Source organism: Triplophysa dalaica, chromosome 10 (genome assembly GCF_015846415.1).
Source record: "Triplophysa dalaica isolate WHDGS20190420 chromosome 10, ASM1584641v1, whole genome shotgun sequence".
Classification (NCBI taxonomy): Eukaryota; Metazoa; Chordata; class Actinopteri; order Cypriniformes; family Nemacheilidae; genus Triplophysa; species Triplophysa dalaica.
Window position 1 is genome coordinate 900,468 of NC_079551.1, and position 104,323 is coordinate 1,004,790.

General features: G+C 38.5%; 4 protein-coding genes and 2 long non-coding RNA genes across 8 annotated transcripts; 3 read left to right on the forward strand and 3 right to left on the reverse strand.

The window, feature by feature from the left end:
* Positions 1-15,663: 15,663 nt before the first annotated feature.
* On the reverse strand, positions 15,664-16,946 carry LOC130430733 (uncharacterized). The gene is made up of 3 exons (XR_008907900.1): positions 16,838-16,946; positions 16,687-16,754; positions 15,664-15,891 (listed from the first exon to the last, which is right to left on the reverse strand). It is a non-coding gene; the product is annotated as an uncharacterized LOC130430733 (long non-coding RNA).
* A 14,197-nt stretch (positions 16,947-31,143) lies between these two features.
* On the forward strand, positions 31,144-37,657 carry LOC130430349 (natural killer cell receptor 2B4-like). Its single transcript, XM_056759421.1, has 5 exons — positions 31,144-31,201; positions 31,362-31,658; positions 36,322-36,438; positions 36,520-36,587; positions 37,384-37,657. Exons 2-5 carry the CDS (start codon positions 31,451-31,453, stop codon positions 37,435-37,437), a joined length of 447 nt encoding a protein of 148 aa, XP_056615399.1. The 5' UTR covers positions 31,144-31,201; positions 31,362-31,450; the 3' UTR covers positions 37,438-37,657.
* Positions 37,658-41,254: 3,597 nt separating this feature from the next.
* LOC130429818 (natural killer cell receptor 2B4-like) lies at positions 41,255-42,409 on the forward strand. The gene is made up of 4 exons (XM_056758635.1): positions 41,255-41,327; positions 41,473-41,793; positions 41,954-42,250; positions 42,360-42,409. The coding sequence occupies exons 1-4, from the start codon at positions 41,279-41,281 to the stop codon at positions 42,407-42,409; spliced, it is 717 nt and encodes a 238-aa protein (XP_056614613.1). The 5' UTR covers positions 41,255-41,278.
* A 5,215-nt stretch (positions 42,410-47,624) lies between these two features.
* LOC130430242 (uncharacterized) lies at positions 47,625-50,134 on the forward strand. Of its 3 annotated transcripts, XR_008907754.1 has the most exons (5): positions 47,625-47,900; positions 48,001-48,142; positions 48,391-48,507; positions 48,589-48,656; positions 49,999-50,134. It is a non-coding gene; the product is annotated as an uncharacterized LOC130430242 (long non-coding RNA). The 3 variants fall into 3 exon arrangements; XR_008907753.1 differs by having other exon boundaries at positions 47,627-48,153; XR_008907752.1 differs by having other exon boundaries at positions 47,628-48,142.
* Positions 50,135-55,670: 5,536 nt separating this feature from the next.
* On the reverse strand, positions 55,671-60,477 carry LOC130430241 (uncharacterized). Its single transcript, XM_056759277.1, has 5 exons — positions 60,248-60,477; positions 57,102-57,431; positions 56,860-56,931; positions 56,626-56,730; positions 55,671-56,524 (listed from the first exon to the last, which is right to left on the reverse strand). Exons 1-5 carry the CDS (start codon positions 60,294-60,296, stop codon positions 56,394-56,396), a joined length of 687 nt encoding a protein of 228 aa, XP_056615255.1. The 5' UTR covers positions 60,297-60,477; the 3' UTR covers positions 55,671-56,393.
* A 17,860-nt stretch (positions 60,478-78,337) lies between these two features.
* LOC130430606 (uncharacterized) lies at positions 78,338-85,137 on the reverse strand. The gene is made up of 6 exons (XM_056759753.1): positions 84,846-85,137; positions 82,287-82,607; positions 81,826-82,128; positions 80,778-81,077; positions 80,235-80,313; positions 78,338-80,129 (listed from the first exon to the last, which is right to left on the reverse strand). The coding sequence occupies exons 1-6, from the start codon at positions 84,892-84,894 to the stop codon at positions 80,069-80,071; spliced, it is 1,113 nt and encodes a 370-aa protein (XP_056615731.1). The 5' UTR covers positions 84,895-85,137; the 3' UTR covers positions 78,338-80,068.
* Between the last annotated feature and the right edge of the window lie 19,186 nt (positions 85,138-104,323).

Here is a 104,323-nt window from a genome sequence, read left to right on the forward strand (position 1 = left end):
GGAAGTCGAGGGGGAAAACCTTCACCCCGTCAGCAACCTTCTCGCAAGAAGCGCCCCTGACGGGAAGACTCCACGGAGAACAAAATCGGGTCCGACCATCACAGCCACCCCTCTGATCGGTCGGTATATTCTCAGGTCCTGGCACCCACTTACTCACAAAGGGTGTCCCTTGCAGCCGCTCTCACACTCCAATGGACTGTGTTCAGCAACCCGACCTCACAGATTAGCGAGACGTAGGCTTCCTTCAAAATGAAACTCTGTATTCAAAATGCCATAAACTTGTTATCAAATGGCAAACACTTCTTTTATAATAGTAAATGTTTGGATATATCAAACACTGTTATTCTAAATCTAAAGCTCTTTGGTCTTTCATAGGCTTAATCTTCATTTCAATACAATGTTCTATAGTGAAAGTAATCTGCTGAGAGGGGTATAAAGAACACTGTAAACACCAATGCAGTGTAGAAACAGAAAATATTTATTAGGCCAGTAGCCAATAAAGTAGCAAACAACAAAACCCTAAACATACATTGCAGTTGTAAAAAACTGTAAATAAAGACAACAGAATATGTAAATCAGTATATGTGCAATCCAATAGCCTGACTTGGTGGGTGAAAGTGTGCTATATTGTAGAAATGTATGCATTCAGTCATGTCATGTTGAAGATTCTTGCCCCTTTCACAGTTCCTTTCACACTGTGTATAGTTGAGGGACTGCATTTATGTTTGCAAAAAGGATGGCATCATTAAGTATTTGGTCACGTATTTCATGAATTCTGATAGCATTGTTGGCCAAAACCAGTTTCACAATAGCCGAATCTTGCTCTTCCATGACCATATGACCTCGCCCACCATGAAACCTTCACCTTTCCACTCTGTACAAGATTCAGGAACAGTATGAGTGTGTACCATAAACTGTAAAATAATATACCATTTTTACATATACAATATGGTCAGAATGTCTTACAGTTTGATGTACTTTTGTACTGTTTGATACCTCACCAGACTGTGACCAACTTGTACTAAATAAAAATGTGTTATAGCCTACTGTTTGTCATGCTGAAATATCCAATACTGTATGTGTACATTAGAACAAGTGTAGAATCTGTAACAGTAGATTTTACATACCTGTTCTCATTTATAAAGGTTTGAATTATATCCGCCTCTGTAAATCTACTCAAATTAGGCTGGACTCTCTGTATAGCCTCTCTCATTGTTAAACCGTTGTTTATCACATGATCAATTAGTGTAGCCCTAATTTCATTCAAGACCACTCTTCTTGTCCTCTTCTGACTTGCCCTCTTCTAACTTGTCCTCTTCGTCCTCTTCTTCCCCTTCCTCCCCTTCCTCCTCCTCCACTACCCTTACTCTGTTTGCATTGTTCCCATTCATTGTTCAAAACCAATAGCTTGACCTTTGACCTATTTATAGGCCTCTTCAAAAGTCTTGATTGGTTGGAGTTGAGTAAAGCAGTGAGTGTTTGGACATGTGAGGCATTAGTGTGATGCACTGATAAATTAGTGTGGCATTTTGATTAGTTATGTTTGAAAAATCCAATCGAAATACGTCCTGTAAGAGTTTTGTGTGTTTCATAGAGATCTGTGTTGTGTTTTGACAGAACTGTTTTATGAAACAGAAAAAAAGTGTCAAAGGTCAAGAATTAGTGTATGGTATCACCGATTGGGTGTGTGGTTCTGGTGTTTGAATGCCAGGTTTCAGAAATTGTGTGACAAGTACACATTTTCTATGTAGCAATTGAAAAAAACTGTAAACTGAAACACAAGGTTAACAACAATAACAACAATAATCATTTTGGAAGAGTGTTTTATTTTTTTACCAACATAGCCTACTTATGCAAAAGGAAACATATATGAGGCTAAAATGAAACGCTGCTTAACACTGTATACTTTTGAGTTTTGTGTGTGAATGGCTTCTTCAAGCAACCATGAATGTGATCCAGTGTGTCCATATAAAATGGTCCAAGATTTTACTTATTCAATATTAATTCTTCAGAACACAAAAGAGGCTATTTTGAACAATGTGCATTGTAATCAAGGGTGTAGATTTGGTTTGAACATTGGGGGGGTTGAACGTCCCAGATAGCACACGAACATCACGGAGACGTCTATTTGATGTGTGTGTTTACATCTGGAAGACGTTTATAGGACGTTTCCTGTTAGAAGATGTCTTAAAGCTGTAATGATTTAGAATGTATGTTAAACTGACATAAATTCTAACATAGAAGAGATTATAAAAAGAAAGAAATTAAGTATTGAAACCGCCAGTAGGCGGCAGCGATTCACTCTTTTAAGGAGTGAGCTACTTAAATTATTCATTCATCCAATTCGTTCAAAAGTCAGATTAATTTAGGAAGAAAACAAACATCAATGTGAATGCTTTTCTCATTGATAATTACAGACACTATTGACAAATGAACTAGCAAAACAGATGGCTGCTTTGGTAACTGGTTATACTGATAGTTATAGCTAAATACATTTCAATGGATTAGCTAGCTAACATATATGGTGTGTACTTAGCTATTATTACACAATATTCTCATACCTCATTCTAAGTACATGCTTTATTTTTTTTTGCATCCCTCTGTGACCAGCAGTTAAATATTGTCAGGGTTTGTCTTGGGAGACAATGTGGGAACCCAAGTGCAGGCAGACACAGACGGTATGATGTAAAAACAAAGACTTTTATTGTAACAATATAACAAGACTGACAAAACAGGTAAAACAAAACCCACGAGGGGGAAAACAAGACAGGATAAATAAACTTAAACAACTAACACTGACTAACTAGACTTTAAAACAAACACTGGAAACAAACACTAAACTAACACTTACTTTGACAAGGTACGGAACATGAACAAGAACATGAGCAACATCTACAGGTACAGGTACAGGTACAGGTACAGGTACAGGTACAGGTACAGGTACAGGTACAGGTACAGGTACAGGTACAGGTACAGGTACAGGTACATCAAACAGCAACATGTACAACAAGTAATGCGCAACGAGACAAAGAAACATGAGGACTCTTTATAGGGAAGGTAATTAACACAAACTAGGAAACAGGAGGGTAGGAAACGATGACGCGACTCGGGGAGAGTATGGAAGGCCATAAGTGTCAAGACCATTATAGAAGGCCATAAGTGTCAAAACCATCTCTCCCCACAAGAAACAGAGGATTCTGTATGATTCCACCTCCTAAACCAAGAAATACCTGACAAGGAGAGGTGGAACCATGACAAAATATAGTCCGCTGTGCAGCGCTTCTCTTCGTTCTTGGCGTACGTTAAGTTACCCATGTGCTCTCCCATTCAAACACCACTCGCGTTGTTTTGGTGAAAGTGCGACACATTGGTTGAGCGTTACCAATCGGTTCAATGGAGGGGGAGTATTTTTTGTCTAATTTATAATGACAAACTCATATTTGATTAGGAACAAAATTATTGTCACAAAATAAAGGAATTCTACATATTTTTCATTTGATCTACTGTGATTTTCATGTTGAAATATTGGAGGGGTTGTAACTGATGGATTTGAATATTGGGGGGGTTACCAAGCCTCCCATCCCCCCCATAAACTACGCCCCTGATTGTAATAACAAAAAAGACCTACATCTCTGCAGTAGAATATCGTAGAGGCACAGGCGTTGGTTCGTTACTCATGGATAAGTGTATTGTCAATTGACAGGCGGGATACCACACCCATAGCAACTATACAAGTTAACTTAGCAACCATTAAGCTAGACCTATATCTCTGCAATAAAACATCGTAGAGATGCTGTTGTGGTTTTCTTTCACATGTGGTTTGATGTGTTATTAATTGGCAGTGCCATTCCACGCCCAAAGCAACCAAATTGGGTAGCTTAGCAAGATCTTTGTCTCTGGTTCAGAACATAGAGAAATGAGAATTGATTCATTTCACTCGTCCCTTAAGTATTATCGGTTTACACCTGTTTTTGCATATAAGTGTAAGCATGCGAGGTCTGTATTAAACTTTGCTGACCATTTCTTTCATTCTTCTGGTTATGTTTGAGTGTCATCCGTTCTGGATGTGTTATGGTGCTATTCCTGAGCTTAGTCGGCAAGGCAAATGTTCCTTAGTCGCCTTCGACTGCTCGAACCCGGTGATTGCTGCTTGCAGCTATATTTATTATATTTTTACTTTGTGTTGAAGTCTCTTCTTCTGTGTCTTTGTGTTTCAGATGAGGCGAGTGCTTATGTGTGTGTAAGTGTTCATGTGTGTGTAAGTGTTCATGTGTGCGTGTGTGTGTGTGTGTGTGTGTGTGCGTGTTCATGGGTGTATGTGTGTGTTCATGTGAGTGTGTGAGTGTTCATGTGTGTCTTTCTGTGTGTGTGTTCATGTGTGTTTGTGTGTGTGTGTGTGTTCATGAGTGTGTGTGCGTGTTCATGTGTGTCTTTGTGGGTGAGTGTTAATGTGTGTGTGTGTGTGTGTGTGTGTGTGTGATCATGTGTGTGTGTGTGTGTTCATGTGTGTGTTCATGTGTGTGTGTGTGTGTGTTCATGTGTGTGTGTGTTTGTGTGTGTTTGTGCGTGTGTGTGTTCATGTGTGTGTGTGTGTGTGTGTATGTTCATGTGTGTGTGTGTTCATGTGTGTTTGTGCGTGTGTGTGTTCATGTGTGTGTGTGTTCATGTGTGTAGGTGTTCATGTGTGTGTTCATGTGTGTTCATGTGTGCGTGTGTGTGTGTGTGCGTCTGTGTGTGTGTGTGTGTGTGTGTGTGTGTGTGTGAGAGAGAGCACAGAGGATGGGCTGATGCTTGCTGTCTGAATCAAAACATGCTGAATGCCTCTTGAGATGACCGTGAACTTCACGTGGAACCTCCATCACCCACTCCCCTTACCATTCTCAATATTACTTTGATAGAACAGTTTTTAGGCAGCCTATCTCCACCATGAATATTAATCACATCCAATAGTACCAACATGTTTGAAAGTGCAATATTCTAGTGCAGAGCATGAAATACGGTTTATGCATAATTAAGTAAATTACGTGTATATTTGTAAAAAGCATACTATACACAGTTTTATTATAGTTAGCCTATCTATTATTAACTGTCTCTCTTACCTCTTATGTAAATTAATTATTTTCATCATTGATATATTTTATTTTTATTCTATATATTTTATTTTTTTCATAAAATGTTCTGATCCAATGCTCTTATACAATTTATTATACACCTGTTGGTCTTAGCCAGTGCGTTAAACACACATTATATTTCTACTATGTAGTTACATGTATATAGATTTATGTAAACTTTGTCACTTGTTGCATGTACAGAAAATGTCTATTGTCAGAACCGTGTATTTGTACAAGTATGTCTTTGATTGTGCGTTCAAAGTTCCACAGCTAGCTTATACCTTGTTTTGATGTCTACAGTCATGCAAGAAAACACACAGTTTACTGTAGCATTTTTAAGTTATGGACCCCTGAATTTGGCATATCTCACAGTACTGTTGAATGGGCCGTTGCACTTATCGGACATTTTGAGGTGCTATAACTGAACTTTCTTTGAGGGTGCGTTAAAGATGCCACATAGGGGTTATACCCTGTCTCCCTGTCTACCATCATACATGACAGGAGACAGTTCAATTGTAGCATTTTGGAGTTATGGGCCTATGAAATCAGCATCCATCCATTTTCTACCGCTTATCCGAACTACCTGGGGTCACGGGGAGCCTGCGCCTATCTCAGGAGTCATCGGGCATCAAGGCAGGATACACCCTGGATGGAGTGCCAACCCATCGCAGGGCACACAAACTCACTCATTCACTCACCCTATGGACAATTTTTTGAAATCAGCATATTTCACAAAAATATTTTCATAACTCATTGTATTCATTTAAGACTTCAAAATACTAGACAAAATGTTCTTGTTCATTCAAGCACGAAAGGGAAGTTAATACTGGTACGCTGTCTGACAGATTCTGACACAGCCTTAAGTGTAGCAGACAGGACTTCTGACCACCAGCCAAACAAATAGTTTAATGGCCTTCATATGAATAAGTTAATTTATAATGGAACCCTTGACAATGATTACAGAAAAAAATGGATGTTGCGTTAGTGGCGTTAAATATTTGTAATGCGTATATACATATATGCATTTGCATTAATTGTTGTGCATGGTAAAAATAATTTTGAGTCTGTTTATCCGTTTTTGATGTTGAGCAGTCTTAATATAAGCCTAAACTGCTTGGATTGTTTTAGATGGCTCAGTTGGTTTAGCACAGTAGTTTGGATGGGTTCAGTTACCTTTGCCAGCTTTGGTCAGACTGGGAGGACCAGCTAAACAAGCTATTTCCATCTCATACTTGCTAAAACCAAACAGATTAATCGAGATGGTTGTGCAACTTCAAGACTTTATTTTGTATAAAAATGTAGTTTATCCACTTAAGTAATAATACTCAGTAGCTATCCCCTGAGCCGTAGCACCTCAAAATGTCCCAACGGCCCATTCAACAGTACTGTGAGATATGTCAAATTCATGGGTTCATAACTTAAAAATGCTCCAGTAAAAATGTCTGTTTTCTTGAATGACGGTACACATCAAAACAAGGTATAAGCTAGCTGTGGAACTTTGAACGCACCATCAAAGACATACTTGTACAAATACACGGTTCTGACAATAGACATTTTCTGTACATACAACAAGTGACAAAGTTTACATAAATCTATATACATGTAACTACATAGTAGAAATATAATGTGTGTTTAACGCACTGGCTAAGACCAACAGGTGTATAATAAATTGTATAAGAGCAATGGATCAGAACATTTTTTGAAAAAAATAAAATATATAGAATAAAAATAAAATATATCAATGATGAAAATAATTAATTTACATAAGAGGTAAGAGAGACAGTTAATAATAGATAGGCTAACTATAATAAAACTGTGTATAGTATGCTTTTTACAAATATACACGTAATTGACTTAATTATGTATAAACCGTATTTCATGCTCTGCACTAGAATATTGCACTTTCAAACATGTTGGTACTATTGGATGTGATTAATATTCATGGTGGAGATAGGCTGCCTAAAAACTGTTCTATCACTGTAATATTGAGAATGGTAAGGGGAGTGGGTGATGGAGGTTCCACGTGAAGTTCACGGTCATCTCAAGAGGCATTCAGCATGTTTTGACTCAGACAGCAAGCATCAGCCCATCCTCTGTGCTCTCTCTCACACACACACACACACACACACAGACGCACATGAACACACACACACACACATGAACACACATGAACACACACATGAACACACACACACATGAACACACACATGAACGCGCTTGATCTGAAACACAGACAGACAAAAAGGAAGAGATTTCAACACACAAACAACACAAGAAACTGTTACACTGTTTCGTGTGAGGAATAAAACACACAAACATGAGTGTTTAGAGGTTTTAACTGAATGTTGATAGAATTGTGGCGACATGAGAATAAATTGAGTGTGTCATGAAAGAGGGCGAGAACCCAATTGCAGGCACACACAAGACCATGGTAAGAAGTTTATTTAATATACAAAACACTACAAAAGGACAAAACAAAACCCACGAGGTGCAAACAAGACTGGAAACTATTAACTAAAACAAGGACTGACTAAACTCAGAAAACAAACACTTTATACAAACACTAAACTACACTTAATAGACACAGGGGTAACAGGAACTGGGCAAGACAAGGCATCCACATTCAATAACAGTGACATCAACTTTCACAGAAACTTTCACAACCTACACGTACAAGGTATACAGTCGTGGCCAAAAGTTTTGAGAATTACATAAATATTGGAAATTGGAAAAGTTGCTGCTTAAGTTTTTATAATAGCAATTTGCATATACTCCAGAATGTTATGAAGAGTGATCAGAGGAATTGCATAATCGTTCTTTTTCCATGAAAATTAACTTAATCCCAAAAACCTTTCCACTGCATTTAATTGCTGTCATTAAAGGACCTGCTGAGATCATTTCAGTAATCATCTTGTTAACTCAGGTGAGAATGTTGACAAGCACAAGGCTGGAGATCATTATGTCAGGCTGATTGGGTTAGAATGGCAGACTTGACATGTTAAAAGGAGGGTGATGCTTGAAATCATTGTTCTTCCATTGTTAACCATGGTGACCTGCAAAGAAACGCGTGCAGCCATCATTGCGTTGCATAAAAATGGCTTCACAGGCAAGGATATTGTGGCTACTAAGATTGCACCTAAATCAATAATTTATAGGTTCATCAAGAACTTCAAGGAAAGAGTTTCAATTCTTGTAAAGAAGGCTTCAGGGCGTCCAAGAAAGTCCAGCAAGCGCCAGGATCATCTCCTAAAGAGGATTCAGCTTCGGGATCGGATTGCCACCAGTGCAGAGCTTGCTCAGGAATGGCAGCAGGCAGGTGTGAGCGCATCTGCACGCACAGTGAGGCGAAGACTTTTGGAAGATGGCCTGGTGTCAAGAAGGGCAGCAAAGAAGCCACTTCTCTCCAAAAAAAACATCAGGCACAGATTGATCTTCTGCAGAGAGTATAGTGAATGGACTGCTGAGGACTGGGGCAAAGTCACATTCTCAGATGAAGCCCCTTTCCGATTGTTTGGGGCATCTGGAAAAAGGCTTGTCCGGAGAAGAAAAGGTGAGCGCTACCATCAGTCCTGTGTCATGCCAACAGTAAAGCATCCTAACACCATTCATGTGTGGGGTTGCTTCTCATCCAAGGGACTGGGCTCACTCACAATTCTGCCCAAAAACACAGCCATGAATAAAGAATGGTACCAAAACACCCTCCAACAGCAACTTCTTTTAACAATCCAACAACAGTTTGGTGAAGAAGCATTTTCCAGCACGATGGAGCACCGTGCCATAAGGTCCAAAAGGGGTGGGGGTGGGTCTGGGTGGGGAAGTCCTAGCCCGTGGAGCCCCGGGGGGCTTGACGTGGGCAGTCCTGGGGGGAACTGTCCACGGCTGGGCCCCAGCTGGAATACCGGTCCAGACCAAGGCCAGAAGGCCGACTGGATTGTCGACTGGGCTGGCCCCGATCTGGAACGCCGGGTGTAAGGCCGGGTGACAGGGCTTGACGCCGTTGGGAAAGCCGGCTGGACAGGGCTTGACGCCGGTCAGAAGGCCGGATGGACCGGGCTTGGTGTCAGTTGCTGGACCGGGCTTTGTGCCGGTTGCTGGACCAGGCTTCATGCCGGCTGCTGGACTGGGCTGGGTGCCGGCCGCTTAGGGAACCCCGCCCCCACGGCGCCCCCCTCAAATATTTGGGCCTGGATACCTCTGGAACCGGGATCCCTGGCTCGGAACCACAGGAGCTGCTCTCAGTTGCCTCTTCTTCTTGAATGAGGTGAAGGGCGTGTCTGGTTCCGGGTTTGAGGCCCCGAAAGAGAATCCCCAGGATTCCCGTCTTCCCCGCTTGCCTGTGAGACTGGGAGTTTGTGGAGAGGCTGCAGAGGCTGAGAGAAGGTGTGGCGGTGCCCACAACCCCGATCTGCAGAGGACCACTGTGAGGTATCGTGACCAGTGGAAACGAGTATCTTTAGTTTAATGAAGTCGTGGACTCCGATCGAGCCGCGGTGGTCAGCCACATGCTATCGAAGTCCAACGGCTCCATCGCTATCATCTCCGCCCGAGAGAGTGGGTCACTGAGACCGGTGTTAAACAGCACAACCAGTTCCTCCTCCCCGAAGACGCCTTGCTCGGCAATCTCGAGGAACCTCTCCACATAATCACCAACAGTCTCACTCCCCTGGCGAAGACTGCAGAGAAGACTGGCAAGGCAAGAATAGCTAGTGTCCCTGGCTGCTGCCTGCTGGGGTCGGTTAGGCTCGTTCATTCTGTCAGGGTTTGGACAAGAGAGAACCCAAATGCAGGCAGGCACGGTGCCTGCCTGCATTTGGGTTCTCTCCTGTCCAAACTCTGACAGAGTGATTTTTATGATCTGTTGACTTCTGATTACAGATTAGACCACACGTGTGATGAGACCACAACAGTTTCACTTTGACTCTCTCATCTCTGTGTTAGTGGATCTTCATCTTTTAGACGTCAATGTCCACCATTTTAAAACAATGAAACATTGATTTAGTCTCATAACTATTTCAATGCTTGTTTTGTCTTATTTTAAATGATTTAACTATACATTGAGGCACTATTCAAAGTTTTAGTATTAAAAGTTAAAGTATTTCAATGATGTTTGTTTATCTGATCTGAAGGATGTGAGTGATTGTTTTTTCATCACTGATTGTTGTTTATCAGTCAGTTGAATGTATTATTTTTGTATTGTTGTTGTGTGACACTGACTGAAGTCTTCACTTCCTCATGATGATGACTGATAACATCTCTACTTTCTACAATTAGACACTGTGAGTGAGAGTCCTGAAATAGAGAAAGATTCAGTTTAACACGTCAAGTCCCTGTTGAGTTGTATGAGAACTCTATGACAAGAATGAATGACATTATGCTTCCAGTAGTCATACACACGGCAAAGAATCATGCAGGTTTTCATCCATTTGTTTACTTCTTATACCAGATATCCCAGTTGAGATCTAAAGAGTTTATCTCAATGTGAGGCGTACTCCAAAAACTTCCCTTTGGATAAAATCATCTGCCAAATGCGTAAATGTGACTATTTAACTTTTTAACCGATGAGCAGCGACCTCAATGCATATAAGCCTGTGGGTAGTGATGAAGGGATATGCATCATGGTCAAAACCCGCCCCTTCCTGTGGTCCCCATGGCCTATAGCTGTGGTCGGCAATAGGGGCCCAAACCTGTCAATAATATCTGACCCGCACAAGCAGCATTATTTTGAATTTGTTTTGAAATTGATCCGTCACAATAACGTCTTTAGTGAATTTGCCTTCAAAATAAAAGTATGAGAACGTTTTTACAGCATGTTTTTTTATTGAATTGAGAGCTTTTAATGTGAAAAGTTCAAAAAGATATTCAAAACAGTCTGTTGATCGCAAAACACACTTCTACCAGAAAGACTCGGAAGACCAATGTTGAGTATTCAACATTTATTTGAAAGCTGATATACAGAATATATATGGTTATAGTAAAGATGGTTATAGTTCTTTGGAGTAGGCCCTGTCCATGGCACGCATCCAGAGGGCCAAGAAGTCCTCCACTTCCCGCCTTGAGATGGTAAGGCGGGGGCGTAGGCAACCCCAGAGAATGGTCATACGCTTACTTCTGGAGCGGGGCCTACCCCCCCAAAAGAAAAAGAAATGATTTCTACTCACCTGCTGGTTGGAGTCTCTAGTAGTACCTGCAGAACGATATTAAATGCAAATGTTAATGATATAAACAATTTACCGGTCGCTGGCCGTGAGTACACTGAGACGAGGCCACAACATATAGACGAGGCCTCGATGGGCCACAGCACTGACAAGGCCGACGAGAAGCCCCAGTGACAGAAGGTCCCGCTGGGCCACAACACTGACAAGGCCCTGATGGGCCACAACATTGATGAGGCCCGTACAGCCCTTCTTTTGACAAGGCCCCGATAGGCCACAACCACTGACAAGGCCGACGAGAGGCCCCAGTGACAGAAGGCCCCGATAGGCCACAACACTGACAAGGCCCCGATAGGCCACAACATTGAAACGCAGCCCTGATAGGGCACAACACTGAGACGAGGCCCGCTGAGCCACAACACTGACGAGGCCCCAATAGGCCACAACATTGATGAGGCCCGTACAGCCCTTCTTTTGACAAGGCCCCGATAGGCCACAACCACTGACAAGGCCGACGAGAGGCCCCAGTGACAGAAGGCCCCGATAGGCCACAACACTGACAAGGCCCCAATAGGCCACAACATTGGAACGCAGCCCTGATAGGGCACAACACTGAGACGAGGCCCGCTGGGCCACAACACTGAACAGGCCTTTGTAGGCCACGACACTGAACAGGCCTTGGTAGGCCATGACACACCACCACCAGTATTTGCAAGATTTACCTGGATTTTAGACGGATAGAGCTCGTTGAGCTGCCATGATGGTTGAGGAGTCCATTCTTATGTAGAACTCGTAAGCGGAAGATGACCATCTACCCATTCGTTTGATGGTTTCAGTTGGGATTCCGCGTTCGGCCGCGGTAGTTGCTGCTCCGATCCTGAAGGAGTGTCCTGTATACTCGAGAGGCGAGAGTTTGCAGGCTTTGCATACGTTGGTTAGTTTTTCTCTGAACCATGCCTTCGTAACAGTTGCTCCGTTAGGTAAAATAAAAAGTGGAAAGATGGAAGGGGTTTTGGGGCGGACTTTAAGATAGACTGTCATAGAAGTGAACGGGCAGAAGCTGGTGTTGGTTTTCGTAAGATTTATTGTAGTGCCATTTCGCTTCGTGTCGGTTTTTGTGCTTTTAAGGTTGATTGAAAAGGTTGAGTGGGAAAACTGTATATCAGAAAACGAAAGGTCTTGCGTTGGGTCGAAATATTTTGTTGAGTGTGAGGTGAATTCCCCCGGACGCAAGAATCCATAGAAGGCTGAGAGGAATATGGCCTCCAACAGTATATTAATGTAAGATTCAAAAAGCTTGTTGCGAAGGGAGTCTATAAGTCTGTGCAATATTTGTGAAGTAATAGGCTTGCGTTTATCTGGATGTCTGCTCGACGAATTGCTCATGCCTTTGAGCAACAGACGCACTGATTGATTGGTGAAAAGGCTTGGATAGTCGTTGTTATGATACTTTGCGTAAAATTGAATTCCCGCCAATAGTCTACGAATGGAGGATATTGTCTGGTTACAGTTTTCGTATATATGGACTAGGAAAGAGCAAACTGACGAAATCATGATGGGAAATAGGGGAATTTGAAAGGAGAAGCAGAACATGTTAAAATGAGACCAGGCGGATTTGTATGCCTTAAGTGTCGACGGAGCAACGCCTTTAGACATATACTGTCCTACCGATTGTCGGAGGTAGTCTAATCCAGCTTTATCTCCTCTAGAGCGGGGCAGGGCAATGGTTCCTGTTCTGCCGACGGGCAAAGTCGTCTGAATGCCTGCAGACGGAAACGAGATAGAGCATCAGCGATAGCGTTTTGGTGGCCCGGAATGTGTCTGGCTGTGATGGTGAAATTATGTAGAACTGACTGCCAGATCAGACGTCTCACGATTGGCATGATAAACTGGCAGTGAGATCTCCCTTTGTTGATAATGGCAACTGTTGCCTCGTTGTCGCAGAACAGAGTGATTCGTTCGCGAGACCATGCCGAGCCCCAGATGACGCTAGCGACTGCTATGGGATAGATCTCGTGAAGAGCGGACGAAGCGAAACATGAAGCGAGTTTGGGGAAATCGCGGGGCCACTTCTCGGCGAACCAATGACCTCGAATCACGTTGCTTCGACTGCGGACATAGGAAGGGGTAAGTGGCGATCATTTATGTTTCATGTTTGAAGGTGATTGGTTGGGTGTTGATTGGCAATGAGGATGCAGGATTGAGTCTTCCTGGCAGAACTAGCGCTGGAGCTATATTTCTGAAATAGCCGTCAGGAAATATGAGGTGTGAAAAAACTAACAGTGATGCATTGAAACGTTTGCTTATAACACAGGGCCTCAGCACCAACACATGAACAATAACAGATTCAGTTTCCTTATTTTGAAGGTCTCGTGGTGCCGTCTTATGTTATATTCTTTACAAACAGCAACAACTTTGTTGCAGATAAAACACATCGGCTTTGCATTCAAAAAACATTTGCATAGTTGTCTTTCCATTCTTCTTTGTATGCACTATTTTCACTGTCAACTTTCCTCTTTAGACGCTTTGATAGGCCATCTTCTCTCATCATCATCCAGATAGTGTAAATATTAAGATCATTCTGCACACGAGGTTAAAGTGTTCCCCCAGCAGACAAAAAAAATACATTTTAGGACGTGAAGATTGTAAAAAATAGTCTACTTTAAATAATGATACAACTAGTATATATAATTATAAAATAACTATCTTTTAAAAGTAGGCTATTGTAGTCGTATTTTTCAGAAATTCATTTCTTAAATTATACTTTGACGATGTTCTGACGGATTAGTTTTTTTGGCCTGACGCCAAACTTACTTGCCGACCCCTGGCCTATAAAGTGTAACGCTGTGATGTCACACACAGGAAATCACAAATAGACAAGAAGAAGCTGAAATACACTTTATATTAATAAAACAATCCATGTTCATCTAAAAAAATAATATATTGTTAGAGAATATCAGTCTGTGCAAAACCTGTGAGTTTGAGTGGCGTGTGTTGATTGAGCAACAACTGAATGTGTGAAAACCTCAAGACTTCACCTGCCAGACGAATAACACGAACACAAATCATCTTCTGACACGTTCCTGACGCTTCGTTTCCATTGAAAACCACAATCAACTCAGCAATCCATCTGTGGTCAGATCTGATGTGTATTTGATCTTCCACAACATCACTTTACCACAGCAGGACATTCTGTCTCTTAAACTAAAGTCAAAACAGGGTTTCTTTAAATGTATTTATATAAACATCATGTAAAAGCTTTAGTTTGACTGCACTTACACAAACACTCATTTAGAACAAACTAATTCAACCAAATCTGTCCTCAGATCAATAAATAAATGTGAGGCCTCCATCTGATCTGTGTAAAGTCACCTGCAGTTTCTTCTATTAAACACTAGAGGTCTCTATTACACAGAGTTGTGTTTTATTTATCATCGTCTAGATGTTTTGTTGTGTAAATATACACTTTCCAGCTACATCCCATATAATATATGTTGAAACTATCTTTATTTATTTCTATTTTTTAATTTATTGATGTACTTATTCACTATTTATTGTATTATATTTATTTATTGATAAATTCAGATTTAAGGTGAGCATCACTTGTCATGATTCTGCCCCATCATGTCATATTTCTCTTGATCTAGTGGCAGGATCATGACAACTTATTCGATATTTAAATGCATTTAAATGTTATTTCGCTTGGAACTTGATAAAAACAAACGAGTAAACAAACATAAAAAGTTGGTGGTTTTTCATTTGAAAAATGCATCGAAAGCAGCAGTGACCAAAAACATTTATTTTTGTTTGTTTGTAAATATGTTTACTTAACGTTCATAATCTTTACTAAAGACAAATTTGTTTGCTCTAATTTATTTCTCTAGTCCTATAAAATGCCAATCTTGATTGATGAAGAATTAAATTCAGTAGCTGAAACTTGACAAGTTTTTCCTGCACATATTTAAATCCAAAAATAAAAGTTTTGAGATCAAACTCTTCTTTAAACTTAACACACATTTGATCTGTGTCACATTTATTCTACATCAGTAGATGTCAGTCTTTTGTCTTCTATGTGTATCATTCTAGAGCTTAAGATACCTAGAAGAACATGTTTTCATGATAATAATATCTCAAGATTGATTTAATGTCTTTTGTGTCTGGAGAGGAGGAGAGTTGAGCTTTAAAGATGTGAAATCAACTCCTGCAGTTTCCTCAGATGAACACCAGATGTCACTAACACACGCTGATAGAATGTCATGATGAAGAGTTTGTATCAGTAAAATGATCTTTATTATATTTCATCATCTTAGAGGTCACTGTACATTACAGCACAAATGATTTGTTTATAATGATATTTTAATCTGGACAGGTTTTATTAGGTGACCCACAGTCTCCTGATATCAGACATCAGTTTCATCATCTCACCACTAGAGGTCATCATAACACAACACACAACTGCATTTCAATCAAACATGTACTTGTGTGAGTTTAATGATAGAAATGATATTAATAGTGAATGAAAAGTCAAATACATCTCTGTTTTAAACACTGAATTCAGTCAATTTGATTTTAATTTAATTATTTGAAATGCTGTAATATGTGTAAAGCACCTCCGTCATCTCAGACTCCTGTAAGAAAACAGAAAAGAGACGAATATATGAGACCAGTGAGTGGAAGAAAACAGCATTTCATTTTCATTTCATCAGATCTTCTTTTATAAAATAAATCCCTTCTTCAACCTTTTGAACAGACTGAGACTTTGTGTTCATCAATAAAATATTTTTTTTCTGTAAAATTATAGGATACAAGGACAGATATTAAGTAGTTTTCTCCATTTTTCTTGTAAATGTGTCGTCTTGTTCTGTAATTTTATAGTTTTTCTATTTCAAAAATAAACTGAAGAAAAAGAAATCTTATTAAAATAACAGAAATTTTCTGGCAGCTGTGATGAAGCTGGAGAGCCATAAATAAACTTCAGAATAACAGGTATTTCCTGTAAAATACACTTTCCTCCTGGTTGCTTGTAATTTTACGGTTTTTGACCATATTTGGAAAATACATAGAAAAATCTGTAAAAAACAACATAAAATTCCAGTTTATTTTTCCAGTGATACCGATCACATGATCCTTTTGTGTTGTTTACTCACTTCACGATGAGTGTTAAATCAGAACCAGAGGATAAATCTCTGACATGTTTATCAGAACTCAACAATAAGAGACTTGTGTTGACATTAGCACACATAACAAACTCTCTTAATCCCTCAGTAACAGACACACAATGACCCTTACTGCCCCCTAGTGGATAAAACATGTATAAATACACCACATCTAGTGTTATGAGTTTGATTTCAGATGTATTTTCAGAAGTTGATTTGAATGAATGACTGTAATAACTACACATGATCAGTCATGAATGATCTCACCGGTTTATGTGTTGTTCTTTCACACAAGGTTGGTTCTGCATAAGTGATCTCCTCTTCACCGGTCTGATCTGTTTCAGTAATAATGAGTTTAGTTTCATCAGTATTCACATTTCATTTATGAACATTTAAATGTTGTTTATATATAACTTACAATCTTTATTTATTTTTCTGTGTTTCCTGCTGATGAAGAAGATCAGAAGTGTCGTTACAATCATCAGAAATACAACAACTGCACAACACATCACAACTTTATGAATGAAGGTGAGACCTGTAATAAAGCAATAAGTGTGTGAAGCAGTGGGATACAGAAATAAATGTACTGTAACCAACTTATTCCATCTGTGTGGCAAGGTTTCATAAAATATAGTAAATAAAGTGAAGTTTTATAACGGCCTCAGCCAATCAGAATCAAGCAGAACTGACCGTTTTATAATAAACGATAAGAGTCACTGAATCTGTCACACTGCATACTAACCAAACGTGACGCGATGAGATTCCTGCGATAAAAATATTCCTGTGCATACCGAACGAAAAAGGGGCGGGACGTGACCATCAATCACAAGACACAGCCAATCAGAACCGCTTTTCTCTGTCGACGCAGCCTCGCACGCTGCAGCTGTAGAGCACACAAAGAGAGATGCGTCCTGACCTCTTGACTTCAGTCATGCCTCAACGGACGCTATGCTATAATTTCCAAATTTAAACTATTAAGGATATTTTATTATATGAGTAGTAAAGCCATGTCATGTGCCTGCGCGCACAAGGATGTTATTGTGAGCATGCGCAGAATGAACCGGTCTGTGTTTTAAATCCAGGCCAAAGATGGTTCAGACTTTTATTCGACGGTGACAAGAAAAATTACGAACTCTGGGAAACGAGATTCCTCGTGCACATGAAGTTGCGAGGCCTCAGAGAAGTTATCCTGGAGGACCCACAGATAGACGTGGAAGACGAAGCAGCTCTCACGGAAGATGAGTCTAAGAACGGAGAGGCTTATGTAGAGTTAGTGCAATGTCTAGACAACAAGAGTTTGTCGTTGGTAATGAGGGAAACCAAACGTGATGGGAGAAGAGCACAGCATATTCTTCGCGAAGACTATGCTGAAAAGGACAAACCCCGTTTATATTGTGAACTTTCCTCACTGCAGAAGGCTAGCAATGAAACGATCACTGACTATATTATTCCAGCAGAGACTATATCCACGTCATTGAGAAGAGCGTATGAGAATATTAGCGATGGGCTACAAATAGCCATGGTAGTAAAGGGGCTATCTTATTCATACAAGCCATTCGTCATGCACATCACCCACACAAATGACAGTGTAACGTTCGGTGAGTTTAAAGCAAAACTGCGAAGATATGAGAGTACTGAAAAATATGGGAAGAGTGACGTGAATGTAGGAGAAAACAACGTGATGAAAACTAGCGGAGCAACGTGGTTTTATGGAAGAGGGAGAGAAAAGAAAATGAACCTGTCTGATGTCGAGTTTTACACCTGGGGTAAACGGGGACACATGGCCAGAACATGTCCTGACGAATCCCAGGGAAGAGAGGAACGAAACTGGGACACACCACAGCGAGGAAGGGGGCGAGGTCGAGGACGAAGCCATGACCATGTAAAGAAAGCTGATGGAGAGACAGTAGCAGAGAGTAGCAGAGCCTACATCTTTCTGCTTCTTCAACGCGAGTGACTGTCCTACACAAAGAAGAGACAAGAAGGGACTAATGGTCGACTGCGGCACCACAACACACATGATCAACTACGCCACAAAGTTCAAAATAGTGGATAAGAGCTTCAGACCCGAGGACCACATGATCGAGCTAGCCGACAGGACCAAAGCAAGTGGGAAGGCGAAGATGAGGGGAGATGCCAAAGTCTACTTGCTGGACAGCGAGGGACGACAAGTGAAAACGAGGCTCAAGCAAGCACTCTACATCCCATCGTTTCCACAAAACATTTTTTTCAGATAAAGCTGCGACAACCAACGGAGCCAAGGTCCACTTCAAGGACGGTGATAACTGGCTGTTCCACAAGGATGGGACAAAGTTCAAAATGGACGTGTATGGTAGGCTGTATTACCTTAACACTGTAGAAGAAGAAAATGTTGATGAAGTGTATGGTTGTCATGACATTCAAACGTGGCATAGAATACTTGGCCATTGTCATTTTGATGATGTTTCCAAATAAGAGAAGGTGGTTAAATGAATGTCTATAAAAGGGAAACATGATAAGTCTAATCAAAACTGTGAAATATGCACACAGGGCAAGTTTACACAAAGCAGAAATAGACAAGCAGAGGCTAAAGCTACACCTGTATTAGAGCTAGTGCACACAGACCTATGTGGTCCTATTGAACCAGCAGATAAAGAGTCGGTAGCTTAATACACATTATGACATGTACCAGACCTGACCTGAGCTGGGTTGTTAGCAAACTAACACAATACCTAGCAGAACCAAAGAAGCAGCATTGGGCTACAGCTAAACACCTACTGAGGTACTTAAAGGGTACTACGGTTCAAGAACTACATTTCCAAAAATGTGAGGGAAGCCTACAGCTTGAGGGATACAGTGACGCAGATTGGGCAGCTGATACAAACGACAGGAGGAGCACAACTGGATACTGTTTCAGCTTAACTGAGAATGGCCCAGTTATATCGTGGAAGAGTAGGAAACAGCCAACGGTGTCAACAATCAAATTGTCAAGCTGAGTATATGACCTTAGCAGCCACTACTCAAGAGAGTATGTACCTTGTACAACTACTAAAATGGTTAGGTAGTAATAACCAACATGTACCAGTCAAGATATACAGGACAACCAGGGGGCATAGCTTTATCAGACAACACAGAATGCAGACAGGGAAGCAAACACTTGGATATAAAGTATCACTTTGTACGGTCTGCAAATGCAGAAGAGATAATATCTATAGAGTACTGTCCTACTGCAGACATGGTAGCTGATGCCCTCACCAAGCCAGTGACAAAGGCCTAGTTTGACAGGTTCAAGGGGTATTTGTTGGAGAGTAATGTAAATTGGCAGAAAGTTTTTTGTTATTGTTGCTTTTATAGAAAACTGTCAGTATGTCAAACATTTAATTTTGGAAATTATTTTTTTTGTTTTTTGTTTACCACTATAGATAGCTATAAACATGTCTTTGAGTGGGAGTGTTAAGCATGTTTTATTATATGAGTATAAAAGCCATGTCATGTGCATGCCGCACACGGGTGTTATTGTGAGCATGCGCAGAATAAAACGGTCTGTGTTTTGAATCCTTAGACCAAGGAAAGTGGTGGTCTGTCTTTCTTTTTCTCTCGTGAATATTAGCCATCAGCAGGTGTTAGCTAACCACTTAGGTGACTGTGATAACGATAGACTGCTGTAGAAATGACAAATGCTACATAAACGTATGTAATCAAATGTATATAGCCGTCTTCATCCATGTTTTGAGATTAATATTCATAAGGTGCAGAACTTACATCCAATGAGACCATTGTGTGGGCGAAGCTGTCAGATGCGACATTGCAGAAATAGAAACAGTTTCTAAAATAGGAACGACCGTTGCTTGTCATGGCTGTTCAGGACATAACCTCTGATTAACATGGAAAAGAAACCTGTTATCACACTTCGCGTTTGGTTGGGACACGTTGTCTGGTTAAAAAGGAATAAGTGAATAAACAAAAATATAATTTGTGTCCTACCTGCACACGTGTGACAGAGTTGAGTGATGTGTAGATGTTGTGTGAGGTTTGTGATGGGATTGTTGACCACACATCTGTATGTGTTTGTATCCTGATATTCCACCTCCAGAGGTAGAGAGAGTCTGATGTTGAGATCAGACACACTGATGCTGGACAATAAACTCTTTCCTTTGTACCAGGAGACACTCACATCATGTGACACATTCATCACTGAACACAACACACAACAACATGATGATGAAGATGATGAAGAACATTGAGAAGAGACTCTGGAGATGACAGGAACAGACAGATGAGGTGGAAACACAAAGTTTCAGACTAAATTAACAAGCATCAAATCATTTTTTTTAAATGCTCGTCCAAAGTTTCATGATAGGAATAGGAGATCTATGAGTTCTTATCATAAACAGAATTATTAAACTATGATGATTAGAATTGGAAGAAAATCATCTCACCATAGACAGTCAGATTGAAGTGTCTGGTGAGGACAGAAGGTTGTCTGTTGATCTCTAGTTTATAAAGTCCAGTGTGTTGAGTTGTGATGTTTGTGATGATGAGAGATCCAGTCTGATCATCTATCTCTACATGATTCTTCAATCTCTCACTGATAAATGATTTTGTTTTTGCTTCTCTGTTCAGTTTAGGTATAATTGAGCTCTGAACACCAAACATCCACTCGATCACATCATGTTTGTGTAGTTGAGTATCAGTATGGCAAGCCATTTTGTCATTTAACCCTTGAGGTTTACTAGTATCTATTTTTAGGCTACTAGTACTTATTGTTTAGTCACTAGTACCTATTCCATTAGATACTAGTACTTAATCATTAAATACTAGTACCTAAAAATTAGATACTAGTGCTTATTTATTAGGTACTAGTACTTATTCAATAGATACTAGTACTTATTCAATAGATACTAGTACTTATTCATTAGATACTAGTACTTATTCATTACATACTAGTAACTTTTTAGATCTAAGATATCCTGAACATAATAGATACTAGTTTAAGCTTATGCTCAGTATGCAAATTATATGTTGAATATTAATAAGACAACGTAATATGTAAGGAAGATCGGGCCGGAGAGTAAGAAAGAAGATGACAAAATGCAGCTTTACTGAAAGAACATTTCAACATGGTCACTTCGGCAGCCCATAGCCATTAATTTGTGTTTAGTGAATTTAGACGATTTAACGAGAGCTGGTTAGAGCACTAACTGACTGAATAATCCGCCTATGCCTGGCCGATGTTTATTCGATCTGTTGGGTAGGGCCAAACATACGTGTTCTATCTGGGTTTCGTCCCAGCTCTCCTCCATGAATAAGGCTAAATCCACGAGGCTGAATCCAGCGTCTTATTCGTAGTTTCTTACTGACACTATCCGTTCCACCTTAAAAACGCGAAGCATCCGCTTCTCTAATTTCGTATTCACGCTTAGCTTAGGGACCATCTCACCTTACTCTTCTTTTACATTATTTTTAAACTTTTGTGTGCGTGTGTGTGTGTGTGGGCGTGTCTGTGTCTGTTCGCGTGTTTGTGTGTGTGTTCATGTGTGTGTGTGTTCATGTGTGTGTTCATGTGTGTGTGTGTTCATGTGTGTGTTCATGTGTGTGTGTGTTCATGCGAGTGGCTGTATTAAGGTGAAGATAAACACATGTAGTGATATTTCCTGTCACATCACAAGTGACGCTCAGTTTCTGACACACACACTGCAGCAGAATATGATTTGTGTGACAGTTTTACTGTGTTTGTGTCTGTGGCGTCTGAACGGTGAGTCAATTCAATATGATTTTTATAGGATTTGTATCAGCCACAATATTGGCCTATTTGAAAATATGCATGTGAATATAATATATACAAATGTAGTTTTGTCTCATAGTATGTGTTTGTGTTGTTCAGGTGTGTTTGGTGATGAAGTGAAGTCAGTGTCAGTGATGGAGGGACATTCTGTTACTCTACACACTGATACTCAACTACACACACATGATGTGGTCGAGTGGATGTTTGGTGTTCAGAGTCCAGATGAGATTATAGCTGAAATCAACAGAGAAGCCAATTCAACATCCTTTAACACCGACAGATTCAAGAATCACTTACAGATAGATGATCACACTGGAGATCTCATCATCACAAACATCACAACTCAACACACTGGACGCTATAAACTAGACATCACCGGAAATACTGTTCAAAACAAACACTTCAATGTTACTGTCTATGGTGAGATGAGAAATATTATAATCACTCTTTCAAATATCCTGATAGTATTATCATTCATATATATTTATTTTGTTTGTTTACAATTGAATTGATTATCTAATGTGTTTCAGCTGGTCTGTCTGTTCCTGTCATCATCAGAGACTCTTCTCAATGTTCTTCATCATCTTCATCATCATGTTGTTGTGTGTTGTGTTCAGTGATGAATGTGTCACATGATGTGAGTGTCTCCTGGTACAAAGGAAAGAGTTTATTGTCCAGCATCAGTGTGTCTGATCTCAACATCAGACTCTCTCTACCTCTGGAGGTGGAATATCAGGATACAAACACATACAGATGTGTGGTCAACAATCCCATCACAAACCTCACACAACATCTACACATCACTCAACTCTGTCACACGTGTGCAGGTAGGGCACAAATTATATTTTTGTTTATTCACTTATTCCTTTTAAACCAGACAACGTGTCCCAACCAAACGCGACGTGTGATAACAGGTTTCTTTTCCATGTTAATCAGAGGTTATGTCCTGACCAGCCGCGACAAGCAACGGTCGTTTCTATTTTAGAAACTGTTTCTATTTCTGCAATGTCGCATCTGACAGCTTCGCCCACACAATGGTCTCATTCGATGTAAGTTCAGCACCTTATGAATATTAATCTCAAAACATGGATGAAGACGGCTATATACATTTGATTACATACGTTTATGTAGCATTTGTCATTTCTACAGCCGTCTATTGTTATCACAGTCACCTAAGTGGTTAGCTAACACCTGCTGATGGCTAATATTCACGAGAGAAAAAGAAAGACAGACCACCACTTTCCTTGGTCTAAGGATTCAAAACACAGACCGTTTTATTCTGCGCATGCTCACAATAACATCCTTGTGCGCGCAGACACATGACATGGCTTTGCTACTCATATAATAAAACATGCTTAACACTCCCACTCAAAGACATGTTTATAGCTATCTATAGTGGTAAACAAAAAACAAAAAAATTAATTTCCAAAATTAAACGTTTGACATACTGGCAGTTTTCTATAAAAGCAACAACAACAAAAAACTTTTCTGCCAATTTACATTACTCTCCAACAAATACCCCTTGAACCTGTCAAACTAGGCCTTTGTCACTGGCTTGGTGAGGGCATCAGCTACCATGTCTGCAGTAGGACAGTACTCTATAGATATTATCTCTTCTGCATTTGCAGACCGTACAAAGTGTTACTTTATATCCAAGTGTTTGCTTCTCTGTCTGCATACTGGGTTCTTTGATAAAGCTATCGCCCCCTGGTTGTCCTGTATATCTTGACTGGTACATGTTGGTTATTACTATCTATCCCTTTAGGTAGTTCTACAAGGTACATACTCTCTTGAGTAGTGGCTGCTAAGGTCATGTACTCAGCTTGACAATTTGATTGTTGACACCGTTGGCTGTTTCCTACTCTTCCACGATATAACTGGGCCATTCTCAGTTAAGCTGAAACAGTATCCAGTATCCAGTATCCAGTACCTCAGTAGGTGTTTAGCTGTAGCCCAATGCTGCTTCTTTGGTTCTGCTAGGTATTGTGTTAGTTTGCTAACAACCCAGCTCAGGTCAGGTCTGGTACATGTCATAATGTGTATTAAGCTACCGACTCTTTATCTGCTGGTTCAATAGGACCACATAGGTCTGTGTGCACTAGCTCTAATACAGGTGTAGCTTTAGCCTCTGCTTGTCTATTTCTGGTTTGTGTAAACTTGCCCTGTGTGCATATTTCACAGTTTTGATTAGACTTATCATGTTTCCCTTTTATAGAAATTCCTTTAACCACCTTCTCTTATTTGGAAACATCATCAAAATGACAATGGCCAAGTATTCTATGCCACGTTTGAATGTCATGACAACCATACACTTCATCAACCTTTTCTTCTTCTACAGTGTTAAGGTAATACAGCCCACCATACACGTCCATTTTGAACTTTGTCCCATCCTTGTGGAACAGCCAGTTATCACCGTCCTTGAAGTGGACCTTGGCTCCGTTGGTTGTCGCAGCTTTATCTGAAAAAATGTTTTGTGGAAACGATGGGATGTAGAGTGCTTGCTTGAGCCTCGTTTTCCGAACGTTACACTGTCATTTGTGTGGGTGATGTGCATGACGAATGGCTTGTATGAATAAGATAGCCCCTTTACTACCATGGCTATTTGTAGCCCATCGCTAATATTCTCATACGCTCTTCTCAATGACGTGGATATAGTCTCTGCTGGAATAATATAGTCAGTGATCGTTTCATTGCTGGCCTTCTGCAGTGAGGAAACTTCACAATATAAACGGGGTTTGTCCTTTTCAGCATAGTCTTCGCGAAGAATATGCTGTGCTCTTCTCCCATCACGTTTGGTTTCCCTCATTACCAACGACAAACTCTTGTTGTCTAGACATTGCACTAACTCTACATAAGCCTCTCCGTTCTTAGACTCATCTTCCGTGAGAGCTGCTTCGTCTTCCACGTCTATCTGTGGGTCCTCCAGGATAACTTCTCTGAGGCCTCGCAACTTCATGTGCACGAGGAATCTCGTTTCCCAGAGTTCGTAATTTTTCTTGTCACCGTCGAATAAAAGTCTGAACCATCTTTGGCCTGGATTTAAAACACAGACCGGTTCATTCTGCGCATGCTCACAATAACATCCTTGTGCGCGCAGGCACATGATATGGCTTTGCTACTCATATAATAAAATATCCTTAATAGTTTAAATTTGGAAATTATAGCATAGCGTCCGTTGAGGCATAACTGAAGTCAAGAGGTCAGGACGCATCTCTCTTTGTGTGCTCTACAGCTGCAGCGTGCGAGGCTGCGTCGACAGAGAAAAGCGGTTCTGATTGGCTGTGTCTTGTGATTGATGGTCACGTCCCGCCCCTTTTTCGTTCGGTATGCACAGGAATATTTTTATCGCAGGAATCTCATCGCGTCACGTTTGGTTAGTATGCAGTGTGACAGATTCAGTGACTCTTATTGTTTATCATAAAACGGTCAGTTCTGCTTGATTCTGATTGGCTGAGGCCGTTATAAAACTTCACTTTATTTACTATATTTTATGAAACCTTGCCACACAGATGGAATAAGTTGGTTACAGTACATTTATTTCTGTATCCCACTGCTTCACATGCTTATTGCTTTATTACAGGTCTCACCTTCATTCATAAAGTTGTGATCTGTTGTGCAGTTGTTGGATTTCTGATGATTGTAACGACACTTCTGATCTTCTTCATCATCAGGAAACACAGAAAAACACTTAAAGATTGTAAGTTATATAAACAACATTTACATGTTCATAAATGAAATGTGAATACTGATGAAACTAAACTCATTATTACTGAAACAGATCAGACCGGTGAAGATGAGATCACTTATGCAGAACCAACCTTGTGTGAAAGAACAACACATAAACCGGTGAGATCATTCATGACTGATCATGTGTAGTTATTACAGTCATTCATTCAAATCAACTTCTGAAAATACATCTGAAATCAAACTCATAACACTAGATGTGGTGTATTTATACATGTTTTATCCACTAGGGGGCAGTAAGGGTCATTGTGTGTTTGTCACTGAGGGATTAAGAGAGTTTGTTATGTGTGTTAATGTCAACACAAGTCTCTTATTGTTGAGTTCTGATAAAGATGTGAGAGATTTATCCTCTGGTTCTTATTTAACACTCATCGTGAAGTGAGTTTACAACAATAAAGGATCATGTGATCGGTATCACTGTAAAGATAAACTGGAATTTTATGTTGTTTTTTACAGATTTTTCTATGTATTTTCCAAATATGGTCAAAGAACTTAAAATTACAAGCAACCAGGAGGAAAGTGTTTTTTACAGGAAATACCTGTTATTCTAAAGTTTATTTCTGGCTCTCCAGCTTCATCCCAGCTCCCAGAAAATTTCTGTTATTTTAATAAGATTTCTTTTTTTTCAGTTTATTTTTGAAATAGAAAAACTATAAAATTACAGAACAAGACGACACATTTACAAGAAAAATGGAGAAAACTACTTAACATCTATCCTTGTATCCTATAATTTTACAGAAAAAAAATATTTTATTGATGAACACAAAGTCTCAGTCTGTTCAAAAGGTTGAAGAAGGGATTTATTTTATAAAAGAAGATCTGATGAAATGAAAATGAAATGCTGTTTTTTTCCACTCACTGGTCTCATATATTCGTCTCTTTTCTGTTTTCTTACAGGAGTCTGAGATGACGGAGGTGCTTTACACATATTACAGCATTTCAACTAATTAAATTAAAATCAAATTGACTGAATTCAGTGTTTAAAACAGAGATGTATTTGACTTTTCATTCACTATTAATATCATTTCTATCATTAAACTCACACAAGTACATGTTTGATTGAAATGCAGTTGTGTGTTGTGTTATGATGACCTCTAGTGGTGAGATGATGAAACTGATGTCTGATATCTGGAGACTGTGGGTCACCTAATAAAACCTGTCCAGATTAAAATATCATTATACACAAATCATGTGTACTGTAATGTACAGTGACCTCTTAGATGATGAAATATAATAAAGATCATTTTACTGACACAAACTCTTCATCATGACATTCTATCAGCGTGTGTTAGTGACATCTGGTGTTCATCTGAGGAAACTGCAGGAGTTAATTTCACATCTTTAAAGCTCAACTCTCCTCCTCTCCAGACACAACAGACATTAAATCAATGTTGAGATATTATTATCATGAAAACATGTTCTTCTAGGTATCTTAAGCTCTAGAATGATACACATAGAAGACAAAAGACTGACATCTACTGATGTAGAATAAATGTGACACAGATCATATGTGTGTTAAGTTTAAAGAAGAGTTTGATCTCAAAACTTTTATTTTTGGATTTAAATATGTGCAGGAAAAACGTGTCAAGTTTCAGCTACTGAATTTTATTCTTCATCAATCAAGATTGGCATTTTATAGGACTAGAGAAATTAATTTGAGCAAACTCATTTGTCTTTGCTAAAGATTATGAACGTAAAGTAAACATATTTACAAACAAACAAAAATATATGTGTGTTGTCACTGCAGTTTATGATGCATTTTTCAAATTAAACACCATCTACTTTTATGTTTGTGTGCTCGTTTGTTTTTATCAAGTTTCACACAAAATAACAATTAAATACATTTAAATATCAAATAAGTGATCCTGTCACTAGATCAAGAGAAATATGACATGATGGGGCAGAATCATGACAAGTAATGCTCACCTTAAATCTGAATTTATCAATAAATAAATATAATACAATAAACAGTAAATAAATACATTAATAAATTAAAACATAGAAATAAATAAAGATAGTATCAAAATATATTATATGGGATGTAGCTGGAAAGTGTATATTTACACAACAAAACATCTAGACGATGATAAATAAAACACAACTCTGTGTAATAGAGACCTCTAGTGTTTAATAGAAGAAACTGCAGGTGACTTTACACAGATCTGATGGAGGCCTAACATTTATTTATTGATCTGAGGACAGATTTGGTTGAATTAGTTTGTTCTAAATGAGTGTTTGTGTAAGTGCAGTCAAACTAAAGCTTTTACATGATGTTTATATAAATACATTTAAAGAAACCCTGTTTTGACTTTAGTTTAAGAGACAGAATGTCCTGCTGTGGTAAAGTGATGTTGTGGAAGATCAAATACACATCAGATCTGACCACACATGGATTGTTGAGTTGATTGTGGTTTTCAATGGAAACGAAGCGTCAGGAACGTGTCAGAAGATGATTTGTGTTCGTGTTATTCGTCTGGCAGGTGAAGTCTTGAGGTTTTCACACATTCAGTTGTTGCTCAATCAACACACGCCAATCAAACTCACAGGTTTTGCACAGACTGATATTCTCTAACAATATAATATTTTTTAGATGAACATGGATTGTTTTATTAATATAAAGTGTATTTCAGCTTCTTCTTGTCTATTTGTGATTTCCTGTGTGTGACATCACAGCGTTACACTTTATAGGCCAGGGGTCGGCAAGTAAGTTTGGCGTCAGGCCAAAAAAACTAATCCGTCAGAACATCGTCAAAGTATAATTTAAGAAATGAATTTATGAAAAATACGACTACAATAGCCTACTTTTAAAAGATAGTTATTATATAATTATATATACTAGTTGTATCATTATTTAAAGTAGACTATTTTTTACAATCTTCACGTCCTAAACTGTATTTTTTTGTCTGCTGGGGGAACACTTTTACCTCGTGTGCAGAATGATCTTAATATTTACACTATCTGGATGATGATGAGAGAAGATGGCCTATCAAAGAGTCTAAAGAGGAAAGTTGACAGTGAAAATAGTGCATACAAAGAAGAATGGAAAGACAACTATGCAAATGTTTTGTGAATGCAAAGCCGATGTGTTTTATCTGCAACAAAGTTGTTGCTGTTTGTAAAGAATATAACATAAGACGGCACCACGAGACCTTCAAAATAAGGAAACTGAATCTGTTATTGTTCATGTGTTGGTGCTGAGGCCCTGTGTTATAAGCAAACGTTTCAATGCATCACTGTTAGTTTTTTCACACCTCATATTTCCTGACGGCTATTTCAGAAGTGTGTTTTGAGTTCAACAGACTCCTTTGAATATCTTTCTGAACTTTTCACATTAAAAGCTCTCAATTCAATAAAAAAAACATGCTGTAAAAACATTCTCGTACTTTTATTTTGAAGGCAAATTCACTAAAGACGTTATTGTGACGGATCAATTTCAAAACAAATTCAAAATAATGCTGCTGGTGCGGGTCAGATATTATTGACAGTTTTTGGCCCCTTATTGGCGACCACTGCTATAGGCCATGGGGACCACAGGAAGGGGCGGGTGCACACCCCTTCATCACTACACACAGGTTTATATGCATTGAGGTTGCTGCTCATCGGTTAAAAAGTGAAATAGTCACATTTACGCATTTGGCAGATGATTTTATCAAAGGGAAGTTTGGAAGTTTAAAAAATAATACGTTTTTGGAGTACGCCTCATATTGAGATAAACTCTTTAGATCTCAACTGGGATATCTGGTATAAGAAGTAAATAAATAGATGAAAACCTGCATGATTCTTTGCTGTGTGTATGACTACTGGAAGCATAATGTCATTCATTCTTGTCATAGAGTTCTAATACAACTCAACAGGGACTTTACGTGTTAAACTGAATCTTTCTCTATTTCAGGACTCTCACTCACAGTGTCTAATTGTAGAAAGTAGAGATTTTATCAGTCATCATCATGAGGAAGTGAAGACTTCAGTCAGTGTCACACAACAACAATACAAAAATAATACATTCAACTGACTGATAAACAACAATCAGTGATGAAAATCTATTTATGAGACTAAATCAATGTTTCACTGTTTTAAAATGATGGACATTGACGTCTAAAAGATGAAGATCCACTAACACACAGATGAGTGAGTCAAAGTGAAACTGTTGTGGTCTCATCACACGTGTGGTCTCATCTGTTCAGTGGACAAACAACACGTATATTAATGTGTTTGTGGTCAGTTTGTGTGTGTGTGTTTTCTGGGGAAAAGTTTCCACTGATATCAGTGTGCACTTTACTCCAAACTCATCTACAGACACACAGAGGTCAAACACAACCTCACACATCAGATGAATAGCTTAAAGATAATGCAAACATTTTGTTAAGTTAAGAACAAAACAATGTCAAATGTTTTTAATTTGTATAGTTGTGGATGAGGAGACAGACAAACATCATCTCTCAGAAGTCAACAGATCATAAAAATCACTCAATCTGTTCTCATGTCGCCACAATTCATTTAAAACCTCTAAACACTCATGTTTGTGTGTTTATTCCTCACACGTCACAGTGTAACACTTTCTTGTGTTGTGAGTGTTGAAGTCTCTTCCTCTTTGTCTGTCTGTGCTTTAGATCAAGCGCGTTCATGTGTGTGTGTGTGTTCATGTGTGTGTGTGTGTGTGTGTGCTCATGTGACTGTTTTAAGGTGAAGATAAACACATGTAGTGATATTTCCTGTCACATCACAAGTGATGCTCAGTTTCTCAAACACACTTCAGCAGAATATGATTTGTGTGATAGTTTTACTGTGTTTGTGTGTGTGGCGTCTGAACGGTGAGTCAATTCTTTAAGATTTTTATGATTTTACTGTTTACAGGATTTGTATTAGCCACAATATTAGAATTATTTGACAATAGCCATGTGAATATAATGTGTTAAAATGTATTGTAGCCTCTTAATTTGTGTTTGTGTTGTTCAGGTGTGTTTGGTGATGAAGTGAAGTCAGTGTCAGTGATGGAGGGACATTCTGTTACTCTACACACTGATACTCAACTACAGAGTCAAGATGACATCGAGTGGACGTTTGGTGTTCAGAGTCCAGATGAGATTATTGCTGAATTCAGTAAAGACAAACTAACATCTATTAATGAGACATTAAAGAATCACTTACATATAGATGATCAGACTGGATCTCTCATCATCACAAACATCACAACTCAACACACTGGACTTTATAAACTAGAGATCAGCAGAAAACCTTCTGTCCTCACCAGACACTTCAATCTGACTGTCTATGGTGAGTTGAGATGTTGCTCAGTTTTATTTAAGTTTAAACATCAAAGTCATCATAGTTTAATAATTCTGTGAGTGATACGAACTCTTAGATTATTATTAACTTTGGATGAGCATAAGTATTTGGTTTGCTGTTATTTACTCTGATTCTTTGTGTGTTTCAGCTGGTCTGCCTGTTCCTGTCATCTCCAGAGTCTCTTCTCAATGTTCTTCATCATCTTCATCATCATGTTGTTGTGTGTTGTGTTCAGTGATGAATGTGTCACATGATGTGAGTGTCTCCTGGTACAAAGGAAAGAGTTTATTGTCCAGCATCAGTGTGTCTGATCTCAACATCAGACTCTCTCTACCTCTGGAGGTGGAATATCAGGATACAAACACATACAGATGTGTGGTCAACAATCCCATCACAAACCTCACACAACATCTACACATCACTCAACTCTGTCACATGTGTGCAGGTAAGACACACATTATATTTTTGTTTATTCACTTATTCCTTTTTAACCAGACAACGTGTCCCAACCAAACGCGACGTGTGATAAAAAGGTATCTTTCCATGATAATCAGAGGTTTTGTCCAAACTAGAAGGGATGTGCACATCGATGCTGCAGTTTTGATATATCGATACTCAAAAGCTGCTATTTAGGTATCGATATTTTCAGAAAAGTATCGATTATCTGGATAATTACATTAATAGTTTCAGCATAACAAAATGTTGTTAGCTCTGTGCATGCCGATCAGTGACACTATGTTAAGTACTGGCAACGGAACAAATATGGTTTCAGCTGTGCGGAAAACAAAGTGGAAACACATTCCATGATTTTCACACACCCTTAACTTGGTTGTGAAAGACGCCATCATGGCAGAGGCAAATTTGGAGACGTTCCTCGAGAAATGTGGTGCTGTTGTTTGGTTCTTCCACCAAAGCACAAAGCATCTGACAAGCTAAAGGAAGTGCAAATTCAGTTGCAATTGCCAGAGTACAAACTAATTTAAGCAGGAGACAAGGTGGGATTCGGTGTTCTACATTCTGTAGAGACTGACTGAGCAAAGGCAAGCTGTCATAACAGCACTTTGTCTTCTTTGGAGAAACTGCTTGAATGATGAAGAATGGTCCCATTTCAGCCAAGCCATTGAAGCCCTCAGGCCCTTTGAACAGGCTACTAAGGAAGTTTCAGCAGAGCATTATGTAAACGTTGAAAAGTCATACCTCTGGTCTCTCTTCTCCAAAATGCAGCATTGTCTGCCGGGCAGAAGGGTTAAACTTTGGCTGTAAAGTTTGCAACACAATGCAAACAGCGCTTTGAAAACATTGAGCACAACTTTACTCTTGCAGCCAGAGCCAGTACGTTTTTGGACTTTAGGTTAAAAAAAATTGTGTTTTGTGATTTTGGAAATGTGGAGAACATCACATCACGGCTTATCAGTGAGATGCAAGCGCTGGGCAGACAGGCGACTGCAAATGAACCCTCTGCATCATCCACCCCTATAGTGCCACATGAGTCAACTGCTGCAAACACTGAAAGCAGTGGTGTAGTCTACGTGATACGCAGGTATATGCCGTATACCCACTAGAAAAGATCAAGAATTTCCGTATACCTACTTAAAAAAGCACAAGGTTACGTAACAACATCGTTTGTGTCAGAAAAGTACGACCCACTGACTTTTGGTACAACCAGGAGATATGAAACCAAAGGAGATCATTAAAGGCAGCATTTACACTAACAGTGTTATCGTAAGCCTGCCCTCGTAGCTACTGGCGCTTCGTGCAGCTGCAGCATGTGTTACAGACAATGAGCCCGACGAGGCTCATGCGATGCTTTACGCGGGGTCCCCACTCCTCGCGTTAGTGTTCCGGGGTCGCAATGTGCACACTGTTCGCCCGTGTATTATACTTTCTGCCTTTAACTCACCCCACTTTTAAAACCACTGCAAAGTCTTTAATAAAACAAGCATATTTGTTATCATTAACATAACTGCAAGTCATATTGTGACTGTTGGCATATTAAATTGTATCTAACTAGCCAACTTCACAAACGTTAGTTTGTGTGTTGAATCAATACATGAGGGAGAAAGGGAGAGATAACTTATACTACAATGTTTATAATTGTTCTAGATGATAAGAGATGAGAACTCCTTACAAGCCTTGTGAAAGTCAAGCTAGAGACACTGCCAGCAATCTATAGGTGCAACAGGTGCTTGATAAAACTGCACAAATGTTCATTGTTAATTATTATAGTTCACTATCAATGTCAATAATAGATGCAACTCTCACACTTCAAGTGTGCTAAAAATCTAGTTATTAGGGACGAGTATCAGAGTTTGATTTTAACCATTTTTTCAATATGATTTACTGTAAGTCTCTGACTTGGCCTTAGTTAAACTAAATCAAAATCTAAAGTTTATACTTTCACAAGATATTCTTTACATTATGTAGTTGCCCTGCTTAAAAAAACAATAGAACCCTGCCCAAAACACAAGAGATGCAGATGGGAATCAATAGAAAAGGCATAAAATAAAAAATTATAAAGAAATGTGTTTCATAATGGTATTTAAATGGAAACCACTAGAATGTATGTAATACTATTTTTAGCAGGATGGGTTTATGTAGAAATACTTAATAGCTTTTCCCGTGGATCACTAATGTGCATTGAAAATTGCCAGTTGATAAAACCTGTGCTTTAGTGACTGTATACATAAATAAAACTCTTAACCGACTGATTTAAAACCAGCAAGTCCCCACAGCTGTCATTGGCTATTGAAATCTTGCTTGCAATAAATCTTTCTTGATGACATATAGAGGCATTCTCTATCCTTGCATTCGTGAGTGTGGTGGTGCTCATGGTTTGTCGACCTGGGACGGATGAGTAGGCTGGGGGGGAATCATAGTATACTCACTACAAAAAACTAGACTACACCACTGACTGAAAGGATAGTTGCAGACTGTTCAACATCCAAGGGAGGAGTATAGTAGGAGTTTGACACACGTCTGTTGGCTTTTCAGGGGAACCGCACAGCCATCAACATACAGATGCACATGTTGAAATGCGCAGATTTATGGAACAAAAGAGATTCCAAGAAGTCAGAATCCTTTGCTATGGTGGAAAAAAACATGTTTCTTTACACTGCTCAACATTCTGGTGAATTGAATTTTCTTAAACTCAAATCTACAATTTAAAGATTAAGAATTCTTAATCAGCAATTTAAGGGAAACATAAGTGAAAGTATTCACAGTTTATGTTGTTTGTAATTTTATAAATTGTATTAAGATTTTTGTTAGTAAATCAATATTTTTTTTCTTCAAAATACAGTATGTTATAGTACAAACAAAATGTTAAAGCCTAAGAAAAATTAAAAATAACACGGCAGTGAAAATATGCATTTTTTTGTTGGTGGTATTCTAGTCAAAAAAAGGTGGTATCGCCCATCCCTACTAACTAGCCACAACAGCGCTGCGCGACGAGCAACAGTCGTTTCTATTTGAGAAACTGTTTCTATTAATGCGACGTCGCGTCTGAAAGCTCCACCCACACAATGTTCTCATTTGATGTAAGTTCTGCACCTCATGAATATTAATTGTCAAACATGGTTGAAGACAGGCTATATACATTTGATTACATAGGTCATACTTGCCAACCTTGAAACCTTAGAATTAGGGAGATATTCCACGTGGGGGTGGTGGGGGGGGGGTGGGGAATGGCTGGTGGGATGCGCAGCATGGAGCATTGTCATAGGTTAATGGAGGAAAACTGTCGTATACAGTGTTGGGTGTAACTAGTTACTAAGTAATTAGTTACTGTAATTTAATTACTTTTCCCTTGAAAAAGTAAAGTAAGGGATTACTCTCATGTTTTCTGTAATTTAAATACAGTTACTTTTGATGTAATTAAACTAAATACTTTTTGAAATACATGCGTGTGAAATACTGTAATTGACATCAAAATTCAAAGTCTTACTTTAAAATCTGTGCTTTAATGTATAATTCTCACATTTGTAATACTTTGGTCAGTTAATCATATTATTCTTTAATGAATTTAATAAGCCGTTTCATGTCTATCCTTGAATCACTTAACTGATCAAGGTCGATGTAGGATATAGAAAGTAATTAGTAATGAGTAACTAAATACTTTTTGGACAGAGTAATTTGGACAGTAATCTAATTACAGTATTGAATATGTAATGAGTAACTAGTAATTAATTACTTTTTCAGAGTAACTTACCCAACACTGGTCGTATACTAAAACAAATAAAACCTCAAAAACTAAACAATTTGATTTATCTCAAACAATTTATCAAACAATTAAGTAATGTTTCTTTAATTTGGTAATTTGCGCGCGCGCACACTCTCACTCATTTGACTCTCCCTCTCACGCGCATTTGCTCCTCGTGCACACTCGTTCTTTCTCGTGCACACTCGCCACCTCTCGCTCGTATTCGCCCCCTCTCGCGCGCATTCACTCCCTCTCGCGCGCGTTGTCTCCCTCTCTTTGCATTCGCTTTACTTTTGTCAATTTACGTGCCTCATATGAAACGGCGCCCAGAGACGGATGGTGTAGCAATATTGTTGTCCGGGTGGAAATAGGGAGAAATTCGGGAGAAAGGTCGGCCCGGGAGATTTTCGGGAGGGGCTTTGAAATTCGGGAGTCTCCCGGAAAAATCGGGAGGGTTGGCATGTATGACATAGGTTTAGATTCGGAAATTATAGCATAGCGTCCGGTGAGGCATAACTGAAGTCAAGAGGTCAGGACGCATCTCTCTTTGTGTGCTCTACAGCTGCAGCGTGCGAGGCTGCGTCGACAGAGAAAAGCGGTTCTGATTGGCTGTGTCTTGTGATTGATGGTCACGTCCCGCCCCTTTTTCGTTCGGTATGCACAGGAATATTTTTATCGCAGGAATCTCATCGCGTCACGTTTGGTTAGTATGCAGTGTGACAGATTCAGTGACTCTTATCGTTTATTATAAAACGGTCAGTTCTGCTTGATTCTGATTGGCTGAGGCCGTTATAAAACTTCACTTTATTTACTATATTTTATGAAACCTTGCCACACAGATGGAATAAGTTGGTTACAGTACATTTATTTCTGTATCCCACTGCTTCAGACGCTTATTGCTTTATTACAGGTCTCACCTTCATTCATAAAGTTATGATCTGTTGTGCTGTTGTTGTATTTCTGATGATTGTAACGACACTTCTGATCTTCTTCATCAGCAGGAAACACAGAAAAACAAATAAAGATTGTAAGTTATATAAACAACATTTAAATGTTCATAAATGAAATGTGAATACTGATGAAACTAAACTCATTATTACTGAAACAGATCAGACCGGTGAAGATGAGATCACTTATGCACAACCAACCTTGTGTGAAAGAACAACACATAAACCGGTGAGATCATTCATGACTGATCATGTGTAGTTATTACAGTCATTCATTCAAATCAACTTCTGAAAATACATCTGAAATCAAACTCATAACACTAGATGTGGTGTATTTATACATGTTTTATCCACTAGGGGGCAGTAAGGGTCATTGTGTGTTTGTCACTGAGGGATTAAGAGAGTTTGTTATGTGTGTTAATGTCAACACAAGTCTCTTATTGTTGAGTTCTGATAAAGATGTCAGAGACTTATCCTCTGGTTCTTATTTAACACTCATCGTGAAGTGAGTTTACAACAATAAAGGATCATGTGATCGGTATCACTGTAAAGATAAACTGGAATTTTTTGTTGTTTTTTACAGATTTTTCTATGTATTTTCCAAATATGGTCAAAAAACTTAAAATTACAAGCAACCAGGAGGAAAGTGTTTTTTACAGGAAATACCTGTTATTCTAAAGTTTATTTCTGGCTCTCCAGCTTCATCCCAGCTGCCAGAAAATTTCTGTTATTTTAATAAGATTTCTTTTTTTTTCAGTTTATTTTTGAAATAGAAAAACTATAAAATTACAGAACAAGACGACACATTTACAAGAAAAATGGAGAAAACTACTTAACATCTATCCTTGTATCCTATAATTTTACAGAAAAAAAATATTTTATTGATGAACACAAAGTCTCAGTCTGTTCAAAAGGTTGAAGAAGGGATTTATTTTATAAAAGAAGATCTGATGAAATGAAAATGAAATGCTGTTTTCTTCCACTCACTGGTCTCATATATTCGTCTCTTTTCTGTTTTCTTACAGGAGTCTGAGATGACGGAGGTGCTTTACACATATTACAGCATTTCAACTAATTAAATTAAAATCAAATTGACTGAATTCAGTGTTTAAAACAGAGATGTATTTGACTTTTCATTCACTATTAATATCATTTCTATCATTAAACCCACACAAGTACATGTTTGATTGAAATGCAGTTGTGTGTTGTGTTATGATGACCTCTAGTGGTGAGATGATGAAACTGATGTCTGATATCTGGAGACTGTGGGTCACCTAATAAAACCTGTCCAGATTAAAATATCATTATACACAAATCATGTGTACTGTAATGTACAGTGACCTCTTAGATGATGAAATATAATAAAGATCATTTTACTGACACAAACCCTTCATCATGACATTCTATCACCGTGTGTTAGTGACATCTGGTGTTCATCTGAGGAAACTGCAGGAGTTGATTTCACATCTTTAAAGCTCAACTCTCCTCCTCTCCAGACACAACAGACATTAAATCAATCTTGAGATATTATTATCATGAAAACATGTTCTTCTAGGTATCTTAAGCTCTAGAATGATACACATAGAAGACAAAAGACTGACATCTACTGATGTAGAATAAATGACACAGATCAAATGTGTGTTAAGTTTAAAGAAGAGTTTGATCTCAAAACTTTTATTTTTTGATTTAAATATGTGCAGGAAAAACGTGTCAAGTTTCAGCTACTGAATTTTATTCTTCATCAATCAAGATTGTCATTTTATAGGACTAGAGAAATAAATTTGAGCAAACTCATTTGTCTTTGCTAAAGATTATGAACGTAAAGTAAACATATTTACAAACAAACAAAAATATATGTGTGTTGTCACTGCAGTTTATGATGCATTTTTCAAATTAAACACCATCCACTTTTATGTTTGTGTGCTCGTTTGTTTTTATCAAGTTTCACACAAAATAACAATTAAATACATTTAAATATCAAATAAGTGATCCTGTCACTAGATCAAGAGAAATATGACATGATGGGGCAGAATCATGACAAGTAATGCTCACCTTAAATCTGAATTTATCAATAAATAAATATAATACAATAAACAGTAAATAAATACATTAATAAATTAAAACATAGAAATAAATAAAGATAGTATCAAAATATATTATATGGGATGTAGCTGGAAAGTGTATATTTACACAACAAAACATCTAGACGATGATAAATAAAACACAACTCTGTGTAATAGAGACCTCTAGTGTTTAAAAGAAGAAACTGCAGGTGACTTTACACAGATCAGATGGAGGCCTCACATTTATTTATTGATCTGAGGACAGATTTGGTTGAATTAGTTTGTTCTAAATGAGTGTTTGTGTAAGTGCAGTCAAACTAAAGCTTTTACATGATGTTTATATAAATACATTTAAAGAAACCCTGTATTGACTTTAGTTTAAGAGACAGAATGTCCTGCTGTGGTAAAGTGATGTTGTGGAAGATCAAATACACATCAGATCTGACCACAGATGGATTGCTGAGTTGATTGTGGTTTTCAATGGAAACGAAGCGTCAGGAACGTGTCAGAAGATGATTTGTGTTCGTGTTATTCGTCTGGCAGGTGAAGTCTTGAGGTTTTCACACATTCAGTTGTTGCTCAATCAACACACGCCACTCAAACTCACAGGTTTTGCACAGACTGATATTCTCTAACAATATATTATTTTTTAGATGAACATGTATTGTTTTAATAATATAAAGTGTATTTCAGCTTCTTCTCGTCTATTTGTGATTTCCTGTGTGTGACATCACAGCGTTACACTTTATAGGCCAGGGGTCGACAAGTAAGTTTGGCGTCAGGCCAAAAAAACTAATCCGCCAGAACATCGTCAAAGTATAATTTAAGAAATGAATTTATGAAAAATGCAACTACAATAGCCTACTTTTAAAAGATAGTTATTTTATAATTATATATACTAGTTGTATCATTATTTAAAGTAGACTATTTTTTACAATCTTCACGTACTAAACTGTATTTTTTTTGTCTGCTGGGGAACACTTTAACCTCGTGTGCAGAATGATCTTAATATTTACACTATCTGGATGATGATGAGAGAAGATGGCCTATCAAAGAGTCTAAAGAGGAAAGTTGACAGTGAAAATAGTGCACACAAAGAAGAATGGAAAGACAACTATCCAAATGTTTTGTGAATGCAAAGCCGATGTGTTTTATCTGCAACAAAGTTGTTGCTGTTTGTAAAGAATATAACATAAGACGGCACCACGAGACCTTCAAAATAAGGAAACTGAATCTGTTATTGTTCATGTGTTGGTGCTGAGGCCCTGTGTTATAAGCAAACGTTTCAATGCATCACTGTTAGTTTTTTCACACCTCATATTTCCTGACGGCTATTTCAGAAGTGTGTTTTGAGTTCAACAGACTCCTTTGAATATCTTTATGAACTTTTCACATTAAAAGCTCTCAATTAATTAAAAACATGCTGTAAAAACATTCTCATATTTTTATTTTGACGGCAAATTCACTAAAGACGTTTTTGTGACGGATCAATTTCAAAACAAATTCAAAATAATGCTGCTGGTGCGGTCAGATATTATTGACAGTTTTTGGCCCCTTATTGGCGACCACTGCTATAGGCCATGGGGACCACAGGAAGGGGCGGGTTTTGATCATGATGCACACCCCTTCATCACTACACACAGGTTTATATGCATTGAGGTTGCTGCTCATCGGTTAAAAAGTTAAATAGTCACATTTACGCATTTGGCAGATGATTTTATCAAAGGGAAGTTTGGAAGTTTAAAAAATAATAAGTTTTTGGAGTACACCTCATATTGAGATAAACTCTTTAGATCTCAACTGGGACATCTGGTTTAAAAAGTAAATAAATAGATGAAAACCTGTATGATTCTTTGCCGTGTGTTTGACTACTGGAAGCATAATGTCATTCATTCTTGTCATAGAGTTCTAATACAACTCAACAGGGACTTGACGTGTTAAACTGAATCTTTCTCTATTTCAGGACTCTCACTCACAGTGTCTAATTGTAGAAAGTAGAGATTTTATCAGTCATCATCATGAGGAAGTGAAGACTTCAGTCAGTGTCACACAACAACAATACAAAAATAATACATTCAACTGACTGATAAACAACAATCAGTGATGAAAATCTATTTATGAGACTAAATCAATGTTTCACTGTTTTAAAATGGTGGACATTGACGTCTAAAAGAAGAAGATCCACTAACACAGAGATGAGAGAGTCAAAGTGAAACTGTTGTGGTCTCATCACACGTGTGGTCTCATCTGTTCAGTGGACAAACAACACGTATATTAATGTGTTTGTGGTCAGATTGTGTGTGTGTGTTTTCTGGGGAAAAGTTTCCACTGATATCAGTGTGCACTTTACTCCAAACTCATCTACAGACACACAGAGGTCAAACACAACCTCACACATCAGATGAATAGCTTAAAGATAATGCAAACATTTTGTTAAGTTAAGAACAAAACAATGTCAAATGTTTTTAATTTGTATAGTTGTGGATGAGGAGACAGACAAACATCATCTCTCAGAAGTCAACAGATCATAAAAATCACTCAATCTGTTCTCATGTCGCCACAATTCAGTTAAAACCTCTAAACACTCATGTTTGTGTGTTTATTCCTCACACGTCACAGTGTAACACTTTCTTGTGTTGTGAGTGTTGAAGTCTCTTCCTCTTTGTCTGTCTGTGCTTTAGATCAAGCGCGTTCATGTGTGTGTGTGTGTTCATGTGTGTGTGTGTGTGTTCATGTGTGTGTGTGTGTGTGTGTGTGTGTTCATGTGACTGTTTTAAGGTGAAGATAAACACATGTACTGATATTTCCTGTCACATCACAAGTGATGCTCAGTTTCTCAAACACACTTCAGCAGAATATGATTTGTGTGATAGTTTTACTGTGTTTGTGTCTGTGGCGTCTGAACGGTGAGTCAATTCTTTAAGATTTTTATGATTTTACTGTTTACAGGATTTGTATTAGCCACAATATTAGAATTATTTGACAATAGCCATGTGAATATAATGTGTTAAAATGTATTGTAGCCTCTTAATTTGTGTTTGTGTTGTTCAGGTGTGTTTGTTGATGAAATGAAGTCAGTGTCAGTGATGGAGGGACATTCTGTTACTCTACACACTGATACTCAACTACAGAGTCAAGATGACATCGAGTGGACGTTTGGTGTTGAGAGTCCAGATGAGATTATTGCTGAATTCTTCAGTAAAGACAAACTAACATCTATTAATGAGACATTAAAGAATCACTTACATATAGATGATCAGACTGGATCTCTCATCATCACAAACATCACAACTCAACACACTGGACTTTATAAACTAGAGATCAGCAGAAAACCTTCTGTCCTCACCAGACACTTCAATCTGACTGTCTATGGTGAGTTGAGATGTTGCTCAGTTTTATTTAAGTTTAAACATCAAAGTCATCATAGTTTAATAATTCTGTGAGTGATACGAACTCTTAGATTATTATTAACTTTGGATGAGCATAAGTATTTGGTTTGCTGTTATTTACTCTGATTCTTTGTGTGTTTCAGCTGGTCTGCCTGTTCCTGTCATCTCCAGAGTCTCTTCTCAATGTTCTTCATCATCTTCATCATCATGTTGTTGTGTGTTGTGTTCAGTGATGAATGTGTCACATGATGTGAGTGTCTCCTGGTACAAAGGAAAGAGTTTATTGTCCAGCATCAGTGTGTCTGATCTCAACATCAGACTCTCTCTACCTCTGGAGGTGGAATATCAGGATACAAACACATACAGATGTGTGGTCAACAATCCCATCACAAACCTCACACAACATCTACACATCACTCAACTCTGTCACATGTGTGCAGGTAAGACACACATTATATTTTTGTTTATTCACTTATTCCTTTTTAACCAGACAACGTGTCCCAACCAAACGCGACGTGTGATAAAAAGGTATCTTTCCATGATAATCAGAGGTTTTGTCCAAACTAGAAGGGATGTGCACATCGATGCTGCAGTTTTGATATATCGATACTCAAAAGCTGCTATTTAGGTATCGATATTTTCAGAAAAGTATCGATTATCTGGATAATTACATTAATAGTTTCAGCATAACAAAATGTTGTTAGCTCTGTGCATGCCGATCAGTGACACTATGTTAAGTACTGGCAACGGAACAAATATGGTTTCAGCTGTGCGGAAAACAAAGTGGAAACACATTCCATGATTTTCACACACCCTTAACTTGGTTGTGAAAGACGCCATCATGGCAGAGGCAAATTTGGAGACGTTCCTCGAGAAATGTGGTGCTGTTGTTTGGTTCTTCCACCAAAGCACCAAAGCATCTGACAAGCTAAAGGAAGTGCAAATTCAGTTGCAATTGCCAGAGTACAAACTAATTTAAGCAGGAGACAAGGTGGGATTCGGTGTTCTACATTCTGTAGAGACTGACTGAGCAAAGGCAAGCTGTCATAACAGCACTTTGTCTTCTTTGGAGAAACTGCTTGAATGATGAAGAATGGTCCCATTTCAGCCAAGCCATTGAAGCCCTCAGGCCCTTTGAACAGGCTACTAAGGAAGTTTCAGCAGAGCATTATGTAAACGTTGAAAAGTCATACCTCTGGTCTCTCTTCTCCAAAATGCAGCATTGTCTGCCGGGCAGAAGGGTTAAACTTTGGCTGTAAAGTTTGCAACACAATGCAAACAGCGCTTTGAAAACATTGAGCACAACTTTACTCTTGCAGCCAGAGCCAGTACGTTTTTGGACTTTAGGTTAAAAAAAATTGTGTTTTGTGATTTTGGAAATGTGGAGAACATCACATCACGGCTTATCAGTGAGATGCAAGCGCTGGGCAGACAGGCGACTGCAAATGAACCCTCTGCATCATCCACCCCTATAGTGCCACATGAGTCAACTGCTGCAAACACTGAAAGCAGTGGTGTAGTCTACGTGATACGCAGGTATATGCCGTATACCCACTAGAAAAGATCAAGAATTTCCGTATACCTACTTAAAAAAGCACAAGGTTACGTAACAACATCGTTTGTGTCAGAAAAGTACGACCCACTGACTTTTGGTACAACCAGGAGATATGAAACCAAAGGAGATCATTAAAGGCAGCATTTACACTATCAGTGTTATCGTAAGCCTGCCCTCGTAGCTACTGGCGCTTCGTGCAGCTGCAGCATGTGTTACAGACAATGAGCCCGACGAGGCTCATGCGATGCTTTACGCGGGGTCCCCACTCCTCGCGTTAGTGTTCCGGGGTCGCAATGTGCACACTGTTCGCCCGTGTATTATACTTTCTGCCTTTAACTCATCCCACTTTTAAAACCACTGCAAAGTCTTTAATAAAACAAGCATATTTGTTATCATTAACATAACTGCAAGTCATATTGTGACTGCTGGCATATTAAATTGTATCTAACTAGCCAACTTCACAAACGTTAGTTTGTGTGTTGAATCGATACATGAGGGAGAAAGGGAGAGATAACTTATACTACAATGTTTATAATTGTTTTAGATGATAAGAGATGAGAACTCCTTACAAGCCTTGTGAAAGTCAAGCTAGAGACACTGCCAGCAATCTATAGGTGCAACAGGTGCTTGATAAAACTGCACAAATGTTCATTGTTAATTATTATAGTTCACTATCAATGTCAATAATAGATGCAACTCTCACACTTCAAGTGTGCTAAAAATCTAGTTATTAGGGACGAGTATCAGAGTTTGATTTTAACCAATTTTTCAATATGATTTACTGTAAGTCTCTGACTTGGCCTTAGTTAAACTAAATCATAATCTAAAGTTTATACTTTCACAAGATATTCTTTACATTATGTAGTTGCCCTGCTTAAAAAAACAATAGAACCCTGCCCAAAACACAAGAGATGCAGATGGGAATCAATAGAAAAGGCATAAAATAAAAAATGATAAAGAAATGTTTCATAATGGTATTTAAATGGAAACCACTAGAATGTATGTAATACTATTTTTAGCAGGATGGGTTTATGTAGAAATACTTAATAGCTTTATCCCGTGGATCACTAATGTGCATTGAAAATTGCCAGTTGATAAAACCTGTGCTTTAGTGACTGTATACATAAATAAAACTCTTAACCGACTGATTTTAAACCAGCAAGTCCCCACAGCTGTCATTGGCTATTGAAATCTTGCTTGCAATAAATCTTTCTTGATGACATATAGAGGCATTCTCTATCCTTGCATTCGTGAGTGTGGTGGTGCTCATGGGTTGTCGACCTGGGACGGATGAGTAGGCTGGGGGGGAATCATAGTATACTCACTACAAAAAACTAGACTACACCACTGACTGAAAGGATAGTTGCAGACTGTTCAACATCCAAGGGAGGAGTATAGTAGGAGTTTGATACACGTCTGTTGGCTTTTCAGGGGAACCGCACAGCCATCAACATACAGATGCACATGTTGAAATGCGCAGATTTATGGAACAAAAGAGATTCCAAGAAGTCAGAATCCTTTGCTATGGTGGAAAAAAACATGTTTCTTTACACTGCTCAACATTCTGGTGAATTGAATTTTCTTAAACTCAAATCTACAATTTAAAGATTCAGAATTCTTAATCAGCAATTTAAGGGAAACATAAGTGAAAGTATTCACAGTTTATGTTGTTTGTAATTTTATAAATTGTATTAAGATTTTTGTTAGTAAATCAATATTTTTTTTCTTCAAAATACAGTATGTTATAGTACAAACAAAATGTTAAAGCCTAAGAAAAATTTAAAATAACACGGCAGTGAAAATATGCATTTTTTTGTTTGTGGTATTCTAGTCAAAAAAAGGTGGTATCGCCCATCCCTACTAACTAGCCACAACAGCGCTGCGCGACGAGCAACAGTCGTTTCTATTTGAGAAACTGTTTCTATTAATGCGACGTCGCGTCTGAAAGCTCCACCCACACAATGTTCTCATTTGATGTAAGTTCTGCACCTCATGAATATTAATTGTCAAACATGGTTGAAGACAGGCTATATACATTTGATTACATAGGTCATACTTGCCAACCTTGAAACCTTAGAATTAGGGAGATATTCCACGTGGGGGTGGTGGGGGGGGGGTGGGGAATGGCTGGTGGGATGCGCAGCATGGAGCATTGTCATAGGTTAATGGAGGAAAACTGTCGTATACAGTGTTGGGTGTAACTAGTTACTAAGTAATTAGTTACTGTAATTTAATTACTTTTCCCTTGAAAAAGTAAAGTAAGGGATTACTCTCATGTTTTCTGTAATTTAAATACAGTTACTTTTGATGTAGGGGAGAGCGAGGCATGTTGTCACACTTTTCACACTGTGTAACATTTACTGAGCACCATACATCACAGCGGTATAAATGTTATACCAAATGAAAGAATGACTTCTTGGGCACATAATTTGAATTCATTACATTTTCATATCTTATCTCATTACGGAGTTGTAGACTGTTGAATAGAGGATGTGCACTTGTGACAATTTGCCCCATCGGCAGGTAAGTTGTCACACTAGATTATCTAAAAATAAGAACACAACTACTTAATTGTGAATATTGATTTTCATTTTTATATTCAAACCAGAACTGAAAATATAAACAATCGTGCCTAGAGAATATGAAAAAACAATTATTTCAAGCCAAACTGTACACATTTCAATCAAAACGCATTACTTTGAACTTTAAACTCAAACGTTCGGTGGCTTGCACATAGATCCATTCTGATATGGCCGGATGTCCTCTGGAGTTGGTAGCCTGTTGTCAACAATAGCATTGCTGGGTAAGGGTGAGCTGGTGGAAGCAGAAGCATAACTGGGCATGGGCAAACTTGGTTTCCAGAAATACATCTCTGTTGTAAGGTTGAACCCCGGCCACCCTAAAGCTAACCTGAATCTTCAGGGGGTTGCAACCAGAGGATAGGCATTTGCCACAAACCCAGGAATGTCATAAATTGACATTGTCCTCCCTGGGATGTTCCTCATCCAGGAATTACACGCACTGTTGACGTGCCTCTTTAGTGGCCTCTCTTATGGTTCGAGCCGACATGAGCAGTGTGTTGGGAATGACAGCATGATTATGCCATTTTCTTTTGCATAATTGAGTCCATCAATGGACAGATGAGACTCGTGGTTTTCCAAAAGGAGTATACAGGGCTTCTAGTTTGAGCACTTTGTATGTTCACTGAAATGTTTCAGGAAGTCAACAAAGTGCGTGTCTTTCATCCATCCAGAGGAATTTGCCCCTCCTTTGCTGCAAGGTGGCCCATTGATCAGGAGATGTTTATAATGTCTATATATATTTGTACTGGGGCAAATTGTCAGATGTGACGACTTGCCCCAAAAGTCATTGAGACAACTTGCCCCAAACTGACATGTGTGGTAATGTTGGCTAAATCTTAAGGTTAGCTCAACATAGCACGTCAGCTAAAGTATCAAAAGACACGTTATTGTCTCCTCTATTTTGTGCAAGATAATCATTTTTATCATTCATATCTAACAAAGTTGTATTGCATAAAATTTAAAGTGCCAATTTTTTACTTTTTAAGAAGAAAAATAAGAAAATTGTGCTAATATCAGATTAGAGCGATCTTGACCACATGTGAACAGGAAATTGACTATAGAAGAAGAAGTCACACAAAGTGGCTATTTGATTTTTGAGATAGAGCCTCTAGTGTTGGAGTTATGACCAGTGTGACAACTTACCCATGTGACAATTTACCCCGCTCTCCCCTAATTAAACTAAATACTTTTTGAAATACATGCGTGTGAAATACTGTAATTGACATCAAAATTCAAAGTCTTACTTTAAAATCTGTGCTTTAATGTATAATTCTCACATTTGTAATACTTTGGTCAGTTAATCATATTATTCTTTAATGAATTCAATAAGCCGTTTCATGTCTATCCTTGAATCACTTAACTGATCAAGGTCGATGTAGGATATAGAAAGTAATTAGTAATGAGTAACTAAATACTTTTTGGACAGAATAATTTGGACAGTAATCTAATTACAGTATTGAATATGTAATGAGTAACTAGTAATTAATTACTTTTTCAGAGTAACTTACCCAACACTGGTCGTATACTAAAACAAATAAAACCTCAAAAACTAAACAATTTGATTTATCTCAAACAATTTATCAAACAATTAAGTAATGTTTCTTTAATTTGGTAATTTGCGCGCGCGCACACTCTCACTCATTTGACTCTCCCTCTCACGCGCATTTGCTCCTCGTGCACACTCGTTCTTTCACTCGCCACCTCTCGCTCGTATTCGCCCCCTCTCGCGCGCATTCACTCCCTCTCGCGCGCGTTGTCTCCCTCTCTTTGCATTCGCTTTACTTTTGTCAATTTACGTGCCTCATATGAAACGGCGCCCAGAGACGGATGGTGTAGCAATATTGTTGTCCGGGTGGAAATAGGGAGAAATTCGGGAGAAAGGTCGGCCCGGGAGATTTTCGGGAGGGGCTTTGAAATTCGGGAGTCTCCCGGAAAAATCGGGAGGGTTGGCATGTATGACATAGGTTTAGATTCGGAAATTATAGCATAGCGTCCGTTGAGGCATAACTGAAGTCAAGAGGTCAGGACGCATCTCTCTTTGTGTGCTCTACAGCTGCAGCGTGCGAGGCTGCGTCGACAGAGAGAAGCGGTTCTGATTGGCTGTGTCTTGTGATTGATTGACGCGTCCCGCCCCCTTTCCTTTCGGTATGGACAGACATTTTGCTTATCGCAGGAATCTCATCGCGTCGCGTTTGGTTAGTATGAGGTGTGACACATTTAGTGACTCTTATTGTTTATTATAAAACGGTCAGTTCTGCTGGATTCTGATTGGCTGAGGACGTTATAAAACGCCCTGATTTATAAACGCTGTCTGCATTACACAACCTAAACTTCACTTTATTTACTATATTTTATGAAACCTTGCCACACAGATGGAATAAGTTGGTTACAGTACATTTATTTCTGTATCCCACTGCTTCACATGCTTATTGCTTTATTACAGGTCTCACCTTCATTCATAAAGTTATGATCTGTTGTGCAGTTGTTGTATTTCTGATGATTGTAACGACACTTCTGATCTTCTTCATCATCAGGAAACACAGAAAAACAAATAAAGATTGTAAGTTATATATAAAACATTTAAATGTTCATAAATGAAATGTGAATACTGATGAAACTAAACTCATTATTACTGAAACAGATCAGACCGGTGAAGAGGAGATCACTTATGCACAACCAACCTTCCGTGAAAGACCAACACATAAACCGGTGAGATCATTCATGACTGATCATGTGTAGTCCAAGTTTTGCTATAGAAGAATTATAACATTAATGCATTCAGAAGAACCCCTGAAAAATACATCTTACATGAAACTTATAACATAAAAGCATCCTGTGGCCAGCAGCAACATTTACATTCATGCATTTGGCAATGTAAGCGACTTACATTGCTTTATCCTATACATTTATACATGGGTAGGTGCAATCCCCTGTGATCAAACTCACAACCTTGTGTTGATAACGCAATGCTCTTACCTTCTGCGCTGTGATTGGCTGGATAAGGTCCACAGTGGCACACACAACGAGTTTACTCGGCGATTATATCAAACAGGTTTGAAAATATCGTTGTGTGTGGGATAGCTGGAGACATGTCCAGATCACGTTGCACACCTGTTTATACTTAACGAACTTCGGTGACGGAAACGAGCACCGATTTGGTCGCGTTCTGGAGGTTTTGTCGCAGACCTTAGAAATCTATACACGACAGCAAAATCCAGCAAAAAATCACGTGTGAGCTTTCTATAAGCGGAATGGGACAGATCCTGTCACCTAGCAACAGTCAGCCATCAACCGGTGTGCAATGAATACACCTGATGGATGCTTTATTTCATGGGAAATGAAGGCCACATTTGAGTGAGGACAGCCTTTATTGCGCCGTAGTGAGTGACGTCCTTGGCCTTTGAATGCGTCCTTCCAAGGACACAGATTTTGAACTGGGATGCAGCCAGGACCAAAAATCAAGGGACCATTGAAGTAAGGTGTCAAGTGTATAATAGGCAAATGAAACAATCTGTCATATTGTGATTTTATTCTCCATTAATTTGTTCAAGGCTGCATGTGTGGTGAGTTTGCCCAAGGCATGCCACAAATGAAAGAAAAGCAAAGCAATTGGATCGCCCCCTGGTGGCTGGCTGCAGTATAGGTTATAAACTAGCCCTCTTCAAACAAACAACAAAACAATTATAATTGCATTTCTTTCTGTTTCAAGTATTCTTTTCTAATAAGTTTGGTTAGTTATAAGAGTTATTAAGAGGTTCTTCAGATTATAAAAGGCAAGAAACTGAACAGTTCTATGTGGAACCAAAAATGGTTCTTATAATGACATCACTGTGAAGAACCTTTCAAACACCTTTATTTTTAAGTGTGTACTTTAAACTAGTATGGTTTGCCCAAGACAGAATCACACACAAGTCTGTAAGTTCATTGTTATAGGGGGTTGTAGGTTGTATTCTTTCCACACAAATCATCACAAACACTGTTTACTTTACACTTATGTTGAACAACCACAATGTCATACTTCATTAATGTATCCTCAATGTTTCTCTTTTAGAGATGTGCGGTGGAGGATGATGTGGTGTATGCAGGAGTCATGAGAAGATGAATATGGAGCAGAGGATCACTGATATAAGAATTGTAAAACTCAATATTTATGAAAAACTGCTAATAAAATAAGAAACAAGTCATAATTTCAGGTTTTTATTGTAAAAATACATTTGGTTAATCATATAATCATGGTTAAAATACACAGTCTGACTTTCATTAGGAAGTGAGAATTTATAAGACAAATCGGAGAAGCAGGAAACCTCTCAGTGGAATACTGTATTGTTGCTTTTATGATATAAGTCCACAAACAAACACAGAGATCACTTTACACAAGATGGCGCCGGTGAGCTTTTGCGACCTCAGAGTCTGCAGACTCATATCCGGTCTTATAACACAATCGAGTGGCTTTGGCTGAACAAAGTGCTCAGCAATGTAAAGATGATCGGTCAAATCGCTGATTTATTACTTTCTTATTTTTCTTAAATCTAATAACACCCATATTTCCCGTTCAAAACCTTCCTTTTCCCATTTTGTGTTGTACGATAATTACTCCACACACTCTGGCCAGTATTATCCGACTGCAATATCGGAGGCTGCTCTCTCAGGACTCCTGGGGCCCTTGTTTTTAACAGCGACAGTATATCTACCAAATCTACTTACTTATAGTTTTTAAAAGGTTTATTACACACAAATACTATATTTCATGCAATTAAACCTTATCGCTAACAGCTGAATGTTGAGTAATTATTGCGACTAACTAACATTCTAATAAGTATAGCATGTAAATAAACAAGAAATCATGGTATAGCCTTTTCAGTCACTAGATCAACCACATTTCAAGTACAGAGTGAAGTCACAATGATGTCTCTGGGCGCAGATTTAAGATTGTGTTTATTTAAAATCGCAATCGAACAGTTGAACAGACACACACATCAAAAATACAATTTAAATAAATATGCTTAAATTAGGCCGAAAACTAGTACTTGGCCAATTTATTTGTCATACTACTGCCTGCACTGAGCTATGTCCTTGAAAAGACTAGACAGTACATTTAAATCTAGCACAAGCTATTTCAAGAGTCAATTAGTATGATGTTAAATGTAAAAATCAATATTGGAAGAGATGCTGGCCACAGTGAATGGTCCTTGGTGCTGACTTGTAAATGGGTCTCCTCTCTTTCCCCTTTTGGGGTCCCGAGAGAGCAGAACATCGTCACCCGCCTTAACTGAACATAGTCGCACAAACTTGTGATTTCGATATTGGAATGACTTTTGTTGCATGCTATGTGCTCTCGTCATGTTGCAAATAACCTACAAAAAAGATCAGAGCCCACCAATAAAAACTCATTGAATATGAACACAGATCTCTCTGGACTCTTTTCTTGAAGGGAAACTGTAGCCTTGTTTTTAGAGCATGGCAATAGCAAGGTCATGGGTTCGAGCCCAGGGATTGCATAGTGTATACTGTGTTGCACAATGTATAGTCTGCCAAATGTAAATGTCTCAATCAGACCAACTTATAATAAAGAACTAGTGATGGTATCTACTGAGGCAGCCGAGCTCACACACACAGTCCCAGAAACATTCTCCAAACCTCTAAATATAGTGTGCAACAGTGACATAACAAGGCCTCAGAGTTAGATACAAAACAGAATCATAGCAGAGATCAGTCTATGCCCAAGTATAATTCAGATAGTAGTTCAGTACTTTATTTACCTTTCTTTTGGAAATACAAACCGTTTCATTGAGAAGTTTCATCTCGTTGACTCCGGTGTCAATGTCATGTTCTGGGTCAGCAATGTCAAAGTCATCTCCCATTTCATGTTAAGGGAAAAACTTATTAACATGAAATATTTAATAAATTCATCAATTCAATTTCACCACTGAAAATTATATGTACAGTAGAAATTAGAAATATAATAAATGTGTTAAAAACACAACCTGATATTCAGTGTTGATTCAATACACCACAGCAGGAAGGTGGAGATCCCAATCATTCTGGTTGTTGTTTACATTCTTTCTGTGGGTACATTTGATGTTTTGATTTGTTCTTTCATCCTGTACATATCAATGTATCTATAAAGTTGATGAATGACTGCAAGACAACATACAAAGAATTACCTGCCCATTGGTCTGGGAATCGTAAGCAGTCAAATGCTGGTAAAACTGTACACAAGCTTGAGACTATAGTCTCATGAGTACGCTCAAATATTGTAAGCAGTACCTTATTGGAATGAAAGACCTGCACAACAGTCTTGATGGGGTCATTCAGCTGGCAACGGTGACAAGATCATACCTAAAAGGTTTGCGGGGACAATAAACTAAAAATAATTTATAAATCAAGAAGCAACCTGAAGTGGCTAAAGTTCTTAAGTGCAGAAGTGTAAGTTGAAAGTAAAGTACCACCTCTGTAGTATAGTATCCATTCTTTCACGTCATTGATTAATGTGGACCAATAGTAGCTCACAATAACGCTGTTTCCAGTGTCTCTGACACAACTGTGATAGACAGGTCCATGGTTATTTTGGCACTCTGTAAGAACAGATGTTTTCTCTTCCTCTGACAGGACAACTAGCCGCATGTACTGCCTGCTCTGCTAGGGCCGGTGTAGAAGAGTCTGTCATCGGTTTAAAGAGGAAAGGTTGCAGTTCAAATAAAGAAAAATAAATCATATTCAAATCTGACTGAGATTAAACTACATTATGATCACTAATATATGACATATATGCCAGTTCCATTCTCAGGGCCGGCGGGTAATGACTGAGGTGCGCTTGAGCAAGGCATCATACTCCTACTTGCTCCCCGGGCGCTGCAGTGATAGTTGCCCACTGGGTGTACTTGTATTCACGACATGCTGTGCGTCTGTTCACTAGTTTCTGGATGGGTTAAATGCAGGTCACATTTCAGGTATGGGTTACCATATCTAACAAATAGGTCACTTTCACTTTACTTATATGATAATACCCTGCTGAAATAATTAAACAATCCTATTGGATTTAATGGTTAAAATAGAAATAGTTATGGTTGGGAGGGAAACTATGATCTCTACTGTGGCAGATGTTAAGTACGATACTAAGACTGCCTGTGCTGGCTGTACAATATGAAGAGTTGTTGGCTGTGCTACTTGCACTAAAGAGGCTATAACCTGTCGTGCAGGACAAGCACATGCTGGTCCTGTCGGACAGCAAAGCTGCCGTAGTGTACATCAACCGTCAGGGTGGCATGCGCTCACGGCAGGTAACACGACTCGCCCGACGCCTCCTCCTGTGGAGTCACCAGGTGATACGCTCCCTGAGAGCCATATACATCTCAGGCGACCTTAACCAGACAGCCAACGAGCTCTCTCGTCGGTTGACGCCTTGCGTAGAGTGGCAACTCCACCCCCGCACAGTCCAGCTCATTTGGGTGCAGTTCTGGCAGGCCCTGGTTGACCTGTTTGCCTCCCTGGACACCCCCCATTACCCGCTTTGGTACTCCCTGTCCGTGGCCCTCCTCATCACGGATGCTTTAACGCACAGCAGGCCGTGGGACAAGCGGAAGTACGCCTTCCCCCCCAGTGAGCCTCATCGCACAGACCCTGTGCAAAGTCATGGAAGAGGAGCATCAAGTGTTACTAGTTCGCCATCACAATCACAATTTGCCAATTTCAATGGCCTTTTTTAAAGATAGTCAAAGGTGACAGGTTCTCAAGGGCGAACCCCATCTGTCGGTTCCACACAACGTCGAGAGACCGACAGAGAGGGAACTGAGGTTACATGCGCAGAACAAATCTTGTTTTCCTTTTCCACTTAAATATGTTATTAATTCCTTTCTTTCTTCATCATATTTTTTACAATCAGACATTACATGCTCCACTGTTTCCCACTCCCTCACACAACCCACTCTCATGTACTCCTGTTATAAAGTCTCATCTTCTCAGTCCATGTCTCATCCTTGTCAACGTAACATGATCCTTTCTATTTTTTCCATAAATGTTTTGTTTATTTTTTAAATTTTCTTTATTTTATAGAAGTGCCTACTTTTATTATCTAAATTCCATATTTAAAATCCTTTAAAATATGTTCCATAATTAACGTTTTAGCTTCCCATTTACTTAAAGATGCATTAATATCTATTTACCTCATGTATAAGATTACCCATTTTCTCCCACTCTCTTTTCTTTTCCAATATGTCTAGATCTATTTTAACTTCCGGTATCATCCATCTTTGGAACTCCACCCTATACTGGTGACGTACTTAATTTGAAGTTTTCAACTTGATACTTCTCTGCTAATTTGCTCATATTCCATCCGAATCCTTCCCCCTTTTTTCCTTGTATGTTCCCAACAATCATTTAACACATCTTTAGCAATATGTTCTCCAGAATGACTCTTAATTGTAGTCCAATACACTAGGGATTAGGGTAAGGGTTAAAACCTAACGGTATTTCATTTGCCTCCACCCACAGTGCATTGATTGGAGTAGTTTTACTAGCTCCTAAACATATTCTAAGTGGTCTATATTGAATCCTATGTCATCTTCTTAACAATGTATGAGACGCTGCCCCATATACCATACATCCATAATGCAAAATAGATCTGATCAAGGCTTAATATATTGATCTCATCACATTTAAACTTTTACTACATTTGTTTTCCATTTCTTCTATATGCTTTTTCCAGGTATATCTTTCAACTAACCATATTCCCAAATATTTAAAAACATGACTCTCTCTTACGTCTTTCCATATGATGAAAATTGAATATTTTCCAAAGCTTTCCATTTTCTGCTAAACACCATATAGCATGATTGACTGGCTGCAATTTTAAAACTCCAATCTATAGTCAATTTTTCCACCTTTTTAATGCCTGCTTGAATACAAGCAGATACATATGATGCTTTCGAACCTCTTTTCCAAATAGTGCCATCATCTGCACACATAGCACATTTCACTCCATTCTGACCATATTTTATAATATAATTTATGGAATAACATAACACAGTCTCTGGTAAATGTTTCACAATTATATAACTTACTCTATCACAACCAGGAGCAGTATTTGCACAATTTTGTAAAGCTACTTTTAGTTATGACATTGTATATTCTAGGTCCAAACACCTATTACTATTATCTTTCTTCTTCATAATATCTGGACTATTTCTTATATCTCTTTTTCTTTCAATATATTCTTCTCCCAGTTCTATTTCGTGTACATTCTCTAACACTTTACCGAATACATTTGCTTTATCAAAATATAATGTATACTTTATTATCTATTATCTATTATCTATTAACACAGGAATTTGGTTAAATATTTTTCCATTTCCACCCATCTTTCATAACATATTACGTCTAATGGAGTATTTTATCCTATCGTTTTTTCCTTTTCCTTTCAGTCAGATACTACTTACTCTGCCATCCAAAAAGCTCACCGGCGCTATCTTGTGGAACTAGCGAATTTCATCTTTCTCTCTAAAATGTCCTATTTTTTTATGTATTTCCTCGCGCCAGTCCAAACTCCCTTTGTAGGTACTTAAGTAAACATTAACTTGTCAACAATCCGTCTATATTTTGCATTATTCAAGGAAAATCCTTCAAATACCCATGTTTTATTTTAGTGCACGATTTTTCATCAGTGCACATTTTTAGAATCGTCCCATTCATAACAGTCCTTCTTCCTTATAAATGGACACATACAAATTGTAATAAAGTTTTTAATTTTCTATAAAAAGTCATCTCTTCTTTATTTATTGGGTGTTTTTGCTTAAGGTTTGTGCATTTTAATTCATAGAAATCCCATTTGATTGAGGCGATCAAATCTAAATTCTCTATGCAGGAAGACCCCTGACCAAAGTGTGCAGGAGAGGGAATCACGTGGGCCAGAGATGAGAATTCTGTCATCATTTCAAACCTGTATGAGTTTCTTTTTTCTGGAGAACACAAAAGAAGATATTTTTGAAGAATGTTAATGAACGAAATCATTGGTTCCCATTGACTCGCATTGGTTTTGTGTCTGTACATAGAAGTCAATGGGGACCAATGTTTTCTCTGTATACCCACATTCTTCAAAATATCTTCTTTTGTGTTCTGCAGAAAAAAGAAACTCATACAGGTTTGAACTGATGAGAGGATGTGAGTAAATGATGACAGAATTCTCATTTTGAGGTGAACTGTCACTTTCAGGAATGTTTTGGACCACTCTTCGTCTGGCCTCTCTCCTGGGATCAATTTGTCAAGGGTGTCATCACCAGGAGCTAATGCTTTAGACAACAAAGCACAAAGTATTACAGAGGCACTCAAACCCATCCACCACGATAAGGTGATGATCCATAGGATAGGAAAATAAAGGTAAAGGGAGGGATATGATGTACAGTATGTGTGAAGTCTGTGAATCCAGCAGGTGGGTATTTTACAAAAACTTAGTCAGTACAACTGCATGGGCTTTTTTTCCCGTTCATTTGGAGACGTTGAAGAGTTTGAATCTTCAGATGAGCTGCTGTAGATGCTGCTCCCTTTATCACTGACCGGAGCATATATGGTCTTCAAAACGCTTTCTGAAACGTGAAATGAGATGAAGTGAAGTCTGTCAATAACAGTGATGTTACTATTGTGAAAGATGTTTCTGTGTTCACTGTAAACTGAAGGTAAGACTTGCCTTTATAAGACATTCTTCTGTGTTTGATGATGATGATGATGATGATCATACAGATCACAAGAGCAACTACAACTGGAATTATAATGACCCACATGCGAGGAGAATCTACAAGAATGAAGAGAAAGACAATCATCAGATGTTCATTTAAGTGACACAGACTAAAATACAGAACAGAATTCTTCATCTACAGATCTCAGATCAGATCAAAAAATGATGGAGTCACAGCTGATGTACCTGAAGACTTTGGAGAGGCATCAGTGGTGAGATCTTGATCCTGTTTGTTGATTGAATTGATGATGTCCCTTGCTTTATACAGGAGAGACTCACATTTGTCACATTCAGCATCGTTTGTATAATATTTTTGTTTTATTATTTACAATTAAAATGTATAAACCTGTGTTGTGTTTTTTTTTCTACCAAAAATAAAAACAGGCAAAATAAATATTATTAATAATACATGAATGTGAAATACTCACTGTAGACAGTAAGATTGAATTTCTTGTTTGAGTTCTTCTTGTTTATGCTGATCTTCAGTTTATAAAGTCCAGAGTGTTGAGATGTGATGTGTGTGATGATGAGATCTCCAGTCTGATTGTTCATCTTCAGTCTGCCTATGAATCTCTCATCATCAGATAACATGTTGCTACTGGCCACTCCATTCATTCTGGCAACAAATGTGTTGTTAGGTCCATAACTCCACGCTATCTTATCATCTCTCTGTTTAACAACATTAGTGTGTAGTGTGACAGAATCTCCCTCCATCACTGACACTGACTTCACTTCATCTGCATCAACACTAAACACACCTGAACACAAATAAAAATAAGCCATTATAAGCAAAACTAAATCTTTTACTGTTATGCTCATTAATCGTTTTAACACAGTTATGGCAGGCCGAATAAATTAATATCCAGCGAATGATTAAAAGCTAACTCGGCTTGCCATAATCTTTAACCATTAATGGTATCAGGAGACGTTCCAGATAAAGATAATGAGACGACTGTGGACTCGATAATTGTTTAAGCATATCATTTTTCTGAATAATGAAAATTAATTTTTATAGAATAATGAACTTTTACAGCCTCGAGTCAGCGATTCAAATATTTGGCATTTTAAGATGTCTTTGCTCAATTAAAGATTGAATACGTTGTAGGTGTAGCTATATAGATTTGTAGACTATGCATATTGTTGGGCTCAAAGGTAAATGTGAAAAATTAAAATGGCCATAGCTAAATTAACAAATGTAAATGTGAGTAAAACTGACTTGAGAGTGCGTTGAATGTGAATGCTGGGTAAGTGCCGATTAGATGGCGCAGCTTTTTTACATTTACATCACACGTTAAATAACTTTTAAGGTACGTCATAGGAACATCCAACACACTGTAGATTGGATGGGTTGGAACCGGTTTGTGTTGTTTTACCAGCAGGACAAACTCGCTTGATGACACACCAAAAAAAATCAATTCCTCTTTAAGTTTCCTTGTCTGTAAAACCAACTGGAGGAAGGTCTAATTTTGTATGAAAAAAAGCATCTGCCAAATGACTAAATGTCAATTTGAAGAGTTTGGTTCCCAAATGAGAACTCAGTTTTTAACATCCTTCAAAAATCATTTAGAAAATAAACTCTTCATTTGCAAACATAGTTTTATTGTTCATTCCTCCTTCCTTGTTAAAAAAAATACCATGCAATTCAACGTAAGTTTTCACAAAACAAAGCCACACAATTTGCAACGCAGATCTCAAATCAAATCTCTTTATTGTCACTCAACCATATACATCTCCACATAATTCCTGATGGAATGGGAGACTCGGTGACTAGTGTCGCCAGAATCCTCCTCGCATTTTTCACACACCGTTTGGTGTACATTTTATTGAAGGGTTGAAGTTCACCTCCGAGGGTGTGCCTGACAGTTCGTTCCACTCTGTAGGGCTTTCCTGTTCAGTGATGCAGCCAGTTAGAATCTTCTCTATTGTTTCGGTGTAGAATCGGGTTAGGATGTGGAGATTCAGACCAAATTTCATCAGCCATCTGAGGAAGAAGAGCCGCTGGTGAGCCTTCTTCCGTATGAGTGGTCCGTGTGAGCTCCTCTGAGGAAGTCGAAACTGTTGACTGTCTCAACTGGTGCTCAGTCAATGGTGACGGTTTTGTGTTCTCCGTTATTCCTCCTAAAGTCCACCACCAGCTCCACCAGTCTGGCTCGCTCATGATTGCATTTAATCTTACATACATAAGCTATTAAAACTTTATTAATGTTGTTTCACACTTCAAATCATTACACTTCTCAGCCGTTTCAATGGTGACTCAAGAAATTGGTGAATCATTGACAATGACTTGGACAATGTCTAACGTCTACCACACGTTAACTTTCAGGAGGTTAAACTTAAGGCAAGTTTTTTTTAGTACCGTCCGAAACTAGAGTGAACCAATGTAGGGACAACATTCATTCACTCTTTTTGTACCGACAATGCACTGTGATCATCAGATGTACACTCACTATTTCATATGATACGACACGAGACGGCGCTAGAATCTGCTGGAGGACACTGACGGTTAATGCCACAAATGTATCACTTTACACATGTTTGTTCTTGTTGAAAGTTATTATTTTAAAGAATATGCAGATCAAATGAATGGCGTTTTATTTTAAATACATCAAATAATTTTATAAAATAAGCATGCCTGCAAAGAAATGTGACGGTTATTTTGTTCTCTTTATTTTAAACTAATACGATAACCGTGACAAATAAAGTGAAAATGAATTTGAGTATTTTATAAAATAATCCACAAAGCCACACAGGTGTAGCGTGATATAAGCTCATCGTTGTGTTTATGACGAAGAAATAGAAAAAATCTTGAATCAAGATGCATTTTCTTGATGAGCAAAATGACCTAAGAAAAAAAGTCTAGTTTGTAGAACAAAAGTATGAATTTTCTGAGAATTTATTAGTTGAAACAAACAAAAATGAATAGTGAACGAGATACGAGGGAGCGAGTTCAGACACAGCTCGAGTTTAACTAACGCCCTTCCTGGAACTTTACACCCTGATGGCAGCAACCGTCTGTTCCTTCCTGATACATTCACTCGAGACCCGCGATGCCTGTTATTGGATCCAAAATTAATATTTTAAACTGTATTGCCATATTAGCAAACAATATTTTTTTATTTGCATAAAATAAATGAATAACTCGATAAAGGAATGAATAAATACAAAAGCATGGGTTGGGGGTGGGGAGTTGCCTGGGGCAAACTGACAACAAAAAAAACAGTTGATACTTGAAATAAGCACCACCTGCATAGTTGTTCCACCCACTGACTTCAAGGAATAAACCTGTTCATCTATTGTTCTGCAAACGCAAGTAAAAGCGTCCAAACCGTGTTAAACTGAAGATTTCTACGTATGTATTTTTGTGCACTGCTGGTAACAGAAAACACATTCGCAGGGCAAGAAAACTCGAAATATTTTAGACATTTCGTACAAACGATTCTAATAATTTAGGAAAAAGTAGATAATTTTGTCAAAAAGTGACACTTTGAAATAGACACTAAATACACTTCATTTGACAGAAGTGTGATGTGTGAGTCGCATCAAGTGAAAGTGAAAAAAAGTAAAATAAACTTACCACATGCAGTCAAAAAGGACAGACAGAGAAAAACTGAGCAGATGAGCATGTTCAAAACTTTGAGTAAAAACAATGAAGTTTAACTGCTGGTTGTTGTGAAAATGACTATCTTAATGAGAAGTGCTGAAGAGATGTTCAGTATACTAGAGAAAATCTTCAGCTCAACTCGACGAGACCGATCGACACGCAGCTGCTGATTCAGTTCCTGAAGAGAAGTGTTGTGTAAAGAGAGAAGGAAAACACGTGGTGTGCACAGGCGTGGCGGATCTGATTGTGACCTTGGGCACGGTATATGATACCAGATAGTACAATGTTACACTGTACTTGTATATGTGTAATGACAATAAAGTTGAATCTAATCTAATCTAAAAATCTAGATGCCAAGGTGACTTTGCAATGCAAAACAAAGGCAATATAGGGTTGTGTGCAAAGGTTCTGTTTGCTTGTCACCGTGTACAAACCTTTTACTTTAAAGTGATTTTGCATTTTAAAATTAAATATCTTAATTAAACAGAATAAATCTGACATCTTGTGTATATCAGGGGTGGGAGGTTCACCTACATTCACTAAAATCATTTGGATTTATAATCTTTTCCTGTGTGCTGAGAAAAGTAAATGAATGTGTCAGGGTACTGACATGAACAGACATGAACAGACATGAACAGAGGACCCAGGCGCAGACAGCGGGTAAGGGGTTCATGAAATTTAATAGTAATGTCAAAACCAAAAACCCACGAGGGGTTTGAAGTCAGATTGGAGGCGTGTTGAAAACGGAGTTTTCAATAAATCACGTGGTCGATGACAAACGGAGCCTCGCTTTCTGTAAAATCACGTGCATGTTTCTGTTTGCGTGTCAAATCCCTCCCTTACTTTAATATTCCTATCTGGCACAGTCTGGTTGATTGAACTGTAAGGAAGGGTAGTGTAGTTTGACAACCATAAAAACATAGATAATATTAAATAAATCAATATTCTATTTTTAGTTACTTTCTGCTTTTGATTGCTAGCTATTAGTTAGTTTAATATTTTTGACTTAAGTTTCATTGCTTTCTCTCTTTTTTCCTTTTCATTTCTCTTTCTCCTTTATTGTTTTGGTGAGGTGGTGGAAGTTATATCAGAAATGGCGTCTGTTAGAAAAAGGAAAACATTCCCTGTTTGGGTACATTTTGAGACGATATCTTCCAGTAAAGTATGTTTTGGTTTATAATACGAATCACTATTTCACTAATATTTCGTTGGACGTCTACATCTTTTTTTAATTGATGTAACAGGTAAGATGTTTGGTGTGTGATAAGGAGCTTCAGTCTTCAAATAATACTTCCTGAGACACTTTAGAGCTCTGCATGAGACTGCGCCTGACACCAATCCTGTACACACACAAGGTGCATTATCCTAATTTCACTTTGACATTTACATGTGACTTGTATTTGTCATTGAAAATGCCCTTCCCTTCAGGTTCTTGAAAGCAGATGAATGATGAGGCACTGGTAAATATGATCATCAAAGACATCTAAAGCCATTTTCACTGGTGGAGTGAAAACGGCCACCAGTGAAAACGGCTTTTGAGGTCTTTGATGATCATATTTACCAGTGCCACATCATGAAGGCTTCATGTGTCTCATCCATGCTCTGGATCGTACCTATATTGTGCCAAGCAGGCAGGTGTGTAGAAAAGTCCAATTCAACTATTTAAACTGGATAATATTTTAAAAATAACCTTTCTTTTACATTTATTTTATTGTTTCACATTGAGGCCTTGAAGAAAATGGTGGACTCAAAATATGAGGAAGCCAAGATCAAGGCAAAGGCTGAAATGGAATATATCAAGTCTGGGTCTTTAACTTCAGATATGTGGACATCACTTAACACGGACGCTTACTTGGCCATTACCTGCCACTACATTGATGGGAATGATAAGCTCAACACTGTCTTGTTGTGGGTAGAGAAGTTTCCTGATAATCACAAAGCTGCAAATGTAGCCCGCGTAAAAAAATGATATATGGAGGAGTGGGAAATCAAGACAAATGTCAAATGCCTTGTCACAGATGCTGCAGCAAATATGATGGCTTGTGCAATGATTCTACAAGTGAGGCACACAATCTGCAATTCACATGCACTTCATTTAATGGTTAAAAAATCGTTTGATCAAGTTTCTACCCTCTGCAACATCCGCACCAAGGCAAAGAATATTGTCACCTTTTCCAGATCCAGCACCATTGGCAAAAAGAAGCTGAACCAGATGCAGCAAGACATGCGCAGACCTTCCCTTAAACTTATCAATGAAGTGGAAACACGCTGGAACAGCACTTTTCTGAAGCTTCAAGGCCTATATGGAGAAAGGCAAGCTGTGGGGCATCCTTAGCCTCTCTCAGGACAGACATCGGTCCAATTTATCCACAGGAGTATGAAGGAATAAATTAAGTCCTCCGTGTGCTCTCATCTTTCCAGCATGCTACGGTACCCCATCAACACCAAGCACTGATTCAACAGAAACATCATCTCAACAGGCGACAAGTCAACAGGCTGCAAATACTTTAAGTATATATCTTTTTTTATTATTTTGGAAAAAAACTTTGATGAATAATTCATGACATAAATATAATGATCCATTTACATTTCCTGTCATATTTACATTTCGTCCGTCAAATTGTTTAGGTGGAAACCTATGGCACCCGCTAGATAGTGCTGTGGACCAAAATAAAAAACCTGCAATGCCACAGCTGATGCAGTAATAGAGTTTGATCGATACCTAAAGGAAACTAACATACCCAGAACCCCTGATCCACTTAAACACTGGAAAGAACAAAAGCATGCGTTTCCCCATCTATATCTGATGACACTGCAGTTCCTGTGTACACCAGCGACCTCTGTACCTGATGAGGGAGTGTTTTCAAAGGCAGGTGAGGTATTGTGCAAGAGGAGAAATAGGCTCGGCCCTAACCCTGTCAAAGCAATATTATTTCTCAATAACACATTCTTCTTCACCCAGCTACACAAGCACATTTAATATCCACGAAGACCCATGAATCTGACATTAAGTTTATAAAGTCTCCTATACAAGATACAGGCAATGTTATTACACATTACAGATAGTAGTCAATTACATCTCATTTACAAGTATTTTAGTTAAAATAATTCAACATTTCCTCACTTATTCTTCGTTCTATTTCCTAGAATATTCTGTTTCAGAAACGTCCTAGCCACGTCCTCAAATACCGTTGAGAATGAATCCCATCTGACCCATTTGGTATCAGATAACATGCACACTGGTCATTTGATAAACGAATCTGGTCATTTCTATTTATTATGTAACTTTATGGAAAATGAATTATTCTATAAACTAGAAAATGATGCATAGCATTTTAATTTTAATGCACAGATTAAATGAAAAATTATTAATTTGGGATGATGTCACGCATTTTGTATGTTGGAAAGACGAATATGGTACGCCCCATTATGAGTAATTATAAGTACATTAACAGCTTATACAATGATCATTTGCAAAGTTAAAGCTCTTATTGATGTTTACAGTGTCATTTTATATCAAAAAGGTGAAGATGACGGTTATTTTGTCAGTGAATATCAAATGTAATCAAACTGACTGGAGCAACCAGTGCGTTAAAAGGTTTTAATGCACAACTTCCAGCCAATCAGAATCCAGTCTTCAAACAGACCATGGTATAAGTCATAGCAAGGTATGTCAGACTCAAAAGATATATAGGTTTTCCAGGTACACTTTAAAGCAGCACATGGTCAATTACAGGCATCCATAATGACTATCTATGACATAATCACTGCCAAGTCTATCGATCTAAACAAATATATTTTTGTAGTAAACCAGAGCTATTACACAAATTATCATTCTTATACATTTTAAAATGCTTCACTTATATCTAACGTTTCCTAGAATACAAAACCATTATTTATATTACAACATGTCTGCCCTCCTAAAGATAAACAAATGGGTGCTGGTGATATCATGATGACTGTCAATAAAGAGTCATGAGACTGAAAAATCTGTAAACAGTTCCTGAAAAACTCCTCAATGTGCTGAATCACAACACTGTTTCATGGGAATTCATAAGTGTTCATTTACACAAATCCCCCCCCCAAAAAAGTCGTGTCACCCAGAAGTACTTTCATATCTTTCATATACGTATATATCAACACAACTGATGGGAGTTTATACCTATGTTACAGGGTGGCTCATTCTGTGATTCCTATTTCCTGTGATCTCATTAGTATGTTTTGTAATGATTTGACTCTGTGACGTTATGTTTAGGGGCGGACATTTATCATTGCTTTGCCACCTCGTGAAATTAGCATTTGTGGCTGAATTAGCCTTTGTGGCTTTGATTTTAGGGTTTGGGTTGAAGTAGGGTGTCAGTTAGTCACATGCTAAACTATGCTAAACTATGAAGTTATAAATATATATAAATGTACATACACACGCGGCGTGTGTAATGAAAGCAAAGGGGGGAAAAATGGGAAAATTCGCATCCATTAACACAAATCAATGGATTCCCAATTTGGTACATAAGCCACAGACTGCTGTGAGACTGAGATGTGACTCAAGGCCTCGAGGTTTGGTTGGTTCTGACAGCAGGTGTTGTGACTGTCACTAACATCATGTGTTAAGTATTTGAAAATTGGAAAATAATCTTTCAATTAGTAAGCTTAGTGACCAGCTGAAACTAAATGTAGATTCGTAACGTTACAATTATTCAATACAGTAAGACAACCTATGACCTAAATACACCAGACAAACTTGTTTGACTTGATAACGTACAGTGTTGTTTTTTAAGCTGAGTGTTATCGCATCCAAAAAACAGTTTTGTTATTTCCTCTGTGAAACTTCTGTTTTCCTTGAAACTCCTAGAATGCAACCTTGTTTCTATTGGATTTTGGTACCCAAATGATGAGAGGTAGGACAAAAGTGACATGTGTGTCTACAGAATTCATACTTTTCAGACAAAGTTTGAGTCAAATAATAAAAAATGTTTTGAAAAGATCTTATTTTGTGATGTTGATGTCCGAGCAGAGGATTGTTTTTGATGTGATATAATGAAACTGATGATACATATCAGACAGACGTCAGTAGATAAAGAGTTTACTTTCGTTTCTGCAAATGAGAAAGCAAAGTATTGTATGTGTTTAGGTGTGTTCCTCACTGCCACATAGTCAGGTTATGCAAACACTTCCCTTCCCTCCTCTGAGCACTTCTGGGAAAATGATTTGAATGAATGAATGAGTGAGGCGTTTATATAACACTGTATTGTGTATTGCTGTACACCCAAAACACTTTACAATCATATTCGTGGGTCTCTCCTCACCCCCCACCAGTGTGCAGCAACCACTTAGATGACGCGACGGCCGCCACAGAACAACAGCCCCAGTGCGCTCAACACACACTAGCTGTTGGCAGGGAGACAATTTAGAGGGTTAGGGAATATTACAAGGCCATGATTGACAAGGGCAAATGGAGGGAATCTGGCCATGACACCGGAGTTACACCCCCACTCTTTACGAGAAGTGCTGTGGGATTTTTAATGACCTCAGGGATTCAGGACCTCGGTTTAAAGTCTCATCGGTAGGACGGATCTATTTAAGGAGTTTCCACTCATGTTACCATTTCAAAGAAAACAGGCTGCCATATTACAGGTTTTGTAGCAAGGGCGCCTCCTTCTTGCAGTAATGCTCGACAGTGCAATACACGACAGTGGAGGACAAATAAGGAAAGAAAAAGACGGTTAAACATGGAAACTTTAAAGACATGAGTTATCGGATAAAACTAAAAGGGGGTTTTATTGTCTTTCTACATTTATTCAAGTAGGAGAGCATATGAGCATTGTGTCAACACGCTAAACACTACCATTAGTTTACAAGGTCATGCTACTAGGAGGATTAAAGCTGGAATATGCTAGGCAGATAATATTTTTAGAAATTCTAAAAATTTAGAATTCAGAAGTTTTATTTAATCAACATTGCACATAGGAATTTATTGTCCGTTTAATATTTGACCTGTGGTTCTCTCTCCTTTATCTCAAATATGTGCTTTCACTGTGCGTGTGTGCGTGAGTGTGTTTGTGTGTGTGCGTCTATGTTGACGGGTCTAACTATGTATGTATGTAAAGCACTATATAAATAAAGTTGAGTTGAGAGTTGAGAGTTGAAAATGAACAAGATTTATTTTAGACACAAGACATACAGTTATTGGTTAGTCAAATAAATGTTGAACAGGTGTGTTTTGAGCTGGTTTTTGAAACTTGTGAAGGATGCTGCGGTTGGGATGGAGTCTGGTAGTTCTACACAGGGGAACCGAATGATTGATGGTTTTTGCAAGCGATGTGGTGCCTCGCTGTGATGGATCAACCAGGCGTATCTCGTTTTCAGACCGGAAGGGGATGTAGACCTGGAGCACTGAGTTAGGATAAATGTGCGAATTTGTCATTATCATGTCAGAGATTTAAACTGGATGTGGGCAGCAACTTGGCATCCAGTGAAGTGAGATCAGGAGGGGTGTTACATGGGTTCTTTAAGGCTGATTGAAAACTAGACGTGCAGCTGGATTCTGGATCATTTGCAAGGGCTTGACTGCATTGGTTGGAAGGCCGGCTTGTAGAGAATAGCAGTAGTACAGTCTTGATATGACCAGAGATTGAACTTGAAGCTGAGAGGCTCCCACAGGAACGGGATGAATTTCCTGATGTTGTAGCAAATACCTGCAAGTTCGAGAGTTTGCTGCGATGTGAATTTCAGCTGGTCGTCGAACATCACCCCCAGGTTCCTCGCAGACTTGCATGGTGGGTGTTATAGTTGAAGATCCAAGCTGAATGGTAAGGGATTGGGCCTTTATAACCGGAAGTTCTGTCTTGGAGTGGTTGAGTTGTAGGTGATGCTCTTTCATCCAAGAAGAGATGTCCAGGAGGCAGGCAGAGACACATGCAGAGATGGTGTGTATCATCTGCATCCCAGAACCCATGAGTCAAAAACAAACAAGCATGTTTAATAGGGTCCTGTCAGTTGGTAATACCTAGAATTTCAAAATCAAGTGCAGGTGGTAGATCCTTTTCTTATCTAGCGCCTAAACTTTGGAATATTCTTCCCTGCACGGTCCGGGAGGCAGACACACTCTGTCAGTTTAAATCTAGACTAAAGACTCATCTTTTTAATCTTGCATACACTACACCTCCATAATATTAATCCTCAGAGGATTTAGGCTGCATTATTTAGATCAACCGGAACCAGGAACACATCCAACAACAAATGATGTACTTGTTGCATCAAAGAGTGCAGAACAGTACTCTACTCTCAGCCAGTCTTGTCTCTTTGTTCCAAGGTTACCGCAGGATGCAGTTCATGCCCAGACCTGATGGCAGAGCTGAGAATGGGAAGCGGTGACCTGACAAGTGCTAAGAGGATAGAGCTGGATAAAGGACGCGACAACTTTGTTTTTTTCTACAACATTTCAAATGCTATTAGATTGTTAATGATAATCTTTAATTTTTATATTTTTATTAAGCCTTGTTGTGCAAGCACTGTTGAGCTTGTGCAGAGGCAGCAGCTTTTGCCAGAGGGGAACTGGAATCCCCTGGTTGGGCCTGGGTTCCCCTGAGGGTTTTTTTCTCGATGGGAGTTTTGGGTTCCTCACCACCGTTTGCATATTGTTTTGCACTATCTGCCTGGCCGGGGGGGCTGCTTTAGAATTCATACTTGTATTAAATGTGTCTCATGTACAGCTGCTTTGTAACAATGAAAATTGTAAAAAGCGCTATATAAATAAAGTTGAGTTGAGTTGAGTTGAGTTAATAATGTAGGTACGGGCCTGCTGGTGGTTGTGTCTTGATTTGGGGACTAGATAGGTCAGTAAGTGATCGTTGCCTTGGTCTCCACTGTCGAGACAAAACTGGTCAGAGCTCTGAATTTCCCCTGACTGACCTCTGGTCTGCTTTCGTCTGCCTCAGTATCTTGTGCTTCTATGTGTGTGACTTCCTGTGATTGTTATCGTCAAACACACTTTGCAAGAAGGAAGTAGCTGTTTTGGTTAACTGTGTTTCATTCTCACGCATACATCCTATATTTACAATGATACCCTCACATCAACTTGCTTGTTTGGTCAAGCTGTTTCTAATGAAGAGTTTTATATCCTGCTGTGTCTGGTTTGGTTCTTACAACAGTGTTTGGAGGCACAACATAATAAAATCAAAAAACATATAACATATAAAAGATAATAAAAAAGGTTTGGATCAATATCAGAATATCTTTTTATTCTTTAAAAGAAATAACAGACTGACTCATAGAGGCCGTTACACTTGATGGCTAGTCTTGTGTTTCATGGGTTTTGATGAAATAGTTGCACATCAACCAACCCCTACACAAGACACTATAGTGTATCATGTTGTCACATCTTCAGATGAAGAACAAACGTTCAAAACCTATCATCAGAACTTTTTGCCTTTTAAGCGAGTAAGCCTTGATGTTTTGGGGATGGCATTGTGCTACTCTCTCTGTCTCTACTGCTGCTGCCAAACACTATAGATGAGATGTGTATCTCCCCTGTGGTACAAAATATAACCGTATCGGAAGATGATACCAATGAATAATTTACAAAGTCTCTGTTCAGTTTCAGTTTTCAGTGTTCGTTCTGACTTAACTGCCAAAATAGTGCTTGTGGGATCTTTTAACAGATTCTGGTGGTTTCATAGTTAGTCATGGGTTTTGCCCTGACTCTTTTAAAGGGTTATGAAACCCACCCTTTTCCGAAGTCTACCTCACAGTCATTTTGAAAAATGCAACTAAAGTGGGCGTAAACATTTTGAGAAGAAGAGTGTGGGAGTGTGCCATGAACGCCTCTCTCTAAGGGTTCAGATAGAAACACACAAGGCGCTGTCATGAATAATTAGGAGAAATGTCTTCTCATTGGTCGATAAAACACAGTCTCTTGAATAATTATGAGACAGCGACACGTCATCAATGTTTTATAGCTCATCGCCACCTCACATCCTTTGACGTTGCTAACAATGTTTTCTATGATGTCCAACACAACCAGCTCTGTTAACATCTAAATAAATGTTGTTTAGTGTTTCGTGATGCTTTGAAAAATATCCCAATTGGTCCATGAAAAGTCAGCTGTAATTTCTTTATACATATTTTAATTTGAAACAGTATTGCAATAAACTGCAATAAAAAATCCATCTGTATTGGTATTCATAACATCACGAGGCTTTACCCAAGGCACAGCCATGATAATAACTCATCCTTTATGTACTTAACAACAAGTCTGATCACATAATCATCAACTAATGGATGGTGACAGCATGGTGACTCTCCATCACAAGACTTAGTCTAAAAACATCATGTGACCTTATAGACCAATGGTCTGTCAGCTGATTGAGATCAACTGATCCATCTTTGAGACCATCCCTGTTGATCCAACCACCGGTTTTAACCAATAACCAAAGAGCTGGATGTGGAAGACCGAGCAAGATTAACATCTGCAATCTCTTTCATGCACCATCCCTCGACCAACTTTCACTCTCTATGGGTCTCACATGTTACGGGTCCCGTCTGTGGAACTCGTAGGCAGATTAAAAACAGGAGACAGTTTGAGTCTTTCCTCAGATGCGGCTGGCAGTGTCTGATGTAAACACACACGTCACCATAAAAACGCCTAGGCGCCCCCTTATGGCAGAGGCCGGCATTGCACTGTTTTAAAACTTTGTGTGCTTCAGTCATCATTTAAACAAGGTTACAACTGTGTGAGAGAGACCTCTAGTGTTCATGTGAGGAAACTGCAGGAGACACGAGTTTACTTTCTGTCAGTGCAGTATTAGGCCCTTTATGCAAATCGTTCTAAAATAAATTATTTCTTTCTTCCAGTGTGTTTATTAATAATACAATTCAGTCCCTGTTTAAAAAATCCCTTCAAAGCACTCGTATAAACTGCCTTAGGACTGTACAAAATCTGAGAGTTCACATAATATATGTAGATTTTCTGAAAGGATTAAGCACATTGATCAATAATCATAATTTTGATTTTAAAGTCATACTTCTCTTCTCATGTGTGGGGGGGCCGGGGGGATTAAAGAGGACGAGCAGACGCTGAACTGAAGTCTGTGTTCTGACCACAGATGAAGAAACTCTGAACTTTATGTTTACTTGTGGTTTTCACAGCTCAAAGCTCGATGCATCTCTCCTGCAGACTAATACTCTTCATTACATTTATGTTGGCACTATAGTAGCATGACTAATATTCTACTATTTGATCATTTATCATGTCATAAATCCATATTTATGGTTAAGCTACATTTACTAGTGCTTCTTTTAATCACATTTTAATTCTTTAAAGTTTATTGTATAGATATAAGTTTTTAAAAGATTGTGTGGTGTGGTGGTGAAGAGGAGGAGAACAAACATCTACATCATAAACACACCCACACCAGAAAGACTCTAGAGACGCTTCACCTTCCTGTGTTCAATCCTAAACTTAATATAAAGTTCTCAGATATCTTATTTCATGTATTTTAGTTGTTGTTGTGTTTTTACTGAAGCTGAGATCCGATTGGTCGTCTCTGCTGTAGTGGGCGTGGCTACTGCTGCTGTTCTTATTTATGACATCAGATCCAGATGACAAACACCATCAACCTCTAATGAATCAGAATTTAAATAAATCTCTAAAATCTCCAAAACAATAAGTGAACGATGTTGCTCTTTCATCAAGTATGTTCAACTCATGGCTCTTCATGATCTCAACAGGGATAACTGGAATAAATCATAAATGAGCGTGCGGATGAAAACATGCATGATAAAATCTGATTATTATTTTATTACCTCTAATCGGAAAACTTCTATCATCTTCTGAACTTTCAGTTTAATTCTTTGTATTTTGTTAATTCTCACTATAAAGTTCAGATGAAACTCAACAGGGATTCAATAGGGACAAATACTTCAACTGAATTGTTCTTGTGCCATGTATCTCTGTTCAAGACTCGCTCACAGTATGTCACTGAAGAAAGAGACGTTTTCCATCATCATCAGGATGTGAACATGCTTCATTCACTCTCAACCAAAACCGAGCCATTAAAGTGGAATTATAATAAAACATAATTTTAAAAGAGACAAAACAAGCATTGACGAGAGCTAAACCAACAAAAATCAAGTTATGTGTGTAAATCAAAGTTGTGTTATTATAAATGGATGTTTATATACATGAATATTTACTGCTGTATGATAAATGTGTATCAGATCAGTGAGTCAAAGTGAAACTGTTGTGGTCTGAACACTCGTGTGGTCTCATCTGTTCAGTGGACAAACAACACGTCTTTAATGTGCTTGAGGTCAGTTTGCGTGCGTTCAGTTGTCTGGTGAACGGTTGCTTATTTTCCACTCATATCTTGATGCACTTTACTCCAAACTCATCTACTGACACAGGTCAGAGGTCAAATACAACCTCGCCCTTAGGAGACAAATGGTTTAAAGTATATTTAGATTATATTTTCATAGATAAGTCATGAAAGTAGCTTATCTAAATAAAAAAACATAAGCTTTGAAAATTCTCTATAAAAGAGATGAGACTGCTGTGAATGATTCAAGGTCAGAGCTGATCGATGGAAAGCTGATGATGACACAGACAAATCTCTGAGCTCATCTACAGATTTTAAAATTAATTTATTCTCACGTATCCAAAATGCCGTCGACATTCATTCAATAGATCTAAACACTCAACAATCGTCTCGTTTGTGTTTTTTATTCCTGTCACCTAACAGTTTCTTGGGTGTGTGTGTGTTGAAGACTCTTCTCTGCGTCTTCGAGTTTCAGATCAAGCGTATGTGTGTGTGTGTGTTCATGTGTGTGTGTGTTCATGTGTGTGTGTGTGTGTGTTCATGTGTGTGTTCATGTGGCTGTATTAAGGTGAAGATAAACACATGTAGTGATATTTCCTGTCACATCACAAGTGACGCTCAGTTTCTCAAACACACTTCAGCAGAATATGATTTGTGTGATAGTTTTACTGTGTTTATGGCTTCCGAACGGTGAGTGATTTATTTCATTACATTTTTTCAAGCTTTCACTTCTTGCGGTCGCTGCCTGAACTTACAGGATTCAGAAGAGCCGCTATCACTTGCATATCTAAAAAAAATACACGAGTGGTTCACCTTTATATGTGGTAGTTTATTTCAGCTTCTTCGCATGACAAGTTGTACCATGATCACACTGATGCTGGACAATAAACTCTTTCCTTTGTGACACATTCAATGTTTGTGTTGTTCAGGTGTGTTTGGTGATGAAGTGAAGTCAGTGTCAGTGACGGAGGGACAGAATGTTACTCTACACACTGATACTCAACTACACACACATGATGTGATACTGTGGACGTTCGGTGTTCAGAGTCCAGATGAGATTATTGCTCAATTCAACAGAGAAGCCAATTCAACATCATTTAATAATGAGAGATTGAAGAATCACTTACAGATAGATGATCAGACTGGATCTCTCATCATCACAAACATCACAACTCAACACACTGGACTTTATCAACTAGAGATCAACAGAAACCCTTCCGCTCACATCAGACACTTCAATCTGACTGTCTATGGTGAGTTGATTTCTTCAAGTTCTAAATCATATAAATCACTATAGTATTAAAAATGCAAACATTTTTCAGCTCGTCTGCCGGTTCCTGTCATCTCCAGAAACTCTTCATCAGAAATTTCAAATTGTTTAGTGTTGTGTTCAGTGATGAATGTGTCACATGATGTGAGTGTCTCCTGGTACAAAGGAAAGAGTTTATTGTCCAGCATCAGTGTGTCTGATCTCAACATCAGACTCTCTCTACCTCTGGAGGTGGAATATCAGGATACAAACACATACAGATGTGTGGTCAACAATCCCATCACAAACCTCACACAACATCTACACATCACTCAATTCTGTCACACGTCTGCAGGTGAGTCTTTATGATATCAGTGTTTTCTATCGATCTTTCATTTATTGTTCAATCAAAACAGTGATGCATTATGGCACTCCAATTTTTTTTGGATGTTTGTACAATTTACTTAACTTTTGAACAACTTTTGAAAGATGTGGTCACAACATGTTTTTTTGATGTTTAGTAATATAACTGAATCCATTCCGGGTGGGACACATAAAGAGTTTTGTTAACATAAAATTGTTATAATTGGGTAGAGGACCTACATTTCCAGCATGCTTTGCGTACAACTGCATTTGAGAGTTATTTTCTTAAATAAGTGTTATTTTATGCAGTTTTCTGTAAAAATAAATGCTTGTTAGTGTTTATTGTTCATCTTTCTTTAAGGTTTTGATGAGTTTGTTATATTTTGTGAGTTTTGTGGTGACCATTGTTCAGAAAAGCGTTGCCTGTCGTTAGTTCGCGGGTGGTCAAAACTCTTGAGAGTTCAATTGATTCGATATCTTCTTATTGAAGCTAAATGAAATAATGTCTAATTAAGGTAAAAATGTTTTATATAAGTACATGTAGAACATATAATTTGTTTTAGTGTAGGTAAGACACAAATGAATTGTTAAGTTCATGTGTAAAGGAATGTGGTTAGAAACACATCGATTTAAATGTCAAGTGTAACAGAAATGTAATATAGATTTTAACTGTGAATTATATCATGTACTCTTTCATTACATTACCTGCTGAAAAGTGTAAATTTCATGAATAAATACATAACCCTATTTTACAGTGAAACTGCACAGCGTTTAACTATTGCTGTCTGTTAAACTTTTTTTAAGTGCCGACCGCTGTCGTTGTGATCTGTTGTGTTGTTGTTGGATGTGTGATGACTGTAACTGCTGCTCTGATCTTCTGGATCCGCAGAAAACACACAAACACACAACAACATGGTACGATAAACAATAGATATTAATTATAGAATGTGTAAGTTTCTATAATTGTTCTGTGATTTATAAATATAATTCGATGTATTTTTAAATGTATCTGTTATTATTGCTAGCCGCTCGGACTGGTGAAGAGGAGATCACATACGCAGAACCATCATTCTATAAAAGACAACTGCATAAACCGGTGAGATGTAAGGTCATATAAACACGTAAAACGGGTTTCTTTTATTGGGTAAAGGTCATAAACGGCTTACGCAAAAACCGCTCTGCATAAGAATTTTATTTTTTTGCCCATTGCTCTCTGATTTGGCGCTTCATGTAACGCCTTTACCGGTTTCATATCTGAAAGCGCAGTAGTAAAAGTCCAAAACGGAAGTAATCGTAAAATAACGCATAAAAGTCCTCTCTGGAATCATGCAGTTGATGAAGAAACGTTTTGTCTGAGAGTGTAACCGTAGATCATGAAGAGCTTAAAAATGATGAAAGTACTGAAGCAAACAGTTATGCAGCATTGGATGTTTAAACCATTATATTAAACCATTAATAAACATTATAGTGTAATAAAATTGCTTACCCTAGGATATATGCACCATGTGTTAACTTTAATAAAAAAAAATCGCAATAAAGCACCTGTTTATTTCAATGTTTTTTTGTTTGTCAGAGAGCTGCCGTGGTGGATGATGTGGTGTATGCAGGAGTCATGAGACAATGATCACCTCGTCATGACTGATGGTTTGAGGACAGCATGCTTTTACTTGCTTTTTGACATTTTCATATCTAAATGAACATTTTACTTACGTGTTCATAAATTAGATATATAGCTTATATATTTACATAGGTTATATTGTTACTCATAAATGACTAATTCATACACTAATCACATTATGAGTAGACGCACACACACACACGCACGCACGCACGCACGCACACACACACACACACACACACACACAAATATAGTATCTTATGTGGAAAGCTCATTTAACTTACTAAATTTTTTCAGTCCTACACGTTTTTCACCATGGACTTTCATTTGCCACGCTCTCTCACCTGTGTTTTGTTCTCTTTGACTTTTGCACCTGCACCCCATTATCTAAATTATCCTCATCACCTGTGTAATCCTTGTTATCTGTTCTATTTAAGTTCTTCCCTTAGTTTAGTTCCTGGTCGAGTATTGTAACGTCCGTGATACATGAATTATGAAAACAATGTAAAACAATGAAAGACTAAATAATATTTAACAAGACATCACATTTTATTTTATTGTACAATAATAAAAAAAATACAGAGAAATGTTCCCCATAATTCATCAAGTGACTCTTCACCGTGATAATAACCATGTTTATTCTTTATTTTGTTGAATGTTGTGTACAATAGGATGTTTTATGGTGTAATTCATGTATTTTGCTAAAATAAACATTCTTGCTTGTATAAATATGTATGGGTGGTTTCATTATAGTGGTTCAGGAATGCCGAAATGACTAAAGAAAAGTCAACAGCAAGATACAAAACTGCATAGTTCTCATCAATTTCCACCCTTCTGCTACCAACAATGGAAATAAGGAGAATTTATGGCAAAACACGAGGTCGAGCAAATTTTATTTTATTTTATTATAAAGACAATTTATTTTACTGAAAACAACTGGCATTAAACCATCATTGCATTCTTGATCAGTTTGTTAAAATCTGACAGAGACAAATCATTACTGTTGTATGATCTGCAAACATTAATGGAGTAATAATAACGAGACATTCGATAAATCATTGATATGAATAAGAAATAATAAGGGTCCAAGTATGAACCCCTGAGGAACCTCACAGTATAACGTTGCTTTTTTAGAATAGCAAGTCTTTGTAAGGGTGGTTCCGCTATAGTGGTTCAAACAATAGGGATGCCCAAATGACTAAAGAAATGTTAACAGTATGATGGCATTAAACTGTTTTTTTTTGCCATACTCTCAGCGATTATAGGTGTATACATGTGGGAGAGCGTTGCCATAACATGAGTCATAACTATATTGTATTGCAATATGGAGTGTTTAAATGTTAACATTAAACCAACACAAGTCTGCAGATTTTCAAATTAAAGTATTTAATAACCGATTCAAATTGATGTTACATGTAATATGGTAATACTTGGGTTCCCCTGAATTGCAAAATAGAGAAGTACTCTGAAGTATATGTTTAAACAGCTTGGATGCTATTGATATTAGCATGTAGCACGTAACATTAAGGCTGGAAAACACAGAATGACATCATCTTTACACCAGTTTACCAGTTAACGATTTTCAGTGCCAAAACACCTTTACCTTTAAACAACAAAGTTGTTTGAGTCCGACCAGATTTCAATAACACCGGGATTCAATAATCCCGGCAAGACACATTTGTTTACATCTGTCTCTAATATGCATGTTTGCTGTAAAGAAACATACATCGCTTGGTGTTTAAAGGTATAAATATTGTTTAAATACTGAATCAGTTTTTCATTAAATGTTTTACATAATTAACCTTAAGTTGATGACAGTAACTTGAATTTTTTGAAAAAGTTTTTTGATAAATGTTAACATTCTCATTTACCTCTCATTGTTATTTACATTTAGATATTAAATTTATGCATTTTGCAGACTCTTACATTGCTTTATCCTATACATTTATACATAGGTATGTGCAATCCCCTAAGATCAAACCCACAACCTTGTTAACACAATGCTCTTACCACTGAGCTACAGGAAAGCTTATATAAAGAATTAGATTTAGTTTAGGAGCAGGACACCAAAGGACAGCTGTGACCTTGAGCTTCAATTTATTGTTTAAATTTATGTCATTTCCAAGTATCATAGACAAAGTCATACTGTTAACCGCAAGAAATATGAGAGATGGTTAAGAGGGCATAACATAAGAAGAACAAGGACATCTTTTGAAATAGTTGTAAGCGTTTATACTGTGTATTCTGAGAATTTCATACAGACCATTAATTTTAATCACATTTAATATTAAAATATTCTACTGTACAATATTCCAACATGAAACCATGATTAAATCAAAAATATTTGTTTGACGCATTTAATAGTTTTTAAATTTGCATTTTACCTGCTTTCTCTGTATCAGTTGTTACATACAAGCTTACATTAATGGATCACATTTTGATCATTTATAATATATTCATTGTCATGAAATTTTAGTTACAAACAAAAAGTACACATGAACAAAGATATGGATGAGTATACAGAAATGTCTTAAGTTTACATATAGATAATTACATTATTTTTCTTTACCTTACAATCCTTACAAATAAAAACAAATTTGCATTTACATTTATGCCTTTGGCAGACATTTTTATCAAAAATGACTTATGATGCATTATCTTATACATTTGAGTCTGACTATGTGCAATCCCCTGGGATCAAACCCATGACCTTGGTTACATTATAGTTTGTGGACCTTGTTTTACATGAGATTTTAAAGTCATCAAATTATTTTTGAGACTTCTTTAACTTGCCTTGACAGGGAAAAAACAGCATATGCTGGGTTAAGTATGTTTTGATGATGGTTTAACCAGCTTCATCCAGCTTTGGACCAGATTAAAGGAGAAGTTCACTTTCAAAATAAATGTTGATGATAATTTACTCACCCATGTTGTCATCCAAGATGTTTATATGTTTGTTTCTTTAGTGGAAAAGAAATGAAGGTTTTCGATGAAAGCATTCAGGATTTTTCTCCATTTATTGGACTGCAATGGACTCCAAACACCTGAAGCTCAAAAGGACAGTTTCAGTCCAGCTTGAAAGGGCTTTAAACCACACCAGACCATGAATAAATGTCTTAACTAGTGAAGCCATCGCTCATTTCCATATATATTTTTTAATGTGCATGCTTTATAAACACAAATGCTCACGATGACTTCATGACTTCGCAAATACGTAATTACGTTAAAAAAGGTCACGCTTGACGAAGGCGGAAGTACTGAGTCAGTGTTTACAAATTGAACGTGCGAAAATTTTACGAAATTGAATTTTTCAACGTAATTCCGTCTAGTCATGAACGCGCATCGCATCGTGTTTATAAAGATTTTTTTTTTTTTTAAATGAGCAATGGTTTCACTAGTTAAGACCTTTATTCACGGTCTGGTGTGGTTTAAAGTCCTTTCAAGCTGCACTGAAACTGTCATTTTGACCTTCAAGCGTTTGGAGTCCATTGAAGTCACTATATGGAGAAAAATCCTGGAATGTTTTCAACGAAAACCTTCATTTCTTTTCCACTAAAGAAACAAAAAAGTAAACATCTTGGATGACATGAGGGTGAGTAAATGATAATGAACATTTATTTTGAAAGTGAACCACTCCTTTCAACCAGTATCAAAACATATCCGCATATGCTGTTTTTTCAAACTTTTTCTTGTTGTTCAACCAAGACTTCAGTAGAATTTATTATTGTATTTATTTTTCTTGTTCCAACAATTCATTCCCTTGAGCCTTGGTAATAAAACACCCAACTGCTTTAGTTTGTCGCTTTAGATGGAGTGATTTGATCTCCAAGGCCTATTAGGCCACATCAAGTAAAATCAATGGTCCTCTATGGCCCTCTGCTGGTCAAAACACTCTATTTTTATTACTGTAATTCTTACAGGTTTATCTCTAACCACCAGATGGCAGAAGTCTACATCTATGACCTAGATCAATATCAAGAAACAACTTAAACTACATTAATCAAGTATTTTTTTCATTAAACAAAAACATTCATGGTATAATGCTACTAATGGTATGGTTGAACACAGCATTCATGTAAATATGAGAAGTAAACAAACAAAGATATGTTTTTTGTATTGTTAAAAATGTACATAATTTTTACGATACTATTGATAACATCATTGGTATTGGTATCGTGGCGATATTTCATTTTTCAGCTCTCTAATCTGCACTAAAGTATCCTCCTCTGCTCTGCTGTATCAATCTAAAAGCAAGGAAACACAGGACCAGTATCGCCAAAATATATTATTATGATGAATGACTCAAAACATAGATCATATTTAACTCTCAACACGAGTTCACCCGTGCACCATGCGTTCAATTTGTTAATACCGTTGTACTTTTCTTGTCGTGAGCTCCGTTAACAATTTATCTTTTTCACAGACTGTGCAACCCAGTCTCACAGGAATACGTGGAATTGTCAAAAAACTGTCATCTATTAATACATGTCTCCACGACATGACTGCTCATGTGGCGGTACAATAAGATTAACAAAGACCACCCACATACTTGCGTGTAGATTTGGGCCGTTTTAGTTAAATCTCTCCACGAGCTGACGTCAAATTGTGGGGGTGTGGTTACACAGGGCGTTACAGGCAGGTCTGGGTGAGCATTCGCTTCGATATAAAATACACGTGTCTAATACATGCATGGGCAACTTATAACACACCAAAGACAAAGAAAAACACATACTTCCGGCAAATGACTCCTTTTAAACAAAATGCATGTTTTTGATGAGCAAAATGACCTCAGAAGATCTTGATTTAAGACAAAAAATATGAAATTTCTGTGAATATTTGTTTAGAATGAGCAAAAAAATGCCAATGGGGTAAGAAAAAATAATCTTGAATTGAGTGACTAATAAGAAGGTCAACCTTAATTGAAGATTATTTTTCTTACCCCTATTGGCAGATTTTTTGCATAGGTCATTTTGTTCATGAAGGAAATGCATCTTGATTCAAGACTTTTGAGATGTTTGTACTAGATAACAAGACGCAAATAGTAAGTAAGAAAGTGATTTTTTGTAGTGTACTTTAGGGACAATTAGAGAGATTCAAACTGAAATATCGATCGCGACAGAATATCAATCCAATACCATAACCAACGTTGGTATCAATAGTATCAATATTAGGGTCAATCTGCCCACCCGTGAAGACTTCTCATTTCTCCGTTCCTGCATCACTCTTACAGGAACCTTGAAACTCCTGCATTAAGCGTGGTGCCGGAATTCATGCTTCTTTTGCCATCTGTCAGAGCATGTGAGGAATTTTCTGAAAAATAAAGCGTCATGTTGCGAAGGCCCACATCAGCAGTGATGTCAAAGAAGAGTTTTGTTGGCATGTTATATAAAGGTAAAACTGTAAGAGCTCGATCACCTCTTTATGAGTATACAGACACAGATCAGAAGAAGTAGGACTACGACTGGAAGCACACAGAGCCACAGGACAGGGACATCTACAAAGATAAAAACAAACAGAAAAGACAGATATTAATTTTAATAACTGATCCATTTGATTTGAATTAGATTTTTTACGTTTTTGTGCAACGACAAACTTTCTTTTGTGAACAAACAAGAAGCAAAAATACTCAACAAATGGAGAAGGGATGCCTCTTCGAGTAAAAATAAAAGAGTACAATAAAAGAGTAGCTTTATTTGTTATTTTCATGTGCACATTTTAAATGTGACGGTTCTGAAAGCCCTTTTCTGACTATGGAAAATCATTCTTGAAACATAATAAAATGCTGTAAAAACTTTAATGTTTTTGACATCTGTGGTACCCGTGTGGTGAAAAACCTTTGCTGAACTCATTTTTTTCACATCAAGGTTGATATTTTCATGGTATTGCTTAGGAGTATCACCATTAATCATTGATTAACATTAAAACACATTATTTAGTTATTGAATTTAAAATACTCACCACAAATAGATACTTCAAATGTCTTGTTTGAGACTTTGTTGATGCTGATCTTATAAAGTCCACAGTGATGATTTCTAAAGTCATTGATCACGAGATCTCCGGTCTGATCATCCAGCTTCAGTCTGTCTCTGAATTTCTCATCATCGCATAATCTGGTTGTACCGGCCTTTCCATCGAATATTGCAACAAGTGTGTTTTCAGGTCCATAATGCCACTCTATCAGATCATGACTCTGTTTCAGAACATGAGTGTACAGAATAACAGAATGTCCTTCTCTCACTGACACTGACTTCGCTTCACCTTCAGAACACAGGAGCAAACACAGTCTCAATGAGAATTAAACAGTGATTTTTCTTGACAAACTTTCAGTGATGGACTAATATAACCTGTGCAGCAGGAAATCAAAGCTCATTTCTAAATACGTAACTGCACACCTGAGAAACATAAAGGTTCTCACTAGAAAACATGTTCTTCAGTAGCTCTTCATGAACAAAAGGCTCACATTGCTAATGCTTTAAAAAAAGTGACCCTGGACAAAAGGATCAGTCCTAAGGGTTTTTCTATGGGAGATTTTTTAATAATCTTAAAGTTGAATAATTTTTTTTTTTTTGATGTATGAGTTGCTAGAGTAGGATAATATCTGGCTGTGATACAACCGTTTAAAATTCAGGAATCTGAGAGTGGGAAAAAATCTAAATATTGAGAAAATGGCCTTTGAAGTTGTTCATCAGAAGCACTGTAACAGGCCACCAAGTCTCAAAAATAAAGTTTTGATTTATTTAAGGTTCGAAATTCACAAAATATCTTTATGGAACATGATCTTTACTGAATATCCTAATGATTTTTGGCATAAAAGAAAAAGATATCATTTTGACCCATGCCATGTATTTTTACAAAAAAATGTTGCCAGGCTACTTAAGACTGGTTCTGTGATCCAGAGTGATAAAAATTCATAAATCTGATCAACATTTACTCACATTGTGAGAAACAGCTTGTTTGATATATGACTTGCACACTTTAGAAAGTAGATGGAAATTGAAATACTTACCATTGACGGTAAGATTATATCTTTTGACTGAAGCTTTATTATTGGTGCTGATCTTATAAAGTCCAGAGTGATGAGTTGTGGTGTCATTGATCATGAGAGCTCCGGTCCGATCATCCATCTTCACTCTGTTTCTGAATCTCTCATCATCAGAGAACATGATCCTGTTGGCCTTTCCATCGATTGTTGCAACATGTGTGTTTTCAGGTCCATAATGCCACTCTATCAGATCACGACTGTCTTTAAGAACATGATTATACAGAATCACAGAATGTCCTTCCGTCACTGACACGGACTTCGCTTCACCTGCAGAACACAGGAGAAAACACAGTCTCAATGTGCAACCGATGATTTTTCCAGACAGACTTCCGGTGATGAAATCAAAGCTCATTTCTATCTAACTGCACACATGAGAAATATAAAGCTGGTTTGATATATGACTTGAACAAATCTGAAATACTCACCATAGACGATAAGATTATATCTTTTGACTGAAGCTTTATTATTGTTGATGATCTTCCGTGTGTAGAGTCCAGAATGTTGAGATGTGATGTGAGTGATGATGAGATCTCCAGTCTGATTGTTCATCTTCAGTTTGTCTCTGAATCTCTCATCATCTGAATACATGGTGCTACTGGCCTTTCCATTGAGTCTTGCGACAAATGTGTTTTCAGGCCCATAATACCACATAATCAGATCATCTTTCTGTTTGATGACATCAGTGTGTAGAGTAACAGAATGTCCCTCAGTCACAGACACTGACTTCACTTCATCACCAAACACAACTGAACAACACAAACACAATTTCCAATTCATAAAATTACATCTACATGTTAAAGTGTTTCATTATTTTCACTAACTCTAATGAAACACTATCTAAGCCATTACTGTTCATTCAACCCAGTCTCACTGTCATGATCCTGCCACATCATGTCATGTTTCTCTTGACCGAGTGGCTGGATCATGACAGAACCTCATGTTTTATGTGGAGAGAGACAATATCGGCCCTTATGGCCTTCCAAACTCTCTCCGGACCCGTCTTTGTTCCAGCCCTCTTGTTTCCTCGATACTGCTCGTAATGATTCCATGCACCACTGCTGTTCCCTCTTGATCTGTCTCCTTATTTAATGCCCCTGTGTCTTCTGTCTTGTGCTGGATCATTTTCAATTGTTTGGAGTTTTTGCCATGTGTCCGTGTCACCAGCCTTGTCCTGAAGTGTATGTATGCCTAGTTTAGTTATTGTAGTCATGTCTAATGTTGTATAAAGTATAGTCCAGTTTAGGGTAGTGAGTCTATGTTCCTGTTTATGTTCCTGTTCCTACCCTAGCTGTTATGTTTTGTTATCCCCTCGTGGGTTTTTGTTTCATGTTTTGTTAGTGTCATTAAAGTCCTTGTTTACCCCTTACCCACTGTCTGCGATTGGGTCCTGTGTTCCTGTGACCTCGTGTCTGTCTCCGTTTCATGACAAACACAAATTTCCTCTTTTTTTTCATGTCACTCAGCATGACAATTTTTCAATACACAGACCGCGTGTGCATGCATTTACATTTATATATATCTAGACTGATATTAAAAGAAGTCGCAAATACTTGCCTAACCAACACCTTACCTTACCTCACCCCAAAACCTAAAATCACAGCCGCAGAGGCTAATATAGCTAAAAATTATAGTTTCACGAGGTGACAAAGCAATGATAAATGGCTGACCTAACCTCGCCCCTGTGACTAAAAGTCAGATCATAACAAAACATACGAATACGATCGTAAGCCACCTTGTGAAATTGGTGTTAACTTCCATCAGATTGGGTTGATATATATTTACACATATGTAAGATATCGCGTATTAAAGTACTTTTGATGAAAGTACTTTTTGGGTGACACGCAAAAATGGGGAAATCTGTGTTGAAGACAAATGAATACATTACGGCTCTTGACAATTTCGCAAATTCCCGTGAGACGATGTTGGTTCATTACATAAAAAGTGTTGAAACATTCAGCCGAGATGTTTTTGTTTGCCAGCAATTTTTATTTATTTCAGTTCAGCCTACCTGAGCACTGTAAGTTGGTTGAACTCGTGCTACATAATTTTATATTTGTGTTATTTTGACTTAAAATCTCCTTGAATTGAAAACCATGATGCAAAAATGGCTCACATCCTTTTTAAGTAATGTCAACACATAATTTTTTACAGTGCATGCTCCCTGAAATGTAATAGTTCCCACTTGTGAAATCATGATTCTGAGCTGGTTGTGTTTGAGTTATAATAACGAGACAAAACTATGAAGCTGTTGTGGTCATAACAACAGAAATTCCCACCCAACATGTTTCCATCTGGGGATATTCAAATTGAACCTTCTAAACGTAAAAATGGCATCAGAGGGCGTTCATGTGTCATTTTTGCCTCAGAAACTCATCTTTTTTATAATTCTGAGAGCATGTGAAGGCAGCATTAAACTGCATGAGATGGGATTTCACTCCTATTTATGAAATAACAAGCCACATCCCCAAACTGAGACTTCAACAAACAATGGATAAACCGGCATGACATGTTATTACACACAAAAGCGTTTCAAAGTTCACATCTCATTGCGTTGTCTTTAACTGGGACTTTGATAAATCATGACATCATATAGGTGAATTTTGTGATATGAACCAACGTTTTGACATTTCAAGCAATATATCCAACCCAACTGGTGTCGTGACGAGAAATGACCCCTGCCAGATAATGCAGCCCCTTCAACAACACGCTGTCCGATTGGATAATCCTAACCCCTCCCCTAACACCTTATCCAAATCCTTTAACCATTGTGGGGAGGGGGTCCATAATCTGGCAGAGGTGCATTTCTGGGCATTACACGCTTTGGCTTCAAACTTCAATATGCTTTATGACAGAAACTTATAAACTTAAGTCATTTGATTCTAAAAACATTAAAGAAAATCCACACAAATGTCATATTAATTAGAAAGAACTGCCATATGAGCAGCTGTGAAAGCCACCGAAAAACTTTTACAATATTAACTTACCGCTGGCGAATAGAAGGGACAGAACGAGGAAGATCAAGATGGTACCCATGGTGTTAGTTAACAAACCCTGACGACTGATGTGAAAATGGTTGTTGTAATGTAATTTCTAGACTGGAAAAGACAATCTTCTTTTGTGATGTTTAAGTCATAGCAGATGATTTTGTTTGGTTTGGTCAGATGAGACCAAAGGTCCAGAGAGCTGCGTCAGTTGATAGAAACAACTGAATTGCGTTTTAGCAGAAATGAAACTAAAACCTTATGCAAACACTCACTGTCCCCTCCCCTATCTAGTGCGGTATTCAGTTCTGTGTAGACATCATACACGACTGGATTCTGCCTGTCAACATCAGACGAAAGTACTCCCTCCAGCTTCTGATTTGCTGACATCTTTGCATAAGAATTGAGCCGTTGACTGATCCTGAATCAGCTCTAAACAACAGATAACAAAACAGCGCCGAGTACAGATTTAAACAAGTAATAAAAATAGAATCAAATAATACAATTATATAGAGTTAATAATAGAGTTAGATCAGTAATAAAGTGATGCGCTTCCTTGAGGCGCTGGTGACGAACGCGCAGGTGAATGGCGTGGCTGCGGCGGAGAGCTCGTTACACCTGTAGTGTGCATTAAAATGCAATTTTTTATATTTTGGCTGCATACGATAAGATAAAAAAGTTAAACTATTTTTTAAGAAAGGGATCATTTACATGCAGTTTTTGCCGAAATGAGGCCGAACTGTGATCAGCGGCACATCTGGCTGTTTGTATATTATGCAACTTATTACATTTATCCATTTGGCAGACGCTTTTATCTAAAGTGACTTACATTTCATTATCCTAGACATGTATACTTAGTTATGTGCAATCCCCTGGGGTCGAACCGACAACTTTGCGTAATGCTCTCACCACTGAGCTACAGGAAAGCAATTACGCAGCTACTTGCCACATGAGATTAAAACTGTACATGAAATGTGAATTAGAAATATTTAACCTTCCTCAAGGAAACGCCATTCAGTTTCGATTGTAAAGCAAGAAATGACGTTCAAACGTCACGAACAGTTGTTACAAAATGTTCTGTTACCCGTGATATTTTTTGACCGCACTCGGCGCTGTTGTCACTGTCGACAATTTTCTACGCAAAGAACGTAAATCAGAATGCGCCTTGTGCTCGTGCGCAGCTTTTTAATCTTGCGCAATAACGCAATTACGACAATTCTAAACATTGTCCATTTAAGAAACATGAACATAAATGAGCTTTGTGTTATACATACATACATGCATTATAGGCTATACAATTTACATTAGAACATAATATTATAAAATTATATGTTTATAATGTACAGAGTAACCTTGTAGTCCTACAGCAGGTCACCATATCTGACGAAGCACGGTAAAAGGCTAAAATAATCTGTTACCTACCTGTTTTACACAGAATAGCTTTATTGTTCTCCATATTCACTCTTTTGACATCTAATGCCTTCTGTGTCTTATCCTGAAAAGCATTTAGCTGTGATGAGAACAGTGACTGTGGTACAGCAGGTCACCATATCTCACGATGCACAGTAATAGGCTAAAAAAATCTGTTAATAAGACTACCAATCCTACTGAGACATTTCAAATGATATCAAATATGCATATGAAGATTCTTTATTCTTATAAGATATGGTGTTTGTAAAATCCAGTGCATGGGTGAGCTTTGAATTGCTCTGAGTTCAGTTTGAGAGAAAGAGGAGAGAGGGTGTAAAGGTGAGAGTTGGTATTCATCATTCATTGTTTTATGCTGTCTGAGATGGAGATGCAAACCCTGTGGGTTCTTTGCTCTTTGGTGTGGACTCCTTACAGTTAATACAATAGCCAGAGTATTTTGCAACGTTTCAGTCAGTTGCCCCTGCATGAAGTATTCCTTCTTTTCCCTCGTTTCCCTCGTTCGAACCTTGAATACAGCTTCTGCTATATTTTGGTTCAGATGTTTTTTTATTTCTATTTCATTCTGTTAAAACTCCGTTTATGTATAGAGAGATGACCATCAAAGCAAACATACACAACAGAGAAAAGAATGGAATTGAAATGATCTGCCGAAGAAGAGAATCTACAAGGATAAAAAGAGAAACAGAATAGTCAGATGTCAGTCTGTTTGGTAATCTTAGTTGTTTACTTTCTCTACATTGAATATTAAATTCTATGAAATAATATCAATGGGAATCAGTGCCATCAGAATTTGGGCCACAGAGATTTCCAGTGGTTGAGACATATCTGAGTGTCTATTATACTGAACACAAATACACCGCCTTGTGTATTTGCACTAGCTCTGCATAACATCATTTCAAACTGTGACACCAGTGGTGTAAAGTTTGAATAGTTTGTCATGGGTGTCCGGGGCAGAGCTGTGCAGAGAGCTTTAAAGGGGCAGGTGCTCAAGGGGCACTGGAAGGCTTTAAATAGGGATGGTCTTAGACCATCAATACTGTAACACTGTAAATCGTGATGCATTCCTTGCTGATACGTGTATCAATACCATGGTGCAGTTTAAAAAAATAAATAACAGAAAGGACAATTCTAATTAAAGTTTAAAAAACATTTTATTTGCACCAAATTAATAAATCTGGGATTAGAAAATTACACCCTCAGAGTATTCCAAACCCACATAAATGTTTTTGTTCTGTTGAACACAACGGAATATATTTGGAAGAATGTCAGTAACCAAATAATTCTAGGTACATTTTCTAAAGAAACTATGAGTGATGCTTTGTGGCAAACCGCCAAACAGAGCACTAGGGTGATAACAGTTTAAGCCGTCACGAGTAAAACAAACCCTCCCTCATTTCTCTACGATGTTCTGATGCGAAGATATACATCAAGCTAAACGGTTGCTAGGCTAATTTATTCGGTTGCTATGGCTGTGGCTTTGCATCTGCAATTGATGATACTCTAACCTATGATTGAAACGTACCAACTACAGTGTCTTTACGATCTTCTGATGCAGAGATATAGGTGTTGTTAAATGGTTGCTAGGCTGACATGTTTTGTTGCTATGGGCGTGGCTTCGCTCCTAATGAAGTTATTTGGTAACTGATTGGTTGTCTGATTAAAAATGAGCCCACCCCATGTCTGTTACACTGACACTGTGCTGCAAAGATATCACTTGGACTTTTTACAATGGGAGTCTATAGGATCTATTGCTAGGTTACTGTAAATGGAAGCTATGGGCGTGGCTTAGTATCTTCAAGATGATCCTGTAACTCTGATTGGTTATTTGAGTAAAATGAGCCCTTTTCTCTACGACCCTTTTCTCTACGACACTGTGCTGCAAAGATATCCATCTGGCCTTTTTGTAATGGGAGTATATGGGAGCTGTTGCTAAGATGCTGTTAATGGTTGATATGGGCGGGGCTGAATATCTTCATCATGATCGTGTGACACTGATTGGTTGCCTGAGCAAATCAGCCAATCTCCTTGTCTTTAAGTGGTTGTAGTGCGGAGATATTCAACACGGGAAGGTTAAACGCCTTATATGGGCATGTGTCCTGTCCATAGGAAATTTGGGGTGGCTCTTACACCCCAGGGGTGCAACTTAAACCCCATTGTGAGGTATGATCTTACAGAACCTGATAGCCTCTTCAAATGTGGTAACCCACATGTTTATAAATATATATATATTTAAAAAACTTAGGTGAACTGTCCCTTTAAGGTTTCCTCTCTGTTGTACAGAATAACAGCTGTTATAGTAAACTGTGTAGGATGTCACCATTCAAAATAAACACATTGTGTACGATTGTAGACTATATGTGTTAACACACGGTGGGCTGACATCACTTACAGAGATCAGCTGATGTTGGGGGGGCTGGTTGAGATGCTTCTGCTGTAGTTTCGGTCTTTGCTGTTGTGGTAAAAAACAGTTTAGTCATATTAAAAGAAATTCAATTCTGTTCTAACTCTCCTCCAATTTATTCATTTTTTTAAATGATAATGAGGATAAAACAGCATTGATACGTATAATTAGGAGGACGAGAAACATAGAATAATCATGTTTTATCAGTGTTTTGAAGGCACTTTACTGTAAATTCAGGGCAGAAAAGGCTACACACACAACACACGCGCATGCTTTGTAAAATACTATTTCTACAATATTTAATAATAATACAAACACTACTAAGTGAACAGCCGTGAATGGTTTGTATCCTTGAAATGCGCTGAACTACTGAAGGCGTCTGAAGGTGAGGGGTCGTCCCAGATGAGGTCATCGTGGGTCATTTTATGTAGGGTTGAATTATTATTAATTCATTTGACTAATACTTAGATTGTGAAAGCATTCACAAATGGGCCTATAATAACAAAAATTTTATTTTTTTATTTTTTTATCTTAACAAAAGTGCCCTTTCAGCATTGAGGGCAAAAGAGGCAGGTTCTCAAGCACCCTCACTATAAGTGTCTGGTCCTGAGCTCAAATACCCCTTTTGCTAACAACACTCTTTTACTTTTTCTATCACCTTACAGATGATGAAGTCATTTGTTTTAAATGAAATAGATTTATACCTTAAAATTCATTTTTATTCATAAGGTTTAGGGTAATGTTAGGGGTATGGTGTGTTGGCTTTTGTATCTCATTAAGCATAATAAAATATAAATATCATCATTTTTATAAATCTAATGATTTACTCTGTTACTATTGCATCATTTTTAATGCACAGCAATACTGAGAGGCAAATCATAACATTATCTGCCACGGTTTACAAGAATAGCATCTAACTACTATTTCTACTTCATCTAAAGAAAATCCAGCTATTTTTCGTTTGGTGTGAATATCATATAGCTGAGAAATGCTGCTATTTTCAATTAGTGTAAACAGAACCCAACACTATTTCAATGAGTGTAAATAGCCGCTGACATGAAATATTCTAAATGAAACTTCCACATCATGTAAACTTTACTAACCTTGATCCAGGATATTTATAACTGAACACTTATCAGTGCTGTCTATCATGTTTTTTTACATCAGAGCTTCAATGATGTCTCACAGAGCTGAAGAGAGACACAAGAGACAGTATATTGAGTCTATAATACTCACAGTAGACAGTGAGGTGGAAGTTCTTGTATGAGGGTTTCTTGTTTCTGTTGATCTTCAGTGTATAAAGTCAAGAGTGTTGAGATGTGATGTCACTGATGATGAGATCTCCAGTCTGATGGTTCATCTTCAGTCTGTCTTTAAATCTCTCATCATCTGAATACATGATGCTGTCGGCCTTTCCATTGATTCTGGCAACAAATGTGTTTTCAGGCCCATAATACCACACGATCAGATCCTGTGTGTGTAGTTCAGTAACATCAGTGTGTAGAGTAACAGAATGTCCCTCCATCACTGACACTGACTTCACTTCATCACCAAACACACCTGAACAACACAAACACAATGTGAATGCACAATAATAACACAGACATGCAGAAAGAGATTTTATTAACGACATTATTACACGGCACTCTGGAGATTTTGATTCAGTTATTAATGATGTGTGATGATATAGAGCCTGAGGAGGGACCAAGTCATTGCTTTGCAAGTCACAAGTGAGCCTCAAGTCTTTGCATGCAAGTCTCAAGTCAAGTTTAGTTGTAAGAGATGAGGCAGGTTCTCAAGTACCCTTTAGTACGTGTGTACACGCAGAATTGTGTTTGTGTGACGTGAGACACTGGGTTTGGTTTCTTTCGCTTTATTTTCTTCTTCTCTGGAAACACTGAATTTGTTTAAGCAATAGAGGCCAGTACTTGTGCAGATCAGACCAACCTAACACAGATTAAATAAAGAGTAACATGCATTCATTATTTGAGTGACTCTGGAGGAACTCTCTTGAGAACTCCACTTGTCTTCTTTATAACATCCCTCTTTGTCACACCTATAAACCTGAGGTGTCATATAAGCAACTGTTATCTGTCAAGAAAGAATTAAAGTCATAAACATATGAACTTACCATTGACAGTCAGAGAGGACAGAAAAATAAAAATGAAGCAAACTTCCATGATGCCGACTTTAGAGTAAACCTCCGATGTTGACAACTGATGAAAAAATAGTGTTTTGATGAGAATCTTCTTCTGTGATGTTATGTTTCAGCAGGTGATTCTCTTTGGTGAGATCTGATGAGACTGATGAGCTGCGTCAGTAGATAAAGAACTAGTGTTGAACAAGGAAACACAAACATATGCAAACACACGCTATGCAAACACTTGTCTGAATAGTGATTTGAAAGGGACAGTTCAACCTAAATGAAAAGTCATCATTTACTTATCCTCAGATTGTTTCAGATCTGTATACATTTCTTCATTCTGTTATACAAAGAGAAAGATATTTGGAAGAATGTCAGCCATTTTCAGTTCTGGAACATCATTAACTGCCATAGTAAGACAAATCCAGTGGTAGTTAAAGGTCCCCAGAACTGTTTGAGTTCCAAAATTAGCTTAGAAACCACAGGCAGCATTCAAGGAGTGATTTCCTGCAAATATTTCAACATTTACAATTCAAAAGTTTTGTTTCTCAATAGAAATTCTGTTTTGAGACCAGTGGAAAATTATAAACATCTAAAAATGTTCTGGAGTGACAAAAAAAGAGTGCGCAGCTCTGTCTACAGTCTCTTTAAATTAAATAATTATTCATTTGTTTCATTGATTTAATAGATGTAAACAGAGACGCCCATATCTGAATCATATATTTGTGTATAGTTACCCATTCATGCCCAGAGAGATATATCCTAAACATTAGCAATGTATTTAAAAATAAAAACATTCACACAATTGAATTTATTAGTCTGCTGCTGCAAGAAGAGAAAAAGATGTGCTGGAAACTAAACATGCAAACAAGCAACATTACAAAAGTAAATAAATGTTTTCAGCGAGTGTCACACAAAGAGAAGAGAAAGTGAAAGAAATGTGAAGTTGTCAGGTTACATTCTTCTATCACACTTTTCATGACAAGCAGGCGTTTCATCAAGACTCATTTGACAGGGAAACACCCTTCACAGTTCACACTACAGTCTCTGGTCTTTAATATGAGGGGGTGTTAAAATAAAAATGATCTCATAAAATACAGGTGAAAAGATCATTTCATTTCAGATTTACTTACAGAGAACTCTTGTCTTTGGCTTTTCATTTTCATTGTTTGAAGAAAAACACCTGATGCAAGTCATACAATACAACACATAACAGTTCACATCAAATAACCTCTCACATGCAAGTACTCTATAAAACAAAACAAACCGAATGAAGAAAAGACCATCTCTGAAAATAAAGATAATTTTTGTTTTTATCTTTAACTTTTAAATCAATGATTATATGTTGTAAGTATTTTGTGCATTAATACCTAAAGCACAGCTTTAAAACGGGCTCTCACTATCATAAGTTAAAACATTAAGGGATATTTTAGTGCTTATGTCTATGTGCAGCATGATGTATGTGACGTCATTAGTTTATAGCTCTTTGTGACAGAGACCTCTAGTGTCCATATAAAAGAACTGTTGGCATGTCCTTCATATAAATACAAAATACATGTCTTCCCATTTATCATCTATAAATGCATTTTAAATTGAGAGGGACAATAACTGTTTCTAACTGTTTAACTAAACACATAAACACTAACTACATTGTAAAAAAGTTTTTTGTCCTTAGTAAGAAGCAATGAAGAGGCTTACGAAAATGAAGAATAATTTAATTAATCAAATCAAGTAGAATGACAGTATAGCGCATGCAGCACGGGTGGAACACTTCTGACTCTTACTCTTCTATTCTCAACACACACATTATAACAAATTCTTCCGCCACTTATTGGTCAATATGCACAGAAGAATACAACAATTTGGTTTGAAATAAATAAATATAAGACACAATATGTGATCACCCACTGACCCCCATATGGTGGAAATAGCAGAACAACCACAGAAATCCATGAAATGCAATATTAATATACTATTTGTATTGTGTCATTAAAAGTTTCTCCTCGTGTGCATGAGGGCTGAGAGGATGAGAAACACATATAACCACAGATGGAGGTGGAGCGACTTTAAACATGCAGTTGTGGTTTTTAAAGTAAACCACACACAATCGACCACAACACTTGTGCAGACTTTTGTTTCTTTTGTCCTGGCACACAAAGTATATACACCATCACATATTCCACTGATAAACATGAGGGGCATGAGTTATGAGTTCTTACAGATATGTGTAGATATCACAGAAAGAGTAAGAGTTGTTACGACTGTATGTTAAGCAGCAAACACTTAAAATACTGAAGGTTCATTGTGTATATCTATATTTTTTTGTGTGTCAGTGGAGTTGTGGTTAGTGAGGAGGATGTTCTGTGAATATACTGAACACACACACAATAGTCACCTCTTACCTTTGTGTTCTCTTATTTTCTCTTTCTATCAGTTTACAGATGAAATAAAACAGTGAGAATGCAGCAGAAGATCATTGATGTCATAGTTCTGTGTTTGTGTTTGAACGGTAAGTGATGTTTAAGTTCTTGTGTCATTTCCTGGATCAGTTTATTTTTAAGTTTTTGTTCATTAGGGTCTATCAGTGTTTCTCATCTCGGCATTCAGGCACTAAATTGTTTGGTTAAACGCTTTATACTTTATATATAATGTCAGTAATGTGTTTGTGTTGTTCAGGTGTGTTTGTTGATGAAATGAAGTCAGTGTCAGTGATGGAGGGACATTCTGTTACTCTACACACTGATACTCAACTACACACACATGATGTGATCCAGTGGATATTTTTGTTGAGAGTCCAGATGAGATTATAGCTGAAATCAACAGAGAAGTCAATTCAAAACCATCAATTAATGAGAGATTGAAGAATCACTTACAGATAGATGATCAGACTGGATCATCACCACAAACATCACAACTCAACACACTGGACTTTATAAACTAGAGATCAACAGAAAACCTTCTGTCCTCATCAAACACTTCAATCTGACTGTCTATGGTGAGATGAGAAGTTGCTCAGTTTTCTTCAAGTTTCAAACATCAAAGTCATCATAGTTTAATAATTCTTTTTGTGATACGAACTCTTAGATTATTATTAACTTTGGATGAGCATAAGTATTTGGTTTGCTGTTATTTACTCTGATTCTTTGTGTGTTTCAGCTGCTCTGTCTGTTCCTGTCATCTCCAGAGTCTCTTCTCAATGCTCTTCATCATCTTCATCATCATGTTGTTGTGTGTTGTGTTCAGTGATGAATGTGTCACATGATGTGAGTGTCTCCTGGTACAAAGGAAAGAGTTTATTGTCCAGCATCAGTGTGTCTGATCTCAACATCAGACTCTCTCTACCTCTGGAGGTGGAATATCAGGATACAAACACATACAGATGTGTGGTCAACAATCCCATCACAAACCTCACACAACATCTACACATCACTCAACTCTGTCACACTTCTTCAGGTGAGTTCATTCTCTATTAACACTTTTATTTTGTTTTGCTAAATGCTTCTTAGAATATGAACACAAACATCTCTTTTATTTCTGTCCTTCAGTTTGTGTTTGCTGTTGTGGTTTTACTGAAGCTGTGATCCGATTGGTCGTCTCTGCTGTAGTGGGCGTGGCTACTGTTTCTGTTCTGGTTTATGACGTCAGATCCAGACGAGAATCATCATCCACCTCCGGTGACTCAAAATATACTTAAACAGGAATAATCTTCTGCTTTCTGAGATATTCTTGAGTTAGTTTTAAACTATTGTCTTTGTTCAAACTTGATCTAGTCTTAATGAAACTCTTGGACCTGAACAACATTATATTGTGATGTTCTGTAAGCTGAGGTGAAACAATGTAAACTGTGAAAGCAAATAAACATTTGTTCAGTTCCAACTAGCAGATTTTGACTGTTGTGTGTGTGAACATGTGTGGTGATATCTCTCTGTAAATATGTTTTTATTATGTATATGTGACCCTTACAGATCAGTGAGTAACAGTGACACTGCTGTGATCTTATGTAGTAGAGGACAAACTTCTTCTTTGTCAGTGTGTGTTTGTGGTTGTTTTGTGTGTGTTTTCTATAAACATCTATGAGCAAACTTGGCACCAGGTTTATGTGATCCATTAGGGGGGGCTGTGCTATAGAGCCCCCTTGCCACGTTTATATATCATCCTTGTCTGGGCCTAATGGCCGTTGAATCTGAGGTGTCTGCCAAATTCAAGAGCATAAGGACCCCAAATTGCCCTAAAACACTGAAAACAATTGTTGCTTGAATTTTCCATTCCATTTTCTACCGCTTATCCGAACTACCTCAGGTCACGGGGACAATCGTTGCTTGGACCCTTATTATTATACCAAATGAAATAAATGGGCTTTTCATTTACAACATTTAAAGAACACAGCAAAACACAGAACATAACAGAGAGAATCTACACAACCAAATCAGAACACAAACCCAGTCTGACTCTGGATGGATGTGTCAGTGTTTCAATACCAACTAGAAGTTTCAGTCTGTTGTCACCTGCATGTAGAGTTCCTGCTTTTTCTTTGTATACTTGGCATTAAACATGTTTATTGAAGCTGCTGGTCTATTCAGAAACATCACAGCTTCTCCCTCAGAGGTGCTGCTGGAGTCTATACTGCTCTCTTCATCTGTCTGAGGAACTTCACCATCTGATGTTTTTATGAGACCTGCTGAAAAATAAAGTGACATTATATGAAGTCTTAGCAGCGATGTCACAATTGTGCAGTAAAGTTTGCTATATACTGTAAACTGAAGATAAATCTTGCTTTTTGACGCTTACTTTTGTGTACGTAGACACTGATGATGATGATGAACACAAGAGCGAATACAACTGATGTTATAATGACCCTTGTGGGAGCAGAATATACAAAAGAAAAGATCATCTTTGGGTCCCCCCTCTTGTTCCTCATTTAGCTTTCCATTAATGTTACATTCCCTACACAATCTCTCATTTGCTGAATTTGTCTTCGCTTTTAGCATATACAGGGACATCTTATGTCAAGTTTTCACTGAACGCAGGAAAGAATTGAACCTTTACGATGGCCATGGCCAGATTTTAATCAACCGTATGGGGGCACAGTTTTTATGAATATCACAAATCATTCTGAGCGAAGTCTTCTTCATTCTTCACACTGTTCAATACAAGATTAGACTGGTCATTTAGAGACACTGAAGAGTTAGTTCCAATTTTGGAGGAAAAAAATACTGGCTTGTGTGATTATGTAGCTCTCACGGTCACCTTACTGCCCTTAAGCTTACACTAACCAAGCTCAGCCTGCTGTCTGTAGTGTTGATAACATAATAATGCATTTTGATGTTAGAGGCCGTTACATTTTGGAGTTTAACGGTTTTCCCCTATGTTATAACTTTAATGATTCTGTATTATTTCCCTCTGTGTTCATTTGCTCATGTTAGTAGCTATTGCAAGGACCCGCACCCGAAATCTATCTGCCCACGTCACTCCAGACCTGCAACTCGAGGGAAGGCCCTCATTCATAAAAAAATCTGAGTAGACACCCCTCTACCCCTGTTAATGTCCCAATGCTCTTATGTTATCTCTCTTCTCACCCTAATCTGTCATTTGTCGATTACCTACTCACTGGTCTGTCTCCAGGGTTTCGCGTAGGGGTCGTTTCCTCTCTTTCCAGCGATTTTGTTGTTATTAAATATACATATTTTACAGTCTCTGATTAGTAATATAAAGTATAACAGTACTTGCATGCATTCGTCAAAATGCATGATATTATACACTTCACGTTATCTCATGGTCAAAAGTAATGTGATTTAATTCAAAGGTAGCATAGATCGAAACACAGTTTAAGTGACCAGTTTGTGAGCATGAGCACAGAAAACCCATCACACACATCTTTATGGTTGTTTATTAAACTCCACTCTACATGGTAAACATAATGACGATCACATTATCACAAACTAATACATTGAAAATGAAACACAAAGAAGCGTGGAGAGAGAAAGAGAGACAAAGTGAGTGAGTGAGAGAGAGAGAGAGAGACAGGGAGAGAGAGAGAGAGACAGAGCTAGACAGAGAGAGAGAGAGAGAGAGAGAGAGAGAGAGAGAGAGAGAGAGAGAGAGAGAGAGAGAGAGAGAGAGGAGAGAGAGAGAGAGAGCTAGACAGAGAGAGAGAGAGAGAGAGAGAGAGAGAGAGAGAGAGAGAGAGAGAGAGAGAGAGAGAGAGAGAGAGAGAGAGAGAGAGAAAGGGCATTTCATCAATTACTTAGAAACGGATACTACTGACCTTGAAAAGGTCAAACGATGCAACTTAAAAATTAAAAACTTAACTAAAGAAACTAACTTATTTTCTGTGTCCTCGGTCGATATTAAACTTCATGAAAGGGAATGTCCTCCGAGTTTGAATGAACCAATCATAGTTGACAGGTTCTTTGTCCACTCAGCACCTAATTTGCATCTTTATGACCTCCTAGTAACTTTACAAAATACCAGTCCAAATTATAACATAATGAGTGTAAGGTGTTCTATGGTCACACAATGTATATAAACAATGAGGAATTGTAAAGACAAACATTTCGATATCATAAAGGGAGAAGTTGGAATTTCATCAAGTCTAGATTCATTCAGATGTACGAATGCAAACAATGCCTGAATTAAACTTGTATATCTAACAGTTAAAGACTATTTAAAATGGCACAAGCGCCTACGCACAACCAAGACATTTATATACATTTATAGAAAAGGATAGTTTAATCACATAAGTTATATTTGTCAGAGAAGTTTCTCTGGTTAGCATCAGTTAGAGCTTTGAAGCTTAGGAGTCATAAATATTCCACAGAAAAAAACAAAAATACTCTATATATCGTCAGGACATCATTATGTTGACCCTGGGACAACATTTGAATCAACCAATCAGATTTTAGAAAAAGGTTTACAGTTTATTTTAAGATGAATCTTCCAACCAGGATCTAGACCATTGTTTTTCACTTGTCATTTCCCTCAGATTTTAGGGGTCAGTTTTGGTTATGGTACGGGTTTGGTGTGGGTTAAGGTTTTATTTATGAAGATGTTGTCTGAGGACATCAACCATTTGGCAAAATCACATGGAGCGTAGGGCAACAGTTGACATCTGTCTGTCAAGAATTATAACTGCATTTATTTTTAATTTGTTAAAATGAAAGAAAAAAGATATCGTAGAATGCGTATGAATGTTATGTGAAAGCTAATAAAATACTAATGATGTCATTAATGTTTACTTGCATTTGATGATGTCATAACAAACAATTTTTAACACATTTTTGGCAACGCTCGTCTGAATCAGGGCTAACCCAAGCCGTTGAAATTAGACTCTGGCTCGATTTCGCTGGGTGGACTTAAAGCTACCGTGGCCGAGAAGTGCAAGACTAAAATCAAGTTTCAAAACTAAATACAAATCTAAAAGCAAAATAAAAATCTAAGAGCAAAATTTAATATCTGAAAACTCAATATCCAATCTAAAGACAGAATAGCAAATCTTAAAACACAACCACAATTCACAAAATAACAAGTCCGAAACCAAATCGTAAAGTCAGAAAAAAGAACGACAAATCAGTCAAACCAGAGAAGGTTGGTATTTTGTCTGAATGAGATAACTACTGCTGATTGGATGAACCTCCTGTCACTCAAAATATCCAGGATGCTCGATGTTGAGATGAGACATGACATACACATAGTTTATGACATTTTGCTAATACAGTAGAAACGGGCTCATCTTGCATTAAGAGTAGATGTGTGTGTGTTTCACGCTCCAATAAACCCGTATATGAGTAGTGAGATGAGCAGAAAAGGAATCAAACACAACAGAGACTGAGTGGAATTAAAATGAGCTGCAGAACAGGAGGATCTACAAGGATAAAAAGAGAAACAGAATAGTCAGATGTCAGTCTGTTCAGTAATCTTAGTTGTTTTCTTTCTCTACATTGAAGTTGAAATTCAATGAAATAATATCAGTGGGAATCAGTGCCATCAGAATTTTCGCAAGAGAGATTTCCAGTGGTTGAGAAATATCTGAGTGTCTATTATACTGAATACAAATAGCCTGCCTTTGCATTAGCTCTGCCCAATATGTGATTGTAATAGAGAAAGTGTAAGTACGACATCATTTCAAACTGTGAGTCCAGTGGTGTAAAGTTTGAATAGCTTGTCATGGGGGAGACCTTTAAAGGGGCAGGTGCTCAAAGTGTGAAAGGGGCACTAGAAGGCTTTAAATAGGGATGTTCTTAGACCATCAATACGTAACAATTTATATTGTAATGCATTCCTTTCTGTATCAATCCACTGGTGCAGTTTTGAAAAAAAAAACAGAACAGAACGGACCATTCTAATAAAAGTTAATTTGCACCATTTTAAGAAGTCTGGGCTTAGAAACTGAAGGGAATTAAGTTGTCATTTACACACTCTCAGATCATTCCAAACCTGTATAAATGTTTTTGTTCTGTTGAACACAACAGAAGATATTTGGAAGAATGTCAGTGACTGAACCGTTCTTGGACCCCATTTACTGCCATAGTAGGGAAAATAAATACTTTGGGAGTCAATGGGGGTTCATTCTTCCAAATATCTTCCCTTGCGTTAAGCAGAACAATGAAATGTATACAGGTTTGAAACAATCTGAGGATGAGTAAATAATGATAATATCTAAAAAAAAATTGGTGAACTGTCCCTTTAAGGTTCCCTCTCTGTTCTACAGAATAACAGCTGTTATAACTGTGTAGGACTTGTCATCGTCACTATTGGAAATAAACGTGTCCACTGTATCATGACATATATTGTTGTAAGAGGCAGTATGTTTAACACACGGTGGGCTGACATCACTTACAGAGATCAGCTGATGTTAGGGGGGCTGATGGAGATCTTGCTTCTGTTTCAGCTGTTGTAGAAAAAAACAGTTTTGTCTTATTAAAAATATAATTCTGTTTTCACCCTCTTCTGATTTTATTGTTTTTTTTATGATAATGATGATAAAACAGTATTGATAAGTGTTATTTTGAGGATGAGAACAGTAGAATGATCATGTTTTAATAGTGTTTTGAAGGCACTACTGTAAATACTGTACTTATCCTCTGTTACCCTGTAAGTGTCTGGTCCTGAGGTCAAATCCACCTCTTGCTGAAAACACTCTTTTACCCTTTCTATTACCTTACAGATCATGAATTCATTTGTTTTTTTTTAATAAGTTTGATTATTGCCTTAAAATTCATTTTTATTCATAAAGGTTAGGGGTATGGTGTTGGCGGTTCAGGGGGGGTTTCTCCTGAAGTCCACATTCCTCTCCACTGTTTTAAGCGTGTTCAGCTCCAAGTTGTTATGACTGCACCAGACAGACAGCTGCTCAACCTCATGTCTGTAAGCAGTCTCATCACCATCCTGGATGAGGCCAATGAGTGTGGTGTCGTCTGCGGACTTCTGAAGTCTTACAGAAGGGCTCGCTTATCGCGCTTGCGCGTCCTGGAGTGCTTTAGCAGCGCTGCTGCGCCTCCGACTACGATCCATCCATCCATCCATCCATTTTCTACCGCTTATCCGGGGCCGGGTCGCGGGGGCAGCAGTCTAAGCAGGGATGCCCAGACTTCCCTCTCCCTAGCCACTTCCTCCAGCTCTTCCGGGGGGACACCGAGGCGTTCCCAGGCCAGCCGGGAGACATAGTCCCTCCAGCGTGTCCTAGGTCTTCCCCGGGGTCTTCTCCCGGTGGGACATGCCCGGAACACCTTACTGGGAAGGCGTCCAGGGGGCATCCGGAAAAGATGCCCGAGCCACCTCAGCTGGCCCCTCTCGATGTGGAGGAGCAGCGGATCTACTCTGAGCTCCTTCCGAGTGACCGAGCTTCTCACCCTATCTCTAAGGGATCGCCCGGCCACCCTGCGGAGAAAGCTCATTTCGGCCGCCTGTATCCGGGATCTTGTCCTTTCGGTCATGACCCACAGCTCATGACCATAGGTGAGAGTAGGAACGTAGATTGACCGGTAAATCGAGAGCTTCGCTTTGCGGCTCAGCTCCTTCTTCACCACGACAGACCGGTACAGCGACTGCATTACTGCAGAAGCTGCACCGATCCGTCTGTCAATCTCCCGCTCCATCCTTCCCTCACTCGTGAACAAGACCCCCAGATACTTGAACTCCTCCACTTGAGGCAGGAACTCTCCACCTACCTGAAGTGAGCAAGCCACCCTTTTCCGGCTGAGAACCATGGCCTCAGATTTGGAGGTGCTGATTCTCATCCCAGCCGCTTCAGACTCGGCTGCAAACCGTCCCAGTGCATGCTGAAGGTCCTGGTCTGATGGGGCAAGCACGATGACATCATCCGCAAAGAGCAGAGATGCAATCGTGTGGTCACCAAACCCGACGCCCTCCGGCCCCTGGCTGCGCCTAGAAATTCTGTCCATAAAAATTATGAACAGAACCGGCGACAAAGGGCAGCCCTGCCGGAGTCCAACATGCACCGGAAACAAGTCTGACTTACTGCCGGCAATGCGAACCAAGCTCCTGCTCCGGTCGTAAAGGGACCGGATGGCCCTTAGCAAAGGGTCCCGAATCCCATACTCCCGGAGCACCCTCCACAAGATGCTGCGAGGGACACAGTCGAATGCCTTCTCCAAATCCACAAAACACATGTGGATTGGTTGGGCAAACTCCCATGAACCCTCCAGCACCCTGAAGAGGGTATAGAGCTGGTCCAGTGTTCCACGACCGGGACGGAAACCACACTGTTCCTCCTGAATCCGAGGTTCTACTATCGGCCGGATTCTCCTCTCCAGTACCCTGGCATAGACTTTCCCGGGGAGGCTGAGAAGTGTGATCCCCCGGTAATTGGAGCACACCCTCCGGTCCCCCTTCTTAAAAAGGGGGACCACCACCCCGGTCTGCCAGTCCAAGGGCACTGTCCCCGACCGCCACGCGATGCTGCATAGGCGTGTCAGCCAAGACAGCCCCACAACATCCAGAGACTTGAGGTACTCAGGACGGATCTCATCCACCCCCGGTGCCCTGCCACCGAGGAGTTTCTTGACTACCTCGGTGACTTCATCCCGGGTGATGGGCGAGTCCGCCTCTGAGCCCTCGGCCTCTGCTTCCTCAATGGAAGACGTGACGTGGGGATTGAGGAGATCCTCGAAGTATTCCTTCCACCGCCCGATGATATCCCCGGTCGAGGTCAACAGCTGCCCCCCTCCACTGTAAACAGCGTTGGTGGGGCATTGCTTCCCCCTCCTGAGGCGTCGGACGGTTTGCCAGAATCTCTTCGAGGCCGACCGATAGTCCTTCTCCATGGCCTCGCCGAACTCCTCCCAGGCCCGAGTTTTTGCCTCCCCAACCACCCGGGCTGCAGTCCGCTTGGCCTGTCGGTACCTGTCAGCTGCCTCGGGAGTCCCACAAGCCAGCCCGGCCCGATAGGACTCCTTCTTCAGCTTGACGGCATCCCTTACTTCCGGTGTCCACCACCGGGTTCGGGGATTGCCGCCTCGACAGGCACCGGAGACCTTACGGCCACAGCTCCGAGTGGCTGCGTTGACAATGGAGGTGGAGAACATGGTCCACTCGGACTCAATATCTCCAGACTCCCTCGGGATCTGGTCGAAGCTCTGCCGGAGGTGGAAGTTGAAGATCTCTCTGACAGGCGATTCGGCCAAACGTTCCCAACAGACCCTCACAGTACGTTTGGGTCTGCCGAGTCTGTCCAGCTTCCTCCCCCGCCATCGGATCCAACTCACCACCAGGTGGTGATCGGTTGACAGCTCCGCCCCTCTCTTCACCCGAGTGTCCAAGACATACGGCCGTAGGTCAGATGAAACAACAACAAAGTCGATCATTGACCTCCGGCCAAGGGTGTCCTGGTGCCATGTGCACTGATGGACACCCTTATGCTTGAACATGGTGTTCGTTATGGCCAAACTGTAACTCGCACAGAAGTCCAATAACAGAACACCACTCGGGTTCAGATCAGGGGGGCCGTTCCTCCCAATCACGCCCCTCCAGGTGTCACTGTCGCTGCCCACGTGAGCGTTGAAGTCACCCAGCAGAACGACGGAGTCCCCAGTCGGGGCGCTTTCCAGCACCCCTCCCAGAGACTCCAAGAAGGCCGGGTACTCTACACTGCCATTTGGCCCATAGGCGCAAACGACAGTGAGAGACCTATCCCCGACCCGGAGGCGCAGGGAAGCGACCCTCTCGTTCACCGGGGTAAACTCCAACACATGGCGGCTGAGCTGCGGGGCGATAAGCAAATCCACACCAGCCCGCCGCCTCTCACCCTTGGCAACTCCAGAGTGGTAAAGAGTCCATCCTCCCTCGAGGAGTGTGGTTCCAGAGCCCAAGCTGTGCGTAGAGGTGATCCCGACTATCTCTAGTCGGAATCTCTGAACCTCACGCACAAGCTCTGGCTCCTTCCCCGTCAGAGAGGTGACGTTCCATGTCCCTAGAGCTAGATTCCGCGTCCAGGGATCGGGTTGTCGAGGCCCCCGCCTTCGACTACCACCCATTCCACTTTGCACCGGCCCCTTACGGTCCCTCCTGTAGGTGGTGAATCCACGGGAGGGTGGCCCCACGTCGCTCCTTCGGGCTGAGCCCGGCCGGACCCCATGGGGGGAGATCCGACCACCAGGCGCTCGCATACGAGCCCCAACCCCGGGCCTGGCTCCAGGGTGGGGCCCCGGCTGCGCCATACCGGGTGACGTCACGGTCCTCGAAATTGTGGTCATCATATGGGTTTTTTTTAACCGCTCTTGGTCTGACCCGTCGCCTAGGACCTGTTTGCCTTGGGAGATCCTACCAGGGGCATATAGCCCCGGACAACATAGCTCCTAGGGTCTTTCGGGTACTCAAACCCCTCCACCACGGTAAGGTGGCAGTTCAAGGAGGGGCATCCGACTACGATGTTAAATAAAACATCTGAATAATCAAAAACCGGTAAAGATGAAGTTCAGTCTGGATGGGAGTCTCTTAAGTCAGATCTGACAGGTGTCTAATCATGAAGAAGTATTTTAATAAACTTTTATAATGTAGAATTTGAAACTCAATTCTTCTACATGGATTCGGGAAGAACATGGAGTGCAACAGAAGTCTACAGGTTTTTAATGATTTCTCTTAAAGTTCTCTAACATTACACAGCTTAATTATCTACACAAATAAGAGCAAAAATCACAAATAAATGTGTGAATATAGTTTCAAATACACCACAGATCACCTCAATAAATAAAACAATCTCCTTCATACCTGAACACGTGTCACAGTCATCACGGATGTGTAGATGTGTCTGGTTGCTGACTGGACGAGCTAGAGAAATAGAAAACAAAATGATTGTTTATATATTTATGAGCAAGTCTGTACTGAGGAGTGTTTGCTTTGCAATGACCGATTTCTCTTCTAAAACAACATACTGTACGATTATAATCTATAAACAAAATGTGATCTTGTGTTTTGTTCACTAAATCTAAATCCCAGTTTTAAACAGTGATAAAATATAATTAAAGTGTCAAGTGTTTGAATACAGAAGAG

Bases quoted from the DNA above. Each gene is read 5' to 3' on its own strand.
- LOC130430349 (XM_056759421.1), top strand. From the start codon at position 31,451: ATGAATGTGTCACATGATGTGAGTGTCTCCTGGTACAAAGGAAAGAGT. The intron at 36,439-36,519 runs GTAAGTTATATA...TTACTGAAACAG, and splicing joins CAGAAAAACAAATAAAGATT to ATCAGACCGGTGAAGATGAG. The intron at 36,588-37,383 runs GTGAGATCATTC...GTTTTCTTACAG, and splicing joins AAAGAACAACACATAAACCG to GAGTCTGAGATGACGGAGGT.
- LOC130429818 (XM_056758635.1), top strand. From the start codon at position 41,279: ATGATTTGTGTGATAGTTTTACTGTGTTTGTGTCTGTGGCGTCTGAAC. The intron at 41,328-41,472 runs GTGAGTCAATTC...TGTGTTGTTCAG, and splicing joins GTGTCTGTGGCGTCTGAACG to GTGTGTTTGTTGATGAAATG. The intron at 41,794-41,953 runs GTGAGTTGAGAT...TGTGTGTTTCAG, and splicing joins CTTCAATCTGACTGTCTATG to CTGGTCTGCCTGTTCCTGTC.
- LOC130430241 (XM_056759277.1), bottom strand. From the start codon at position 60,296: ATGCTCATCTGCTCAGTTTTTCTCTGTCTGTCCTTTTTGACTGCATGT. The intron at 56,932-57,101 runs GTGAGTATTTCA...TCCTGTATAAAG, and splicing joins ATTCAATCTTACTGTCTACA to CAAGGGACATCATCAATTCA. The intron at 56,525-56,625 runs GCAAGTCTTACC...TTCACGTTTCAG, and splicing joins CAGAAGAATGTCTTATAAAG to AAAGCGTTTTGAAGACCATA.
- LOC130430606 (XM_056759753.1), bottom strand. From the start codon at position 84,894: ATGGGTACCATCTTGATCTTCCTCGTTCTGTCCCTTCTATTCGCCAGC. The intron at 82,608-84,845 runs GTAAGTTAATAT...TGTGTTGTTCAG, and splicing joins GTCCCTTCTATTCGCCAGCG to TTGTGTTTGGTGATGAAGTG. The intron at 80,314-80,777 runs GTGAGTATTTTA...TTATCTTTGTAG, and splicing joins ATTTGAAGTATCTATTTGTG to ATGTCCCTGTCCTGTGGCTC.